Consider the following 144,179-nt stretch of genomic DNA (forward strand, 5'->3'; position numbering starts at 1 on the left):
TTAAATAGACCAATTTCAAGTACTGAAATAGAAGAAGTCATCAAAAGCCTACCAACAAAGAAAAGTCCGGGACCAGATGGGTTCTCAGCCGAGTTCTACAAAACCTTTAAGGAAGAGCTCATTCCAATACTTCTCAAAGTATTCCATAAAATAGAAGAGGAGGGAACCCTCCCAAACTCATTCTATGAAGCCAATATCACACTGATACCTAAACCAGACAGAGACTCATCAAGGAAAGAAAATTTCAGACCAATATCCTTAATGAACATCGACGCAAAAATTCTCAACAAAATTTTAGCAAATCGCATACAAAAACATATTAAAAAGATACTGCACCATGATCAAGTGGGTTTCATCCCAGGGATGCAAGGTTGGTTCAACATCAGGAAATCAATAAACGTAATTCACCATATTAATAGACTTAAAGTCAAGAATCACATGATTATTTCAATAGACGCAGAAAAAGCATTTGATAAAATACAGCACCCCTTCATGCTCAAAACACTAGAACAAATAGGGATAGTGGGAACATTCCTTAATATTGTAAAGGCCATTTATGCTAAGCCCATGGCTAATATCATTCTAAATGGTGAAAAGCTGAAAGCATTCCCCCTAAAAACTGGAACAAGGCAGGGATGCCCTCTTTCACCACTTCTATTCAACATCGTGCTTGAGACTCTGGCCAGAGCAATTAGACAAACCAAAGAAATTAAAGGGATACGAATTGGAAAAGAAGAACTCAAACTATCCCTGTTCGCTGATGACATGATTATATATTTAGAGGAACCTGGAAATTCCACCAGAAAACTCTTAGAACTCATAAGTGATTTCAGTAAAGTAGCAGGTTACAAGATCAATGCCCATAAATCCAACGCATTTTTATACATAAGTGATGAATCTTCAGAAAGAGAAATTAGGAAAACTACCCCATTCACAATAGCCTCGAAAAAATAAAATACTTGGGAATCAATCTCACAAAAGAGGTGAAAGACCTCTACAATGAGAACTATACAACACTAAAGAAAGAAATGAAAGAACACCTTAGAAGATGGAAAGATCTTCCATGTTCTTGGATAGGAAGAATTAATATTGTCAAAATGGCCATACTACCTAAAGTGCTATACAAATTCAATGCAATTCCAATTAAAATCCCAATGACGTACCTTACAGAAATAGAGCAGGCAATTATGAAATTCATCTGGAAGAATAAGAAACCCAGAATAGCTAAAGCAATCCTTAGCAGGAAGAGTGAAACAGGGGGTATTGCAATACCAGATCTTCAACTCTACTACAAAGCAATAGTAACAAAAACGGCATGGTATTGGTACCAAAATAGAAAGGTAGATCAATGGTACAGAATAGAGGACACGGACACAAACCCAAATAAATACAATTTTCTCACACTAGACAAAGGGGCCAAAAATATGCAATGGAGAAAAGATAGCCTCTTCAACAAATGGTGCTGGGAGAATTGGAAATCCATATGCAACAGAATGAAACTAAACCCATATCTCTCACCATGCACGAAACTAAACTCAAAATGGATTAAGGACCTCGGAATCAGACCAGAGACCCTGCAGATTATAGAAGAAAAAGTAGGTCCAAATCTTCATCTTGTTGGTCTAGGACCAGACTTCCTTAACAGGACTCCCATAGCACAAGAAATAAAAGCTAGAATCAACCACTGGGATAGATTCAAACTAAAAAGCTTTCTCTCAGCAAAGGAAACTATCAGCAATGCGAAGAAAGAGCCTACAGAGTGGGAGAATATCTTTGCCAATCATACTTCAGATAGAGCACTAATCTCCAGAATCTATAAAGAACTCAAAAACTCTACTCCAAGAATTCAAACAGTCCAGTCAACAAATGGGCTAAGGAAATGAATAGACACTTCACAGAAGAAGATCTACAAGCAATCAACAAACATATGGAAAAATGTTCAACATCTCTAGTAATAAGAGAAATGCAAATCAAAACCACCCTAAGGTTCCATCTCACCCCAATTAGAATGGCGATTATCAAGAATACGAGCAACAACAGGTGTTGGCGAGGATGTGGGGAGAAAGGTACACTCATACACTGCTGGTGGGGCTGCAAATTAGTGCAGCCGCTATGGAAAGCAGTGTGGAGATTCCTTAGAAAACTTGGAATGGAACCACCATTTGACCCAGCTATCCCACTCCTTGGCCTATACCCAAAGGACTTAAAATCTGCATACTACAGAAATACAGCCACATCAATGTTCATAGCTGCTCAATTCACAATAGCTAGACTGTGGAACCAACCTAGATGCCCTTCAATTGATGAGTGGATAAAGAAACTGTGGTATATATATACTATGGAATATTACTCAGCCATAAAGAATGATAAAATTATGACATTTGCAGGCAAATGGATGAAATTGGAGAATATCATGCTAAGTGAGATAAGCCAATCTCAAAAAGCCAAAGGACGAATGATATCGCTAATAAGTGGAGGTTGACACATAATGGGGGGGAGGGAAGGGTTAGAGTTAGGGTTAGGGAGGGGGGCAAGTATAGAGGAAGGAACTACTGTATAGAGGGTAAAGAGGGGTGGGAGGGGTGGGGGGAAGGGAAAAAAATAACAGAATGAATCAAACAACATTGCTCTATGTAAATTTATGATTACACAAATGGTATGCCTTTACGCCATGTACAAACAGAGAAACAACATGTATCCCATTTGTTTACAATAAAAAAAAAAAAAAAGAATAAACAATTCTGCCAAAGGAAATAAAAGAAAAAAACATTATGAGGAAGGTAAATGAAACAGAAAATAGTAGTTTGTGAGAAACCTACTACTAAATATATATATATATATATATGTGTGTGTGTACTGAGGATTGAATTCAGGGGTGCTTCATCACTGAGCCAACATCCCCAGCTCTTTTTATTTTTTGAGACACTAAGTTGCAGAGGCTGGCTTTGAACTTGTGATCCTTCTACCTCAGCCCCCGAGCAGCTGGAATTAGACATGTGCCACTGCGCTTGTCAAATAGTTGTAGGTAGACACAATACTTTTATTTTTGTATGGTGCTGAGGATCGAATCCAGGGTCTCACACTTGCTAGGTGTGTGCTCCACCACTGAGCCACAACCCCAGGCCCCAATATTCTTGATACACTAAATATTTCTGAGACAATCAATAGTCAGGAAGTCCTAAAATGACTACCCACTGGTGAACAGTCATGCAGGCTATACTCGCTCTCTGCCTGAGAAATGCAGATAAAATCCATAGTGATTAACCAGACTAATTGGTGAGCTAGAACTAGAGCCAGGCATACTTGCTCCTGTTTCCTGGAGCATGTATGTGTTGGGTCTGGCACCAGGCACCTTCTGTGTACCAAGCCTTTTTGTTCAACCTCCACTCTGATCCTTGTAACTATTCTATCAGCAGGGAAGAACGACGTAGCTGACAAACAGGAGGGGTAAGAATCTATGCACATTTTATAAATATACCCCCTTTTCTACCCTCTCTTCTCTCCCCTGGCTTTCTTGCTGTGTGTTCTTCAATAAGCCTTGTGATTTCAACATCTTAAGCCTCTTTGTGTAATGACCTCTGGGATAGCCTGACTGGTTGTGTACTTGGAGGCTAATTTCCCACACCACACCCACTGGTTAGCTCAGAGTAGAGTAGGAAGGTGGGGAGAAATGGCAGCTCACTTTTTCATTATGCATATTTGTGTCTTCTTAAATTGATTTATTTGTGAATTTTTAAAATTAAGAAAATTTAAAATATGATAATCTTTAGGATGTATAAGTTGAATAATGACCTACTAATGGCCAGAAACACTGACATAATGAAAGAATTGTGGGTGCCAGAAAAAAAAAACGCCTTCCTTAACAAGGTCAGTTGGAACTACACTTTCGCCTTTGCTGACCCTTGAGCCTACCCTGTCCTATTTGAAATAGAAACACCAGCTTTGATCTCTGGGATGACATGGCTTCACTTTTCAACATGGAGCTGCCTTTGTAGGTCAAGAACTATCCTATATTTCCCCAAGTTTTTTCTGTTCTCTTTCCTCATGCAGGAGAGGACCTGAAAGAAGTTAGATCTAGGATCTGTTTGCTTTCTTCCCTTATGTTCTTTTTAAAAAAGTTGTTTCTTTAATAGTTTGATAGATCAGAAGAATGACAATTCTATTGTGACAGATACTAACTGGGTACTTTATGAGCCATTCAGTTTCAAATAATGCAGTAGGAAGTAGTTATCTCCAGGCCACACCAAACCACAATCTGTCATTCTTAGAACAATCATTTTCATTTACAACTTTACTACTCACCACCTTTGTTTTTGCTTTTATGTGTCAATGTTGCAAACGGATCTATCAAGAAGTTCTGGTGTAAAGGTTTCAGGGATCTTTCATGGGTTCCTGTAGAGGATCTAGCAATTAGTATTTCTAATTGTTTTAATTCTTCCCCAAAAGGGACTCCAAATTCTGAAGTTCCAGAGCCTAAAAAATTCTCATCAGTGTGATTTCAAGGTTAGGAGCTTAAAACCTGGGTTTAGAAGAAGACATCTTTTTCTTTTACTACAGTAGTTTTGGATGGATTACACTAACTTTCAGCCTCAATATTCCTAGTTGTAAAATGGGAATAAAATTACCTATACCCATAAGATTATGATAAAGCTTAAAAGGTACTTCAACAGTACTTCATATATAATAAATGTTCATAAATGTTAGCTTCCATTATTTTCTGCTGTCACCAGAACAAACCTTGAGAACAGAATCTGGTATCCCCTACAGCCCATCACAAGCGCACAAAAATGCTTGTTGACTGAATACTTTATGTAATCAACTACACTTTCTCTGCCCTTTCTGTAAATTTAACCAGAAATACAATTTAAATTTACCTTCTTAGTGCGACACACAGGATCACCTCTTCAAAAAAAGCGCCAGATACCCCGCAGTGCCTCACTAGGAGGGTATTTTAGCCTCAGTGAGTTAGTAAAACTCACCACGTTCTTTCCCTCCCTTCTCTCCGATTAAGATTGTGACTTGTGACCCTGCGATAGAGCATTTACAGTGTTAGCCTTGTGTCTGGCACTTAATAAGTGCTCAATAACTGATGGCTAGTACTGTCTCCAGGTCAGACGGTCCTCTATTCTCCACCTCAAGTCTTCACCCTCGCCGCGGCCTGAATTTTTAGCCTAGGGAAAAAGGGTCCTCGGCAAGAAGCCTGTGTGGGTGGGTGGGTGGTGGTGGCGGCGACCGGCGCGGGGGCGGGTGCTGGAGCCTCGCCGTCCGCTTTCCCCTGCTCAGTGCGCTTCCCAGCGGGGTCGGGTCCCAGGTCCCTCGGGACCGCCAGGGCGGGCGGGAGGCCGGGAGGAGGCGGCCGACGCATCCGCCGCCGCCGCCGCAGGAGGCGGAGCGCTGCACCTGGCGGACTGTCCTCGGCGCTCGGCCCTGAATCGGGTCCAACCGGGAGTGAACGACTGCGGCGACCGAGAGGCCCCGGCCCTAAGAAGAGGAGCAGCTGAGAAGGTCGCTCGGGCGGGCGCGCTCGGCCGCCGCTGTCGGTCGCCCCACCCAGCCCGCATCCCTCCGCCGCGCCGCGCCCCGCCCCACCCCGCCCGCCGCAGCCCCCGAGGAGCGAGCGACTCGCCCGCGATGGTGCGCGCCGCCCCGACAGCCGCCGCCCCGGCGCCCGGAGCTGCCGCCCCGCGCCCCGGGGACTGGGCTCCCCGCGCCCCGCGCAGCTGAGCGCCGCCGCCGCCGCAGGTGAGTCGGTGCGGGTGCGCGGGGAGGGGGCGCGCTCGGCGGGGGAGGCCCGGCAGCCCCGCCCTGGCCTCCCCCGCGGGGACGCGCAGCTCGGGAGGGCGGGGACCCTCCGCCGCGCACACCTGCTGTCGGGGAGGGGGCTTGGGAAGGGGCCCGACGGAGCGCGCGTGGGTGGCCCCGCTCCCAGCCGGGTCGCCAGCCGCTCGCTCCCGCCCTCCCTGGGCTCGGGTGTCTGTTGTCATCTTCGTAGGGTGCTGGGGGCGGCTGCCGGCAGCGCCCCCCGTGCGCCGGCAGCACTTCCGCAAACGTAATTGGAGTCGGGAAAACAAAGGCGCTGCCCAGGGAGCCCTCGCGGGACGCCAGCAGCTGCTGCCGAAGGTGGGGGACGAGGGTGGGCCCCGGCGTCCAGGCCCTCCTCGGCCCGGCCCCACTCCCGTCCTTGTCATCAACATCCCTGGGAGAAAGGCAGAGATGAGAACCTCCCCACAGCCCCAGTGACAAGGACTTGCCCCAGCTTTGGCAGAAGGAGGAAATTGATATTGTCAACCTCCCCAGGTGAATACAGACGAGGAAAAAAAAAAAAAAAAAAAAAACCCACACAAGCCTCGTTCGTCCTCAGGCCTGCTACCTAGGAGAAATTCTACACCTCCTACTTTTTACTTGAACTTGGTAGTTTGTTCCTGAAGCCTTTTTGAGATGGTAGTGGGGGTTGCTAGTTCTCCTGGGTCTTATTTATTCCATACCCAGTAATCTACCTGTAAATTTAGGTAGGACAGTAAGCAGTTCCAAACGCACCCCCGCTTTTGTCCCCTCCCCACGTGGACACACACAGGTGGATTAATTACCCTTAAAGCAGGCACACGATGTATTTTGCTCCTCCCACACGCATTAGGAACAACAAACATTTCCTTTGATCAAAAAATAGTAAGTATTTCACAGTACTACTGGAACCTATGATACCTGGCCTATCAGTTGTAGAAAAGAGTCGAAGCTCAAATCCAAATAGTTTGGTGCCTTTGGGTTCTGGGTCTCAGTTTTCTCTCACACGTGATTAAAAAAGATGGTTGAGTAGCATAATGGTCAAATTTTCCTGTGCCTTTTCTAGAAGTTCATGATATTATGTAAATCTAACCTTTTTAGTGTAGATGAATGTAAAGAGTGGGTGGACTAACAGCATGTTATAAAAGGAGATGAATATTTGATAGATCCCAGATATGAGCAGAACATCTCTTCCCCAAGACCTGGGCAATAGCCAACTAAAGGGGTATGTATCTTTTCGTCTGCCTTGTTAAACCAAAGGAGAAGTTAAAGTCCTCAGTGGAAAGCTTGGCTTTTGACACTTTGTTACTGACAGACAAGGGGAATGTTTTCAGTTATTTAGTGGTAGGTTGGAGGGTATTTATCACAACTTTTAAGTGGAATTAAGCATTGCTTGGGAAAAGGTTGGAACATTGTTAATGAACCCAGTGCAAGATGCTGCTCTGGGAGAATAGCAGAATATTTCAATAATAGTTTCGTTAAAGTGACTAAGCATGTTTATAATAATTTATTTTAAGGTACCTTCTGTATCTATACAAATAAGGTAAATATAAAATCATGAAGACAAACTGAAACAAAAAATAAAATAGAGCAAGGTTTGCAGGCATTTGGTGGTGTGCATATTGGATTGTCAAATTCATCATGTATAATTTCTGACTTTCTGGATTATTAACAGGAGTAAGGCACTTTTTTTTCTCCCAGTACCGAGGATTGAACCCAGGAATACTTAAACACTGTACCACCTCCCCAGCCCTTCTTATTTTTTATTTTGAGACAGGGTCTGAGTTTCTTAGGAGCTCACTAAGTTGCTGAGGCTGACTTTGAACTTGTGATCCTTCTGCCTCAGCCTCCTGAGTCACAGGGATTGCAGGCATGTGCCACCACAGCCAGCAATAAGGCACTTTCGAGCTCTGATTTTCAGCACACCATCTTAACACAATTTATTTCTAAATCTCTGTAAAATATCTTCCTCTAATTTTGTATATGATGAAAAGGAAGCTCAAAAAAGTTAAGTAATTCTACATTACAGAGATGTAGTTAGTTTTAGACCCTGTGTTTCCTGGTTCCAGAGTGCAGGAAATTTCCACTTGGTGTCTCTCCTGCTCAGGACCATTAAACCTCACCACCTAGACAAATGCTTTCCTTTTTTTCTTGTCTTTGAAAATTCCTTTTTTTCTTGCCTTTGAAGATTAACTTCATTTCAACATACATATATTATGTATAGTAATGTCCATGTAGGATAATCTACATATTTATAATGGATATTTGTTAGAGCATGTGTGTTTTCCCATTTGTCCTGTTTTTAAACTGTAGTCAAGGTAACAACTAATTTTGCCAGAGAAAAATTTAGTATTAAGCCAGTAGGACTTTTTTCTTCTTTTCATATTCATTAATTCTTTTAAAATTTTTATTTATTTTTATTTTATTTTTTCATTAATGCTTGATTGAACATTCTCATTATGGGGAAAGGGAGAAATACAGCAAATGCATGTCTACCAGTCACTTTGTTACCCTGGCATGGAAAAAAAATCAAGATATATTAAGTGATAAAGCAGGTTGAAGAGGTTTATACACATTTACTTAAACATGCATACAGGGGTGTGTGTGTATGTATGTATGTGTATGTATATGTGTGTGTGTGTGTGTGTGTATATCTCCTTGTCCCAAAACTGTCAAGAGTGGCTACTTTAAGCAAGTAGGATCAGGTGGAGATATAAGGGTGTTTTCTCCTTATTACTTACAAAGTTAGGTTTGGGTTTTACAATAAATAATAATTAATTTTTAAATAATCATATGTTCCTTTATTATATATATAAATTAAGAAGGGAAACAAAAGAAGAATACAATCAATTCACTTTATAAAAATCCAAAGTAAGAGGAAATTAAGTGTGCCTAAATCTGTAATTTATGCAAGTGAAATGAGTCTCAGGAGATGAGAGTAAACATTGGTGGTCTTGGAACTACAGGTGTGGGGGCAAAGAGTGAAAAGTCTTGGATAACTTCTTTTTACTTTTTCTAAACTGTAGCATATTCTACAGCTCCCAGTTTTCCTCCTCTGTATGAATGCTCTGCTGCACACTGCAGTTCATCTGTTAGACTAAGTTTTAAGAATTCCTTTCTTCTGGTCTTGCCTGGTGGCTACAAGCATAGGAACATTATTGTTCCTTACAGAACAACCTGACCTGATGGAAGGTAGGAGTTGGAAGAATCAGTCATCTTACGAGACCAGCAATCCAGGTGACTAGGTATAATTTTAGTAACATAACTTCAGGAGCAGCAAGTTATCAAGTTAATCTAGTCTGATGCATATATATTTATTTAATACAATCCCACAATTCTGCTCAGTTCTATTTAAAATTAACAAAAATTAATGCTTAGAATCCTTAAAAATTCATACATTTCTCTGTTTGGACTTAGAAATCTAGAACCAAATATATTCAGACTTCCCAGAAGATTCTTGTATTTTATATGTGAAGGAAATCTGAATAAACTTTGTTCGTTATAAATGTGGTAGGTAATCCTGAGAAAGAAACTTATTTTGCAGAGGAGATATTGACAATTTGGGGTGCTATCCAACATTTTAAGGTTTTCCTTGATTGAGGAAGCTGTTTAGTTAAGTGTACAGTTCTACCCTAGCATAGAACCATTTTGTGTAAAACTTACTTCCTCAAGTAGAACTACCATGGCATTTCCTAGGGCGCAGAGTTTTGGATGCCTAGGAAAAGCATATATACATCTGACATGAATTCCCTGTGGGACAATGAAAACACCTTAGTGTCTCCACCAAGAGTGTTCCAATTGGATTTAAAATTCCTCAGTGGTTAGTTACCCAACATTAACTGTCTATGGGGCTCGTGTTGGAGAGCACTCACCTAGCATTTGCAAGGACCCCGGTTCAAATCCCCGGGCCCTCAGAAGGGAGGGGAAAACACACACACACATACAGTCTATGGGCATTTACTTCCTGGCATTTTGGGGGTGAAAGGGATTTGTATCAGCTTGATTTGTTTTCCTAAATCTTGACTGACGAGTTATCCAGTACCTAGCTCCATTGCTGAATTGAGTAACCTTTGCTTTGTAGTTGTGTTTGGTTTTCTGTATTTGGAAAATATCAACTGTTTTGTAAAATGGCACTGTCTCAAGTTCATTGGCCAGGCAACGTAGTCATTTGCTAAGACAAATGATGTTTGATTTGTGGGTGCAGAAGCCAAAACAAAACTTTCTTTTAAAAATGTATAACAACTAAATCTGGAGTTTAGGTGATATGTGTTAATGTGTATCTCTAATAGACATTACATTTCTAGCTGCTGGTTTGTGTCTCTAAAGAGCACACATACACCCCTACTGGGCACCAACAGAAACTAAGCCTGCCAGCCAGTTGTTTTGTGTATTCAGAGGAGCAGCCATCTGCCTCCATCCAGTTCGTCCCAAGTGTACCTGAGCCACGGAAGTGCTGATGATTGTGTTGAAGGCATGTTAACATTTGGGAATGTAAATGAGAGCTCTGTATTATCTTATGACCTTGTGGTCCTGCTGTATTTTAGATGTGAAGTTGGGGGTGGAATAAGAGAGAATGGGGCAAAGATGAAGGACATTCAGCCTGTTAGAAAAGCCATATTTCAAAAGATGTGGAAAGGGTTGAATTAAGAAGGTCAGGGACACTTTTCTTGACACTTGTTCTGAGGTATGTTTGAGAGTGGGAGACTAATTCAGGAAACGTTCTACAGAAAGAAAACAGAAAAGTCCAACTGTGAATGACGCTGAAAAAATGTTTAATAGTGTTTTGATCTGAGACCAAGAATGACACTGGGGAAAGAGGGGGAAACAGGAGCACCATGAGTCAGCTGTGGGCAGAGGGAGCTCTGGTGTGGCTTTGTGGAGGATAAAAAGGAGAATTAGAAAGAGGAACCGGTGCTGCCTGAACAAGCCTGATTTGCGGGTTAACCATGCCAAGGGAAAGTGAGTAACGAGTCTGGACTAGTGGTTGGCTACCTACGTGGGATTATTAGAGCAATGAAGTCAGGTGCCTTCCACTTTACACATGGCCAGCAGCATCAGCTTCGATAAGCCCATGCACTGAATACACCCTGAGCCCCTTTGCCACATGGGGTAGAGAGGGAAGACTTGCCTTGGAGGAGTGGGTTCCTGTGACCTGTGTTGCACATTGTTTTCTAATAACTGTTTTGGTCACTTTTAGAGACAGAGGTTCAGATAGAGTGTGCTGGGATCCAAGGAAAATGAGAATCCATTTATATAGAGCCATGCAGGAAGCCCCACACTAAACACATAAAGCCAGACCATACAAAGTGACCTGCACACTTGTTGGATCTTTTAAGAAATGCACTGTTTGGTAAATATGACTTGACCCGGGAGAGTCACGATTCTTTAGCTATTATGAGTGCCTCTTAATTCTCTTTCAAAATGTTGTCTGTGGAATTGTGTTCAATGAAAAATTGTGCCCCCAATTCACCTTTGTAAGAAAGCTTAAGTCAAAGACTTCGTTGTATTTTCAAAAGGGTAAAGATGACACACATTTTATTTTCCATATAGAGTCTTCCTATCAAAGGTGTAATATTTTTGCAAAGTTCAGAGCCCTTATAACTGTCCCCTTCAGTCATTTCTACTGGGAAGCACAAGGCTTTGGTGGGTAATTACACTTTAGGCAGGAACTGTAGGATAAATGATGTCCCAGTTGTCACTCAGATGTCTTATCTTTAACAGTGCCTTTTAAGATATGCATTTTAAAAGAAAGAAGTGCTCACTGAAGAAAAATCCAGCCCAGTATAAGAAAAAAAAATTAACATAAGTTCTAATTTTACTACACAGAGATAAGCCCTAGTAACTTTTTTTTTTTTTTTTTTTTTTTTTTTTTTTTTTTTTTTTTTTTTTTTTTGCGGTGCTGGGGATCGAACCCAGGGCTTTGTGCTTGCAAGGCAAGCACTCTACTGACTGAGCTATCTCCCCAGCCCCCCAGTAACATTTTTAAATTATTTTCTTCAAGATTCTTTAAAAAATGTTTCATATGAAGTGCATAAATTTACAGATATAAACTGTCACTTTAAATGGAGGTTTGTGTCCTGCTTTTTTTACTTAGTGTGATACATTTTCTGTGTAATTTCTATTTTTCCATCATATGGATATGAGATTTTATATCCAGATCTCATCTGGATCTACCAAAATTAATATAACTGCCCATATTATTGATTACTCACTTAGTTCCAGTTTTTATTTTTACAGGTCTGTAACTTTAAGGTTCTTAAGGTAAATATCTTTACCTTAAATCTCTGCTTCCTAGAAAGTTTATACTTCTGTTCTTAGTGAGTGAAGATGGCTGTCAATCCTCATCAGCACTGAATATTTTCATTTTAAAAAGTTCCAGTACGGCATGTATGTTGAAGTATATTTTTTAGTTAGTGGTTGGTAATAAAACATTTTTCTAGAAGTAATTACGTTATTAGAATTGATAGCACATGTCACTTCTCAATTTATCAGAATCCGAACAGCATAATAAACAAAAACAATTTTAGATTACACATACTGGAAGGTGCCAAGGATATAAATTTTTCTCTTAGACTATTGTGCATTTAGGGAATGAAGGTAAAGGACAAACATAGGAAAATGTTTTTTAAACTTTGAAGTCTGTATTCTGATTTAAATGGTAAATTCATAACAGATGTGTCTGAGAAGAAAACTCCTGTACATTTCTGTATAAAATGACTTGTCCTATGGGTAGATTGTGCTTTCCTTAAGCCTCTTAACTTCCTCAGTGTCTAGTACCAGAAGAACCAAGTGATAAGATGCATCTTTTATTGAATAAGCATTTATTAAGGATCAATCATACAGTATTATCATAATATGTAGGGTAGTACTATATCCTAGTGTTGTGTTACTAATACTTGGAGTTAGGTTTTATTTCTCATTACAATTCCTATTTTTCCACAGTCTGAGTTTTCTATATTCCTAGTATTTTATGTTCCTCGACCCATAACCCTATACAAATTGTATTTTGAAGTCAGTCCTTTTCTGAAAAAATTTGAGGGAAAAAATTGTGTATTTGTGTATGAAAGAGGGATTCACATAACCAAGTTTAAAAATAGCCCCTAAAATCATTCGATTGAATTGTAATTTGTCTTTTTAAAAAACATTTATATACATTCTATATAAATTGCTTTTGCTTTTAAAATATAGCAAACATTGATGGAGGAAGATCTTCCTATAAAACCTTAAATAACAGTTTTTAATTTCAATTACCAACCTTAAAAAAATTCTTCATTTTATATTATGAAAAGACAAGAAATCAAAGGTTTTCCATGTTAGTTTACTGGGAAAGAAACAAATTTATATTCTTTAAAATAACAAGAAATTCAATAGTAGAGACAGCTTTTAGGTCGTCTTTGTGAACTTGCTGTGGCTCCTAGTTTTGCTGTGGCTGGTGATGGTGCTGATTAGGTGTCAGGGACGCTGGCCTCTGAGGGCCCGCGGAGGCCAGCGTTCCTGACATCTAGGTTCCATCCTTCCCCCTTTTTCTCCTAATCTCTTACCTGATTACCTGTAAGGAGTTTGAAGACAGAATTCTGTAGATTTCCCATGTGATCATAGTTGCTCTTCTAGGGGTCCTTGAGAAAGTACATGATGATAAAAAGATAATAAGATTTGCATTAACATTTATTAGAGAAATGAATGTATGATGGTAGCATGAATAAACATTTGAAAACAAATAGAACATGAACACAGAACGCACTTTTTTAGGGCTTTCAGAGATCCCTGGCAACAACTCATGTCTGCCACAGGTTGCTACTGTTGCCCTGGAGGAAACAAGTGGCTGATGACCCCATGCCCACTGCCGTGACTCATGGTTGGAAGGGAAGGAGTAGGATCCTCAAGCTCTGGGTGGAGATGCTTTGGAGAGATGTGTTGGAGGCATCCCAGATGGAAAAGTAGAAAGAATTTCCTCTTACAAATTATGCAGTCTATAACCTTTAGGTTCTTAACACTGTTAATTCAGTAACCTGAGCACTCCTACTATTTGTAATATTATTTCAATGGGGAAATGGTTTCTAAGCTTCAGCAACTGAAGTACAATGAATTTTGGAAACCCTGCATGTTTGGTTATCATAAAAAAGCAGTTTCATTGCCTACCTGGCTATTGATCTTTGTATAGGAAGGGATGGAAATACATTGCTTCTACTTTCATAAAAGCTTCTGTGACCCCCTTAAATCCCTACATTGTATTCCATCTTCACAAATAAATGCACAGTATCAGCCACAAATTTAATTTACTTCACTTCCTATCTTGAACATCTGTTGAGGTTTTTTTTTGGCTAGAGAAATTCACAAGATATAAATACTTTCCCTTTTTTGTGGTAATGGTGATTGAACCTAGGGTCTCACGTGCTAGGCAAGTGCTCTACCACTGAATTAACTACTCAGCCTCGATATAAGTATCTTCTGTAAAACATTTTTTTGCATGCTGTAATAGGAAATGTTATTTGTTCCTCAGGCTGGGCTTGTTTTAAGACAGGAAGTTTATTTGAAAGTAGAAAGAAATGTGAGTCTGGGGCCTGCTTCAGATTTATGTTTTAAACTGTGCTATATTGATACAATATTTAATCAAAAACCTAAAATAAATAAATAGGAATGTTTCGTTCCTTTGTAAAGGACCCAAATTATAGTTTTTAAGATTCACATTTAATTGTTTCTTTCCACAAAATGAAAGTGAAAATCCACTTGGCTTTTATTCCTAAAACCACTGTTATGCTTAAAAGCTATCTTTCAGCCTTAAGAGATGAAAACAATTCATTCCTTTTTACTCTTTCAACAAATTGAATGGAAATGTTAGAGAAGGTTTCAACTCCTTTCTTTCAGATTTGTGATGTTACAAGTGTAAGTAAAATGCTTCTACAGATGTGTATATTTTAAATGAGTAGGTATTTCTGGCCCAGAGAAACTCAATTATCATTCCAGTCCATAACACAACAGTGTGCTCTCTAGCAAGCCAGTGCACTGGGATGTGGACTGGGAGATAGACAAGAGCACAACTCTGTGAGCATCGATGGTTCAAATGCTAAGCTAGTTCAGGGATGGTGCCAAAGAATTTTAGAACACTCCCTTGGGAGATTGCTTTTGGAATAATTGCAAAATAAATAGCATATCCTGGAATAAAATGTCAATGACCACTCTACCACCAAATGTTCGTATGTTGCTTTTGAATTAATACAATGTTTTTAATAAATTATTTCATTTAAACCCCAGAACCCATCTATGAGTCAATTTACTTAGTTTTTTTTTTTTTTTTTTTTTTAAATCCCCATTTTATGATGAGGAAAAGGGAGCTCACGGAGGCACTGATGTGTCAAGAACAGGAGAGCCATTGAAACTTCTTTCTCCTCTATTTCCTAAAATTAATCTCTGAAAACATTAAACTTTTTTTTTTTTTTTTTTTTTTGTGGTACTGAGGGTCAAACCCAGGGCCTTGTGCTTGCAAGGCAAGCACTCTACCAACTGAGCTATCTTCCCAGCCCTGAAAACTTTAAACTTTAATAAAAATCTTACACATATATGGTCATCAGGTGCTTGCAAAAATTACCAATAATTGTTGAGAGCTTACAGAAGTAAAGTGCAATATGCAAAGTACTCAATTTCTCTCTCAAGGAGTTTATAATCTCTTTGGGTGGTAAGAGATATCTGTAAAAAGATAGTGATAAACTTGCTTTATAAATGAGATACTGGCTCAGGTATGAGAGTATGCTCCAGAAGAAGGAGTGAGGATAGTTGCAAGTTCAATCTACCTCCCAGACATTATAAAAGGTTGCGCTAAATACAGTCCACAAAGTACTCTTTGTTCTGAAACAATACCATCAAGGGAGTTTTTCTTGCCTTTATGATTAAGACCACACACTAAAATAAGAGTTTGAATGTCAGGGCATCCTTAGTAGGCCCTGCAGTAGCCAAACCCTGTGATCTGTTTTCTATAAATGTGGCCATGCTATTCTCCTGCTTCATTCACTTCAGTGGCTCCATATTGTTCTCAAAATAAATAATACCTAGAGGTTCTCAGTGTTCATCAGGCACTATGCTAAAAGTTCAACATGCATGATGTGCTTTCACCCTCACAGCTGCCCTGATTGAAGGGTGTTCTGATGAGCCTCCTCTATAGGTGAGGAGACTTACTTTGAGATGTTAGACGCTTCTCCAGAGCCTCACAGCTAGTCTCTGCCAGTCTCTCTTACACCTCTCAGGAACCCCTCAGCATTTATACAGGTCTCTGTGTCAGCACACTGCTCCTCTTCTGGGCTGCTGTACACATCCTGTAAGGCTTCCTCAAGACCCCACCCCAGGGACTTCCGCACCAGTGTTCATTCCTGGTTCAACACTTGGCACGGTATGTTGTGGTTGTTTACCCTTGTGTCTCTTACCACTGGACTTGAGAGCAGAGGCTGCATGGTCTTTGCCATGTGAACTGTGGGTCACCAAGGTGCATATGCCTATCTAATGGTTATTGCTACATTTATAGCTGTTAGGTTAAAAAAAAAAGTCTTTATTTTCAGTGTAAGTTACTAACACTGTGTTTTGTGTTGAATCCTCTCTCAGCTTAATAGTCCAGTCCCTCTGTAATCTATGGATGTCTGGTAGCCTCAGATGCCCTCAGCCTTAACATGAATCTTTTAAAGAGGCTCTATTTCCTCTCATTCCCCACCATGGAATAGTTTCCCCACTCATATTTGCCTAAGGTAAATCCTTTCCATCGTTTATGTTCAGTCTAAGTTCCTCATTCTGTGCCAACCCCTGTCTGGAGTATGGGATCTTTACTCATCTCCAGAAGTTCCCATGGTCTGCAGTGCCTTTTTGCTGTTGTTCCTTAATTATGCAGTGCTGTGTGGCTGGCTTCTTTCGTTATTCCTCTTACTAGTGAGGAATAACTTTATCCACATCCTTTGATGTTTTCTTCTATTTTGGATTCATTTTGTCTACTATAAAGCAAGTCTTTGGGGCCCAAGACCAAGTGTTTGACATCTCTACCTAATAGACTGTATGGATTTGAATCCCAGTTCTTCTAACTTGTTTCCAGAGTAAACATGGGCTAGTTATTTGCCTTTTCTGTGCCTGTTTTCTCACCTGTAAAGAAGCAAAGTAACTGTACCCACCCCAGAGAACTGTGGTGAGAATTAAATGAGTTAATATCTGTTAAGCCCATAGTAAGTGTTAAGTGTTATGTTGTAGTTAGTATTAATAATGATGGCAAAATAGTGCACTAAGTCCCTGTTGAAATACAAATACATTTTCACAATGGAGCAACCATTATGTTTGTCTATAGATCTGTCTATCATCTAGTAGATAAGTATGACAAGGAGCCAGGAGTGACAAGTGGGGCCGGTTCTGTTTCTGGGAGGAGGTTCAGTCCCAGTGCAGTGCTGTTGGTAGCAGCTGTGGGTAGTTTGGGGGAAGCACCAAGCGCCTGGAGGGCTCAAGCTGAGAACTGGACTCATAGGAGTAGGACCAGTTCTGCCTCTCACAGTTTGTCTCAACCATAAAGAAGCCTTGTCACAATGCCTGGGAGGAAGAGGAAGATTCCAAAATAGCCACTTGTACACTTTGATGTCCTTGTACCCTGTGTGACTGTTACAAAGCCAATTTTTAATTTTTTTTCATGACATCAACCAAATGTCTAGCAGATGCTAAAGTAATCCTGATTTAAATAAAGATCTGTGGGGTTGATACTGCATGCTGTACCTCTGAAGAAAGCTGTGTTCTAGAAAATGCGAGGGGTTGAACTAAATGTTCAAGAATGTTGCATGTAAATGCCAGGACTCTAAGGCTCATTTACAGTGATTTCTCATAGTCTGTGCTGATAATGAATTACAGTAGTGGTTAGAGCCCTGTCTGGGACTTACACTGCTCCTAGACATTGAGGAGGGTCAGTAACAGTTGGCAAGGTAGAGCTAGCTCCTAGGGTTCAAGAAGTAGGCTTCCCTGTGTTGCAGCTTCAGTCATGGGCAACATTGAGTTATGATGGCAGAAGCACAAGGGGAATGTCCCTTCTCTGTTACCCAGGGATTGCGTCCTCTGTACCACTGTTGTCTCACTGCTTGTCATAGCACACATTATCATCATGTCTGTCAGTCTGATCTTTGCAATTATTATTTGAGATAATGTATTCAGGCCTAAGGGGTTTCTTTTCTTCAAAAGTTTAATCCATTTCTATACTCATATATTTATGGATAACAATACATGTTCGAGTCCTTTTTAATTTAAATACTTAATGAAGAAAGCTATCAAATTTAACAAGAATGATTTTATTGTCTCTTATCAATAATTCAGAATTACCTGCTATTTGAATGAGTCATTGTAGGTACTGTAGGATGACTTTCCAGGTTTCATAAGGCTGTATTCTATCTTCACAGTGGTGGTGTTAATTAATATCATTCAAGTGTGCTGGATGAAAAACCTTTTCTGGTTTTCTAGAAAATAGACAAAAGTTCCTCTTACCAATTAGGATTAACTGCAAATTGGCAATAGAGATTTCCCAGAGAAGTTCATAAGTTTCTGAATATAATTTGAAATGTCTTCTAAGGTTTTCTTTTAAGCTTCACGATCGGAAGTTTAAAATAAATACTAGTTGAATGGATTCATGTTGATTGTTCACCATTTCAGTCTGCTCAAGCTGCTCTAACAAAACATCATACATGGACTATGTGGCTTGAACAACAATTTGTTCTCACAGTGCTAAGACTAAGAAGTTGAAGATCAAGGTGCCAGTGACTTGGTTCCTGGTAAAGGCCTATTTCCTGACTTGTTAGATGTCTGCCTTCTCACTGTTTCCTCACATGGCCTTTTCTTAGCAAGAGATGTGGAAACAGAGATCTATCTTCCTCTTCTGTAATGGCATTAATCCCATCATGAGGATCCCACCTTCAAGACCTTTTTTAAATCTAAGGTCCTACCTTGGTACACTTGGGAATTTTGGGGGGAACACAGATATTCAACCTATATCAACCTATTATCTGCTCTCACTTTGTAAACATGTTAAGGATCTTGTTCAGCACATAAATATTTTACCACTCCTTATACTTGCTTTATCTGCACCTGACACAAGTTAAATTTTTTGATTAGATTCGGCAAAAGATGCACTACTTTGGGACATATTTTAATCTTATTAAATATTTGTTTCTTTTGTCCTTGATCCTATGATTGTACAGGTGACTGTAGTTACTCTTTATTACTGTTTATAATAATTTCTCCTTGTTTTGATTCCTTTTCAAAAGGAATCAAAATCTAAATATGACATGAAAATATTGAGTCTAAAAATGAATGTCCTGAATTTAAACTCAAGAGTTTTTCTTTGTATTTTTGGATTTGAAGTTCATATAAAAGTTACTGAGTGTGACTTTCATGTAAAAAGTACTGAACATTGTATTACAGGACATTACTTTGCAATTGTTGGTACTTTTTAGAACTACTTAACATCTGGACTTCTGTAACTACAGAAACCTTGAATAACCCTATGATGGCCAAATTGAATAAAATAGGAGAGATTGGTTTGAGAGAATGTCACTCATCAAGGTATAAACTAATTTCCTAACATAAAATATCTTGCAGCTTCATATGAGCATTTGGACCTCAGTTCTTCATCATAACTTGAACAGTTCAAGGAATTATGCATCTTAAGAGGACTTTGTGTCCTTCTCTGACCTACTTGGTAAAGTCTCAGCAATTGATTGATGAGGGATAATTAAAGGCCACTGAAGGGCCCCTGATTGGAATTCATGTAGTCAGATAGTCTGTACAATTCTGAAAAGTATTTTTAGTCATTGATGGAAAGGTACTAGTAACTGGTTTAAATTATTGTCTCTTGCAGAGCCAAAGCTCATATGACTGCATATTTCTTTTTCCTTTTCCTTTTTTTAAATTAAATTTATTTTTAACTGACACATAACAACACAAACATTTACCTGTCAATGGGTACATTGTGGCATTTTGATACCTGTGTACATTGCCTAATGTTTAAATCAGGTCAAGCATATCTATCTCATTTATCATTTCTTTATGGTGAAAACTTTCAGTATATTTCTAGCTTTTGAAATGTACAATTCATTGTTTTGTTTTTTTAAAATGGGAGTTATGTGTGCACAAATGTTTTTAAAAATGAGCCAGTTTACAAGGTTTGTTAAAAAACAAAAAGCCCTTCAGACTTCTGTGCCTTCCCTTCTGGTTTCTCCTCCCAGGAGCTACTTTCTACCTTTTAGGGGATTGTTTTGATATTCCTGTTTCTTGATGTTTGGATGTGAGGATTATCTGTTGTCTTCCTACTGTGGAAAATGTGGAGTTGACTCCCTTTCCTGCCCTTAGAGCTTTACCTGCCCAGCCATCTCATTTTCCGTCTGCCCTGTGTAGTGCGGGAGATTGGGGTTGTTCAGTGTTCACTGTTTTCACAGTGTGACTGTAGTCACAGTGGAGACGTGTGGTGACTGTGATTACTTTTCCCGTGCAACTTTTTGTTTCCTTGTGCAACTTTTCTTTCTTTTTTTCTCTGTACTTACCACTGATTCATCCCTGAACCCATGACCCATTGTCTAAATTTCCCCCTAGGACCTGCTCAGGTGTGTTGGTGGTCCACACCAGTGTCATTCAGCCGATGGTCTCTCTGGCACATAGCTGTCATCTGGGATCTCCAGTCACTGCCACCCCTTTGCTCCCTTTGCCTGTCTTCCTTGTTCTGACTCTTATTTGCTGCATTCTGTGTCTTACCTTCTTGATTTATCCCATCTCAGGTGTGTTAGAGCACAACCTGAGAAAGGGAAAAATGAGAGATCAGTTTTGTGAAAAATCACATATGTAAAATATCTTTATTACGTTGCTCTTATATGCCTTTCACTCTTCCTAGCTTGGGTTATTACTCTGAGCGTGTGTTTTCCTATCAGTTGGGTTTAGGGAAGGAGCCAAATTAGATGTGCTTAATCTGCCCGATTCACCCAGAAATGTCATATAACTGTACGAATTTGAAACACAGCAAACATTCTTTTGGTTCTGAGCTCAAGAAATAAAACAAACTGGGAAATAGTTCAAAGGGGAGTTACTTCTCATTTTGAGGCAATGAAATGGAATTGGAGCTGCTGAACTGGGAAGGTGGAGGCATCGATAATGGAAGCTGGAAGCAACATCACCCTAGAGTGTGGAAGAACTTGTCTCTCACAGCTGGACAGAAGCTGGACTTTGCTTTCCTTCACGTTTTCTCAGGGTGGAGAGGTTTTCCTTTTACAATAAAGAAAATCAAGATTTGGAAACTGGATACAGGTGGTGACTGTACAAAACTGTGAATATACTAAATGCCCCTGAATTGTTCATTTTCAAATGGTTGAGTTTATGTTATGTGAACTTTACCTCAATTGAGAAACCCCCCCCAAAATGCAGGAACATTTTCAAAGCTCGTAACTACTTGACAACTCACTTAAAAAAATTTTTTTTTGGTTGTAGGTGAACACAATGCCTTTATTTTATTTATTTATTTTTATGTGGTGCTGAGGATTGAACCCAGTGCCTCACACATGCTAGGCAAGCGCTCCACCACTAAGCTACAATCCCAGCCCTGACAACTCACTTTTGAGAACAAGATAAATGGACTTAAGTATACAGACCTCATTAAGTTGTGTTTCTGTTATGCAGAAGAGCTTTGTAGACATTTAAAAATGTTTACATGCATAATTCTGGAAGATTTTCAGACTGTTAATTCATTTGGGAAAAGAGAAGGCAAGATCGTTACAAGGGATGGCAGCCGAAATTGGTATTTCTCTAGTAGAGAAAGTAAAAGGAATTAACAAGAATTTAGTGTGTATGCTTTCTAGCTCAGATGTGTTCATTGCAGCTAGAGGACACAACTTGTGGTAAAGCAAGACCTTTTGAATAATTGACCATTTGTCTATCAGAAGAAAGTGGAAATTTTGATGTGATATGACACAGTTCCTATAAATTTATACCATTGTATATTGCTGATATTTCATATGAAACACCCTGTCTCCTAAAAAGGATTAATAATATTTTGTTATCTAAAATGTGTGACTTGGCATTTTGTACACAATAGTCAATGTGTCTTGAAGGCATAATCTCAAGGTTTAAATCTGGGCCTTGCCAGTTATTAATTAAACTCATTAGACTTCATTTTTCTCATCTGTAAAATGGACAAAATGATAGGCCTGTTGGGATGAATGTGAATTAATGCATGTAAAGATCTTTAAACATTACCTGGCACAAAGTTCTTTTTTAAACATTAGGAAATTGAATATGCTATGGTTGGTTGGGTGATTGATTAATGGTGCTGAGGTCTAAACCCAGGGCCTCGTGCATGTTAGGCAAGCACTCTACTACCAAACCAGTCCTCAATAAATGTCTACTTCCAGCCCTCAATGAATGTTATGACCTATTTTTGCTGATGTTCCCTTAAAGGCAGTCCATTAAAACACATCAGGAGTGATGTCGGTAACATAATCAATGGGAATACTGCTTCCTTACTGGAATGTCTCCTCATGGTCCTTGTAACCAACACCCATCACAAAAGCACAGTTGGCTCCTTTGATCTCATTGTGTTTGTCCTGGTGATTAAGCATTTGTTTGTTTTTCTGTATAACTGAAGTTTTTAACTACCTTTAATTACTGAAGAATTTTGGACTCCAAAATGCAGTGGTTTTTAAAACCAAGTGATAGTAAAAACCAAGAAACTATAAATAGTGTTTATTTTTAGTCCCCTGTATTTGGTTTAAACATAATCTCTATTGTTTGTACATTTTCCCTGAGAATCAGCTAAAAGATTGAGAATAAATCTGAGCTATAAACCTGCCAATGAAAGATGTAATGAGTCAGTGGTCAGGAAGAGTATTAAAATTTTAAAGCTGTCTTTCTTTACCAGTATTGTATGGCTGTAAGGAATAAATGCTAGTTTTCTCTCCAGTTATGAAGTTATCTCCAATTTGAAACTCATCTTCCTGCAAGTTGAAGTCCCTATGCTCCATGTTATGATTTTCATGACTAAGCTGTCTTTTACATTTTACTTTACAGATCAACAGTCAAGATTTTGAAGGTCATAAACCTTCTGATGGTGGTGGTGAGCCATGGCGGCAGATGATAAAGTAGCTATCTTAACTGATGATGAGGAGGAGCAGAAGAGAAAATATGTGCTTGCTGATCCCTTCAATGGAATTTCCAGGGAACCAGAACCACCTTCAAATGAAACGCCTTCCTCCACAGAAACCTCTGCTATTCCTGAGGAGGAAATAGACTGGATAGAGAAACATTGTGTTAAAATAAACAACGATCTTCTCATTTCCAAGGTTTTTTATTTTTTCTTTTACTCTGCCTATGGCTCTCTTTACCCACTTTTGCCTGTGTATTACAAACAGCTGGGAATGTCACCAAGCCAGAGTGGACTGTTAGTCGGTATTAGATACTTCATTGAATTCTGCAGTGCCCCCTTTTGGGGTGTGGTTGCAGACCGCTTCAAAAAAGGCAAAATTGTCCTTCTCTTTTCCCTTTTGTGTTGGATTTTATTCAACCTGGGCATCGGGTTTGTCAAACCTGCTACCTTGAGATGTGTACCAAAGATTCCCCCAACAGCTCGCCCCACCAATGCTAGTCACCTGTTAACCATCTTGCCAACAAATTCCTCTGCTCTCTCTTCCCTTACTATATCACCAAAAACGCGTGAGAAAAGGGACCTGTTTCCTTCCAGTGGACCACCAATGTTAGAAATGGGGCCCAACATCTCAGATGTTGATACCTTTACAACAGCTTCAACCAAGACCCATGAACCCACTCTGCAGCCCCAGACAGATGAAATCACTGACCTTGTTATGGACTCGACCTTGAATGCAAGCACAGCAACCCTTATCCCCACAGGGAATGTAACCAGGGAGACAACCACTGCTATTATCACCACCACCAAATCTTTACCTTCTGACCAAGTCACTCTTGTTTATGATCAGCAAGAAGTTGAAGCTATATTCTTGGTGATCTTGGTAGTTGTCATAATCGGAGAATTTTTCAGTGCCTCTTCTGTCACGATTGTAGACACAGTAACACTCCAGTATCTGGGAAAGCACCGAGACCGCTATGGACTGCAGCGTATGTGGGGTTCCCTGGGCTGGGGCCTGGCGATGCTCTCTGTGGGCATCGGGATTGACTATACCCACATGGAAGTGCTTGTGGATGGCAAGGGGTGTAAGCCCCCGGAGTACCGGAACTACCAGATCGTCTTCATCGTCTTTGGAGTTCTCATGACCATGGCCTTGATTGTTGCTACCCAGTTCCGGTTCCGCTACAACCACTTCACAAACAGTGATAGCAAAGGCAAAGAGGTAGAGATCCCTCAGGTGGAAAGAAACAACTCCACAGAGTCTTCTGAGGAGACGCCCACCACCACAAGCCACTCGCAGACTTTCAACTTTTGGGACTTAATCAAACTGCTCTGCAGCGTGCAGTATGGCTCAGTGTTGTTTGTGGCTTGGTTCATGGGTTTTGGATATGGTTTCGTGTTCACCTTTCTCTACTGGCATTTAGAAGACCTGAATGGAACTACAACGCTCTTTGGGGTTTGTTCAGTTCTGAGTCACGTGGCTGAGCTGACAGCTTATTTTTTTAGTCACAAGCTTATCGAATTGATTGGCCACATCAGGTAAGAAAATGCTTACTGTTGATCCCCTCAGCAGTGGAGCTTTGTCATTTTGATAGTTAAGAGCTCCTTTTAGCATATTTAAGGTATTATAATTTTTGTAAGGGGTAGAGTTGGGGTGGAAATGAAGCTATCTATTGCTCTTCCTCCTTAAAATAGAAAAAAAAAGGAAGTGAGGGGCCAGGTGTGGTGGTGCACACCTGTAATCCCAGTGGTTTGGGAGGCTGAGGCAGGTGAATCTCAAGTTCAAAGCCAGCCTCCGCAATTTAGTGAGGCGCTAAGCAACTCACTGAGACCCTATCTCTAAATAAAATACAAAAGAGGGCTGGGAATGTGGCTCAGTGGTTGAGGGCCCCTGAATTCAATCCCTGGTATCAAAACAAAACAAAACAAAACAAAACAAACAAGCAAAAAAGAAGCAAGGAAGGAATAACCTTGCTGGATTATTACCAACAAGCAGGCAAACAAACATAAAATGACTGCCTCCCCTTGGAGGAAAGATTAAGATTAATCTGGAAAGATTAAGAGGCTATTTAGGTATGTGCTAAGAGACATTCAAATAAGTGTTTTCAGTGAGCTGTATTGTTCCATGGATCTTAAAGAATTCACCTGATTCAAACATTTAGAAAGGAAGGTTTCTGGATAAAATAGATTATTTTTCCAGCCTTCATTTATTCTCAGCCACTTAATGTTACACAGGTAGAGCTTGAATATGTGTGTATAAAGATAACCAGGGGCCAGGAATGTAGCTCAGTGGTAGAGCATTTGCCTAGCCCACTGAGGTCCAGAGCTGTAAAAATAATAACCATTATATTTAATAAAATTGTCATGACCCACCATAATCCCTAATCCATGATGTTACACAGAGGAAATCCTTACATAACTTTTTACCTAATTGTTACATGAATCTTTGTATCTTTGCCATGGAAACGTGGACTATTTAAAAATCTTCCGTGATTTCTTTTTAGTCAAAAAAAAAAAAAAAAAAAAAAAAAAAAAACAAAACCCAAAAAACTATGAATTCCTGTAGTTTCTTTATTTTATAGTGTTTGTCACCATTAATGTTTACCTAAAGCTGATTGAACCATACCTTGCAATTTGTAGGTTCTTTTGCTCTATCATTGATGCCAAAATGTGGAGCCAGCTGCACTTGAACCACTTTGCCTTGAGCTGCCCCTAAAATTCCAAGTTACTATAACCAAAAGAAAGCTGAGTGTGTTTGTGTGTATATGATGATCTTTAAACCTGCTCTTTCTGTAAGAAATTAAAAAGAAACAGTGAAAAGGTTTGGAAAATATTGATATTTATTTTTTTCATTTTCTTTTTAACTGAAGAAAATATTCTCTCATTTAAAGTTCCAACTTAGAACCATTCTTTTCCGCAAACGGTTGTGAATATTTTTCCTTGTGTGGTTTGGTTTTCCTTTGGGAGGCTGTGTCCTGTTCCTTCTTTCTCAAATCTTTTGACCTCTTTGTTGTCACTAAACAAAGGCGCAGTGTGGATGGTTCCCAGATGGACACAGAGTCCCTGAAGTACAACCAGTGGGACCTTTTTAAAAAAGAGCCTTATAATATTAAGGACTTGGAATATCTTGTTCTCATTTTTTTTTTTTTGGTTTTGTTTTCATTAGTTATACATGAGAATAGAATGACACATCATATATAATAGAGTATAATTTCTCATTCTTCTGGTTATACATGATGTAGAATCCCACCTGAGATATAGTTACATATGTACATAGGGTAATAATATCTGATTCATTGGAATATCCTTTAACCTTGTCCAGGCCATGTTTACATTCTCTGAGCTTTGTGGATTGACCATGATGAATTAGATACTTCTCTGCAGCCTGTGGATCATACCTCTAATAGGATTTAAAAAATCTGCCAAGCATGGTGGTACACACCTGTAATCCCAGCAACACAGGAGGCTGAGGTAGCAGGATTGCAAATTGCAGGCCAGTCTGGGTAATTTAGCAAGACTCAACTTAAAAAAATAAATAAGTAAATAAAGTTGCTGAGAATATTGTTCTATAGCTCAGTGGTAGAGTACCCCAGTATCCCTCCCCAGTCAATCAGTGATTTATTCCTAATAAAGTGCCCATTTAGGTGTTAACAATCAGGGGAATTCCTAGATAGCATATTATTTAATCAGTTAGTAGCACCAATTGAACATACTCAATACAGAATATACAAATAGGTTTTATTTTCAAAGATATTGTTGAGTTTTTCTCATACCTAGAAAAGACAGTTCTTTGCCTTTACTTTTTTCTTTTTCTTTTTTTGGTACTGGGGATTGAACCTATGGGTGCTTAACCACTGGACCACTATCCCCAGCACCAACCTTTGCCTTTGCCTAGTGGCTTCACTAAGAATTAAGTCACTCATTACTTAAAAACCTACAGTTCACTTAATCGTAATTTTCTGGAATTATGTTCAAAAAAAAAAAAAAAGCAGCTTTCTGTTTTCTTACTCAATGATGTAATGGCGTGGCAGGAGGTGGCCCCCTGTGATCACCTTGTTGCTTCCAAGCACCTGGTAGGATTCCTTTAAAATGTGGTCATTTGCCTCTTTCAAATATTCTGTCCACTAAATCGTATTAATTATTTTAAATATATTTAAAAGATTCTGGTGGCTAAAGTAAGATTATGCCTGCATTTGTACTCGGGCAAAACAGATATATTTCTCTTGATACCAATTTTGGGAACCCAGTCAGGTAGTAATTGTTGAGATTTGGTGGTTTAAATGTGTAGTGGTAACAGTTTAAACTTTTAATTGGAAAAATATACATTAAAAAGTTGAGGAAACTGGGCTTGGTGGTGCACACTTGTAATGCTGAGAGACTGGATGATCTCAAGTTCAAAGCCAGCCTAGGGCAACTTAGTGAGACTCCTTAAAATATTGATAGGGCTAGGGATGTAGTTCACTGGTAGAACACCCAGGGTTCAATCCTCAAAAATTTGAGGAAGAGAAATGATCTAGACTTCTTAGTTTTTATGTATTCCTTATAGAATCATAGAGGGAGATATATTTATGACCTTTATATACTTCTGTACATTTTTTCAGTATTCAGTATCCTCTTAACAGTTTTAGGAGTCAGCAGTTACCATAAATATTGTAAATATCCAAGGTTGTCAGAAGTCTTTTTCACAAACAAAATAGCATAGAAATAGAATAACTCCATTGATTAAGAAACAAAACGAGCCAGGGATGATGTTACATGCTTGAAATCCCAACTACTTGGAAGGCTGAGACAGGAGGATTGCAAATTCCAGGCTAGCCTGAGCAATTTAGTAATACCCTGCCTCAAAGTAAAATTAAAAAAGACTGGGGATATAGGTCAGTTGTAGAGTGCTTACCTAGCCTGTGGGAGGTCCTGGGTTCAAAATCTAGTACTGCAAGGAAAAAACAAAAACAATGGTGGGCCTTAAACAACTTTTTCCCTTCTAATTTAAGGGAAAATTAGTTCTTTAAAAAGATTTTTACCCCATTAAAAAGTGTTTTGAGTGAGTTAATTTTCATTATAAATTTGAAATTACATTACAAATTACAGATTTGGGACGGTTAGAACTGCAAACACGTATAGGGTCAACAAGGAACTCTTGTGGGCTGAGAAAAGCAGTGGGCTGAGGAAAATCAATTTCAGTTGTCTCCACCGTAGCAGTCCAAGTTTCTGATCTTGTTGAAATAATGGTCTGTACTTTATTGCTTAAAGCTAGTATCACTATGCTTGAGAATGTTGACCATTACAGGGGATCATGCTGTTTGGCCACCAGTATAAGTTCAGAGCTGGTTTGCCTGGTTTTGGGTCCAGATCTGCACTTTGGAACCATGTGGCCATCAAAAGTTTACAGAACATTTTGGTCTGTTTTGTCATCTGTAAATAGGCATAGAATTAATGACTGTTTCTCACCTTTTTTTATGAAGACCAAATGAGGTAAAATGTGGCAGTTGTTTATAGCTGTGACTGGTGAATATTAGGAATTTAGCTAATTTTTATTTTGTTGTCAGTCTTCTGATATATTACATTGAGGCTAATAAAAATACATGACAGAGCAATATCATAAATGTACAAATCATTCAGGCTGTCAAGTCAAGATGTGTTTGAGGTTTTCAAAATAACCAGCGTTCCCCCTCAGAAAACATCTTGGTCAAATTGAGATCCCCTTCCAACAATTTATAATGATTATCAAATGTAGATTGACAAATTAAATGGGATCATATTTAATTGGAAGCATGCTACTGGTGTGACCTTTGTATTAGAGAATGTTTTATTCTCCTTAAAACATAAGATGGTGTTAAATATTAACCTAGTCTAGGCTGGATGTGGTGGTGCACACCTGTAATCCCAGTGACTTGGGAGACTGAGGCAGGAGGATCTCAAGTTCAGAGTCAGTCTCAGCAACTTAATGAGGCACTAAGCAACTCAGTGAGACCCTGTCTGTAAATAAAATACAAAATAGGGCTAGGGATGTGGCTCAGTGGTTGAGGGCCCCTGAGTTCAATCCCCAGTATCAAAAAAAGGAAAGATTAACTTAGTCTCATTAATCAGTACTTTTATCTTTTGAATTTGTATGGTGTCATGTCAAAAACTGGTGATCTTATGTATTCTGACTAGTTAACGAAATGGTCCATGAAGACTCTTAGCACTGGCCAAATGAGGCCCGTTGACACCTGTTTGCTCTGCCAGGGTGGTGTATGTCTTTGGCTTCAAACTCAGTATGTGGTTGTTCTTGTCATATATAAGAGAGTACAGCTGAGCCATAGCGTCAGCTGTACAGTGACACCAGTTTGGGTTTTTAGGATGTGAAAGAATGAGTGCTCTCTTGCAGTGGGTTGGGAGTTCACTCACAAGACCTTGGGAGGGTGAGTACAGACTGAGAGTGACAGTGTCTTTGCTTTTTGTGTGAGGGACACTTCATGGTTCTTTGAAGTCACCATCATACATAACTCAGCTATCTTATTTTTGTCATGTTTTTCATTTATTGTATAAAATGTATGGTGAAGCATAAAAAATGTAAAACCACAGTACAAGTCCTAAAATCGGTTATCAGCCAAGCATTTCTATAGGGGTTAACAATTATATCATTATGTGTTCACTCTATTGTTACAGTTTTGAAAGTGAGTATTCAGGTATGATATAAGCAGCTCCCAGTTCCTTCAAAAGCAATTGTTTGATAAAAGACAATGTTTGTGTTCTGTTTTAAATTCTATTTTTTTATTCAAAATCACATGGTGGAAAGAGATGATATTCATGGTTTCTCTCTTTTTTACACTATGTATTTTGATAAATACATGCTAATTTGAAATAGATTTAGAGATGAGATAGTTCAGACCCTCATTTTAAGCCTTCCACCCTTCAGCTGTGACCTGGTTTCCATCCTGCCTCTGCTCCTTGCTTAATTGGGCGGTCTTGCTAGAGAGAGTGCATGAGAATTTATGAAAGCTTGGTGAAATCAGGCACTAGCAGGTAGCAATAGGAGCCACTGCTGCTGTTGGTGGTGGTAGTGGTGGAATTCCATAACCCTGAGTGCAAGTTATTTTTAACTCATCAGAGTGTTTAAGAGAATGTAGAATGTATGTATTTCACATACTAAAAAGTAGACTCAAATATGTTTTATGTTCCTTTTCCAGAATACCCCCCCCCCCCCAACACATTAGGCCTAGTTTAAAGGAGTAGAATTTTTTTTCTTTTGTGCTGCCAGACTTCCTCAACTGATGTTTCTTAGAACCATAGAACACAGAGGACGGTTTGAGTAACTGGTTCTTCAGGTCTTCCAAGGATGGTACATAACTAGCATCATGCTAGATGCATGAAAGAGAAAGTAATTTATTTCCTATGGTGGATGATTTGGAATGTAAGATCTCACTTTTCCTGGTATCTTGGTTTGGAAATTTTATTTGCAGAGTCAGTTGGAAAAATATTTCAAATGCTTCTCTTTTCATCAGGACAATTTACAGTTATTCATAACATGGTAGTATTGGAAGGAGTTAATGCTTCCTTTAACTGGCTGACTGTATGGACAAAAGGAAGGTTGTTTTTACCCTTTCCCTTTAGCTGTAAGGATTAGAGCTGATATTTTAAAACAGTCTGCTTTTTCATGTGGGCAGGTAATTTGCCAAAGAAGATAGAGCATGTATTAAACACTGGTACCAGGAAAAAATAAGTTATCCTGCCTCCCTTTTGATCAGTGAAAGGGTATAAATTTTAATATTTAAAAAATTTCTCTGTGAATTAAGTTTTAAAAAAAAAAAAACATACACAATAACACTCTCCAAAAGTGGTACTGCTTTTGCCACCATTCAGTGACTAAGGTTCTCCTGTCCTGTGACAGGGTCTACTTCCTGGGATCAGGCTGAGATTAAAATCACTGAGCGTCATCTGAGTTCTAATCATCACAGAGTTATTATAAACTCTGAAGAACATGCTGTCTTATCAACAGGAAAGCCAGGCTGAGGCAAAGCTGCAGTTTGGGAGGTGCTCCCAGAACTCTTGACTCTTGAGCAGAGTATTCTGCCCATCAGAAAGGCACAGGCATTGGACTCTGTTGACTCCTATAGTTCCAACACTTCAGCTCCTTAGCTTCCTGAAAAATAACCCAGCTGGAAGGTAGAGCTAACTGGGAGAGGTAGGTATCAGTAGTAAAATCTTCCCAGTGGCTCACCAGGATCTAAGTTTGAAAGAAAATTATTTGGCAATGCTTCAAAAGCGATGTTTCAAAAGTTGAGGAGGGGTGAGGATGCATTCCTTTTATAAAGAAGCTAATGAAACAGCCTATGAACTGTAAATTACAAGTTGGCCAAAGATAGGAAAGCTATAGCAGCAGGACAGTTATTAATACTTTTGGGTCTGCCCAGCACACTGACATTGGTGGGAGTACAAGAAATAAATAATGGGCTCTGGTCTATTTGGCATTTATACTATGTTTTTAAAGTTGAGCTTAAATGTCAACAATCTAGAGAGTCATAAAGACTGTACTGGTTCTAGTTTAAATGAGCCAGGTTTTAGGGGATAAGGAATTTGGGGGCCCAGGATCTTAGTGGGTAGGGATTTAGGGACTCCCAGTGCACTGCTCTCTGAACATATGGCTGGCCCGCGCGAGCCACTAAGGCAGGTTGTGAGCCATCACCACAAACCTGGAGAGACTTCCTGTTGAATGCAGTCCTGAGTGCTTCAGAAGAAACTGCACAGATGCTCACTAACTCTCCCCCTGATTCACAGGCACAGTAAAAATAAAAGGATGTCTTTACAACAAAGTATAAAAATTATCTTGCATTTAGGGAGCTCAGAGGTAGAATTATTATGTCAACACAATGACTATTATAGTGGAGCTGCTTAGAACTTTTCTAGTTAGAGAACATGAAGCTGGTGACAAGATTTTTTTTTAAAATTTAGCTTTTAATTTTTTACAGATTGCATTTTGATTCATTGTACACAAATGGGGTACATAATTTCATTTCTATGGTTGTACACGATGTAGAGTCATACCATTCGTGTAATCATACACGTACATAGGGTAATGATGTCTGTCCCATTCCACCATTTTTCAAAGCCCCTCCCTCTCATTTCCTTCTGCATATTCTAAAGTTCCCCCATTATTCTCTCATTCCCCATCCCTCACCCCCATTATATATCTTTCTCCACTTATCCGGGAATACATTCGGCCTTTGGTTTTTTGGGCTTGGCTTATTTCACTTAGCATGATCTTCTCCAATTCCATCCATTTATTTGCAAATGCCATAATATTATTATTCTTTATGGCTGAATAGTATTCCATTGTGTATATATACCTGAGTTTCTTTATCCATTCATCTGTTGAAGGGCATCTAGGTTGGTCCCACAATCTAGCTATTGTGAACTGAGCTGCTATAAACATTGATGTGGCTGTGTTGCTGTAGTTTGCTGATTTTAGGTCCTTGGGTATAAACCAAGGAGCAGGATAACTGGGTCAAAAGGTGGCCCAAAGTGCAATAGGCAGTCTTCTCTTAGACACAAGTGGTTGGATGAGAACGGGAGGATAGGTCAGTGTGAGCTCATCACCGTTGGATTTTGTTTTTCATTTTGTGAAAACTGGTGAACTTTGGAGTTGTTAAAATATAAGCAATTATGGATTATTCTTGTCTCACTAAATCTTCATTAACACATGTAGGACATATACATGTAGTACATATCATAGCACAAAATCGAGAAAACGTCTGGTGATAAAAAGAAGCCATATAAAAGTCAAACTGTTGGAATTGGGGTTGTGGCTCAATGGCAGAGTGCTTGCCTAGCATGTGTGAGGCACTGGGTTCAATCTTCAGCACCACATACAAATAAATAAACAAAATAAAGGTATTGTGTTCATCTACAACTAATTTTTTTTTTTTTAAAACCAAACTGTTTATATACTCCTTAATGTCATTTCTTAGGGTTTGGTGACTATAAACTTCCATCTCTGCCATTGCTTACATACAGAATAATTGTAATTGTAGCTATTAGTATTTATATGTGGGTTTATTTCTATTTTCCTATTCCTTTCATATTTCATCTTCAAAGATGTTGATACCCATTTTTATAGGAAAAACCTCTTAGAGCTATTTCAAGTGTAGATTCTTATCAAATTTTAAGCCGTGGAATCTCAAAAATAGATTAAGTTATGATCAGGAGTTGAAAGTGAGTAATTTGGTTCTTGTAGTCCCTTGAAGGAACAGTTTTGCAAAGAAATACATTACTACTAGGATGACTTACAACAACACTACTTATAATTGAGTTATTCATAGCTCAGAACAAAAGGCCATTGTTGCAAGGCAGTGCAAATGGACCCAGGGCTTTTAGTTAGTGCTGTCACTTTTGGTTTCCCTTCCACCTTCCGTAACTGGGTGATTGAGACACTCAGTTAAGGAGAGTAGGAATAACTCCACCTGTGCCCTTGTTTTTGTGGTTGCAGACTGCCCCAAGAGTACAACCAACAAGGGCCCCTGACAGGCCAAGGTGGTGGTCAAGATGTGCACTGGACAAAAGCAAAGATGCTCTGACACATTTATTACCTGGGCAGTCACTGTGGAGGCCAATTTAGCAGTCCATGTTGATGCTGAAATTGGACATTACTTGTGTCCTGAAAATTGCATTTTAAGATAAAAATTCTCCTAGAAGATTCTCACACACATGCAGAAAGGCAAGCACTTGGTTTACTCTAATTTTCTTATGGTATAAAACAGAAACCATATTAGTACCCTCTTCTCAGGTTTTCAGGCTCCAGAAAATTTGGGAAATAATTGTCTGTTTTTTAAGCCACGCAGTCTATGGTTTCTTGCAGTGGAAGCCCAAGAAAACTAATATGCATATCTAAATGGAGAGTCAGCAAGGAGAGGCTGAAGTGGGTGTAGAGCCTTGAGATGCCCAGTCATTCTTAGAGTCGGAGGACACTAGCATAGGAGCCCATGACTTAACCCAGCGGGATGATGTAGGAGTGAGTCCAGCATCACCACCCTTAATCGTTCTGCTTGTGCGTGCCCTCCTCGTAGCATGCACACCTGAGTTGGGCACATCCACCCTGCAAGCCTAGCAAAGAACCAATTTACTATAATTGGTCCAAAGTCTACCTTTCTGAGAGGAGAGTGGGATGTCAGCTCAGATTCTCTGGCTTATAATTCTTATGGTCTTTTATATATATATCAGATACTAACATTGGTGTCATCAAAGTAGATGAAGACTTATGTTATTTAATTTCTATTAGTCAAATTACGATTAATTACTATGACTGTTTCATTACTATTAAGTCATTACTATTAATTACATCATTCTTGGCCCTGTTAATGCAATTTTTGTTATAAAAATATATGTTTCAAATATAGGTAGAACATTATAGCAAATCTATGTGAAACAGATTTTAAGGTAAAGTGGTCATTAATGTATAAGAAAAAGAGCACCTTTGAAATTTCCCTAAAGGCTTGTGATCAGCGTGGGGGGGTGAGGTTGCCAGTGGTGGAGAGGCCTGGGACCAGGCAGCAGAAGACCAGCTGTGCTGTTCTGTGGTGTTCAGCTGCATGACCCTGGAAATTTGGTTCTCTTTTCAGGACCTTGATTTCCTCAGCAATAAAACAGTATTGATACTACTGTTCTCCTTCCTACTTCCAGAACATTATCCACAGGAATAAGTGAGGCACTAACTGGAAAAATGCTAAAAAAAAAAAAAAAAAAAAATAGGAGTATGTGATAGAAATGTTGGTATGAGGATTGTAATTCTGTAATGTCACAAAAAAGAGGGACAGGAGTGCTTTGAACAAAATTTATTTTGTTGGAGTTTCTATTTAACAAAATAATATACCAGAATTTCTTATCATAAAAGTTTACTAATTGACAGGTTTAGGGTAGGAGTTTATTGTAATTGTACTTATGTTATTTTTTTAATTTGGAAATGCACGCTTAAATTGTACTTCAGTCAGAGAATGTATTTAGCACTGTAGTTGGAATCGCATTAAGTTTGAAAATGAGTGCAAGTTCAAGAAAGAGAGGAGATGACCCAAAACCAGTGTGGCCTTTGGGCAGTTAAGACTCTTCACAGTGGGTCATGTGGAGCTCATCAGGAATCAGGGAATGGAAGAGATTAGGGCTCCTTTCAGTCCCCTGGTGGGATGAGGGCTGAAACCACCTCAAGGAACTTCCCAGCCTGCCTAGAGGCCCGTAGGACCTAGATGATTGACACAGCCTGTGCCTGTGGTCAGGGAGACTGGCATCAGGCCCTGTCTCTGCCACCTTCTGTGGCCTCTTCCCTTCACTCTTCTCTTACCATCCTCTTGGCTGTGAGTATGTATGCACTGTCGCTGGTTTCTGCCTCTTTTCCAGCCAAGCAGTCAGCTTTGATTATTTCATCTCAAAGTTCACCTGCTAGATGCAGCCCCCTTTTGGTCTGCAGGTAGGGGTGGAAACTCTGGCCCACCCTTCATCCTGCCTCAGTGTTGACACCTGTGATTTCTGTCGCTCCCTCAGCAGAAATGATCATTTGACTGATTTCATCTCATAACACATAATTTTGTTTCTGGGTGAGCTTTTTTTTTTTTTGAGCTCCAGGATATTAGACAGCTGCTGCATGGCACTTGCTTTTCTAGTTTCCTCTTAGCCCAGTCTTTGCAATGATTCATCAAAGTTTAAAATGTCAGCCATCTTCTAAAGCCAACACAAACATATCCAGCCAGCATCCTTAATCCAAATGCACAGCTGTGTCCAGAAGTATAACTACACTAATGCTGCCAGTTTTCTGCATAGGGGCCTACCTGGGAGTAGGAAAATAGCACATTGCTATTACCTCTGATAGAGTGCTGTATGGCAAGGGGGACAGGGACCTGGATCTTCCACTGGCTTACTGGCCTCTTTCCTTGACCTATAAAATGAGAGGGTTGGAGGTGATGCTATGACTTCTAGTTCTGTCTCCAGTAATCTTAATTTTCTACTTTGTTTGATTTTAGTATGTGAAAAAAACATCCATCAGACCTCCCCACTCCCTGCCTACTCTCACCCCTTACCCAAATACTCAGGCTTCAAATGGTTTTTGCTGATAAATCAAAAATGTACACAAAGCCATCCATGCAAACTTATCCATGCCATGCTGTGACAGCAGTCTGGCCAGTGACAGGAGATGTGATTTATCACAGCAATTCACTGTACAGAATTTATTTTTTAAGTCAGTTGACCTGAATGTAAGTTGGGACCAGATCTCAGACACTTCTCTGTGTACTGGCTCAGGTAGATTTTGTAAAAGGCATGATTGCTCTTGCTGAAATATTTTATTTAATGGTAGCTTACACATTTGCGCAAGGCCTTGTAGTTTGTATTTACATGCTTATTTGAACATTTCATAAGGAAAACAGCTGTGACCTCTTCTGAGCAGAGCCCACTTTAAGGGTGCCTTGAATTCCACCACCTCAGCCCAGAGCAGCAATATCACAGTGCTACCCATTGTGAAAACGTATTAATTAGTCATGTTTGTACAAGCCTTTCATCTTGTATCAACCACTGGAAGAGTAAATAGCAATCCCTCAGATAAAGTAAATGAGTAAATGTGACTAGATTAGGTGTGCAAAATCCTAACAATCCTCCAGTAAAGATACAGCTTGAGTGTGTGACTGCAGAGGCCCAGGGAAGCTGCCACTGGCATCACATCCTTGACTGGTAGTCCATGGAGTAAATAAATAGCTCTTGGGAAAACACTGATATCTTTACTAAATTTTGCTACATGTTAGAATCAAAAGTGACCATGGGGAACATTTTATGGGCTGAGTTTTATTGCCCTATCCCTAGTACCTCACAGTATGGCTGTATTTAGAGTTATGGTCTTTAAAGAAATGTTTAAGTTAAAATGAGGTAACTAGGTTGGACCTTAATCCATGATGACTGATGACCTTATGAGAAGAGGAGATAGGGACAGACAGGCATAGAGGGAAGACTTTGTGATGACATGGGGAGAAAATGGCCATCTTCAAGCCAAAGAGGGAGGCCTCAGAAGAAACCAACCCTGCTTAGCACCCTGATATTAGACTTCTAGCCCCAGAACTGTGAGACTATTGAACTGTTGTTCAAAACACCCAGGGAGTGCTATTTGTTATGGCAGCCCTAGCAAACTCATGCAGTCATGTGGGCCCAGCTCCATTCCTGTTTATCTTCCCTTCCCTCTAATCCTTGACCCATGGTTATCTGGCCTTTGCTTGACTGCTTCTAGTGATATTTAACTTGCTACCTCACAGGGCAACCAGGATTTTGTGTCATTTGGGACTCTCAGTTGAAGTGGCAGAAAATCTTAACTCAAAGAGGCTTAAAAAAAAAATAGGGAATGTATTGTCTAATTGAGAAGTCCAGCACATGGCCTTAGGTGCGACTTTAACTAGGTCTCCAGTGACATGACCAGAACCTGGGTTCTTCCTTCTAATAACTCTATCTCCTGTAGGGCAGGCTGACCCAGGCCTGTGCTGCAGGTCCCAGGAAGCTCTAGGGTCAATATCAGCTGAAAAAAGAGATAGTAGCCTCTACCATATTGTCTGCATTTAGATCTTACTTTGTCCCACCTCCTCTTTAGCAGAAAAACCCCTTCCCTCAGGGATTTCTTCCAGATCGTCTTATTTGCCACACTGTATTTTCTTTTTCCTCCTTGTTCTGGCTTTCTTTTTTTTTTTTTTTTTTTTTTTTTTTTTTTTTTTGTAGTGCCTTTTTTGTTTGTGATCTCATAAAATGTAGTGCCTTTCACTTCTTCCATGGTCTGGCCAAAGTCAGGAATAGTGGGATTATTATCATCTATTTATTTGGTCATGATATTCCTTCAGCTTGAATTTTAATGAATTTATTTAGTTCCCTCAGATTTAGCTTAGTGGTAACTGAAACTCTTGAGACCTTCTTCAGATTAATTGCTATGCCAAACGTCCATGTATGCGTACTTAGGTCTTATCATTAACGATTTTTGAAGAAAATCTTGGTGTGTGTGTGTTTTCAGTCAACTTTCATCTAATTGGAAAATATAACAATAGAATAGCATATTCTGTCTTCCAAGTGGTTGGGTTCCTTTAATAAAGGTTTTATTTGTTTTTCAACATCCTTAGTTTTAGACCTGGAAGAGGACACACCCTAAGAAAACAAATTAAAAGAATCGTGAAGAGATATAAGTATGTCAGGGAACCAGCAATGACCATGCTGATGGTGACGATAATTATATTCTTAGCTTATCATTCATTTTGAGAGGAGATATCTGAAGGTAGCAAAATAAAGAATGAATTAAGAGCAGCAGAGGCTCAGACTTCACTTTCACCCTTTTCTAGCAGGATCAATAGAGGGAGCAAATGAAGATGCAAAAAAACATACATAGCTAGATGACTGTTGTTTCTTTCTCTTTTACTCTTCTGTAGATGTTGTGGTTCTTATGCTCAGGTTTACAAGGATGGGTCAGTGGCCAGCAACACCTGTTGGTAATAGAAGCTCAGTGGACTCTGAGGACTCTATTGGCGATCCCTTCAGTTGTGCCAGGAGCATGCCATTGACTCTGAACTTTGTGGCTTGCATGCTAGGTTTTCCTCGAACTCCATCATCTGTTTTTTGCACACTGTATGGAGCTTCAGGATGCCCCCAAAAGCAAACCATAGCCAGCTCTTCATTGAACTGCTACAATGTTTATCTTCAATAATAGCTATTAACTTAAGTAAAAAATGTTGCCAAATATGTCCATCTGGTTTTTTTTGAATGAATTAAGTCAATTCATCCTTTAACAAACTCATCACTTATTCCTATACCATAATTAGGAATCTTAAAATAAACACGTGTCATTTTAAGTATAATATGTGCATAGTTTATATCTTTTTCACCACTGTACCCTTAGCACTTAGCACAGAGTGTGTTTGGTACATATTTGTTAATTGGTGTTTTATTTAAAGCATTCATATTCTCTCCAGATCACAAATATTTTATTGAGTGCCTGCTATGGGCCAGCCACTGGGGATAAAATGGAGATATCAGAGCACCCTCCAGGGAGAATGCTGTCAGGCTGTAGATGTAGAGTCACACTGGCGATGGTAGGTGGAGAACCTGTGATGCAGTGATGACAGGTAAAGGACATAGGCCTGGTATGAGATGGGGCTGAATGATGTCTGGAGGAGGATCAGGGCACGGCGTGCCAGTGGGTCCTTTTGGCATTCATGAGTCCTCACATGGGCCAAAGGACAGGGAGCTAGGCAGAGCATTGTGCCACATAGGCTGCAAGGAAGGATGATTTATAATAGCTCTTGTGTATATCGGCAGTTGTTTTTTTAAATCCATATGCCTCATTGTATTATATAAGCTTTCTAATGATCCACATGGCTCTTGAAGAAAACAAGTACTTTCCTTAAGCTGTCTCCATAAGCTGTCAGTTTCTTTGTATAGAAAGAAAATGATTAAGGCAACACTAGTTATTTCAGGTACCTTTTTGGGGGTGGTACCAGGGATTGAACTCAGGGGCACTTGACCACTGAGCCACATCCCCAGCCCTATTTTGTATTTTATTTAGAGACAGCATCTCACTTTTGCTGAGGCTGGCTTTGAACTTGAGATCCTCCTGCCACAGCCTCCCCAGCCACTGGGATTACAGGCATGCTCCACCATACCCTCTCACATACTTTTTTAAACTACTTGGATATCCATGGTTTACTCACATTCATCCTCCTAATATATTATGAAGATATTAAATATTAAATATTAACTTAGTTTGATGTTGCATAATTTTAAAGACAAAATAGAAACCCACTTTTTTAAACTACTTGGATATCCATGGTTTACTCATATTCATCCTAATATATTATGAAGATATTAAATATTAAATATTAACTTAGTTTGATGTTGCATAATTTTAAAGACAAAATAGAAACCCAGATAATGATCCCATTGGGTTGGAGAGCCACGGGGCAGCATCATACCTCATTTGCTTGTCTGCTTATTGAAACAGTGATGAACCTCTGTTCATTCCCTGAGAATGCACATGAAAGAGGCAGATGAGCACTGTAGGGTGGGCCTGCTTAGGCCTTTCTTTGCTGCTCACACCCTGTGCTGTCTCTGGAATAACTTCAAGAATGGGTCTGGACTAGAGAAGTCACTAGTACCTCTTCATCAGTCCTTAGATTATGACCCCTCCTGTATCTTTAAAACACCCTCTCTGGCTATAGACCCATGTGGCTTAATAGTTAACGCTTATTCACTTTGTTCTCTCTGCCCTGGTGCATTCGCCATCTTCTTTCTCTACCTGCTCTAACCCAGGTGTCCCTGAACTCCTGTAAGCTAAGGACCTTGTCGTTGTGTTCCCATGTATTCTTAGCGTATTTTTATTTAACCTTCTTGCTTATGTGTCTTTTTTCCCCATTAGTCTGTTTCTTCTGGCAAGGAAGATATTCTCTTCATTTTTATTCCCCTTGGGTTCAGTACAATGTATAGTACATAGTGGTGTCTTTTTTTTCTTTTCTTCTTTTTATTTTTTTAATTAAAAATCATAAATTTACATAGGGCAATGTTGTTTGATTCATTCTGTTATTTTTCATAGTGGTGTCTTGATAAATTCTTTTTGAGGAAATTCATACTCATTATAGTTCTGTATGGTTCTTAGGGGGCATTCAGCCGCACTACAGTTGGTTAAATTTAGAAAAATAGGGCTAACCTATGTTCTATTAGGAATTCCAGAATGACTTTACAATTAATTGTTATCTATTTCTTAATGACTGTTTTTAAAAGTATTAGTTTCATTATCAGGTATAAACTGCTAATTCTTTGAACTGTGGTTGTATAAGAAATTAGAATTTCATAAGCACCTTTTTTCCTACTTTTATATCTTGCACAAATATATAAATAATCAAGATATCTAACAAGTGATTTAGGTTTTCCATGGTATAGTTACACCCCCCTTACCAGTTGTGTTCTCTTTGTAGATAACTTCACTTACACTAGCCACCTGTTCTAAAATTACCTTTGCTTCTTGCCTACTTTTATTACTGACTTCCTGTTACGAAGAAGGAAAAGAATGATGTTATTACTGACCTTTATCACATAGATGTTTAATAGGTATCTGTGTCTTACTGAGAAGCATTTTTCAGGCTGTTCATCTGTGTTTCCAGACCTTAGTGCCCAGGAATATTCTGGGACTCTGAACTCTACATTCAACATAAAGAATAATTTGGTTATCCAGAAGATGATCTACTACAACATATTATAAATTTCGTTTTATCAGCAGATCCTTATTTTTGTGAGCGTGAATGTATTAGTTTTCTAGGGCTGCCATAACAAAATACCACAAACTGGGTGGTCTAAAAAGCAGGACTTTATTACCTCATAGTTCTGGAGGCTGAAAGTCCAAGATCAAGGTGTCAGCAGGGTTGATTTCCTCCAAGGGACCCTCTCCATGACTTATCTTCCAGTGTCTTCCCAGTCTTCCCCTATGCCTGTCTCTTATTCTCTTCTGAAGACACGAGTCACATTGGATTAGGAGCCACCAATATGACCTCATTTTACCTTACCTCTTCAAATCCTCTATCTCTGAATACAGGCACATTCAGAGAGATACTAGGGGTTAGGAGTTATGAATTTGGGGCAAAATTCAGTCAATAAAAGGAAATAATGTGGCAGCTTAAGTTCAGATATTAAAGCTACCACTTTTCAGTGACTATTCAATAAATATATATTTTTATATCTTCGCCTTTTCATAGACCCGAATGCTGCCTTCCTTTCTGCTCATAACTGTATCTATGCAAGTTTCTTGAAGCCACTGGTTTCCCCCAAGTTTTTGGTGAGGAAAAATGCTGGGCTCTATATTAGTCAGCTTTCTGTCACTGTAACAAAATATCTGAGATAAACAAATCCAAAAGATGAAAGATCAGACTGGGGATATAACTCAGTGATAGAACATTGGTCTAGCATTATAAGGCTCAGAGTTCAGTCCCCAACCCTGAAGGCAGGTGGGGGAGAAACCAGGAGAGATTTACTTTGGCTCACAGTTTTTGAGGTTTCAGTCCATGGTTGCTTGTCCTTGTTGCTCTGGGCCTGTGACAAGGCAAAATATCATGGTAGGGAGTATGCCATGGAGCAAAACTATCTCATGGCAATCAGGAAGCAGAAAGAATATGGAAGGGACCAGGTCCTAATATTCCCTCTGAGGGTATGACCTCAATGACCTAATTTCCTTCCACCTGACCCTACCTCCTAAAGGTTACACCAACTCCCAATAGGACTGTCAGCTGGGGACCACACCTTTGACATGTGAGACTTTAAGGGACATTTAAGATCCAAACCCTAAAAGACTTCTTTTTTGAAATTCTGGGATAAAGTTTTTTCAGAAAACAAAAGGGAAGTTCTTGGATACTTTCTTCTAAAATAATGAAAATGCTACCATTTATTGAGTGATTATTTTGGGTGAATCCTTATATTGTAAGTATCTCCACAAACTTGTAGAAAAGATGCTTTCATCCCTACTTGAGATATGAAGAAACTGAGTGTCAGAGAGATAAGAGTACCTTGCCGTGAATACTTCTTATTTTGCTTTTCTTTTTTAGAGCACCTTTTTAGTACTAAATTAATATCAATTTTGACATTAGAAATGTGGGAAAGAAGTGAAGGCTATAGCAAGCTCTTGGTGGCAGTCTGAGACTTAAAGAGTCCCAGAAGTTAAGGATAAGTGACTGAATTTGCACATGGGTAGAGGTTTGAAGATATAGCGTCATCTACCTCCTAAAGTGGGTTGATTGACTTTTGGTTACTTTAGACCAGAAGCTTTGTATTATGGTCTCCATTGGATCACATGGAGTTGCCATGGCAACTCTGATTCAGATTCAGGTTTGAAAGAAAAGTTGAAGATAGGCAACGTGAACCTTAGGAAGTTGGATTACCAAATTTGTTTTACTATAGAATTATGGGAAAGTATTACTGAACATAGGTTGGAATGCGTTACACTAGTGGTGCTCCTGGCTGACTCACTATCAGAACAACCTGGGGAGCTTCCAAAAGCACCAAGGCTGTGTTTCAGCCATAGAGATCTTTATTGAGATGGGTAGGTCTTGACATCTGTTATTTTTAACAGTTAGCAGAGTAAACCTGATACATAGCCAAGGTTAAGAATTAACAGGTGAGGCCAGGGGTTAGGTCTGTGGTCTAAGGGCCAGATCTGCCCTGCTGCCTCTTTTTGTATGACCCATGAACTAGGTATCATTTCTACGTTTTGAAATGGTTGAAAAAAGTCACAAGTAGAATAATAGTTTTTTTGACATAGTTATATGAACTTTAAATTTCATTGTTTATAATTCAAATTTTATTGAAGTATAGTCAGGCTCATTCATTACATATTATCTGTGCTGTTCTCACATGAGCACAAAGCTGAGTGGTTTTAACAAAGACCAGGAAACCTAAACTATAGACTTTATGACCCTTAGAAAATGCTGCTGATCCCTGAGTTAGGCTAAAAAGAGGACATCCACTTAGCCCAACTTAGAGTTGGTTTAGAACTTAAAAAGGAGGCATAGAGAGGTACATGTACCTTGTTTTGTGTTTCTGTAGTATATTTTGTATTTTAATTTCCTGTGGGGCTTTTTTTTCTCACCTAGTTGAGGGACCTTGATAGATGAATCGATTGCAAGTATGTTCAATAAAATTTTTATGAAACATAACTTATTTCATCAAACAATACAAGTATAAAAAATATAATGTCCATAGAACTAAGTGACCCAGGCCTTTTTAATAATTCACTGAGATCTCCTAAGTCCTTTCTAATATCCATTTCCTAGCCTTCCTCAACTCCAGTGCATTTTTTGCTTTTGTCTTTCCCCATACTTTTGTTCCATATTTAATTAAAATCAATCCCGGCTGGGCACCTGAGAGCACAGCACTTCCTGTGTTTGATTCAAGGAGGGAAAAAACAGTTTTTATAGAAATGATTTTAAAATAAAAATTTAGCAGAGTAAGATTAGGAAAATACCACTGACTGTCATGTTGGCATCAGAAAACAAGAAAAGCCTTAAGGTTAGGAAAATGAAAAACAAATGAGAAAGAGAAATTCACATCAGGCTGTTTCATACAGAGAAGCAGCCACCATTTGCTTCCAAACCAGCCTGCCCAGTTCAGAATGAGAGAGAGTGTAACTTTATGCTTGGGTGCACCACTTTAGGCCTCTGCTTATTTTGTTTTTACTTATATATTTTGTAGTAATAATGATGGGGGTGGGGGAGTCAAGAAATTAATATATATCAGTTTTGTAAGCATGTGATGTCATGGATATTTCTTAAAATAATAAACATGTACCACTTGAACTTATAGGAGAAACATATGATTTCCAATTAGTTTATTATTCATCATAGATGATCATTTTCACTGACCTTCAGAGTCTCCCTGTGAAGCTGCTTGATGTCCTTGGTATAATAAGTGAGACCACATTCATGTTCACATGTTGTGATTTTTATACCGTTCTTTCTCCATCGTTGTGAAGTAAGTGGTATAATCCTGGGCATATTCACCCTCCAACCACCTGGAAGGAGGCCAGTAATGTCATTAAGATGGGAGTATGCCCAGGCTATCTTAAAAAAGCATCGTCTCTGTTACTAATTAAGTTTTCAGAAGGGTGATGTTCGCTTTTACATTAAGCATTTGGGAAAGTCTGAGGGCAGATATGTTAGAAGCAGTCCTCAATTGTCCTTTTGCTTTCCCTCCCCTAGGTTTGGAATTCTGTCTGTTCAATGATGGATAGTTTGGGGAGGGTAAAAAGTAAGTAATAGTTGTAGGTTTTGCATTTAGTATTTGGGGCTTAATTTACTTTCCTTTGCTTTTTATAGGGTTCTGTACATTGGCCTGGCCTGCAATACAGCTCGCTATATTTATATTTCCTACCTGGAAAATGCCTGGACTGTCCTCCCCATGGAAGTTCTTCAAGGTAAGTTAACTGCTATAATTAGAATTATTTATCTACTTAACCAAGAGGACTGTATAAAAACCCAGTGGCCTTCAGCATCTGATTCTACAAAGGAAGGGTGGAACTGCTGTTTTATATGATTTTGAAATGGTTGTTAAGGAAGAGATGACGTTAAAGGGTTGGCTTTTCAGTTACCCTGAGTGCTGCACCACACTGAGCCAAACAAATCTGGATTTGACCCACACCCTGTGACTAAACAAAGAAAGAAGAACTCTAGAAAATACTCCAATGTATAATTGTTAGTAAGGCGATTTTAAAATGTGAAAGCATTCATTTTTCAAAAATTTAGGTGCTTTTTTTTTTTTAGGTTAACTGTGTTTATTGAAAAAAATACTGTCATATTTGATCTCTTCCATTATTATATCTCATGGCTTATAACTAAAACTTTATAGTCACATTATTGTTTTTCCGTGAACCTTCTAAATCTTTGTTCAGATATCCTGACCTGAGTTCCTCCCCTGACTTTACCACACTGTTTCCCATCAAGATATAACTCTGAAAAATTTCTAGGAGGCTCATTACCATGTTAGTTCATATAACCTGACTAGATCCTGAAAAACACTGCTAGCACCTTGACTGTCCTATTTATTGATTGGCATTGTGATTAAAATATAGGCTCAAGACAAGATCATTTGGAGTTGCATCTGCTATGACAGCCCAGGTTACTAAATCAGTACTTGTACTAAACAGCATGTGATTACATATAATTTCATTATCTTTATTAATTTTTGCCATTATCATTTTTCCTAACTTGAAGGATGTAAATGCGTTTTAACATAATTAATTTCTTGTCATGATATTCATCCTTTAAGATGAAAGATTCACAACTATATGTCTAAATAGTATGTGTAAAATGTACCAGGTGTGGTGGTGCACACCTGTAATCCCAGCAACTGGGAAGGATCCCGAGTACAAAGCCAGTCTCAGCAACTTAGTGAGGCTCTAAGCAATTCAGTGAGACCTATCTCTAAATTAAACATTAAAAGGGCTGGGGATGTGGCTCAGTGATTAAGTGCCCCTGGATTCAATCCCATGGAACAAAAAAAAAAAAAAAGTAAGCTTATTCATCAGATTACACCATAGCAATGAAAAAAAGAACACTTCAATTCAAAAGAGATATAATTTATATTTACATTTAAATTATAATTATAAAATTTAAAAAATATACATACTTTAAGGTAGGGGATATAGCTCAGTGGTATAGTGGTTACCTAGCAAGTGTGAGGACCTGGGTATAATCCCCAGTACTGTACCAAAAAAAAAAAGAAGAAGAAAAAAAAACTCTAAAGGTGCTTTTCTCTTGCTTATAATAAGGAATTATCGTTTTTAATCACTAGAACTCTGGCAGCATCTTAGGTGAGGTGCACATCTCGGTATTATATCATTGAAGAATAACAAAGTACAAAATATGAACTACAGGAAAGAATCTTGGCTGGGTGCAGTGGTGCACACCTATAATTCCAGTGGCTCAGGAGGCCAAGACCGGAGGATGGCAAATTCAAAGCCAGCCTCCGCAAAAACGAGGTGCTAAGCAGCTCAGTGAGACCCTGTCTATAAATAAAATACAAAATAGGGCAGGAATATAGTTCAGTGGTCAAGTGCCCCTGAATTCAATCCCAGGTACCAAAAAAAAAAAAAAAAGAATCTTGTCATAATAAGGTATATGCAACGCAGTCCTCAGTATTTCTCACTTCTATTTTCTATTCTGTCCTGTCTGGCAATGGCTTTGTTTATTGGTATGTCATAGTGTGCAGACTCTATAAAAAGATTTGTGTGCCTATGAAAATATATATTGTAATAATTGTGTATGTACTTTTTTTTCTCCTTTTAATTTAACATGAATTAGATGGAAAAGGACAGATTGCATAAGATACTGAAGAAAAAAGAGCATTCATGAAATGGTTAAAGGAGCAACAGTAGAATTTTATAAGGGAAAAACAAATGCCATTTCAAACTTAAAACCTCTTTTCCTGTTAATTTATCAGATGTATTAAATGGCTACTAAGAACCAGAAAGCATGTAGGATACTAGAAATGTAATTTTAAAAAAATTAACTCAGACCCCAAGGTGTCACCATCTGTTCCGGAAGCCAGATGTGTAAACAGGTAATTACTACACAGTGTGTTAGATGGAATCATAGAAAATGTGCTAGGTAACAGACAAGGAGTTTGGTGGAGGAAATAATTAGCTTTGTGAAGCAGAGAGTGGGTGGATGAGGATTTTATTGAAAAATTCCCTAAAGAAATCACATACAAGCTGGGGATTGAAGAGCCAGTAACAATTCACCTGGTGGCCTAAAGAAGAGTGGGCATTCTGGGATAGGGAAGAGCACTATATGCCAAAGCATAGAAGTGGAAAGCAGAGCAGTGTCTTGGGAACACAGGTGGTGTGCCATGGCTAGGGCTTGATGGAGTTGTCATCCAAGCTGCTGACCTGGGCCATGTTTTTACAATACCTGTATATACTTTGGGTGTATCGTCCCAGGATTTGGGGGACCAGCCATGTTCTAAATCTAAACAGGAATTTGCTTCCTGGAGCCAACTACAGTTTATACTTACATATTTCATTTTATTCTCCCCTGTGCCGTAGAAAGTTACTAATTGAAGCAAGTGACAAAGAAGATCTGTAAGTGCGTAGTCTCCTCCTCCAACAGAGGACTCCGTGACCAGTTTCCACAGAGCTCATTGTTTCTAAAACTGGAGGAGATAATTTCATTCCTTGGCAGACAATGCTGAGTATTTGGCCGTACCAAAACAAAATTCCTTCCTTTATTTGACCCATGCTCACCCCAAGGAAAGCAGTGGATCATCCATGTGGAGTCAGTCTTGCATCACAGGATTCAGTTCTGACTGTAAAGGTCTGTTTGAGTCTTAATTCTGCTGCCTTTACATAATCTGTCCAAATGACATTAAAGTCCTTAAAGCAACATGAAAGCTAATCCTGCCTAATGTGCAGCTGAAGTGGAGGAGACAATAGCTGTACTGTGTTCCATATCACCAGCTACCCATCCCTTCCTCTTTTCTACCATGAAACCCATGGTAGAAAATCCCTTGTTTTCCTGGATTTCTTGAAGTTCTTGATCATCCTGTCAACATTCTGCAAAGCAAATTTTCTCCTCTCTAGTCCCGTAGGGAAGAGTCTTTGCAGGTATCTATTTGGGGATCAAGGTAAGACTGTTGGATATCGTTTGGAAATGTGAGGTCATTTCTTTCTCTGATCTTTTTCACATTCAGGAGCCAGTGTTATCTTGCAGCCTTATCCTTTTAGCAATTCAGCTACCACTCAGAGCTAACATGTTATCCAGTAGGCAACTAGTGGCATAAGATATATTTCCTGCCCATAAAGAGTCTGTAATTTATTTTTTTTTTAAATGTTGGATCTAATTGCCATCCCAGAGGTGGCAGAATTAGTTTATTTCTCAAGATCTTATTTTAAAAACTCATAGAAATTTTTACCTTCACTTTTGCACAAGAAGCATTTGAACATTTATGATTATAATCAAGAATATAAACATTTGATAAAAATAAAGTTCAAATTTGTTATATTTCTTTCCTATGTGGGTATCAATTATAGGAAATCTTTGCAAAACTCAGAGATGAATGTGATCAAAATTATTCTATTAAAATGTATTTAAAGGGCTGGGGATCTAGCTCAGTTGGCAGAATTGCAAGCACAAGGCCCGGGGTTCAGTCTCCAGCACTGCAGGAAAAAAAAAAGTCATAAAATGTATTTAAGGAGAGTATGTTCAGCCTGGGGGCTGCTTAACTAAAGAGATCACTTTTAGTTACTTGAATTAATGACCTCAGTATTGAGAGGTGAAAGTGAAGTCCTGGTCAACTCCTCTCTGTAGGATGTTCTACCAGTGGGGGCTGGGTTAGTTTTTGATGAAAGGTGGCTTTTTAATGTCACCAGTAGGCGGGCCTGAGCTGACATTTATGAAGCTTTATTTTGTTTCTATAGCAGCCTCTTCAGCTAAGTAAGAACCATGTTTTCCTTCCTCTTATATTCTGGAAGAACATAGGAAAGTTATAAGAGGATTAATATACAGTCCTTATCTGATAGTAGAAATTCCAGACATGATTCCAATTTGTTATTATCTAGGTTGAAAATTTTTTGTCTGACTTAACCCTTGAAACACAGTAGTTTGCTACATGAATACCTAAGACAAACACTCCAAGTTAAGTGATCATTGGCACACAAAAGTCATTGGTATTACTGTTAAAATTAATTTTTGGAACCAGCTCCAAGTCCCAGAGCCAGTGGTGAGCTCTAGCCTGCAGGCAGCTTCAGGGACCAGGACAGGGCAGCCAGAGACTTCCCTAAGCAGCCCTGCTCCCTCCGGCGGCAGGCTCCTTTCCCAGCCAGCTTCTCGGAGCAGACCGCCCAGTGAGAGCCTTTCTACACAGAGCCAGCCACAAGTCCCGGAGCCAGTGGTGAGCTCTGGACCCCAGGCAGCCCCTGGGACCAGGGCAGGGCAGCCAGAGACTTCTCCAAGCAGCCCTGCTTCCTCTGCCAGCAGGCTCTTTCCACGGGGCGATCCAAGATGGCGGACTAGAGGGTGACTGCATCTCCTGCCACTCCAGAATCCAGGATTCAAGAAGGGGAGGCATTGAGAGACTCGGACTAAAATAGAGCCACGGGGTGAGACTCCCCCACTGGGTGAAGCTCAGCCCAGGCAGCAGGTCCGGACAGGGACGGCTTCTCAGAGCAGGGCAGGGCAGCTAGAGTCTTCCGCAGGTAGCCCTGCTCCCTCCGGCGGTGAGCTCCTTCCACACAGCCAGCTTCTTGGAGCAGGCCCTCCAGTGAAAGCTTTCTGTACAGAACCAGCTCCAAGTCCCAGAGCCAGCGGTGAACTCTGGCCTGCAGGTAGCTTCAGGGACCAGGACAGGGCAGCCAGGGACTTCCCCAAGCAGCCCTGCTCCCTCCCTCCAGCGGCAGGCTTCTTTCATGGCCAGCCTCTTGAAGCAGACCGCCCAGTGAGAGCCTTTCCACACAGAGCCAGCTCCAAGCCCTGGAACCAGTAGCGGGGTAGGGGCAGCTTTCTTTGGAAGCACTGCATTATCAAGTTCCTCCAAGACTTCAGGCTACTGAAGTCTGGGAGGTGATATACTGGAAATCTACAGGGACATTAGAAGCCAATAGAGGAAATCTGCAATATCTCAGAGTCCCACTGACATCTGACCAATATGAGAAAACAAGGGAAGAAAATGTCTCAAACAAACCTAGATACTATATCAATAAAACCCAATGACAGCACAGCAGAAGAAATGTCAGAAAGGGAGTTCAGAATGTACATAATTAAAACAATCAGGGAAGCAAATGAGGAGATGAAAGAGCAAATGCAGGCATTGAAGGAAGAGATGAAAGAGCAAATGCAGGCATTAAATGATTGCACCAATCAACAGTTAAAAGAGCAAATACAGGAAGCAAGAGATCATTTCAATAAAGAGGTAGAGATACTGAAAAAAACAAACAAACAGAAATCCTTGAAATGAAGGAAACAATAAACCAAGTTAAAAACTCCATAGAAAGCATAACCAACAGGATAGAACATCTGGAAGACAGAACCTCAGACATTGAAGACAGAATATTTAATCTTGAAACCAAAGTTGACCAAACAGAGAAGATGGTAAGAAATCATGAACAGAATCTATAGGAATTATGGGATATCATGAAAAGGCCAAATTTAAGAATTATTGGGATTGAGGAAGGCTTAGAGAAATAAACCAAAGGAATGAACAATCTATTCAATGAAATAATATCAGAAAATTTCCCAAATCTGAAGAATGACATGGAAAACCAGGTACAAGAGGCTTATAGGACTCGAAATATACAAAATTACAACAGACCCACACCAAGGCACATTATAATGAAAATACCTAACATACAAAATAAAGACAGAATTTTAAAGGCCATGAGAGAAAAGAATCAGATTACATTCAGGGGGAAACCAATAAGAATATCAGCAGATTTTTCAATCCAGACCCTAAAAGCTAGAAGGGCCTGGAACAATATTTACCAAGCCCTGAAAGAAGACAGATGCCAACCAAGAATCTTATACCCAGCAAAAATTACTTTCAGATTTGACGATGAAATAAAATCCTTCCATGATAAACAAAAGCTAAAGGAATTTACAAAAAGAAAGCTGGCATTATAGAACATTCTCAGCAAAATATTCCATGAGGAAGAGATGAAAAACAACGATGCAAATCAGCAACGGGAGGAACCAGCCTAAAGGAATAGCCAAATAAAGGAGAAACCAAATCATGTCAAAAAACAAAAATGAGTCAAATGACTGGGAATACAAATCATATCACAATAATAACCCTGAATGTTAATGGCCTGAACTCATCAATCAAAAGACATAGACTGGCAGATTGGATTAAAAAGAAAGATCCAACAATATGCTGCCTGCAAGAGACTCATCTCATAGAAAGAGATACCCATAGACTAAAGGTGAAAGGATGGGAAAAAACATACCATGCACATAGACACAGCAAAAAACTGGAGTATCCATCCTCATTTCAGATAATGTGAACTTCAAGCCAAAACTAGTCAGAAGGGATAAAGAAGGTCATTACATATTGCTTAAGGGAAGCATAAATCAGCAAGACATAACAATCATAAATATCTATGCCCCGAACAGTGGCTCATCCATGTATGTCAAACAAATCCTTCTCAATTCCAGAAGTCAAATAGACCACAACACAATAATACTAGGCGATTTTAACACACCTCTCTCACTACTGGATAGATCCTCCAAACAAAAATTGAATAAAGAAACCATAGATCTCAATAACACAATCAACAATTTAGACTTAATGGACATATATAGAATATACCATCCAACAAAGAATGAATACACTTTCTTCTCAGCAGCACATGGATCCTTCTCTAAAATAGGCCATATTTTATGCCACAAAGCTACTGTTAGCAAATACAAGTAGAGACACTACCTTGTATTCTATCAGATCATAATGGATTGAAATTAGAAATAAATGACAGAATAAAAAACAGAAACTTCTCCAATACCTGGAGATTAAATAATACACTATTATATGATGAATGGATAACAGAAGACATCAGGAGGGAAATAAAAAAATTCTTAGAAGTAAACGAGAACAAAGACACATCATATCAAAACCTCTGGGACACTATGAAAGCAGTACTTAGAGGAAGATTTATTTCATGGGGCACATTCAACAAAAGAAGTAGAAATCAACAAAAAAACGACTTAACGCTACAGCTCAAAGCCCTAGAAAAAGGAGAGCAGACCAACACCAAAAGTAGTAGAAGACAGGAAATAGTTAAAATCAAAGCTGAAATCAATGAAATTGAAACAAAAGAAACAATCGGAAAAATTAACAAAATAGTTGGTTCTTTGAAAAAATAAACAAAATTGATAAACCCTTAGCCACACTAACAAAGAGAAAGAGGGAGAAAACTCAAATTACTAGAATTCGGAATGAACAAGGAAATATCACAACGGACACAAGTGAAATACAAAACATAATTAGAAGCTATTTTGAAAATCTATATTCCAACAAAACAGAAAACCTCAAAGACATCAACAAGTTTCTAGAGACATATGAATTACCTACACTGAACGAGGAGGATATACACAAGTTAAATAAATCAATTTCAAGTGATGAAATAGAAGAGGTCATCAAAAGCCTACCAACAAAGAAAAGTTCGGGACCAGATGGGTTCTCAGCCGAGTTCTATGAAACCTTTAAAGAGGAGCTCATTCCAATACTCCTCAAAGTATTCCATGAAATAGAAGAGGAGGGAACCCTCCCAAACTCATTCTATAAAGCCAATCACCCTGATACCTAAACCAGACAGGGACACATCGAGGAAAGAAAATTTCAGACCAATATTCTTAATGAATATCGACGCAAAAATTCTCAACAAAATTTTAGCAAATCGCATACAAAAATATATTAAAAAGATAGTGCACCACGATCAAGTGGGTTTTATCCCAGGGATGCAAGGTTGGTTCAACATCCGGAAATCAATAAATGTCATTCACCAGATCAACAGACTTAAAGTTAAGAATCACATGATTATTTCGATAGATGCAGAAAAAGCATTCAATGAAATACAGCATCCCTTCATGCTCAAAACACTAGAAAAAATTGGAATAGTGGGAACATTCCTTAACATTGTAAAGGCCATCTACGCTAAGCCCATGGCCAATATCATTCTAAATGGTGAAACACTGAAAGCATTCCCCCTAAAAACTGGAACAAGGCAGGGATGCCCTCTTTCACCACTTCTATTCAACATGGTCCTTGAAACTCTAGCCAGAGCAATTAGACAGACCAAAGAAATTAAAGGGATACGAATTGGAAAAGAAGAACTCAAACTATCCCTGTTCGCTGATGACATGATTATATATTTAGAGGAACCTGGAAATTCCACCAGAAAACTTTTAGAACTCATAAGTGAATTCAGTAAAGTAGCAGGTTACAAGATCAATGTTCATAAATCTAATGCATTTTTATACATAAGTGATGAATCTTCAGAAAGAGAAGTTAAGAAAACTACCCCATTCACAATAGCCTCGAAAAAAATAAAATACTTGGGAATCAATCTCACAAAAGAGTTGAATGACCTCAACAATGAGAACTATACAACACTAAAGAAAGAAATTAAAGAACACCTTAGAAGATGGAAAGATCTTCCATGTTCTTGGATAGGAAGAATTAATATTGTCAAAATGGCCATACTACCTAAAGTGCTATACAAATTCAATGCAATTCCAATTAAAATCCCAATTGTGTACCTTACAGAAATAGAGCAAGCAATTATGAAATTCATCTGGAAGAATAAGAAACCCAGAATAGCTAAAGCAATCCTTAGCAGGAAGAGTGAAGCAGGGGGTATCGCAATACCAGACCTTCAACTCTACTACAAAGCAATAGTAACAAAAACGGCATGGTATTCGTACCAAAATAGACAGGTAGATCAATGGTACAGAATAGAGGACATGGACACAAACCCAAATAAATACAATTTTCTCATACTAGAAAAGGGGCCAAAAATATGCAATGGAGAAAAGATAGCCTCTTTAACAAATGGTACTGGGAAAACTGGAAAATCATATGCAGCAGAATGAAACTAAATCCCTATCTCTCACCCTGCACAAAACTCAACTCAAAATGGATCAAGGACCTCGGAATCAGACCAGAGACCCTGCATCTTATGGAAGAAAAATAGGTCCAAATCTTCAACTTGTTGACTTAGGATCAGACTTCCTTAACAGGACTCCCATAGCACAAGAAATAAAAGCAAGAATCAATAACTGGGATAGATTCAAACTAAAAAGCTTTCTCTCAGCAAAGGAAACTATCAGTAATGTGAAGAGAGATCCTACAGAGTGGGAGAAAATCTTTGGCACTCATACTTCAGATAGAGCACTAATCTCCAGAATCTATAAAGAACTCAAAAACCTCTACACCAAGAATACAAATAATGCAATCAACAAATGGGCTAAGGAAATGAACAGACACTTAACAGAAGAAGATGTACAAGCAATGAACAGATATATGAAAAAATGTTCAACATCTCTAGTAATAAGAGAAATGCAAATCAAAACTACCCTAAGATTCCATCTCACCCCAATTAGAATGGCGATTATCAAGAACACAAGCAACAATAGGTGTTGGCGAGGATGTGGGGAAAGAGGTACACTCATACATTGCTGGTGGGGTTGCAAATTAGTGCAGCCACTCTGGAAAGCAGTGTGGAGATTTCTTAGAAAACTTGGAATGGACCCTCCATTTGACCCAGCTATCCCACTCCTTGGCCTATACCCAAAGGACTTAAAATCAGCATAGTACAGAGATACAGTACATCAATGTTCATAGCTGCTTAATTCACCATAGCCAGATTGTGGAACCAACCTAGATGTCCTTCAATTGATGAATGGATAAAGAAACTGTGGCATATATATACAATGGAATATTACTCCACCATAAAGAATGATAAAATTATGGCGTTTGCAGGCGAATGGATGAAATTGGAGAATATCATGCGAAGTGAGATAAGCCAATCTCAAAAAACTAAAGGACAAATGATCTGGCTGATAAGCGGATGAGGACATATAATGGGGGGGTGGGAGGGGTTAGCGTTAGGGTTAGGGTTAGGGTTAAGGAGGGTGGCAAGAATGGAGGAAGGAAGGACTCTATAGAGGGAAAACAGGTGTGGGAGGGATGGGGGGAAGGGAAAAATTAATTTTTAATCAGAATGGTCTTTGAAATTATTATTATTATTATTATTATTTTTGGTACTGGGGAGCAAATGCAGCAGTGCTTAACCACATCCTCAGCCCCTTTTTATTTTTCTTTTGAGACAGCATCTTGTTAAGTTACTCAGGGCCCCGCTCAGTTGCTAAGCCTGACTTTGAATTTGTCATCCTCTTGCCTCAGCCTCTGGGGCCTCTGGGATTACAGGCATATGCCACCATGCCTGGTTAGTAGAGTAATTTTATTCTTTGTCACCCATGTTTTCCAGTTACTAAAACTAAAACAGTTGCAAAAACATCTTCAAAATAGAAATTATTTGATGAAATGTCTTCTGGTTCAGTCATTCTTTTCTGGCAGCTGCATGCCTCACTGAGCTCTCCTTTTTCTGAATTGTTCTCATATTTATGAACTGTGTTGCATAGGTTAGCCCTTAATAGCTCTCAAGTTATTTTGCAAATACTAGTTTTATTTTTCTTCATTTATCCCCTTAAATATAAAGTCCATGTCTTATACCTTTTTATTTCTCCTAAGAGTTATGCTTATACAAAAATATATTAGAAGTGCTTGTGACTGATTTTATTGTCTTCTGTATCCAGTACTATAGTTGGTATCTTCTGGTTTTTAATCCTGAATAGCACATGAAGTTTTACCCCAAAATTAATAAATATCTGAAGAGATTTTGAAAACTAAATTTAAATCCTAGATTTTCAATATCATAGACTTTCTAGAATAACATCTTTCCATCTGTGGCACATCTGTAAAAACATTGGTATATGTTAATCACTTACATAATTACACTCCCACCTCATTCTATAGGTTTGTTGAGGCAGTTTACCAAAATATACAATAACCTGGAAACCATAAAGTTCCTAGGCTTGAATTAGACCATCTGGGTTTGAATTCCAGCTGCCCTGGCTGTAAGTTCTGTGTCTTTGGGCAAGCTGCTTAATTTTTCTAAGTTTAAGACTCTTGAACAGTAGAAGAGGTTGATATGAGTACTAAACAAACTAATCCATGCAATGTATTTAGCACAGGATGACACATAGAGCCCAGTAGATGTCAAATAATAAACAATAACAAAAAGGCAAATTACAAACAAACAAACGAAAATACCAGGGGAAATATAATTGAAAAGACTCTATTCTAAGAGGTGAATCTGCAATTATGTGTGAAAGTCTGGCTATAAATTAGAAACTGAGACCTGGTAACTAAAGCATAGGGGAATCATGACCACTTATGCACATTGTTCTTAACATTATCTTTGGGGAAGGGATATTTTTTTACTGGCTTTGATATAAAATCAACTCCCATGTGTGGCTTCAAGTGGAAAGTATGAGCATGTTGTATACAGTGCTGCTAAGTCTTGACATTAAACACTCAGTTTTGGGTGATAGTCTCCTAAAACCTGTTTGAAATGTGCCAAAAGCATAATGTTAAATTCATGAGAGCTCCAAAAACATTGCTGCATCAGGTATTGACTTTTCTAGAAACTTGCTTTTTTTTATTTTTTTAAACCTGCAAACTAAAGTTTATAGAAGAGATTTGTTTCTTTTCTACTTTTACTCAATATGGGACTTGGAAGTTCTGCCCAACCTTATTTAGAATACCTTTTATCCATAAAAGCTTTCTTTCTTTTATGCCAGCATGTAGACCACTGCCTCAGTTCATTGTCCTTTTGTTCAGCTATCATTAGATGTCAGGCTTTGTGCTGGATGCTGTGTAGGTCTGTTCTCCACAGGGAGCTAAGTCTGCTTCTTCAGGTAAATCCTGACCCTTTTCACCTACTGCACTATAAGCTCTGTGGTGACTGGAGATATTTCATAGCTATGTCATATTCTTGGAACCTACCAGGATATCTGGCACATAGTATAGACATCAGCAGTATCAGTAGATAATGCTAAGTAGAGACATAAAGGAGATTCTTGCAGTACTGTGCATTGGTAGAAATGAAAATTTTGGCCTTTAATAATAATTGTTGCATGTCTTATATAAAATCTCTTTCAAGAGACACACCAAAGTTCCATGCCACCTCTGCTAGGTACATTACTCTGTCAGGTCCTTTGCTATTTTTGGAAAGTCTAAGAGGGATAATAGCAAGCCCGTCTCCCTGCCAGAATTCACTGGCTGTTTGGCTTTCTCTGTGCACATACAGCTAAATTTTATTTCCCAATTTCCCTTGCAGTTAGGTTTGACCAGATAAACTGGTTCTAACCATTGAGATAGCAAAAATGATGTATATCACTTCTAAACCTAACCCATAAAATTTCCCATCTGTTCTGCTCACCTCACCTCTCCTCCCTCCTTTTTGAAACCTAGGGTAACCAGGCATTGAAGAGCGGTGAGTCTTTGCAGCCTGGATCCCTGAATGAGTGTATGGAACAGAGCTGGTACTCCTGTCTCCTACTGGTTGGACTTCATTCATGAGCAAGAACATATCTATTGTGTGAAATCACTATGATTCTGAGCTTATCTGTTACAACAGCTCATATTACCTTAATTGATACAGACTCCTTACTGCTTGCCCAGTGGAGTCCTTTACTTATGAAGAGCAGTCTTACTGATGTTCACCAGGCTGATCTTTCAGAAGCATTTTTCATCCCTGCATTAGAGAAGTACAATGAAGTAATTTGAAATGTAAACTTTGGTTTGTCAGTGGAAAAGGTTTGTCACAGCTGATTCTGTGTGCCAGTGCTAAAGGGTTAATTGTATTTTGTTCAGTGAGCAATATATCAGTGGCAGAAACGAGAAAAACAAAACATAACAATTCTAGTTCCCAATACTTTGTCAGTTCTCTCTCCTCCTAGCCATTATGATGTGATTTCCCCAAGCCAAGCAGCATTTAACAAAGAGAAGCTGTCTACTTGAGATGAAAGGATTTTTTTCTTGCTCATACATGCCATTTATTGCCATAGAGCACTCTTGTGGGCCAAGATTGAACAATTTTGAAATACATATTGCAGAATCAGATGCCAGTGTTGAATATTATAAGGTAAAGAGTTATTTAGGGCATTTAAAGACTTGATGATATATATAATATATCAGCTATTTAGGAAGTAAAGGGAAGAAGGCAGAAGGAATAGGAATAGCTTTTTTTTTCTTTTTCCAAGACAGTAGATTGTTGGGCATGCTGGAAATTCCAACAAAACCTCTCAAAGCTGACAGCTACATTTTCTGAGGAATACTGAAATAGTTGTTATGAGGACATACAGTGCAGCATGTAAGCACTTAAGTTCTGAACTTGGATATTTAAGATGCTTATCATGTTCCTCTACTGTCTTATCTCTGTGACCTTGAACAAGGCACTCTAATCTCTTGGTATCTTAGTTTTCTTTTTGGAAAATGAAGAAAAAAATACTACCTAAGAATAAAGGAAATAATCTGTGCAAAGTAGCACAATTCCTTTTGGAATAGTTGTTGTAATAATACTATATTATCGATGAAAAAAATGTGTTACTCATAACAATATTATATTTGCTAAGTGTCAATTTGTATGTTCACTCTTAGCAGTCAGGGGGTAACATCTTTTTATTTTCACTATTTGGATCTTCCAACATAATTATCTCATACTTAAAGGTTTAAAATGTTGTACCTCTGGTGTAAACATCTACCTGTGCCACAAAATAAATGTTCTTTTTTCATTGCATAAAGAATGATCATCTATTGCCTTTGCACAGATCACTAATAAAAAGTAAAGAAAGTAGAAACATTTTATTTTCCTGCTTTATGACAGCTCATTACCTCCTAAATTTTACAGGAGAGTTGTTTTAGGTAGCACAGTTGCTAAGGCTTCCTCAATTTTTTTTAAATATGGAAAATTTTTAGATTGCTAGGTTGCTTTTTATCTTCTGAAATTAGAGGACCAGAACACAGTTGTAATAAAAATATTAGCCAGAGTCTGAGATTACTAATAAGATTACAGGAGAGTTGCATATTCAAGCTTAAACATAAGAACTACAGCCGCACAACTGCCACTAAGGAGGTATTACTAACTGGTCTCTTCTGTGGGTTGCTTAGTTTTGCTTCTTTATTTTCTAGGAAGTGGAGTGGGCTTAATTGATTCTTCCATTGTCATGATATTTAGAAATAAGTTTTTTGAGAGTAAACCAATTCTAACCTTACATCTTCCCTAGAAGATTTTGGAGGACGTAGGAGGAGTAGCTTTTCTTTTTTTTCTGTCTTCAGTACCAGAGAAGACATTTTTACTGTAGGCCTTACTATATTTCCCTTCAGCTAATGCCCTGAGTTACTTTGAAGGATGTAGTTCCCAATGATCTAATCAAGAAAACAATAAGGAAATTCTAGAAGTCTCAGTCAAGAGAATTTCACATAATACCAGCCAATCAGCTGTAAAAATAGTTCAAACTAGAGTCACCCTGCTGGAGAATGCTTTGATTACATTAGAAGACTCAAAGTTTTAGACAACACTTAGAATTTTGAAGAGGGGTAAAGAGAGAGAGGTCCTCTTATTACAAGATTTTGTGTATGCCAAAGCCTTCACACTTGAGAGTAACTTCAAGAATTATATTTAATCTGAAATATCAAGGAGATCAAATATATTTAAGCTAAATTATAATCAAATTTAATATTTTATAAATTTATATTTTAATGTGGTCACATACACACGGAGGCCCATCTTTGTCTACTTGTAAATCCTATGATTGATTGCAATTAACCTGCAACTTTGTGGTATGGTTTCAGGTCTTGGGAAGCCACTTCTTAAAGATGGATCACTGATTTGGATTTTGCTGTTAAATTAAATCAGTCTTGAATAAATTAATTTTATTTCTTGGCATAGTTTGAATTTTATTCTAGTGTTAATGAAAAATGTATGTATCTGAAAAGAAAGAAATAGAACATCATATAAATGAAACTCTTCCCATTATATACTTCTGTATCAGCATTAACAATGAAGATTCTATTCAGACATTATTCAATTCTGAGAAATATGGCATTATGTAGAGGATATTGCAATTGTTTAGCTAGATAAAATAAATACTTTGACTTCTTTGGAAATTAAGTGTGCATGCTACCACTAATGATCTAGTCCAACTTTTTAGCTGAAAAATAATCTGGTTAGGACTTGGATATAGCTCAGTGGTAGAGTGCTTGCCTAGCATGTGTGAGGCCTGAGTTTGATCTGCAGCACTAGGAAAAAAACAAACAAACAAAAAAACAGTTAAAATGATGACTGAAGCATATAAAAAGGATAGGAAAATTGTTTAGATATTTCTTAGTCAACTACAAGGTGTATAGTCTAATTTGCCCAGTAAAAATAGCATTTATTGCATTATGGGTCTACTTAAATAAGCTTATCCCTGGTGATTTTTGATTGTATGGCACACATTGTGACTTTTCCCTTTTTGAGTGCTGGATATTTTTATATTCCTAGAAACATGCTTCAGCTTTATTCTGGACATAGCTAAGTTACTTGGAAATAGTATCATCTTTTTGGGTCTTGCTTTTAAGATTATTTAGGTGAGACTAGAGTAGCGTTCAGGGCTTATAGTTGTATACAAACACAAGACCCTCTTGAGTACTTGATGAGTCCCAGAAAGCCTGAGGTTTTCCAGCTTGGCTGGTAGAAGCAGGTACTATTCCCAGCCTCATGTGGTTCCCAGAATTATTCTCTGTTACACTCTTGGGTTGTTCTTTCCTTAGCTTTGAACAATTTCTGCACATGCTTTTTCTGAACTTTGCTGGGAGCCCTCGGTAGATCTCTGGAGTTTTCTCTCTGAAAGGCTATCTCCTCTCTGGTGTTCTCTGGCACACTAGCTTCTTTGTCTCTGAAGACTTGTGGCCAGAATTTTCAGCTCAGTGATTCTCCTCCATGCCAGTACCTCTCAGATTATCTCCGGTATTGAGTTGGTGCTCTTCGTTTGTTTATCGTCTCTTAGGGATCACTACTTTTGTTGCTGATGCCCAGTGTCTTGGGAACCATTGTCTCATATATGTTGTACAGCTTTTTAGTTATGTCAGGAAGGAGAGCAAATCTAGACCCTGTTGGTCCATTCTGATTAGAAGCAGACAAAAGTTAGATCACATCTTAAAAGAACAATGACTCTTTAGTTTAATAGTCTAAAACATAGGTAGAGTTTCTGAAGGTATTATCTCCAAAAGAGATTGTTTTTTAGGGAAGGAGCGCAGGACTTGATGGAGGCAGAACCAGCTGATTTCTCAGTTCCTCTAGCTATAAAATCTATTGTGATAGTATCTAAAGCAATGTCTCAGTGAATATTTTAATTCAGACAATACAAAGTTACCATATATTAAAACAATTACTTTTTAAAATCCTGTTATTTCTTTCTCCCTCCAACAGATAATGAAGATAAAAATACAATTGTTATGAGGCATTGTAAATTTTCTCTACTCTCTTTTGGAAAACTAAAACTATATACTCAAAAGCGTAAAAACTGTCATATCCTCTGAACTATTAACCTCAGTTATAGAATTATAGCCAGTGTAAAAATCTAAGGTACATAAAAAGCTATATCTTAAGATTTATGAATCATGGTGCTAATTATAATGGGAAAAATTGGAAATAATCTTAATGTCAGAGTAGGTGCCCACTAAAGTATGAATACACAAAATATTTAAAGAACTCCTTCAACTCAGCAACAAAAATCAACTTAATTAAAAAATGGACAAAGGACTCTAATAGCCATTTCTCCAAAGAAGATTCACAAATGGTTAATAAGTATCACTAATGCTTAGCATTCCTAGTCTTTAGGGTAATACAAATCAGAAACAAAATACTGCTTCGCATTCATTAGGATGGCCCTTATTTAAGAGAAAAAAAATCCAAAATTAAGGCAGTAGAGAAATTGGATCTCTTGTTCATATCTGATGGGAATGTAAATGGTACAGCTACTGTGGAAAATAGTTCAGTGGGTCCTCAGAATGTTAAATATCTGACCATGTGACCCAGCAGCTCTGCTTTGAGCTGTGTATATTCAAAATAATTGAAATCGGGGATTCAAACAGGTACTTGCATACCAACATTCATAGTAGCACTATTGAACAATAGTGTTTAAAAATTGAACACATCTGGATGTGGTGGTGCACACCTGTAATCTCAGTGACTGGGGAGGCTGAAGCAGGAGGATCATGAGTTCAAAGCCAACCTCAGCAATTTAGCGAGGTCCTAAGCAACTTTATGAGACCCTGTCTCCAAATAAAAAATAAAAAAGGCTGGGGATGTGGTCAGTGGTTAAGTGCCCCTTAGTTCAGTCCCCAGTACCAAAAACAAACCTTGAAGACATGCTAAGTGAAATAGGCCAGGTAAAAAGAGGCCAAATATTGTATGATTCCAGTTATGAGGTACCCAGAATAGTCACATTCATCAAATAGAAAGAAGAGGGGTTGCCAAGGGCTGGAGAAGAGAGGCTAAAGAAAGGTAGTTTTCATTTCAGGTGAAAAAGTTCTGGAGATGGATGGTGTTGATGATTGCAGAACATTATGAGTATACTTAATTCCATGAACTGTATGTATAAAAGTGGTTAAAATTATAAACTTTGTTATGTCTACTTTACCATAAAATGTACATATGTATGTGTGAATGCATATGTTTAAAATAGGTGCCTAATTAAATAATTCCTATTCTAAAAGGGGTAACCGAAGGAGTTCTAAGAAGATGTTTGATGCCTCCTGTTTTTCTGTTTCTTTCCTTCTCCAGGAGTGACACATGCAGCCATCTGGGCAGCATGTATTTCTTACCTCAGTGCAGCTGTTCCCCCAGAGCTGAGGACGTCTGCTCAGGGCATCCTGCAGGGCCTTCACCTGGGATTGGGAAGAGGATGTGGTGCCATGATTGGAGGCGTGTTAGTCAATTATTTTGGTAAGACTTCCTTTTTCCTTTTTTTTTTTTTTTCCCTTTGGTGAAAACATAATTTTCTAGCAATACCTCACACAAAATACTAAATTATTACTGAAGATTGCCAGAAGTTAAATTCCAGTATTTGTATTCTGTTTCTAGATTTCATGGTAGTTAAAATTCTAAAGCATGTGGTTAGGTTGTTAAGATGATTAAAGCCAGCCTATAATTGTGCACACTCCTCTGACAAACTGTTTAATGAGATGCTACACAGATACTTCAAAGGAGCCAAACAAATGAATAAGCACTTATGATTTTGGTTTGAAATATGGTACCCCAAACCTGATGATGATAAAGCTAAAGAAAAGAAGATTGTACTGGCCTTGATCCTCCATAAAAATAAAGATATTGTGTCCATCTACACCTAAAAAAAATATTTAAAAAGAAAAGGAAAGTCTAACTGTACACTGACTTTGGTCATGTCACTACATCTGTATTAACACAGCCTGTCTGCCTCATCAGATCTCCTTTGTTGGAAGGAGAAATGAAATATCCAAGGTGGAAATGGGATCATTCTGCTGTAGAGACCTTGACTACTCAGTCATCTGTGAGGTGGGCCCAGGAACATGTGAATTTGCAGCATTATATAACTCTGCCATCCCACTGTAGATTAATAGGGCTGTTTGTTAATTGGTGGGTAAATGGTGTTTACAAAGAAGAGAGTGCCCTTGAATATTAGAGGTTGCAATGGAAGGCACTCAAAGACAGTCCTTTATAAATGCAGTTTTATAATTGACCAACAACAGAACCAGTACCGGCACCAAGGACTCCTGACAGATACCCAGCCCTGTGTTTTTCCATTAGGTGAAGCTGGTGGAAGGGCACTGTCCTCTGATTCATTGAAAGCTGTGTTTCCTTTGCCTGAACTTTAGAACATTGACAGTTTTGGAGGAGGGTTATCTGCATTTCTTGGAATTACCCTCTAGCGCTCTGTTTGCTTTCACAGGGGCTGCTGCAACCTTCCGAGGAATTGGCATGGCCTGTCTGGTGATACTCCTGCTCTTTGCCCTGATCCAGTGGCTGGCAGTGCCAGATGAGGAGGAAGGTAGACATTTCCATTCTTTCTTGATGTTGCTAATGGTCCAAACCATAAGGAATTCTCCATGTGCCTCTCAGTGACCCGGAAGTAGTAACGTGGACAGTGGGCCAACCCGGACAGATTTCCTTAGTGGTGTACCAGTGAATCCATGTGTACCATGTTAGAAGCCTCCTACTCTGCTACAAAGAATATTAGTTACATAAGGTAGCGTGGGTATTCTTGTTTTGTTTTATGGTACTGATTTTAAATTTCCTTAGTAGTCTAAAGGGATTTCATAGTCAAATACATATAAGGCTATATAGTAACTGTACTACTAGGAATAGGGAGTGTTACTAATCTCTATGCCTAAACTTCATTTGAAGAAAATGAAACCTGAAATTTTGAAGTTTTCCCTGAACCAGATGTGATCTTTAGTAAAATTGTTCCATCAAGTATAATGTATAGATTAGAACAATTTAAATCAACCTTTTTTGGGGGGCCAGGAAAGGCAGCAGTACTGGAGATCCTACTGGGGATTGAACCTAGGGGTGCTCTACTGCTGAGCTGTCCCCAGATCTTTTTATTTTGAGATTAGGTCTGCTAAATGGACCAGGCTGACCTAGAATTTGTGATCCTCCTTCCTCAGCCTCCCACATAGCTGGGACTACAGGCATGCACCACTGGTTAAATCAACTTTTGAATGAAAAAGGCCAACCAGTAGAATACAGATACTCTTGCTCAGCTCCTTGATTCTGCACAGGGATAGTCTTCTCTGGGTGCCCTCCTTCCATGAGCCCTGGCCTCAACTATCTGAAGTACTTCTGTTAGGACAAAAACTCACTTATTACAGAAACCTCAGAGATGGTTTTAATCCCTTTGAATTACTCAGACAAAGAGATCAATACTGGGTTTTCTCACTTTTGTTCTTTTATATCTCATCTGGATCATACCTCTCACAAGTCTCAGTTCAAGCCTTCAGTGAAAGGCTTCAAGGTAGCTTTTGTTGTTTTGATGTTTACTTTTAAAATTGCAATCCTATAAGGGAACCTAAGGCAACATTCACTGTAACCTGTGCTCCACAGATGTTATATCTAAGTTAAATTAAAAACTAGATTTCTTAAATAAATATGTTAATGTCAAAAAAAAATATGTTAATGTCTATTAAGTCCTATGAGAAGACCAAGCAAAGAGGTTGTACACCACATAAAGAAGTCTTGGTGGACTGGGGTTGTAACTCAGTGGTAGAGCACTTGCCTCAAATGCATGGGGCACTGGGTTCAATCCTCAGCACCACATAAATAAACTTTTAAAAAAAAAGTATCTATCTATAACTAAACACATTTTTAAAAAAATATTTCTTTGGTAAAAAGAACATTAATAAACTTATTAATGTTATTAAGTGAACTGAATGGGCTTATAGGATTGTCAGTTTACTTATTTATTTGTTTGTTTATTTATTTAGTTGAGCTAGAGTATCACTCTGTTGCCCAAGCTGGTCTTGAACCTCTGGTCTCAAGCAGACTCTCAAGTAGCTGGGATTACAGGTGTACACCACTGCACCTGGCTTATTTTATTCTTTTACCTTTATTTAAATATGTAGAAAACTGAAAAATAATTTAAATATCATTTTCTCTCCAGACAAGACAATGTTGGCAGAAAGGATTCCTGTTCCCTCCAGTCCTGTTCCCATAGCAACCATCGACTTGGTACAGCAACAGACAGAAGATGTCATGCCACGCATTGAGCCTAGACTTCCACCCAAGAAAACCAAGCACCAGGAAGAACAGGAAGATGTGAACAAACCAGCCTGGGGGGTCAGCTCCTCCCCCTGGGTGACTTTTGTCTACGCACTCTACCAAATTAAAGAGATGATGCAACTGACTAGAGACAACCGCGCTTCTGAGATACAGCCTTTACAGGTATTGTTCCTCCATTGGGCTACCAACATTACCTTCACTGGAGACACTTCAAGTGGGCTCACTCATTTTAATTATTCATTTAACACTCATAAAGGTTTATCGAAAGCCCAGTGGGAAACAACAGACATGCAAACAATTTCAACACTGATAACTGTTAGGGCATGTTTACAAGGTCCCATAGAAGGAAAATTCTGCCTTATGGAGTTCAGGAAGGCTTTACAAAGAAGGTGATAATTCTTGAAAGAAATTAAATCAATTTCAATATTGTATACTCCTTTAAAATTTCAGTGTCGATAGGTAACCATTGCAGCAAGAACATATTGTTCTTGCTTTCGGGGACTGTATTTACTAATCTCTGTAGTTCCAGCATTCTAGTGGGAATATGACATATCATAGGAATGCAGTAAGTTGAATTAATTTTGAATTAAGTAATAACCTGAATCACTCAGGGGACAGTGGTTCTGTAGTAGCCTCACCTGAAAAATAGAAAGTGCAATTGTTCTTGTCTCTAAGAAGAGTCATCTCCCCTTAGAAAAGTCAAACCATGTTGATATAGTTAATAATTGTGTAACTAAAAGCCGTTTCTAGACTTTGGAAAGTGAGTATGAGTTTTGTGAACAGTTTGACCAAAGGAATAAATTTTCTTGCCCCATTTTAGATTCATGTCTCCCACTTACTTTTGATAAGTTATGTCAGCTCTATATTTAGAGTAGCTTCCGAGGACCCAGAAGGAAAAAAAAAATAAAATAAAGGAGAAGACTTAAAGGATAATTTGGGTAATTCCCTTTTTAGAAAATCTGTTGAATTACCTTCATTAACGGTATTTTGACTTTGTAAACATAAAATCTTTGTATAATTTATGCAAATCTGTTTATCGATAACCGTATCCATGCCAGTTTGTGTGTGATCCTCCTTATTTATCTATTAGGATAATAAACTCACATGAATCTGGGGCTCAGTCCAGAGCTGGCCATTGGGGTGGGAGGAGCACAGGAGGAATTGTACCATGGCAGGGAGGGGAGCAGGGGAATGGGTGAGTCTGCCGTCTAGGTCGCCGCATTGCCATCTCTGTGCTCAGCCTCATTTTCACAGAAGCCTATAAAGTGTTATGCAGCATTAATTTTTTTTTCTTTTTTTCTGGGTAGGTTGAGATTAACAAGAACTAGCAGGTTTGGTGTAGTTCTCATGAAGAAATCATTGTGCTAAGGGCTCCCCCCCGCTATATTTCAGAATTAACAAAAATGAAACTTTTTTTTTTTTTTGTATTCAGCTATTGGAAGCAAACCTTTTTAGAAATCATGTTTCCTGACCTGAAAACCAATATGGCATTTTACCAAAACATACTAGAGTGAATTCATATTCTGTTACTCACCACTGGTTATATAAGTGCACTTACTTACCTTTTTTACGTGGAAGTTCTATTTTATATAACTTTCAGTGATTATCTGAAATTCCAAATATACATTAGACTCATCATTAAAGAACACCATTTTCCCAGCCTCCTCCAAGGCGCAAAAACACTCATTAACTTACTATTGACAAAACCTCTGGCTCTTGAACACCCTGGTCTCAGCAAGTGGCCTGCATTTCGCTTATTCCATGGTACTCGTCCAGTGATTTACTGTGACTGGGGAGTCATTAAATATTTGATGATATGAACTGTTTACCTAGTAGTGACAGGGGTTTTGGTAATAATGTTCCTTTATCCACAAGATATGTCTGCTTATAGTGTTTGTGTTTTTCATGCGGCTCTGGCAGTTGCACATAGGAAAAGAAATGAAAGGTAAGACATTCTATCCTTATTCCTCTATTACTTGGTCCCTGAAATGGGCACTTTAGGATGATCTCCCCATGTTTGCTGTGTCTTACTTGAAAACATATATAAAGGGTTGGTTTTACATTCTTTCTGTTTTTTCCTTCCAGGGGACCAGTGAGAATCAGGAAAATTCTCCAGCTGGTGGAGTCCAGCCTGTCCCTCGTGAGACTCACTCTGACCCACCTAGAAACCAGCCCTCCCCTGACGCAGCAGCATCTCAGACTCAGATTAGCCCTGTTCACCCTACTGTGGACCCACGTGCAGAGAAGAGTGGGGAGCAGCACACTTGGCCTGCCACTGGAGGACGCTGAAGGTGTCCTGTTCACTCACACCCTGCATGAAATTGGGCTCCTCAGCCAGGCCCCAACACACTCCTGCAGAGGAGCCAGTACCGCATATGCTTCTAAATATCTAAACTCATTAACATGGCAAACACGCACGCACACACACACACACACACACACACACACACACGCACACGCACACACACGAGCTACAGTACATATGGCAAGAAAGGTGAACTTCCGTAGTCCCGTTGGAGTTGCAGAAGGGAAATGGCATTCAGTGAGGACTTCACTTCTTGTTTGGTAGAGGCCAATGCAGTAAGGCTGGAAACCAGCGGTTATACTAAGTGGAGGGAACACAAGTGTTTCAAGGTGAATATTGGAATAATTTCCCTCCTCTGATTATTTATTCTAATTATTGTGTTCTTCATGCCCACTGGAAAGAAACAGTACATCTATAATTTTGTTTCTCCAGAAGAGAACCATTTAAAAAATTGTGAGATAAATTAAAAAGTAACCAGATGAAAGTAGTATTTATACTTTTTTGTTTAAAATTTTAAAAAGTTAAGTTTCATCATAAGCTTTGCATATCTCCAGCAAATATATTTTTATATATGTATGGTATATATTGAAAATAGTTCTTTGAGCAGCAAAAGCTGTCAGTGACTACTGCAAGCTAAGTTGAGCTAAAAATGCCTTTTGTTTTAAATGGGCTTTGAGACTGACTAGAAATGAGGGAATATTTCAAAGAAACCAACCAACTCAGTATCCTGTGGCTTACCCAGTAAGGGTTTACTAAATATGTTATACTGGAAATAGCCTCCATCACTATTTACTATTTTAGAGTGATTTGGGCTCTAATTAGCTTATGGAAAACAAACAAACAAAACATCACTGAATTCCTAAGAGTTCCTTTAATTACACAGTACTATTTACAAAGAACAGTATAAGATTTAAGTGCCTGGGGGAGGGATACAATTTACAAAAACTTAACTAGTGGGTCAGTTTTGTTTGTGAGGTGGTAAATAAAAATTGGGAATGGAATGGGTGGTAATAAGAGGTACTTTCTAATGACTAAAGAAACAAATCTCAGTGTCCTCTTCCCCAAGATGATATAGTCAGACACTGGACAAATTAGATCTGGGTAAGAGACTGTACATATTATAGCTATCATCAGAGCAATAGTTCAGTGAATCACACATAAAGCTTGCTGCTAAAAATGAAAGTGGAGGGCCGGGGAGCGGGATGCTGCTTCAGCTGAATGAAGGGCAGTTGTCTTGTGCATAACAGCCGTGGATGAGCACCGGCGAGAGGAAGGAACAGAGTTAGAAGCCAGTTGGCGCTTTAGCCTCTGGTTAGACGGGACCATGTTAAGCCAGGGCCTCCCCATGACATGGCTCTGCTCAGTACTGCATCTGGGAGGAGAAATTCTACACTTGGATGTCTAGCTTCACCACAAAACATAGCTTAAAAAGAAGTAGAGTTAAGCAAATAGTTATTTTTGCACTTGAACTGAAGCGTACTGTACTGTAAATTATCATGACTCATTTTAAGTGACCTTTAAAATCAGATGTATTTATTATGCTTGTGTAATTACAGAAATGAAGTGGGTGACAGGCTGAACCTCACGTATGAATGTACAGTATGTAGATTTGTGAAATTGACTGTAGGAAGTCAAACATATTGTATCTTGTGTTTACAGTTCTGATTTATTTCTTTGAAAAGCCTGCTGTTTTGGAAATGCACAGTGGACGTGTTGAAGTTAAAAATAAAAACCATTTTTAAATATTTCTTAAATGATAAAGATGTGACCAAACAAGTAAAAGTCCTTTACTCTGTAATGAATGAGACCAAATGCAACACACCTTTGTTATGAAATGTTTACTGTGGGAATTGATCCCGTAATGCAGTAATTTCCAGCCTTTTGAGCTGACACCTTCATGAGTTTGTGGACTTTGTGACTTTTTCTTCCTGTCCTCAAAGTGCCATATGCCACTTTAAAAAAAAACATTAAAGTGAATTCAAATTAAATCTTGATTTGAGAATTTTATAACCCCTCTTGAGATCCCTTAAATACTCAGGGTGTCACAAAGCCCGGGCTGGTAATCACTGCCTTAATGACTTATTTTCTTCTCTTTCTCCTATGATCATAGAAATAGCAAATTACCCCAGGGTGCTGAGTTTATGTGGATCCAGAGAGGCTGATTGCTAATTATTGAACTATTCCACCAAACCTTAAGCAGAATAATAGCTTATAATACATTGCAATGATAGTCACCTCTTGAAAAACCTACGTTCCTTTACTGGCCTGTGAATCCTGCCATGGTCACAGGAAGCAGTGGGCTGAAAGCGTCCCATGGATTTTCTTTCAGTACTTCTGGGCTGCTGGGGCCACTGTTAAAGCAATATTCCTCTCAGCAGTCTGGAGTGAAGCAGTAAATCTGGGAAAAGGGGAGCTGCTACACCATGGTGACTGGGTGCTTGCTGTATGCTGAAGAGTTATTTTACAAAATCCCTACATGGTATGTATCATGGTCCCCACTTTAAATATGAGGATTCTGAAGCCGACAGAGCTTAAATTTTGGATTAAGGTCACAGAGTTGGGATTCAAAGTCAGATCCTCCTAATGTCAAAGTCCTGGTCCCCCCCAGCACCTCCTTCCATCCTAGGGGAGAGGAAGCCTTTTCCTGCTTTTGTTAAGGTACAAAAAGCCATAAAGCAGCCCTGGCCTGAACCATTCCACATGTGCTGGAAACATACATGTGTGTGGTTTCATTTCTATTTAGGATTTCTAGATATTCTCAAATAACCAGAAATCCAGCACCTTCAAACTTGTTAATTATGAGCACACCAGACCCTTACACTCTGGATGGTTTGGCAACTACAGAGAAAACCTAGAGATTGGTGGGGACTCTCCAGACCAGAGCCATGGGAGCCAGGAAGGGTGGATATGACCACAGCTCAACATCCCGAGGCAGTGGCATTATACAGTAGCACTGTCCAGTAGAACTTACTAGGAAGATGATAAATTCTATTTGTGCAGTCTGGTGTGGTGGCTGTGAACCACATGTGGTTATTAAGCAGGTGTTATCCTCACATGACTCAAGGCTACCATATCAGCACAGGAAGAGATCATCTTTGGGCCTCAGTTTCCTCAACTTCTGCATGAGAGGCTAACTGTAAATTATATTATTCTGTTAAGATGAGAGTACGCTTGTGACAGAGATGACTGGAAGGAAAAAGGTAATTTTCCATTCAGGAATTCTTCAGCCTTGTGGTGCACTGGAAAAAGACAAAGGCACTCTGAAGCCCTAAACCACTCCTGTGTTATTTTAGTGAAGCTTTAGTGCCTGATTCAAGAATTCCGAAGAATCAGACAGTTGGGAGACAGATTGATTCTTGGATGGGGACAAAATACGTGAGAGAAAGGGGGCATGTTTCTTGAATTGGAAAGTAGTATACTTTATGCCAGAACAGGCTGTGGCTTGTAAGAGTAACTGGAGATGTGCTGCTGTCTGGGATTGGAAATGTGAAGCAGTCCTGATGGGCACCCAACTCACCTGGCTCCTATCTTCTTTGGGCAACTAACACAGGACTGCTTGCTCCATAGTGGCTCTAAGAAAGTCCCAGTTTTTACATGGCAATTCAGGGACCTTATGGTGCTAGAGTTGGGAATATGGACTCTGGATCCAGAATGACTGGAATTAAGTCCCAGTTCTGCCCGTGCAGATATAACATATGTACACATAGCTTAACTGGGCCTCAGGGCCCTCCTCTGTAAAATGGGCAATTTTAATAGGTCTGCTTTATAGATTGTTCTGATGTTTAAAGGTGATCCCTAACACAACGCATGTTCCTAAAAAAACACCATTATGGCTGTGTGGTAGAGAGTCTGGGCAGGAGGAGTGCTGTCTCCTTTCTCCAACCAGGGACTTGCTTTTAGTATTTTGTTGACATTTAAATCTATAATCACATTCTGTTGCTCCAAACTATATATAGTACCATGCTAAATATATTTACCTATATCCAGTGAGCTATACAATAAAGCTTTCAGAGCCAATATACATCATAAACACTAAATGTTGAGATATGATTTAGTTAAAAGATAAAATTAACCAAACACAAGTTAAAGAGAATGGGGAAAAATAGCTAATGACAATTGCATAATATGCAAGGTCTGCAGAGAGGAGGTTATAATGCATTTGCTCCATAATTTTCATTTTTTTCTTCTAAGAGGTATCAACAAAAGTAAACAAAAAAAAAAACCTGTATAATCGCTTTAAAAATTATGTACCATGCTTTTTCTCCATTAGCTGAAGATGCTACTCTTTTACATTGTAAACTTATATTTCAAAAAGGTCAGGAATTTTTTGTTCATTGAAAAGATCAATGGGGTCTCAGAATAATAACATCTAGACCAGTGCTAGTGAAGTATTTCTGGTGCATGACAAAATAGAAATGAAGTTTTAATGCTTTGGAGATGAGGTAGCCCCAAAAGCTCCTTTCTGTATTAATGAGGTGAAGCGATTGACTTGTGACTATAACCTAATCAGTCCAGACTGCGTGGTTACTATAGGCAGGTGGAGTTTGGCTGGAGGAGGTGGGTCGCTGGGGCAGTGCCCTAGAAGGATTGTTCTTCATTGTGACCCTGTCTCTATTCCCCTTTTTTCTCCCCTCTCTCTGCTTCCTAATCACCATGAGGTGAGTTGCTTTTCTCCGCTGCACCCTTTGGGCCATGATGTCCTGCCTCATGTTGGGCTTGTAACAGTGGATTCTCTTCTTATAGACAGACACCTCTGAAACCATAAACCCCAAACTTCCCTTCTTCTAAGCTGTTCTTGTTAGGTACTTTGGTCAGTGATGCAAAGCTGACTAAAATAGACGCATTTCAAAATGTGTATAGAAATTTGACATTGTCGTGACAGCCTGGCCCATGGTCATTGGCCTTATATTTTGTATGTCTTTTTTTAAAACATGATTTCATTTTTCTAATAACTTATTTTTGGTGGATCTTACGTAAGTATTGTGATGAACTGTGCATGGAACTGATCTATTACCCTAGACACTTTGAGAAGCACCAAGTTGGACCATAGTCTACAGTATACATAGCTACAAGGGATAAAAATTGGCAAATTCAGAACATCAATAGATGTAATCATTGCTCAAATACATTATCCTTGGAGATATTTTCTTGATTTGTTTTTCCATGCTGGAGATCAGACACAGAGCCTTAGCATATGCATCAAGCATTCCACCACTGAACTACAACCCCAATCCTGAATTTTTTTTTTTTTTTTTTTTTTAAAGACAGTAACAGAGGAAGTGGAAAGGGCATGGGCCCTGGAGACAGACACACTGGAGCTCAAATTCTGTCACTTCAGCAACCTTTTCTTACCTTCTCTGGCTCTTTTCTCAGTTGTACAATGAACAGACATAGAAGATTCCTACTAGTGCTGATGGGTCTCCAATAAATACTGATACTCCTCTTTTCTCCTTCTGATCACTGTATCTTTTGGGGAAAAAAATGGACTAAATCTAAAAACCAAACCTATCTCCCAAATTATTTAATAAACAGAGCAGCTATCCACTGAATTCACCTTCCAAGTTTATCCTAGTAAATATATTCCCATCTAAAATCTCTGATGACCAGTTACAGTATCATATCGAGAGATCATAGCAAAAAATATACAGTTACCTTTAAAAGATGACTTAACTCCTAAGCCAAAGAAAGACCAATAATGTACCTAAGTAAAAACATGCCTGTCAGAAGTGGGTGGGATACAGGGTCAAAAAAACAATAGATTAGAAAACCAGCAGTCATAGAGTGGAAAACATTGGCAGGGTTTGGACAAAGGAAGGGGTGATCTTTGCCGGCAGACCAGGTGTCACAATTTATTAGCAAGGCTGGTCCACTGGCAGGGTGTGTACTTTTGAATCTTAGGCTTTATGACATTAAACATGTGAATTATATAACAAATTGCCTTCTGCTTCTGTTTACAAAGCAACTTTCTCATACTCTGACCTTTCATAAAATCTGAGAGAAAATCTGCTGGTCATATTAAGTCAAATATTTCACTCCTTAGAGCAGTTAATATTTTGTGCTGTAAGTCACTCACTGGACTGATTACACGAATTGGCTAATGGGAGTTAGGTCTTCTTAGGGAGAAATGACAAAAGTCAGGTTTCAGCATCAAGAAGGCCCAGAGTCACACCCAGAGTCATGGCGAACTCATCAATGTCATGCCACCTAGTAGGGACTCAGAGGGCAGCTTGCTCCTGGGGTCATCAAAAATACATCTCTGCCTTACTGCAGGCCTCATCAAAATCCTACATCCAGAATGTTATCTATGAATAGGATCCTACTTTCAGTTGGTCCAAAAATATTTATTTAAAAAACTAAAAAAAAATCACATCTCTCTAATTTCAATGAATAATGATGCACAGAAAAAGATCCTATTTCTTTTTCTTGACATTTCAGGATCTAAATTCATCCATATGTTTAGATGTGTTGATGTAATCCATCACCTATTTCAAACTCTTAAAAATCTAAAATCTCTCAAATTTCCAGGTTTTATAAAAAGTCATAAATTCAAATATTGTCCTAAATGTCACATGGACACTCCCTAATAATTCAGCCCTAAGTATTATTGGCAAAGTATACATCTGATTTACAAAGGGTTTTTTTTTTTTTTTTGTGGCATGTAAAACATGTTTTAAAACCTTTCAAAAATAACATTTGATGATATGGTTGTTTAAGCATGGCCACCCATGCTGTTTCTCACCCACCATTTGGTGTCAAATAGTAAACTTGCTAACAACAGTGAGCTTTTGTGAGGCCTCAGGCATGAGTGTAATCAAGAACATGACAAAGGTTCTGTTATGCTCCATAACTGCACACCTGTGATGGCACACCAACTCTGAACCACCTGTGAAAATAGGGCCACTTTACTGAACCGCCATCTGAACTGCTTGAAGACCTTTACAAAGAAAGAAATGGAGGAAAGGAGATAGAAATGGGAGGGGAGGAAGGCAAGGAAGGAAAAATATGTACATTGCTTTATGGGAATTAGAATTGTGTTCACTGCTAAAATAAAACCCAAATCAAAAGAAAATAACATAAATACACCAAAAATATCACCAGTAATGCTTTTAATTGTTTAGCTTCTCACAGTATTCACAAAACAGAAACTAACAAATCCATAAATTCCTCTAAAAGTGAACATGAAGAACAGTATCCTGGAGATTATTGTTCTTTTTCTCTTTTGTAGCAGTTTTTTTATTGTGATGGTTCACAGGCTTGTTGGCCCACTTGAAGCTGCTGCTTTCCGGTGAAGCCTCTCTCCAACCTGGCTCAGGCAGGGCCCAGTGCTGTCCAGCTAGGATGAGCCCTGGCAGCCCCAGCAGATGTTTGTGATTCACACACACTCATTTTTGTACTATAAAAACTGCCTCTTGGGAGGTGAAACTAGCTGAGCACAAGAATTGATACATCTGATATATTTGTAATATATCACCACTAAATATAATTACACAAAAATAAAAATCAGATTAAAACAAAAATTATTTTAGATCCCCTTTGTAGTTACAAAACAGAATGGAAGGGTGGGGCTATAGCTCACTTGTAGAGTGCTTGCCTCATAAAACAGAATGGAAGATATGTTCTTTAGTTTTAAAAATCGAAGTCTATATAAAGGCACAGGTTGAATGTAGTTTTTTTTTGTTTTTTTAAGAGAAGTCTCCTAATAGTAAAAGATGTCTGGCAAAAGCAGACCTGTAAACACTGACATACTGCCTCACAGAGGAAATATCATTTGAAAGTCAATCTAGAAAGTTACAAATGGATAGCCACATTCTTACTCCACAATTTAGAAAAGCTTTATTAACAGTAACAAAATTCTCTATGTATCTCTCCCCTGTTAACCTCCTCCTGCTAATCCCATCACAGTAAAAAGTCTGAGTTCAATATTTAGAGAATCAATTTAACAACACCTTAACCCATAAATTATTTTGCTGTGTTCAAATCTCAGACTTGTTCTGGCATCCTTCCCTTAAGGTCAAGGCTCAGTTATAGTTGTTTATTTCACTCTGGAGTGAAACATCATGAATCAAGAAACAAACATTTGCTCTCTGTAAAAATATATCGCAAATCTCTTTTTGTAGGAAATTATTACAAATGTATATGAATCTTGAAATGTTACAAAAGGTTTCTTTCAATTTCTACATACAAAAATACAGAAAGTAATTCTAATTTCTATTTCTAATCCATACATATATATAAATCTTATCAAAACTTTAAAATATAATCTTAATAAATGTTTATCACAGTTATTAAATAGGCTGTTGGCCATTATTTTAAAAAGATGCCAACATTGTAAGAACCAGGCTGTAGGGAGATAGCCCCCAAGTCTGCATCTGAAAAAGTCTTCTACCTGAGTCAGGACATCTGGGGACTGGAGCTCTACCAGGGCTGCCTCAAATACTCAGATGAGTTATTTAACCTCCTCAAACCTCAATTCTACCATCATTAGCATTTTCCAAAAATGTGTTCTAAGGAATATTAATCTCATAAAAAAGGGTTCTGGGGTCAATTAAAGCAGAAACTGCTATACAATTTCTCTTTGTTTAGGAGATTCACAATGTGCATTAGTATCATTAAAGGCCCTTGAGAGTCCTGCAATGTACTTGCTTAACTTCGTCTCAATCTTAGTTAACCTCAAAATCCTTTCACCGACTAAAACACTTGTCAGTATCCTGCGGATTATACTTTGGAAAGCACAGGCCCAGCATATTTCAAGTCTCTTCCGTCACTGATATTGACGAAATATAGGAAGAATAAGAGTCTTTTGGCCCAGGTTGAGGGGAGTAAGGATTTAGTGCCTTGGTTTTGACAAGTCACCTGTTCATACTTATTGGTCCCTTGAAGAACAACATGATTTCCTTGTTTCTAATGAAAGATTTCAAGGTAAGTGGCAATGAACTGCTGCAGAATCTTGGTTGCTAACTACAGTACAATAAATAGCAGGACTTAACAGGAAAATAAGTTCTTTTCAAAGTAGATTAGTTTTCCTTTCCAGTATGGCTATTCTCCACAGCACCTGATTTTCCCACTGTTCATTAGACCCCTTTTGCCCAACTTTAACTGAATCCTTGCCCTTTACTCACTTCCTTGACAAAATAAAGTCAACTTGCAGGTACACTGTCAGTCTGTAGGTTGAAGAGCTGCTCTTCCAAGAAAGCACCACCAAGGCCATACTGTTCTTCATGCAGATGGATTTCTTCAGGTGATAGGTGGCTTGCTCCAAGAACAAAGTCTGCAAATCTAATAAGTGTTTTTTGTTGTAAATAAAGTTAATGGTCTGACAGAAAGGTTTATTTGTAAGACAACATGCACCCTTGCCACTTGTCCCCTTCATTAAATTTGACTCTGTGTCACTACAGAATGGCATTGACACTCTGGGTATAAACAGGGAAATGACTTATGCGATCCTTCTAGAGACAGTTATCACGAGAAAGGGTAGAGAAGTAGACAGACTCATGAAGACTCAGGGCAGCCAAATGCAAGCACTTCTGTTGCTAATGTCTTCTGTTCTCTCTCTCTCTCCCTTTTTTTTTTTTTTTTTTCCAGTACTGGGATCAAACCTGGGGCCTTATGTGCTGTAGGCAAGTGCTCTATGACTGAGCTATACCCCCCAGCCCTCTTTCCTATTGTTTATAAGTTTAGATTTATAATTCATTATTTTAATGTCAATACCTCTCATCAAATCAATATTTATTCAGACAACAGCAATTGTATTGCAAAGTCATAGTACTGAGAAAAGAAAATTGCTGCCAATTTCAACATTATCGGTGATCCATGGAAGTACTCTGTTTCTAAACTGAAGTTCCTGTCTCAAAACTGTTTTTTTGGTTTTTTTTTTTTTGTGTGTGTGTGTGTGCCAGAGCCTGAACCCAAGGGCACTTAATCACTGAGCTACATCCCCAGCCCTTTTTATATTTTATTTGGAGACAAGGTCTCGCTAGGTTGCTGAGTTTGGCTTTGAACTTGCAATCCTTCTGCCTCAGCCTCCCAAGCCACTGGGATTACAGGCGTGTGCCACCATGCCTGGCAACACTATGGTTTTAAAATAATTTGAACCCAAGCCATGGCCAGAGTAGCTGAGCAAAGCTTACTTTTTAGGAGCCTGGAGCCTGGAGACGGCCAGCCAGGATGGGAAGTCAGGCCGGCGACAGGCTCTGCGCAGTTCCTCCAGGGCGCTGGTCGTTTCAGCATCAGCTTGTTCCCTGTATTCTTCTTCTGTAAGACACTTAACTACCGGTGGTCCTGGTGCAAACCACAACTTCATTTTCCTAAAACATGTGGTATCTTGTTGCTAGATTCTTGTCCAAGTCAATCCTCAGGATTTATAAAACTATATCTCTTAGCAACAGTAATCCTTCTTAAGGCCTCATAGATCACACCTATGCTCTCCACTGTCGTTAATGACTGAGCTACAGAGAGTAAGTGGTTTGGGCCTGATGTTTGCTTTCTTGCTTCCTGAACTCTCAAATAATGTCCTAAGGTCCTTCAGAACAATTTCTGACACAGACACTAATTGTCCTTTTCTTGGTGAATTCTAATCACACAATCAGACAATTATAAGTCTGGCTTATTTATGCTTAGCCTACTGATTCTCTTGGTCACTGACAAGTTTTTGAGATGTCCTTTTAAGGAGACCCATGGGACACACCACTTACTCTCTAGACCAAGAAGCTACATTTGTGGGTTATCACTTCCACCTAGTGGTAGTGATTCTTACTAATCCTAGAGAAAGAGCAAATATCATATAAAGGTCTTTTATGTACAGTAATTTATATTAGTTCTTTCACAACATGCCAAGAGGCTCATGACTGGAATTTTCTTTTTCCAACCAGGAAAGTCCCAAATCTCATAAAATGCAGGACTCTAAAAACTTAGATATCTACTAATCTCATAAAAAGAATAATGATGATAAGGCTATTAAAAATGTTTATATTTATCAATTAGTTTTTAAAAATGTTTTGAGGTACTTTTAAATTTAATTTAACCAGGGATTTCCAAATCTGAATGAACATCAGAATTATCAGGAGGTTTTAAAAAAGATATTTTCTTGAGGGTTAAGATCTCAAAAATCTTTTACCATTTAAAAATTATCTGATGGTGGATGGCTGGATTGAGGAACCACTGACATAATTTCCTTCCCTTTTTCTGAAGTCCTGGCCAGGTTTTCCAGAGGAAAAACCCTGGACTCAGCCAGAAGACTAGGGCATAGTCCTGGCTTTGAGGTTACTCACTGCATGAACCTGGGCAATTCCTTACCAGTTCTGAGTCTCACTTGCTCATATAGAAATAATAAGAGCAGTAACATCTACCTCATGAAGTCACTACAGATTAAATGAGATATTTTGGGTAGTAAAGGCCTTAACATAGTAAGTGGCCTATAGTAGTATTCAATAAAGATAATCAAAAGAGTAGTTACCATTTATTATTAAACTATGTGTAAACAACTCTGGAAACTAGAAAGTAGTATACAAAAATCAAGGCATTATTTGATTTATTTAACCTGTAAGTACCAGTTTTATTCCCTAATTCTTCATATAATAATTCACTAGCAGAATTCAAAGTTGATAGACTGATGTACATTTTTATTAGTATGGAACACAAAGCAAATGTATGAAAGAACCATTGTGCAGGTGATGGGATGTACTTTGCTCTTGGCAGGGCAGGTAGACAGTTAAAGGGAAGGAGGAAGGAATTCCATCCTGGGTTCCTTAGACCACAAGCCTGACAAAGGGCCAGGGGCCTGGAGGATGGAGAGTGACAGAGGGACCTCTGGTCATCCCAGACGCTGGGCAGATGAGCAGAGAGATCCACTCAGTGTCAACCCTTCCACTAGAACTGCTGCCTTTCGGCCTCCACCACTCTGTGTAGGCAACTTCCTGTCACTGGTGCATTTTAACCCTGTGACACTGCCACACCTGCAGTCACCAGATCTATAAACTACCTGTCACCATAGAATCTCCTTCCTCTTGGCCAATTTTGGTAAACATCTATTAACTTCCCCTTCCAGTCCAGTCTCATTGCCTACTCCTTGACCTCATCAGTGCCTGCCTAGCCACTGTGATGTCTGAGGATGGGTTTCCTGCCACAGGGACCTCCCCTCTTATTCACCCTCTGTGCCAGAAAACACCTGGGCCACATCTCACTGATACATGAGTACCCTCTGGTTTGATTTTGTTTGTTGGATATATTTTAATTAGATTAACTGTCAACATTTAAAAATCATAAGAAATCACATTCCAATCCCAAACATTTCCAGTATTTCTAGAAAATCAGAAGATTTGGCAATGTAGAATCCGTACTTTTACTCAAGCTGAGTGGTAACTATCCCTTTTTGTTGAGGATACACTGTCCTCAGGGTCACCCTTCTGCCTCACCTCTGTCTGGCATAGTATCTACCTGAGCCCTAAGCATTTGAACTTATAACTCCTTAGGTTGGGCAGCAGAGAGACTAACTAAACTGCATGCTGGCCAACTCCTCCACTATGTACAGAACCAGACTAGATTCCTTGGCATGGCTGCAATGTCCCTGATCTGGTCCTTGCCCTCCTCACTAACTACCCTGGAAGTTGCTGCCTCATGATGATGCCAAATGGGGCTTTCTGTTTGTAAGGAAAGCCCCACACATTAATTCACTGAGCTATTTGAGTTCATGATTTTAGATTCAGATCAGTGATATTTCCTGCAGGAAAGCATTTCTGAACTTTCTTTATATCCCATTAGTCCTTGGGCAAACTCTATTTTGTCATTTAAAAGACACAGAGACATAGGCCTATATGGGGACCATCTCCATCTGTGCACCTGACCTGAAAACAGATGCTCAGACTCCATGACTGAGAAGAGACATAACAAAAGCTGTGACAACAGAAGTTACCACATCTTTCCTTCTGTACTTTGAAAAGCCTAAAGCCTTAACCTAAAACTTAAGAAAGTCCTTAATACAATGGACTGAATAACACTTTTCAGTTATTTATGATTCATTTCTTTTTCCTAACTCTCATCTCACAAACACAAACAACACATTAAAGAAGTCTTTGGCTCTAATAAAAAGAAATGCAGAATAAAAGTAGAAATTTTTAGTAACCCAGAACCCAAGTTAATTTTGCCAATGATTTTAGTAAATTTCAAGTGAGCTCTAATTACTTTGTAATTGGCAGTACACTTCCGAAAGATGAATGAAGACAAGAAATGGAGATGGGATGAGATGTTTAGAGCTCTATATCCTCCTCTGCTCTAAAAGTGTAATCTCTAGACTAAATGTAGTTAATTAGGAGATTAAATATCACATGCAAAAAAAAAAAAAAAAAAAAATCCCCCAAATAACAAAACCAGAACTCAAAAGGTAAAATTTTTGGAAAAAAAAAAAGATACATACCACTTCACATAACTCAATGTTTTTAGTAGATAGCGCAGACTCTGGGAGGACATGAGGAGGATCATAACTGCATAAGCAAACTGAGGCGCAGCTACACCAGCATAGATTAGAACCAGGGAGGAAAGCCGCAGGGTCCACATCAGAAGACTTCTGCTCTTCTCATCAACAAGAGGTCCGTGTTTATAGCAGGCAACAAAACTAAAAAATCCAACTACCAAAACATAGCCTGGAAAAGCAGAGGAAGGTGTAATAATGTAAATCTGAATTTGAAAAATTATGTAAAAATCCTGGCAGAGCCTTGACTTAAAAGCAAGATCTGTGAAAAATCTTAATTTTAATTTTTTTTTTCCAATGAAGGTTGCGGGGGAGGGAGCCCCTAGAGCTAGTTATTTCTTCCACATGAGATATTAGCCTGACTTTTTTTTTTTTTTTTTTTTCAGTGCTGGAACCCAGGGCCTCATGCATGCTAGGTAGGCATGCTACCACTGAGCTACATCCCTAGCCCTGAGGTTGACTTTTCTAATAATACAGGATGTGCAGTCATTATAATAGTGATATATTAAGCTTGTTTGGTTTTAACCCAATGTCATAGAGGGGTAAATGTTATCATGGTTGCTTTGGTCAGAAATAAGTCACTGTAGATATCACAGGCTGTTATAAACCCTATTTTTAATCTTCAAGCCACAAAAGGAAAATGTAATTTTAGGGTGAAGGCATCAGATGCACACTGCCTAATCTAGTCCATCATTGCTCATGGTGTAACTATATAATACTGTGTTTCCAGTTAGATCCAAGGCGAAGTGTACACTGCCTCTTGTGTATCCCACCAAAAGCATTTAATCTGTATGTAACTAGACCTCCAGATCTAACTTCTAGTTTACAGGAAATATGGGCGAGAGAGGATCAAGTTAAATTATGCCTCAAAGGAGTCATCAGATAAATCCAGAAAATGGACATTTTATTGGACAGCCAGCTTGCTCTCTTCAGCATACAGCTGTGATGAAAACAGGAATTTTTATGGATTAAAACAGATTTATAAATATAACTGATAGAAAATGTGGTTCTGGACTACATCCTTGTTTATACAAACCAGCCATCAGGTTAACGGCAATTTTAACATGGCCTGGGTAATAGATGACTTTATGTAATTATTAATTTTTTTTAAAAACTCAAGAGTGGGACTGAGGGTAGGGCTTAGTCAGCCTACATGCCCAGCCTGAACGAGGTCCTGGGTTCAGTCCCTCAAAAATGCCTTTGTGTTTTAGAGATGAATAGAAAAGAATTTAGGGGAGTCTACCACATTATCTGTAATTTACTTTTAAAATACGTTATTATGTTAATAAATAAAATGAGCTAAAAACATAAAAATTTCAAGTAAAACAAATACTAATTGCTTTTGTCTTGGGGTGGTAAACTTAGGTGAGAAATTTGATGCTAAGTGTTCTCCCACTATCCATTATTTTCTAATAAAAACAAACAAAAATATTTTTTATAACATGAAACAAGGATAATGAGTGTTGTTTTTAGATTTTGTTTCCAAAAAGTCAATTTTTCATTTGTCATTTATATTTAGGATTTCTTGCCTCTCACACTAAATACATTAAGAAAAAGAAAATAAAGAGCCACATTTAAGGGAAACTTTTTTATTGCAAGTTAGATGTGGTTATAACTTATCCACAATTCAGAAGCATATGCAGTCAAAAGGGACAAACAGAGGCTGGGGGAGATAGCTCAGTTGGTAGAGTGCTCGTCTCCCAAGCACAAGGCCCTGGGTTCGATCCCCAGCACTGCAAAAAGAAAAAAAAAAAAAAAAGGGACAAATACTTTGTGTGTGTGTATGTGTATACATTTTTTTCCCTGGGTATTTTCTCTTTTTCTTTTAATTTATTTTTATTGTAAACAATTGGGATACATCTTGTTTCTCTGTACATGAAGTAGAGGCATACATTTGTGTAATCATACATTTACCTAGGATAATAGTTTTGGATTCATTCTGTTATTGTTTTCCTTCCCACTATCCCTCCCACCCCTCTTTTCCCTCTATACAGTCCCTCCTTCCTCCATTCTTGCCCCCATCCCATCCCCCATTAGTGTCATCATTTGCTTATCAGCAAGATCATTTGTCCTTTGGTTTGTTGAGATTGGCTTATCTCACTTCGCATGATATTCTCCAACTTTATCCATTTGCCTGCAAATGCCATAATTTTATTCTTCTTTATGGCTGAGTAATATTCCATTGTATATATATACCACAGTTTCTTTATCCATTCATCAACTGAGGGGCATCTAGGTTGGTTCCACAATCTAGCTATTGTGAATTAGCAGTTATGAACATTGATGTGGCTGTATCTCTGTAGTATGCTGATTTTAAGTCCTTTGGGTATAGGCCAAGGAGTGGGATAGCTGGGTCAAATGGTGGTTCCATTCCAAGTTTTCTAAGGAATCTCCACACTGCTTTCAAGAAGGCTACACTAATTTGCAACCCTACCAGCAATGTATGAGTGTACCTTTTTCCCCACATCCTCGCCAACACCTATTGTTGCTTGTGTTCTTGATAATCGCCTAATAGATAATCTAGATAATCGTTCTAATTGGGGTGAGATGGAATCTTAGGGTAGTTTTGATTTGCATTTCTCTAATTACTAGAGATGTTGAACATTTTTTCATATATTTGTTGATTGCTTGTACATCTTCTGTGAAGTGTCTGTTCATTTCCTTAGCCCATTTGTTGATTGGATTATTTGTATTCTTGGTGAAGAGTTTTTTGAGTTCTTTATAGATTCTGGAGATTAGCGCTCTATCTGAAGTATGAGTGGCAAAGATTTTCTCCCACTCTGTAGGCTCTCTCTTCACATTGCTGATAGTTTCCTTTGCTGAGAGAAAGCTTTTTAGTTTGAACTATTCCAGTTATTGATTCTTGCTTTTATTTCTTGTGCCATGGGAGTCCTGTTAAGGAAGTCTGAACCTAAGCCAACCAGTTGAAGATTTGGACCTACTTTTTCTTTTATAAGATGCAGGGTCTCTTGTTGGATTCGAAGATTCTTGATCTATTTTGAGTTGAGTTTTGTGCAGGGTGAGAGATAGGGGTTTAGTTTCATTCTGCTGCATATGGATTTCCAGTTTTCCCAGCACCATTTGTTGAAGAGGCTATCTTTTCTCCATTGCATATTTTTGGCACCTTTGTCTAGTATGAGAAAATTGCATTTATTTGGGTTTGTGTCCATGTCCTCTATTCTGTACCACTGATCTACCTGTCTATTTTGGTACCACTACCATGCCATTTTTGTTACTACTGCTTTGTAGTATAGTTGAAGGTCTGGTATTGCGATACCCCCTGCTTCACTCTTCCTGCTAAGGATTGCTTTAGCTATTCTGGGTTTCTTATTCTTCCAGATGAATTTCATGATTTCTTGCTCTATTTCTGTAAGGTACATCATTGGGATTTTAATTGGAATTGCATTGAATCTGTATAGCACTTTTGGTAGTATGGCCATTTTGACAATATTAGTTCTGCCTATTCAAGAACATGGGAGATCTTTTCATCTTTAAAGATTTTCTTTAATTTCTTTCTTTAGTGTTCTGTAGTTTTCATTGTAGAGGTCTTTCACCTCTTTGGTTAGATTGATTCCCAAGTATTTTATTTTTTTTGATGCTATTGTGAATGGGGTAGTTCTCCTAACTTCTCTTTCTTAAGATTCATCACTTATGTATAAAAATGCATTGGATTTATGAGCATTGATCTTGTAACCTGCTACTTTACTGAATTCACTTATGAGTTCTAAAAGTTTTCTGGTGGAATTTCAAGGTTCCTCTAAATATATAATCATCTCATCAGCAAATAGGGATAGTTTGAGTTCTTTTCCTATTCATATCCCTTTAATTTCTTTGGTCTGTCTAATTGCTCTGGCAAGAGTTTCAAGGACAATGTTGAATAGAAGTGGTGAAAGAGGGCATCCCTGCGTTGTTACAGTTTTTAGGGGGAATGCTTTCAGTTTTATCATGGAAGGATTTTATTCATCATCAAATCTGAAGGTAAGCTTTGCTGGGTATAAGATTCTTGTTTGGCATCCATTTTCTTTCAGAGCTTGAAAGATGTTGTTCCAGGCCCTTCTAGCTTTTAGGGTCTTGGTTGAAAAATTTGCTGAATATCCGTGTTGGTTTCCCCCTGAATGTAATTTGATTCTTTTCTCTCACAGCCTTTAAAATTCTGTCTTTATTTTGTATGTTAGGTATTTTCATTATAATGTGCCTTGGTGTGGGTCTATTATAATTTTGTATATTTGGAGTCTTATAAGCCTCTTGTACTTGATTTTCACATTTCATTCTTCGGATGTGGGAAATTTTCTGATATTTCATTTGAATAGATTGTTCATTCCTTTGGTTTGTTTCTCTAAGCCTTCCTCAATCATAATAATTCTAAAATTTGGCCTTTTCATATATCCCATAGTTCTTATAGATTCTATTCATGATTTCTTACCATCTGCTCTATTTAGTCAACTTTGTTTTCAAGATTAAATATTTTTTCTTCAATATCTGAGGTTCTGTCTTCCATGTGTTCTATCCTATTGGTTATGCTTTCTATGGTGTTTTTAATTTGGTTTATTGTTTCCTCCATTTCAAGGATTTCTGTTTTTTTTTTTTTTTTTTATAGTATCTCTAACTCTTTATTGAAATGATCTTTTGCTTCCTGCATTTGCTCTTTTAACTGTTAAGTGGTGCGATCATTCAAAGCCTGCATTTGCTCTTTCATCTCATTGTTTGTGTCTCTGATCATTTTAGTTATGTACATTCTGAATTCCCTTTCTGACATGCTGTCATTGGGTTTTATTGATGTAGCATCTAGGTTTTTGGGACATTTTCTTCCCTTGTTTTCTCATATTGGTCAGGTATCTACCCCTCTAGTAGTGAAACTCTATCGACTTACAGTGTCCCTGTAGATTTCCAATAACTCGCCTCCAAGCCTTCAGTAGACTGAAGTCTTGGAGGAACTTGATAAAGAGTGATACACAAGGAAGCTGCCCCCCTAAGGGTGGTGGCCTTCAGGTGGGGTATTTTTCCTGCTGGTGGGAAGAGGCGCCTCCACTTGTTGACCGATGGTCAGTCAAAAGGGGGACTAGACAGAGGGCTGGGGCATGGCTGGTCTGGACCTGGTGGGAAAGCCTTGCCCGGTGGGGAAGACTCACCCGGTAGGGATGTCTCACTGGGCAGCTCTCCTCTGAGAAGTTCCCTTTGGTCCAGAACCAACCTGGTCTGGGCAGCCCTTCTCTGCGATGTTCCCAGTGGTCTGGACCTACCTCCTGGGTCAGGGAGCCTCACCCTGCGATTAAGACTCTCGGTGGGCAGCCCTCCTCTACGACATTCCCTGGGGACTGGACCTACTGCCCAGGCCTGGGACCCTCACTCTGTGCTGAACCCTCTTGCTGGGTGGTCCTCCTCTACAATGCTCCCGGTTGTCTGGGTTCATGGCTCCAGTGGGGGAGTCTCACTGGGTAACACTACTCCACGAAGTTCCCTGCATTCTGGGACTACTGACCCTTCCAGGGAGCCTCGCCCAGTGGGAGAGACTCACCCAGCTGCTCTGAGTTGGTCCCGAGTCTCTCAATATCTCCTCTTCTTGAATCCTGAGTCTTGTCAAAGGGCCTCCAGTCTCATGTAGGTGTCTCAGGAAGGAAGCCACCCTTCCGATGATGACGGCCATGCTCTCAGGAAAATTCAAAACACCTGCACCAGCCTCCAAAGAAGCTGGGGAGCCCCAGCGAGGGTGTGCTGAGTCAGCACAGAGGCAAGTGCAGTGTCCCTCAGCAGTAGGGGGACAGGCAGGCAGGCTCAGCAATGGTGTCCGACTTCGGCATGGGGGTCAGGCGGACCCATATTTTTTTATTTGTACTTTTTAGTTACCTTTTTTTACTCTTTTGATCATTTGCATAGAAAACTAAAGAAAAGTTATAGGAAAAACTGTTTAAAATGGGATCAAAATGAACATAAATCACCAACTATGGGAATAAAATGAACAAGATATTATTTTTAATGGTACCTCCTTCAGTTAGAAATGAAAATTCAGATGCTAGAGAAAAACATAGGTAAAAAGAAAGCTTCCAGTTATATTTTCAGATTCACCAATAATAGAAAGTGCTGTTTTTAAGTTTTACATACCAAACATATATGCTCTGTTTCCATACCACAGCCATTTGAGATCTTCCATCAGTTGGCACACAACATAAACTGAAGCAAACCAACAACCAACCATTAGAGCCCCAAAGGTGCTATACTGTGTATGAAAGAAAATAACAACATATTTTTAGTTCATTTACTCTCATAAAAATAGAAGAAAACAAACACTTTGTATTAGAAACATCTATATCAAACTGAGCTAAAGACAATCTCAGATTCTCTCTAGAGTCTTGCTACTCAATATGTTCCACACAACAGCGGCACTGGCATGACATGGAGCTTATTGGAAATTTAGGCTCTCAGACTGCTGAAACATAATCTGCAATTTAACAAGGTCCCCAAATGGTTTGCAGGTACATTAAAATTGGAGAAAGACTATTAAAAAGAATAAATTTATCTCAAAATATTGCTGCTTTTGCAAACTTTAACCATCATGCAACATTGTCATCATGAAATAATATTTACTTATCCTCAACTAAGTTCGGGGCATTATGTTTTTGAAGGTGCATTGAAGAACTAATAATAATGAAAAAATTCCCAGATGAAGCAATACTATTAACAAAGCCCCCAAGATTCAGCATCATGAGAGTCTTAAGTTCTGCCAAGATGAAATTTTCTCTCAATATAGAATTAGTCTCCTGTTACTCATGAAACCAACCAACCAACCACACCCATACTACCTAGAAAATAAAAAGATCTCAAAAGAGATAACAACATAACTTAATACTTAGGTAAAAGTAATAAAGTAATAAATAAAAATGAACTCTCCAGAAAAAATATGTTAAAATCAGTTAATGCCATGAAGAAACATTGTTTGAATTAGGAACTGTCATAATGTGAATAAACTGATTAGTATTTCATACCTATCAGATATGATTTCCATTTTTTATTCAATGACACATATCATGCCTACCTTAGGAATGTATCTTTTCACCAACAGCAGTACAAAGACTAATGTCATTACAACACCTAGCACAGTCCCCGAAGAGTAATAGAAAACAGGGCTCCTGTCAAGACAAGTAGATAGATAAAAGTCATTTAAATGCCAAAAGGACTTTCAATATGAAAAATATGTTAGAAACATGGCAACAGTAGCCATGAAGAATACTAAGAAAGAAAAATGTAGAGGGCAACTCTAATTAAATCATGTATTGTTAAAGTTGAAATCAGTCTTGCAATTTATAGTAAACAGCCTTCCATTAACTCCAGACAGGATGTCCAAGTTATCTTACATATTCAGAATGTGATCTGAAAACAAGAACTAAGCAGGTAGCAGGCACTTATCTGAGGGCTTTACATGTATTTATAGTTATCTATGTCCAAGTTTTATTGAGGAGGCAACTAAGGCATCAGGAAGTTAGAAGACCTCCCTGAGTAAGTATGTGCTAACTACAAGATTCAGGATTGTAGCCCAGCACCTCAGAGTCCAAGCTTTACTCTTCTTGCTATATATGAGTTTTTGGGTTTATAAAGCTGGTGGATGACACTAAGCATACTTAATTATAAGGATAAGCTTAACTGTAAGGATAAGCTTAAAAATGAACAATGGTAAGAGTGCTTGAAAAATATTGGACACTAACTAGTATGAGCAACTTAAGAAATGAAATATTGGAAAGAAATCAGTTTTTTCACAAGAGAAACTGCAAGAAATGAAAATATCAGAATAACATGCTTATCCAAGAGTCAGATATTTGTTATATTCAACCTTCTGTATCAGAGTCACAAATCCAGGAAGTAGCTCTAACGTAATAGAGTGAGATACCTGGCATCAGAAAACCTGAGTATGAATTCAGGCCCTGATAAGAACCAGCTGTATTATGATGGGTGTTGGTTTTCTCATTGATAAACTGAGAATACACAGAGTGCACATAGTTGTGATGAAAATTTAGTAAAATACGTTAACACATAAAATAATGTATGCAAAAGCACTTTGTACTTTACACGTACAATGCTATATAAGTAACTGTTGTTGTCTTTAAAGATCTTTCAAACACTATCTACAGACCTGTTGTTTGCAAAACCTAAAGCAAAAACAAAAATGCATAATGGTGTGGAAATATTTACAATAGGGTCAAAAACAACCTATTCCCCATTTAATTCACAAAGTTAAGAATGTAAAAATGAATACTCACTCACTCAAAGTCTTTGCATAAAAGAAAAGGAAAATGCCTGCCACAAACATGAGGAAAAGTCTGAAATCAACAACTGGAATAAAAAAAGAAAAACACACAAAAAACATTTTGTGTCAATGCAGTGTTGGTAAAAACAAAAGAAACAAGTCACTTCAGAAAAACTGAATCCAGAAAGTCAAATATAATAAACAAACTTACTCTTTCGATTCACTCTTATTGTATAAATAAAAATCTCCCTGACAGGATTCACAGAGAAGCACTTGGTCTCCCCGTATGGACTGATTATGGTTATTTCATTAGATTCTTTTGGTACCCAAAACTTATGAATGACACATTTGATAAAAGACAGAATGGTTTCTGGATACTGGCAATTACGCATCTCTGTGATATATACAATACGGAATAGGCCCGGACTGGTAATTTTCACCTATAAAATAAGAGCAAACAAATTCATAAATACAATAGTAAGATCTCACAAGCTTCCCAAAAACATTAGCAGAGGAGTAAGGAGAACCCAAAATTGGTTGAAGGAAGTACACACAGATGCACATGGTCATGTACTGAGCCAAGGATCCCAGTGGTTGATCTTACACATCTGCATTTAATCCAAACACACACTGGACCACGGGCATTTTTGAAAGTAGATGTTTCTTCCCCTCTTCTGGCAAGTCACTGTGACCAAGAGACACACAAGGAAGCTTAGCTCCTGGAACTGTGTTTCATGTATACTCTTATCCACCACCCCACCTCGGTTAATCACTTTTATGTCACACTCTGGTTCTGTCTGTAACAAACTGTAGCCCCTCCATATGCTATGTTTCATGCACTCCAGTGACTGACCATCTGCTATCTTTCTAGCATGCCCGTTTTAGTGCCCTGACTGCATATAGACCTGAACATCTTCCTCCTGATCCTCACCCCCTTGATGCACTCCCTTCTTACCCAGCAAAATTCCATGCATAAGTCATTCCCTTCCACGTACCCTTAACTCCTTTGTATCCCTCTTGATTTGTCATATTCACCTGAAAAATCCAACTATGCACCTATTCCACACTTGGATTTGAGCCACCAAATATGCTGGGAAAATGCAAAATGGTCTTCCTTTGAATACATGACAGTGAACTTGAAGTGGGACCTAAAGTCATTCACATCACACATTCCTCTCCATTCATTCTACCTTCCTCAACAAATGGTTTCACATCACCCTCCTCAATATTCTCACACCCTCTTTCCCATCTTCATTCTCACTACTCCTACTTCACTAAAAATGGAAGAAATAAGAAGTGAATGTCAACCAGCTCCCATTCCCCTATTCACCCATCTGTCAGGTTCTGTGGGCACATACTCTGCTTCTGGCCATGTGGGAGGAAATTTCTGCCAGAGGAAATTAATACACTCCCTTAAAGGCAAGCCCTTGACTTGTGCACCAGATTCCTATCTATCCTTACCCTACACAAGTACATCTTACCAGCACTTCTCTCTCTACTAGGTCATTCCTATGAACATACCACATGCTGTTATTTTTCCCATTTAAAATAGAAAAACAACCTTCTATGGACTTCACTTTCCCTTTCAACAATCCATTATTTTGCTTCTCACTGCAATACAACTCCTTTTAAAAGTTGCTTTTGCTTATGCCTGAGTCTCCTGTTCCTCTCTTCCCATTCTCTCTTTAACCTACATCAACCAGGCTTTCACCCCAACAGGCTGCCCTGACAAGGTCACCAGTGACCCCATGTGGCTCAGCTACTTGCCAATTGACTTGCAGCCCTCTTACTGGACCCACCATCAGCACTTGGTGCTGTTGACCACTCCCTCTCCCTGTTTCACTTTCTTCTCAGGGCTTTCAAGACACTTCCCTCTTCACTTATTGTCCCTTCTTTCTTCTCTGCCAGCTCCCTCCTTCTCCCTGACCTCCCAATGTAAGACTGGCCCAGGCTCATCTCTTGGACCTTGCTACAGTCTGGATGTGGCTTGAGTGTGTTCACCAGGGTTCATGTATCAGGGGCTGGGACCCTAGTGTGGTAATGCTGAGAAGCGGTGAGACCTTTAAGGGATGGGGCCTAATGGGAGCTCAATGGGAGAGAAGACTTTGGATGAGGTTAAGCCAGATCTCTCAGGGAACCCCTGAGTTCTCTCCAGAGCAAGTTGTTTATAAAAGAAAACCTAACCCCTGAATTGCTCACATGAGTTCTGATATCTCCATGTTTTATATCTCATAGTTTTATGTAGACAGGTAGGTAGAAACAGATGTATGTTGAGGGACATGGGTATGGATACATACACATGACAGTGATATTCTAGTAGTAATGGGCACACCTTGTGCCGAACGCACCCTGGAAAAATTTATGATTGCAGGGTTGGGTCTAGGAAACTACAACATGAGCCTGAAACATTTTGTTTGCTAGAAAATATGTAGTGCTCAAAGAAATGATAGGCACAAGTTAAAAAGACACTGGAGCTAGTTTGAAGGAGCTCCTACTCACCAAATCTAGGACAATTTGAGTATCAAAATAGAGTAATGGATTATAGTCTATTGAATGAATTTGACAATTCATGAGAATACTGGATATAAATAAATTAATAAATAGGAGGAGGGAAAACTTCTCTTGTAGAATGCCAATGAATATAAAAGGAATAAAGGAATTAGAAGATCATCTGATAAACAAAATGATGATAGGCAAGCATCACTAGGGGCTAGAGAGTTGATGAGGAACAAAATATCTACATAGTCTCCCAAATTATCTCCTCAAAAAACTCACTCATTAATAAAAGGAAAATAGTAATTTTAAAGTGGAAGGCCCTACAAATACCACCTTAATCAAGTGATAAAAGTCTTATGTATATTTTTAGTATAAATCAATATCATGTGGCTCCTGATAAGAATTTTCTAGTTGTCCCCTCAGCCTAGAACACTCTTTCCTCAGATACCCTCTTGATAACTCACTTCATTGAAATCTTTCTTAATGTTACCTTCTCAATAAAACTACTCTGATGACTCCTTTTAATATCACAACTTCCACACTATATTGGTTTGGATGATATATTCACTGGGAGTGGTCTAGGGAGGGGCTGATGAAGTAGACAGAGGATTTAACGTACCCTTTCCACACCACTGCTCCTTGAGCCACTCTATGTGATCTTCGAGTCAGTATCATCCTGACACTCAGCTATATGCCATACGAGATGTAGTTTTTATTCTTGAAATGGTACACTTCAATTTGCTATCCTTAAGACATGATTTATAAGTAGGCCCCTACCTGCACAGTTGACCACACAGATGTCCATTCCATTTGGAAATATTGATTGTAGCAGTAACATTTTGACTCAGAAGTTTGAATAAAATCCATTTCTTTCAAAGCTTTACATCTTGGAACTGAGAAATAAAAAAAAAAAAAGTGTAATCTCTTTTTTTAAAAATTTTTTTCTTAGTTGTAGGTGAATACAATACCTTTATTTTATTTATTTATTATGTGGTGCTAAGGATTGAACCCAGTGCCTCGCAGGTCCTGGGCAAGTGCTCCACCACTGAGCAACAACCCAGCTCTAATTTCTTAAACATTTAATTGCCCATAATTTTTTTTAAAAAAATTTATTCAAAGAGAAATAGTAACAGTTTTAACATTCTGGGACTAATAAATTGCTCTACAGGGTAAATTTAGTCCTTTGGTCTTCAGGACCTAGCAGGAGATAGACATAAAATATCCTAGTCCAGAGTAGACTCTTATGACATGGAGGGCACTACACAGGCACAGAAAGCAAGCACGTCTTCAGTGCTGAGGCAGAGGCCAGGAGTCAAGGGTGGCTTCCCAGGAAAGGTGAAATACAAATGGATGACTGGAGGCAACAAGACAGTCAGGGGCTGAGGGTGGCAAATATGTAGGAAATCACGGGAGTAGGTCAGGAAAGGGATATCTAACTGATATAATGGCACAGAAATAAGAATGGAGCAGAGAGATACATGGAGACATCTCAACACCTGCTGCTAGAGAGGCAAGCAGTGCTCACCATCACATAAGGAATGTGAATTCATCCTGAAAGCAGAGCACTGAAAGATTTAAGGTACATATCAGTCTCAGCAGGAAACTGGTGACAATCAAAAGGACTTAACTAAAAAAGAGTTCAGTAAGGGTTAGGCAGGGTTAAGGCACCAACAGCAAGGCACTATGAAATTTCCAGGCACCAACAACAGCAGGAAGCAAGGAAGAGGCCTTGCTCCTGGAGCTCTGAACTAAGTGAGGAGGGAGAAATAATAGATTCAACAGCTCTTAAGAAGTGAAACCAATAGGCTATGGAGGTTCATTGGGTGAAGGAGAATAAGTTGATATGAAGTCTTCTTGTGAGTGGAGAGATAGTGAAGACCTTTCCACAGAAGACAAATACTAGAAGAGAAGCAAGTTTGTAAGAGGAATGTGGGATGAGTTCTATTCTGGACATATAGTTTTCACTGGTGGAATTAAGTTAAAATGGGCAGGTCCATAGCATAGCATGAAATTTGGCTGGAGATGGATATAGATACTAAAATGAGAGTATGCATGTGCACAAATATATGTTGCATATAATATATAAAAATTACACATATATAATACAACATAACAATGTGAGGGGGGAGAAAGAAAGGAGGAGGAGGGAGAGAAACAAGTACTATTATAGAAGGTTAAAGTGGTAAGTGCTAAGAAAAATAAATAAATAAAGTAATGGGGGTCATTCATCTGTGACCACTGCTGTTTGGATGTAAACAAAGTAAATTCTTCTGAATCCAAGACAGAGTATCAAATAGGAAATATCTCCCAAATAAGAAACATGTATAGGAAACACTCTTGGGTACCCAAAGAAATGGGCCTTATGTACAATCCTGAACACCTCTAAGGAAGGTGTGGTCAGCTATTTCTACAGAAAAACCTGAAATGAAGGTAGAACAACCTGCTATACCAAAGTTGGGGAAGGAGTGGATAACCAGCTAACTAGTCAACAATTATATCCATTAGGAAATAATCTTGAATTATTATTCAGGTTCTCTGATAGTTCCCTGTCCTGGTTTGAAATATCCTTAGCATTAAAAGTTGGACCATGAAGTTGGTGAAGACAGACTTGGGGAAAGGACCCTGGCAAGGTCCTGCCCCCTGAAATAGTAGTGTTCTTAGGAGGCTACACGAAGTGGGAAAATTGCACAAGGACCCACAATATTCCCATGACAATGATGTTCTTTCATTTTATTCTTAATATTTTGATGTAATGCATGAATTTTAAAATATATCAACTATTTTACAGTTTGAGAGCCTGAGCTGTAAACTCAAGAATCCAGGTTAAGAACCAGGTTTCAAAATAGCACAAGAAGGAAGCTTGAGAAGCTCTCTGTTAAATACAGGATAACATTCTTGTATGATCTGTCTGCACACAAGAGCCCAAAGGACAATGCTAGAACACACAGAGCAGCCCATGCTGAAACATTCCTGAGCACGTCTGAGATGCATCTATCTCCTGGGCAAGGAGATGACAGGGGATGAACAATCCAGGGGCAGAGAAGGGCTAACAGCTGGGCATAGGCAGGAAGGCAGTACAGAACTGCAAGAACTTAAGCCCTCACCCTGTGAGCAGCAGAAGAGGGACATGCAGGTCTCTGGACTGGCTTTCTCCATCCCATGTTCTGCTTCTGCACAGCCTCCTGGGGGATCTCTTACCAGGAACCAAGAGTCAAACTGAGCAGTCAGAGTTAAGAACTTTGTACTGAGAATCTTCAATAGATAAGAGAGGATCTACTGTTGTTGGGAAAGGGGCACATTCAGCAAGGCAGATGAAAGGAGTTGAGGTCTCAGGTCCAAAGCCTCAGGAGTCCCAGAATATTATAGGAGTATTTACTTCCAGCTAGTTATTTCAACATCACAGTGCTCACTGCTAGGGGCACTTTTCTTAGGGATGCCTCCAGGACCCCTCCCTGCAACTCTTCTCCTAGTGAGGCCCACTACTTCAAGGGCTGAGTCAATTCTCAAAGAACAGTTCCCTTCTGTTAGAGGTCTGAGAAAATAACTGTTGTGGGGCCTGAACTTTGTAAACAAGTGCTACCATAAAATTAAGTTTTTTGCATATGCTCCTAAGACTGTCTTCTAAATCGTTTGATACTTGTAGCTCTTTAACCAAGATCAACACAATGCCATTTAAGTTTAGTGCAGTAGTTTGAATTTGGGAGTAAATGTTTCTGTTATCCACGTCACATTTTATCTTGCATTTGGGTTACAGTAGTAGCAGCCTCCTGCTTTCCAGAAGTGCCTCCCCATTCCCTCCACAAACTATTCTCCAAACAATATTTAGATATTTTATCTCCTATCACATCATGATAAAATTCAATCTCCCTTACAGGGACAGAAGTACCCCTATGACCTTCTCTCCTCCACCTCCCTCCCACTCAGCTGCTCCAGCCACATCAACATACTGGTCCTCCTCTAGGTGCCAGTTCACCCCTGCCTGAAGTTTAATTTGCATGCAACCTTCTTCCTCCAGCTCTTGGCTGAGCTTCTACCTTCTAACAACTGATGTATTTGCTCCAATATCACCTTCTCAGGAAGGACCTGTCTGATTCACTGTCTGATCTTGCATACCCAACCATTTCCACCTGCTTTCTGCTGATTCTGCTTTATTCTGTCTTCATAATTCATATAGATTTATTAGCTTACACTGTCTTCCTGTGGAGTTTGGGATAGTGTACATTCATTACTATATCCCATAGCACTTAAATATCTGTGGTGGGTGTGTATGTAGCAATTTGAGAGGATCAGAGAATTATTTGAATGGGTGTAGCCCAGCCAGAGAAAGTTCAACCAATTTTGGTTAGGAGTTTGGTCAGTGCCAATCAGCACCATAGGAGTAGGTACACTAGGCCCTGCTGCTGAAACCTACTGATGCAGCAGGACACCCTCTCCAGCCTTGTTGGAAGCTATTGACTACACCTCCCTCTACCTACATCACCATCAGTGTACCCTTAAGGAGAGGGTTGAGCCTGTTTACCCTCAATAGCCTCTTGTTAGGGACTCTCTTCTTGCTTCTCTTCAGATACTCAAGGGCAGGGGAAGCAAGAAGTGGCATTAATCTTAGCTTTGTTTTCTTCATATGCTACACATCAGCATACTCTGTGTAAGGGACCCCCTGGTTAGAAGAAAAGAACTTGCTCTGAATTTTCCCTCCACCTTCAACCAGATTAGGAAAGTACATTACTTAAAAGCATATTGCCTCCCCTGGAATTCTCAGGTGGCCTCTGGCCATCAAGATGAAGCTGATGTGGAATTCACACAATGCCCAAGAGAGTAGAGACAAAGCATCAGCATTTCGTGTTGTCCTCTGGCTGCCCTCCATTCTTATCACCTGTCTCCTAAGGTGAATGCACCTTAGTCAACCCACACAAGAATGTCTAAACATCTAAGTGACCAGAAACTCAGCCACAAGAAGACACAAGCCTAGCCTGAAGTGAGTTCACGTGAACCATAAGCCATGGGCCAACCAGAACAGACATGAGACGGTAGCAATGACAAGGTTACTATCATAACTGGCCCGCTGCATTACAAGAGAGACCAGATTCTTTCACCTTAGATTGATTATGAAGGTTATGTCTTTCTTAGGTTTCTTCTCCCTACTGTAATCTTATTCTAGAGACATTTCACTGTCTGAGGGTAGGAAACAGAAAACATAGCCATTTTGACTTATTTGAACTCTATTACCAATCACGCCCTGACACTGAAGGCTCTTATGCTGCTGCAGGTGCCTTCATTAGTGCAGCCTGAGACTTTGCTGGTTTATTCTGCTAAAACAGAACTTCCTGGCAGTAGATGTACATAAACTATCCTTATAATGAGATCCAGGAAAAGAAAAAGAATTTCTAGGAATTTAAATATAAAAATGTGATGATAATCATTTACTCAGAAGGGAACAATATGTGCCTCTGAGAGCCACTGATTATACTTGAGACTGAAATAGGTCCCCACCCTGGAAGGTGCTCCATAATGGAGATATTTACTTCTCAAACGTGATTCAGATCAGGAGAAAGTCTGACAGCATGGGCTAACCCAGCTCTGCCACATCTCCCAAGAACTTGGGAAGGTTTGTGGAACCAACACTGAATGTCATCCTTCCCTATGGCAAGGCTGGTGTCCACATCCTGCAAGGAGCACTGCCTTCCTTAACTCCCAGCAGTACTCCGCAGGTTTTCTAGGCGTTAGATACCTACATTAGCATAGGATTCAAGTCAGGATTACGTGAACCAATGAGACAGATCCCTTAGTTCACTTTAAATACCACTCAATTTATAAACACTCAACTAATCTAATTTTAGGACATTAGCAGTCCCCTGTATGTGTGGTATCACTTTCAAGTCTCGGTTACCTATGATCAACCATAATCCAAAAATATTAAATGGAAAATTCCAGGAATAAATCATAAGTTTTAATAACATTTGTTACAGTATAGTTATAATATAATAGTTTTCTATTTTATTAGTAGCTATTATTAATCTCTGTGCCTAACTCATAAATTAAACTTTATTATAGGTATTATGTATGGTAGAAAGCAGCAAATATGGGGTGCAGTAATCTCTACAGTTTCAGGCATCTATTGGGAGTCTTGGAACAGTATTCCCTCTAGATAAGGGGGTACTACTGTACATATCTGGTATTTAAAAGGGACAGCTACATATCACCTGTTTTAACAAGTTAAATTTCAAATTACTGCTTAATATTTTTGTCCTTTATTAGTTTTTATAAATATCTACATATATATTTAATTAGTTTGTCCATAGATAATGGTAAAAATATTCAGTAGAAACTTGTACTTAAACCTACTTATAGAATATTCTAAAAATAAAAAAATCAAACACTTCTCAAATCTTAGCAGATCTTAAACCACCTCACATATAAAAAAAAAATTCACCAAAGTTTATCCTGAAAATTTAACCTTCCATGGTTCTCATATGGAAAAAAAAAAATTCTCAAATGAAATTACAATGGAATAATAACACACATAAGTACTTGTTACATTATGCTGCCATTTTTACCATTTTGCCTGTATTATTATTATTTTTTTTTTTTGGGAGGGAGGCAAAAAAAGGGAAGGATGAGAGCATAAAAAACAAAAAGAAAATGAGAATGAAACTGAAAATAACTGAGTTGATGCTAATGTACATTAAGGTTTGGTTTTAACTGTCAGTACAGATTTTCCTTTTAACAGATGAATGTGAAAGTTGTGAATCTGAATTAACTTGCTGGTATAATCTAAACCCATTTCTATGACCTGACCTTCATTGCAGGAAACTCATGATTTCTTGCAACCTCACCCACACCCACTGGTTACAAATTAGAGATGACTCTTGGCTTGAAGTTTTTCTTCCTTTCAGCCAGACAACTAACCCTGTGCTTCCTGTGCCAATTGCCGCTGACTTTCCTCCAAATAGGGTGACAGAAAGCTGGGTTCGGTCTGAATATTCTCCATTCCATAGATGGGTGTGTGTGGACAGACAGAATTTCACAATAGGAAGGGAACTTAAGTATCATCTAATCCAAGCTTCTTGTGTTATAGATAGGCCATACTTTACAGGAGGAAGTACAATAGTTCTCCCTTATCTGCGGTTTCACTTACTGAGGCTTCAGTAACCTGTAGTCAACAGTGGTCTGAAATTATGAAATGGTATAAATAGAAAATTCCAGAAATAAACAATTTATGTTTAAATAAGTTTTATTACAGTATGTTCCTATAACAGTTTTATTTGTTATTACTGTTATTCTCTTACTGGGCCTAATTTATAATTTAAACCTTAACATAGGTGGGTATATATAGGACAAACCACAGTACATAGGGTACAGTACTATTTCGGGTTTTGGGTATCCACTGGGTTTTGGATTGTATCCCACATGGACAAGGATATTTACCGTACCAGCTGTTTCATCTTGGGGTTCCTCATAAAACCAAAGACTTTTAGAATTGCAATGGTCCTTTTTTTTTTTTTTTTTTTTTAATCGTAGATGGACACATTACCTTTATTTGTTTTTTTTTAATGTGGTGCTGAGGATCAATCCAGTGCCTCACACGTGGTAGACAGGACTAACCCTAACCACTGAGCGACAACCCCAGACCAGCAATGGTTCTTAGACAGTCTAATCCAGGGCAGGATAGTGAATGCTTCCTCGTTCACATTTAAAGCCTGTTTGCAAAGGCAAGTCTCAGTATATGGTAACAGAAGCAGTCAATTTTCTTAAAGACTCAAATTTAACCGACTCAAATTTAACCAACTCAGTGGGCATCCTGAACGCTGCAGGCAGAACAGAAACTTTGGTAACCCTTTATGTATGTCTGTGTCTTTGATTAATAAAATTGAGAGGTTACCACCGAGTATAATAACACTGAACTTGAAAAAAACGGGCTTCATTGGGGCAAATAAAATTATTTTTCCTGTGCACCAGGTATACATTAAACATCGCCATAATCTTGTGAGGTGTCAGCGTCCGTGTTTACATGTAACCAATCATGTGACTCACCAAGGGTCACAACTGTCGGGGCAGGGGGATTTCGGTCCCATTCTAAAGCTGCAGCTCTTCCCTTCTCTAGTAAGGAATGGCAATAAATACGATTTTGACATAAATTGATGTACTGTACAAAAAGCCCCGTACTGAAAATCTGGAGTCTAGGGCCAGCCGAGCCAGTGACTAGCTGTGTCACCCTGGACAAAACATCTCCGAGTTCCCGATGCTTCCGTAAAGCGAGGAACTGAGCCAGGATTTGAACCAAGCGGTTGCTTCTATTCCTCAAATCACAACATGTCCAACTGGCAGCAGAGACGGCAGGGAAGCCCGAGAACTCGGGAAGCCAGCCCCCTCCGTGTGCAGGCCGCTCCCCCGACTGATCCGAGGCCGAGGGAGGAGCGCCCACCCCGCCCAGCGGGAGCGCGCCCTCGAGCCGGGAGCGCGCGCCCGCCGCGTGTGCCCGCGGTTACCTGACAACGCCTCCGCCTCGGCGCCCGCGGGCAGCGTGGCCAGGGGCGGTAGCCAGAGCAGCAGCCACCACCGCCCCGACGGCGGCCGCATCCCGCCGTGGCCTCGGCTCCGCGCGGCCCCAGCCCTTAAGGGCGGGCTCCGCCCCGGGCGGCGGAAATGGTGCGCGGCCCCGACGGAGCCCGAGGGGTTGGGGAGGGGGCGGGGGCCGGCACGCGGCGGCGGCGGAGCCCCGCCCCTCGGGCGCGCGCGGAGCCCGCCGCCCAGCCCTGCGCCCTGCGCCCTGCGCTCTGCGCCGCCGCAGTCGCCTGGCGTCTGGCACCGGGAGGCGGGGCTGCGAGGGAGGGCCTCTAGTCCATGAGTTTTTCCTAAAACTAGCCTGACCCGTGGCCTGCGGGGTTTGGGGGCCCCAGAGCCCGTTGTGACAACCCGGGAAGAAGGCTCTAGCAAGCTCCTTTATATTAATAAAAGCCAGTTTCTTTGTTTCACCTTTCAGTGTGTTAAGAAACGAAAATAAAGATAAATTGTGATTGGTCGTTAAGAACAGATCTTCAAGACCCTAGGAATCCATTAATGTACTTTAATATTCCACACTTAACTGGAACAAGAAGCCATTTTCCTTAATTCTGGCCTTCTGCTGAGAGTCCTTAGAGAACCCAGTGTGACAGAAATCATCTTAAAATTACTTAAGCTTCCATTTTTTCTAAAGGTGCGAACAGGGTGGACTAGGCTTCCCTGGCCTAAAGGAAGGTTTAGCCAACTGCCTTTAAACCCTTGGCACCATGTGTATACGATATATGCATTCAAAAAGTTGAGAAATTTTCTTGTGAGGGACTCTTCCAGGGAGTGGTTTTCTTGTTACTTGAATTCTCACAATGTCAGATCCTTACGATCTGTACCCAGAGAAACAGCAGAGTACCTAATTCAGTCCATTAATCCTAAAGTAGCCTGGTGAGGTATGCACTTACCTCATGCAAGACAGCACTTTGACCTAACCACATTCATTTTGATTTGGTTTAATTTTGTATGGCACTATGCAAAGTGGCTAAAATACTGTTGATCCAGAATTCTATACCCAGCTACAATATCTTAAAAAAAAAGAAGACAAATGTTGCTTTTCTCCCATGTCCAGCAGACATTCAATACAAGAAGTGTTAAAAGAAGTTATTTCCACAGTAGGAATATGATGGCAGATGGAAATTTGGATTTATAAACAGAAATAAATAGCTCTAGAAATGACAAAAATGAAAAGAAATAAAACTGAAATTATTTTAATCAGTTTCAAAGACAACTATCTAAAGCAAAAGTACTTGCAATGTATTGTGAGATATTTTTTGATTAAAATGTATGACAATACTGCAAAGGATGAAAGGATGCATGTAAGATATAGTAAGGTTCTTATACATGAAATGACTCATAGTACATGAAGCTAGATTATAATAAGTAGAAGCTGTATATTGTAAACCTTAGACTAGCTCTCTCTGCTTCCAGTTGCCATGAACTGAGTAGTTTTCCTCTGCCGTGCTCTTCTGCCATGATGTTCTTCCTCACTTCCAGCCCAAAGGAATGGAGCCAGCCAACCATGAACTGAATGCTCTGAAACCATGAGCCAAAATAAACTTTTCCTTCTCTTAGTTGTTCTTGTTAGGTATTTTGGTCACAGCAATGCAAAGTTGACTAACACAGGCTCTGATCTCTTCAAATCTCTGTTCTATAAATCTGACTTCCCTTTTTACTCATGAACCAGAAAAACTCACTGCTTTTAAGGGCACTGATGATTTCAACAGGCTTATCAGGAAATGAGCATGAGGTCATTATTGGATTGACATTTCATCCCTTGGATAGGTTCCAGTCACTCAAGAGGAGGTGATTATACAAGGGGAAGTGTGACTGGAGGGTCATTTTTATAATTCTGCCTACGACAATCACTAAGAAAAAACAATACTGCTTGAGTATAAAACAATGCACAGTTGTAAATAACTTTAAAATCACTGGTTGCATAATACATTCTTATTTCAGAAATGTTAAAAGAAAGAAAAATGCATTTTAGTATCAGCAAAATATATTCTTCCCAATTTATTACCCACATTGGTAATATATAACAAAAGGAGGAAACAAAATAACTTGTCTAAGGGCAGAATGCTGATCAACATTTAAACCTCGAGTTACTAATACTGAAGGCTTTGTGCCTCATCTTTGATACAAGACTGCCAGCCTGGGAAACCAGATACTGGGCAGCATTACTATGTACTGAGCAGGTTCTGGGCAAGGCTGCCTTCTTCTCCCCGTGTCTTCCCTTACCTTTCTTAGCACCTTTCTACCTGCCAAGGCCCAATAGGGTTTTCCATACTTAAGCACCTTCCCCACAAGAACTTATGGGCACAATAGAGAGGGAAAGAAAATCCTGAACATTTACAGGCACTATTGATATCCTAAGAATCACCTTAACAGTACTCCAGGGTTAGTTTGTGATCAGAGAGAAGAACCAGCAGAAAAACTTATGAGAGAATATACTGGTGCAACATTTCTGTTGAATAACTTAACAACATGTGGCAAAATCCTTGAAAAATTCATGCATTTGACCAGTAATCCCTCTCTTGAAAATTCTTAAAAAGAAGAAAGTCACAATTGTAGGTGAAACAAAGAAAGAAATATTAGTCACAGCATTATTTATGATATCAAAAACCATGGAAGCAATCTCTTTTCTATGATATAATTAAATAAAATGTGTCTCAAACATTTTTAAAAACCTAGAGCAAACACTACACTACACTATTTTTAAAAGCAATGTAATTCATCAACTTATAGTGAAGATAAAATGGAATAACAACCCCAAAGAAAGCAAGAATGTGGGGTTCAAGTTTAGAGAATAAATTGACAAATAGAAAACAATTTAAAAGTTAGTAAACTTAAATTCTACTGTTTTTATAATCACATTAAATGCAAATGGCCTTAATATCCCAATTAAAAGGCAGACATTGTCAGCTAAATGTATTTGTACAAGTCTACAAAAAAGTAAAAATATAGTCTATAAGAAACCCTGAAATATAAGAATTTAAGCAAGTTAAAAAGACAGGTTTGGGGAAAGATATACCAAATGCATACCAATCAAAAGAAAGTTGAGTAACTATATTAATATTTAAAGGTAGATGCCAAGATAAGGAATATTATTCATAATTCAGTGAATCAAGGTTGGACCTGAGAGTCTGTGTTTATAATAAACTCTCTGGTCCAAGGATCATACCTTGGGCAGCAAGTCCTTAAACACTAGGTGCATACATAAATCAGCAGCATGAAAACAGATAGAAGGACTTGAAATACTTTGAAAAATGTAACTTACTATACTATGTTCACAGTGATACTGTAGATGTTAAATACAATCATATGATGCACGGTGATGTTTTAGTCAATAATAAACTGCATAAACAAAGGTATACAGTATATAGCCTAGGTATGTAGTAGGCTCTACCATCTAGATTTGTGTAAATACATTCTATGATGTTCACACAGTGACAAAATCACCAAATGACACATTTCTCAGAACTTGTCCTTGTTAAGTGACAAATAACTGTAATTTAAAATTCCTACAGCAAAGAAACTTGTTACAGGCAGCCTCTAAGATGACTTTCAATGATCCCCTGCACCCCTTGGTTCCCATGCCTTTATATAAGTCCCTCTCCTTGAGTGTGGGCTGGAAATATTGACTCACTCCTAATGAATAGTATGTGGAAGAAATGATTAGATGTCACTTCCAAGATTAGATTATAAACACTGTGGCTTCTAACTTGAATGCATAACATGCATATTTTCTCTCTCTCTCTCTCTCTCTCTCTCTCTCTCTCTCTCTCTCTCTCTCTCTCTCTCTCTCTCTCGCACACACACACACACAAACACACACACCATTTCTTGCACTGGGGGACGCCAGCGACCATACTGGGAGAAGGCATCCCTGTGGCAAAACCTAAGTGTGCAAGTAGGTGTTTCCCAACAGAGCCTCAGCCCTGGCTGACATCTGGATTGCATACTTATAAGAGACCCTAAGCCAAAACCACCTATTTATTCTGCACCTATATTTCTAACCCTCAAAAATCGTGAGAAAATACACGTTTATTATTTCCACCTGAGATTTAATTTGTTAACTTGCAATAGATAGCTAATACAAAGCTAGTATAATTTCCTAAACTAGTGTTCAAACCCAAGGATTGGCTAGTTTTACCCTTCTAATTCTGTGTTGTTTCCACTAAGAATCTTTCTAGGATATTTAGGAATTCTAGGTGAAATATTTGGCTTGTGTTTGTACTCCATCAAAATTTAAACCATAATAATTTTTCTAAAATAAAATCTCTGAGCATACTGAATACAGTTTAGAAAAACACTATACTAAATCTTTTTGAAGTCAAATTTCAGCTATATGAAGAGTTGCAGAATGCTTAAGCCAGAATATCAGAGGTGTTAACAAGTATACACTATGTCTAAGCTTTGTGATGACAATGACAGTGACACAAAAAAGACACCAAGGAGGAGGAGAAATACAGGAAGAGAGAATCAAGACCGTAGTCAGATTTAGGGAGACTCTGGGGTTCGTTGACACCCTCATGTATAGTTGCTTCCTTTCTGTAAGAAATTTATTCTTGCTGTCTGTTGTTTTTTAAGATACACCAAAATTCATGTAACTTTTTCTAGGAGAGAAACTACAGTGATTAAATAAAACCAAATTTAAAAAAAAATCTACACAAACAGGGCACCTGCAGAATCTTCTGTTCAAAGCCTTCTGGGATATTATACAGATACATTCTATATCTTCATTAGAAAACATAAAATTTGTCCATCAGTGATTCGATATTAATTGTTGGAGTCATCAATAAATTTTTCAGGATGATGTAAACAATTGTGACTGGATATTGTCACCAGCCCACACATTTCTACACCAAAGAGGTGGTTTAAAAAAGACAGAGTTTGGGCTAGGGCTGTAGCTCAGTGGCAGCGCGCTTGCCCAGCATGTGCGGAGCACTGGGTTAGATCCTTAGCACCAAGTTAAAAATAAGCAAATAAAAGAAAGGCATTCTGTTTATAACTACAAAAAAAATTTTTTTAAAGGACAAAATTCATCCCCTTTGAATCAGTTGCTCACTTGTGATTATGGATCCTAATTGTGGACTCTAATAAATACCTTGTGTCTATTCCAAGAAAGGATGAAATATGGCATCTTGGAGCATCTGCATCTCATAGCTAGGGAAGACATTGGCATCCTTGTCAGAATGCTGGCAGCAGTGTGCAGTAATAAATGTTCAGCAAAGTGCAGATTCCTAGGGTACATCCTCCAGAGATTCTAAGTCCCAAGTAATTCAAAAGTATTAGGACCGTGGACTAAAATTTACAAGATTCTTACTTAACAACAGGTAGCAGTTTGGGCAAGCTTTTAATCACAAATAAAACATTATATGTGTATGTTAATATAATTCATATTATAATATTATGTTGACAAACCCATGTATAATAAAGATACTCTTAAAATATTATTTTAGTGACCTAAGTTCTTTAGTTTTGTCAGACTATATTCATACAGCATAAAAAGATGACAATTCAATTTTCAGCCTCTTCATTTTTATTTCTAGATGTCTTGTTCTTTATAACTAATTAATTTTCTATAACTGCTGTAGGATTATAATCAGTCGCTATGAATCAGAAGAAAAATTCAGCTCATGTCAGAAATTATTTAGGAGCTTTTACTTGGTTTCTAGCTAGAACATTTAATTAAATGATTTGGAACAAAATAGGAAAAGTTCTATTTTTGTGTTCTTTCATAAAGATTTAATCTATTACTGCAATGGTACTAGTTAATGCCATAAAGATTACAGAGGCTGTATATCATCATTTGTTCCTAAACAAATAAACACAACCAATAACAGACTGCCCAAGTCTTCTAAATAAAAGGAAAGAATAAAAGGATTAAAATAAAGGTTGACTTGTTCAATCATGTTTTTCTTAGCATATTTCATTTAGGAAATGTTTTAGCATTGACATTATACAGTAGTTGTCTAATTTTAATAACTGAGTCATATCAAAACTAAAAGATATTTTTTCAGTATGCATGAATGATATTGAGGAGTAGAATAAATATGATTTATTAAGAAATAGGTAATATAAAGTTGTGAATGGTGGTACATGCCTGTAATCCCAGCTACTCAGGAGTCTGAGACAAGGATCGCAAGGTTGAGGCTTACTGGGAAACTTATTGAAACCCTGTCTCAAAAAAAAAAAAAAAAAGATATAGCTGGGTAGAGCATACTGGGTTCAATCCCCAGTACTGAAAAATATATATACATATGGAATATATGTAACATATATAATAATGTATTATATATGATATATAATAGCTTTTATTATATAAATCATTTATGACATATATATATAATATATATATCCTCTAAAATAAATTGCCAGGGCCCTTCATAAAAAAAAAAAAAAAAAAAAAAAAATTGGTCAACTCCTATAAATTGAGAGATGTAGAATTCTTTAAAGCAGTAGTTGTCAAATTTTGTTTTGGACAGGAGTTCTATTTCTAAACATTTTTATTCAGTAGGTCTGATATATGGCCTGGGAATCTACATTTATGATGAGGCAAACAGTCTTTTGACTACTTAGTGGTAAGGAAAAAAATTCAAAGGACTGGTAATTGGTGACTGATGGCTAAAAATATGCAGGGAAAAGAAATATATAATTTTTAATCTAAAAATCAGAAAGGTTGACTAGTTACTGTTTTGAAAAAATACATTTAAGGAATTAGGATACAGAAAATTGATCATTAGTTATTTGTTGTTTTCAGAATTTAAAATCAAGAGAAAGAAATAGGGTTAAATTGAAGTAAGTTTAGGATTGCACTATAAATACATTTTCCCAGCATCAGAACCTTGTTTATTTCTTGCTTGGACACCATCCAACCCTGCTCTTTCACTTCACTTGATTCCTATAGAGCTTCTGCCAAAATTTTCTTTGCAACCAGCACACCCTTAGGAAGCATTTTTCTTAATCAGCCATTCTATACAATCTGGTGGTGGTGGTGGTGCTGCTGCTTGTGGTTTTGTTTTTTTGTTTTTTCGCACTGGGGTGATTTCTATTGAAGGGATTTATACAGAGAGAAGGTAAATCATGTTTTCTTTCAGAGGAAGCTATAAATAGCAGATATCCTTTTAGTTTACATTCTTTAACTGTCTTTATTGACAATGAAAAATATTTATGTATGATTCAAGAGAACTTCAATTTAGTTACAGAACAGGAATTTTTTCTTCTAGCTTTCAGTTTCTGGTCATGCACTTTAGAGTATCTCTAGTAGTCACAATCTATCCAGAAAATTCTTCAATCTACTTTCATTCACATGTTTTTGGAAATAACTCAAATATTTTTAAAAAGGGGTGGGTGAAGGTTGGTAGACAAAGATAGATACTAGTCTCACATTTTCTTTTGTTTATATGTTCCCTCTTTCTTCCTTTTCTAAGACTAGCCTTTATTTCCAGTTTCATGTCACTTTGTATTCTATATCTGGCTAGATCCAAGCATATTTTAGAGTTGTTATATGGATTTTTCACTCCTTGTAAATCTAGGATGTGTGTTGATCACAGGAATGCAATGTCCAAGAAAATGTAAGGAACCGTTGGAAAGAAATTTGTAAACTGGATACTCCTAATATTTTATTTTATGAAAAAAACTGATATAAGAGAGCCTATCTGTTGAACTGTTTCTATAACAAAAATCATAATTTCTACTTTAGTCATGTCTCAAAACAGGTCATGGCAAGTGAAATGTATAAATAATTCTAATATATTTTTAATTTTTGCTAATGCAATCAATCACTTTTGCCTGTTAAGCCTATGTAGTTGAAATTAGATATGTTTTTGCCCACATTCTAAGCAAAGTCTCCAAAGTTAGATAACAAAGAATAATAATTATTATTTAGTATATTTCAGTTACTTCCCATCCCCTATGTGACTTACCAAAGGTCAATAATTCTACCTATATTATCAGGATATGTATTACTAGGATGTTTCCAGCTACAAGCAACAGAACTTAAAACTAAAAATGTCTTAAGCAATGAAACACTTATTATGTCACAAAGAAGTTAAGTCCCGGAAGAAATCGATTCATCAATTTAAGCATGTCACCAGGAATTCAGGCTGTTTTTAGCTTTGTCCTTCCCCATTCTCAGTTTGTTGAACTTTGTCCTTCAGCTTTTGTTTGTAATTTCAAAAGACTATCATAGGAGCTGACCCTGGATCCTCTGATAACTGTGGCCAAATGTGGGGGTTCTACCTCTGCTTCCGAATCTTGCATAGAAAAGTGAAACCTTTCTTGGAAATTCTTATCTTCACCCTTCCAGCAGACTGCCTTGCTGGTCCCTTTGGCAAGTTACTAGCTCATAGGTACCCTTTCTCAGAGTGATGGAGCGAGTTATCTGGCATATGGTGGGAAGTGCTTTCATAGAAGACAAAAACTGGAATAGCATTAGATGAGGAAAAAAAAATCACTATGGCGATATTTTTGACAGATCCCAAAAGACTTCATAAATGTGTGAAAATGGTAATCGAAAATTTTATGGTGACTTTAACAAATGAGTTTTACTTATTATTCTAAACTTTGATAAATGAGTTTTCTATTTTGAAATTTACATATTACTCAAGATGAGAGTTGTTTCTAAACCAATTGCGTATTTTTCTTCTATTGATCATCTTTAGTAGATTGGCAGAACATCATTATTTTGAATATTCTATTTCCTAAGTAGCAAATATTTTCTACTCTTATAATGAAAGAGAAGAAGAAAAATTAGGCAAAGGAGAGTGGGTAATAATAATTTTTAAAAAGGTAAGATAATAGGATTGGCTGAAAGAGAAAAAGGCAGAAAAAAAAGTAGGGATGGAGTAGAATGAACAGTGACTAACCTCAAAGGTCTGATGTGAGGGAGTTCAGATAACTTGCCACTTGGAGTGATGGGCAGGATTAGCCATTAAGACACCAGCTCAAAAAGCAGAAAGGAGGGAGGAAGCAGACTTCTTTTCTGGGCCTACATTCTGCAGGTTAGAATCTGCCCCTCTTAACCATAAGACAGGAAATGCTGTTCATAGAACTTGGCATTAGGATTCTGGTGGCACTCCTTTCCTCTCACATACTTAGAGATAATTTGCCCAACAACGTTGCTTAAACAAGTCATCTAAATATATAAGACTCTTATCTTCCCTTGGCAATAAACAAGTTTAGAATAGGTCCAGGAAATTAGTTGTTGTTGTTGCTGATGCTGAACCTAGGGCCCTCCACATGCTAAGCACACATGCTGCTACTCTCCCACGGAGCTACACTCCAGCCCCACAGTTTGGACAGGTTTTGTTGTTGTTGTTGTTTTCGGGTTTTTTATTTTTTTAACAGGGCTGGGATTGAACCCAGGGCTACATGCCACTGAGCAACATCACCAGAAGGGACATTTTTATGCCCCAAGTTTCAGATATTAAGACCTTCCAAGTAATAAGGGCTTTACAAAACTGCATTCCTCTATGTAAAATGTAAGCCCACTTTAGAGCAAATAACTCACCTAAACGCACTGAAAATTTTTTTGATTTGTGTTAGGATTTAAAGGCTACTCTTCCTTTCTTACATTTCACTATTTCACCTGGTTATTTATTGTCTTTTCCTAGTTTTCACTCTCTTACTTTTTATAGATATAATAATCACTGGAAATATTGTCGGTATGTACTTTTCAGTACTTTCAGTCTTGAGTAATACACATGAGAAAATCTTGTTGAAATTCTCACTTTGTTGTGACAGCTATCATTTATGTTAAATAGATTTTTATTCCTTTTAATCTTTACATCCTCTGTGAATAAGTAGATTTAGAAAGCCATATAAAATAAATGTATACTCTAATAACCTATTGCATAGCAACATTCTCTTAGCAAACACTCAAGTCAAGAGACAGAATTTTCTAGCTACTCCAGAAGCCCTCCATGTACCTAGTCCCAATGTCAAATTTCTCCTTCATCACACTTGGTTTTATCCCTTTGGATAAAACTATAGGTTTGGTGTGTTCTTTCCTCAGGTTGCATATCAAATCTGACTGTTTTTATGACTGTTGATGTCTAGATCCTTTAACTCATTAGCAGTTGCAAGATGGTGATACTAAAATTCTATTTCTTTTTCACTTATTAGTGGGAATACTTTTATAAGAAGGCATATCTCCCCATCTACTATCTACCATTGGGTCATCCAGTGATACAGTTCAAATAGAAAAGGCAGGATAATGCTAGGTTCTTTCTCCTTATCCACTGGTTTTCAAGATAATGAATTGGTTCCTTATCCCCTGATGTTAAACAATATTTTGTGTTTTCAGAAATATTATTGTTAGCCAAGTGTGGTGGCACACATGTGTAATTCCTGCTACATAGGAGGTTGAGGCAAGAGGATCACAAGTTTGAGGTCAACCTGGACAACTTAGTGAAACTCTGTCTTGAAAGAAATATAAAGGACTGGGAATGTAGCTCAGTGGTATAGTGTACCTGGGTCCAATTCCCAGTACTTCAAAAACAAAAATCATTAACTCATGGATTTTGACATACTTGGTAAGTATGCAATCAATGCAGTTATTACCTTTTTAAATTATTATTATTATTATTATTATTATTATTATTATTATTATTTAGCACACACTGTTTTCTTTGGTCAGTTGGGTTCTCTCCAAGTTGGCCTCTAAGTCCTCTTAAGGGACATGGCTTAGTAATTTTTATTAACATTCTTAATATCTGATATCTGATGTTCTAGGCTTATTATATGCCTCCCGACCCAGACATGGAATTGTTCATGTTTCCAAAAGTCTTGATTTATATTAGTGAGAAATATAACTTCAAGACCACAATCTGGGTGCTAATACTTAGTGCTACTGAATTGATTATTGTTTCTGGGACTTTTCAGTAGCAGAGTTGGGAAATCTATCATCTGATAAGTATACATACTGATGTAATTTTACAGGAAAAATTCCTAATGATCACAATATTTCCAATTAAAATTCAGGACTATGCGTTTTTTTAATACTACCTCTGAATCTTTTTGCCTTCATATTTAGATTCCCAGTTCCAAAGGATATAGGAAATGATAGTGTTTTAGTTTATTCAGATTGCTATATCAAAATACCAAACACCACAAACTGAGTAGTTTATAAATAACAGAAACATTTTCCTCATAGTTCTGGAGGGTGGAAAGTCCAAGATCGAGGTGCTAGTAGATTCAATGTTGGCTGAGGTTCACTTGCTGGCTCATAAATGGCTCTTTCTCACTGTGTCCTCACTTGGTGGGAGAAATGAGCGAGCTTCCCTGGGCGTTAATCGCATGAGGACTCTTCTCATGACCTAATCACCACTGCACCCCCTCAGTCCACGTCCAAGGTCCAACCTCCTAACACCATCACCTTAGGGGTTAAGAATTTAATTCATGAATTTTGGGGAAACAAAAACATTCAAAACATAGCAAATGGAATATCTTATAATTGCTCACTTGCTTTACTCCACATTATGTACAAAACAGGTTTAGAATAACAATACACATGATATCACCAACAACATAATTACAAAGAACACCTTGAAATACTATTCATATGCTCGTCCCTCTCTCACCTCATTTGTTATAGCTGTACTATACTTAATTATGTGAGAACATTGGCTTTGGGTATTATGCTCTTTTAACTGTCTTTAGTATTAGTTCTTCAGGTAACCCTGTATTGTGGTTTCAACCTGGCATGTCACCCAGAGGCTCATGTGTTGAAGGTGACTGGGTCATGAGGGTTCTGACCTCATCAATGACTAATCCAAATGATAGATTCATAATTTGATGCATCATTGGGAGGTGATCGGAGCTGTAGGAGGTGGAATCTGTTTCTGCCTCCCTGCTCCTGACTGCCATTAGATGAGCAGCTCTGCTCTACCACTTCTTCTTCACCATGATGCTCTCCCTCAGCACAGGCCCATAGCAATGGACATAGCTGGCTGTGGACTAAAACTTTTGAAACCATGAGCCAAAATAAACCATTCCTCCTTTAAGTTGTTTTTCTCAAGTATTTTGTCATAGTAATGAAAAGCTGACTAACACAACCTGTCTTTAATATATACCAACAGTTATATTTGATGTCTGATCATCCTAATTATTTGAAATTCATTCACTAGACAATTCTTCAGGAAGAGCTGATAAGAACAATATTCTCTTATTTTGCATATTCATAACTATTGTTATTGTGCCTTTTACATTAACCTTTTAAAGTTGGTTTACATTTTCTTCCTTGAGTCTCTTAAATCTGTTACTCCATTTTCTTCTGGCCTAAAAGATTATTGTAAAAGAAATCCGATGATAATCGAATTTTCTTATCCTTATAAGTCACTTGCTGGGTTTGACTTGATACCCAATGAAATACTTGCTTTTTCCTTAAAGTTTGCTCATTTTATGGAATTATATCTTGATTTTGGTTGTTATAGATTAGTATTCTCAGCTACACAGTGTGTTTTTTCAACATGTAGTTTCATATTTTTTTAATTTAGGGAATATTTTTAATATATTTGGTATCTATTTGTCCCCGTGTTTTTCTTCTTCAGGGATTCCAGTTATCTGTGGTTGGATCTCTTTGTCTGTCTTCAATATACATCAATTTCTCTCAAATTTTTTTTGTATCTTTTATTGAAAAATCTTGATTCTGTACACGTCTGGGTAGTATGTTGGTCGCATTATCCTTCTCTCAATCTCCAACCTCTCACCCTTGCCTTATTGTCAAAATGTCACTGACTCTTGACAAGATGAACATGAAGGGACAGAGGGTTGTTATGAGAGTGGACTTCAATTTTCCTATGAAGAATAATCAGATAACGAACCAACCAGAGGATCAAGGCTGCTGTCCCAAGCATCAAATTCTGTTTGGACAATAGAGCCAAGTCAGTTGTCCTTATGAGCCGCCTGGGCTGGCTTGATGGTGTTCCCATGCCTGACAAGTACTCCTTAGAATCAGTTGCTGTAGAACTAAAATCTTTACTGGGCAAGGATGTTCTGTTCTTGAAGGACTGTGTGGGCCCAGAAGTAGAGAAAGCATGTGCCAATCCAGCAGCTGGGTCTGTTATCCTGCTTTCATATTGAGGAAGAAGGGAAGGGAAAAGATGCTTCTGGGAACAAGGTGAAAGCTGAGCCAGCCAAAGCAGAAGCTTTCCGAGCTTCACTTTCCAAACGGGGGGATGTCTATGTGAATGATGCTTTCAGCACTGCACACCGAGCCCACAGCCCCATGGTGGGAGTCAGTCTTCCACAGAAGGTTGGTGGTTTTTTGATGAAGAAGGAGTTGAACTATTTTGCCAAGGGTCTTGGAGAGCCCAGAGCGACCTTTCCTGGCCATTTTAGGCAGAGCTAAAGTTGCAGATAAGATCCAGCTGATCAATAATATGCTGGACAAAGTCAATGAAATGATTATTGATGGTAGAATGGCTTTTACCTTCCTATGGTGCTCATCAACACGGAGACCGGCACTTCTCTGTTGATGAAGAGGGATTCAAGATTGTCAAAGACCTTATGTCCAAAGCTGAAAAGAATGGCATGAAGATTACTTTACCTGTTGATTTTGTCACTGCTGACAAGTTTGATGAGAATGCCAAGACTGACCAAGCCACTGTGGCCTCTGGCATACCTGCTGGCTGGATGGGCTTGAACTGTGGTCCTGAGAGCAGCAAGAAGTATGCTGAGGCTGTCAGTCGGGCTAAGCAAATTGCATGGAAAGGACCTGTGGGTATTTTTGAATGGGAAGCTTCTGCTGGGGGAAACGAAGCACTCATGGAAAAGGTGGTGAAAGCTCCTTCCAAGGGCTGCATCACCATCACAGGTGATGGAGACACGGCCACTTGCTGTGCCAAATGGAACACAGAGGATAAAGTTAGCCATGTGAGCACTGGTGGTGGTGCTAGTTTGGAGCCCCTGGAAGGTGAAGTCCTTCCTGGGAGTGGATGCTCTCAGCAATGTTTGGTACTTTCCTGCCTTTTGGTTCCTGCGCACAGCCCCTAAGTCATCTTAGCATTGGCATTAGCTAAAACCTCTCCCCACATCAAGATTCAGCTAGTGGCGAAGAGAGGTAGCACCAGGAACCCTTAAACAGTTGCACAGCATCTCAGCTCATCTTTACTGCACCCTGGAATTGCCTACATTCTTCAAGATCCCATTTAAATTTCTTAGTGACTAAGCCATCCTGCATTCTAGAGTGCATCTATTTATATTTTGCCTGTTAAAACAAAGTGAACTGTGTTAGCTTAGTTTTCTTTTTGAAGTAGCTTATTTTGATTAGTTTGTTACTGTTCACTACTTGGCATGGAAACAAGATGAAATGCCAGTTTTAGGGAGAAGCAATTGATGATCTATTAAATAATCAATGAAAGTGTCCATTGAAACTGAAAAAAAAAAAGAAAAATCTCCTCCATTTTATCTTCTATTTCTCTTAAGGTGCAATGTGTCTCATTTTGTTTGCTCTTCTATTCCTTCCAGCTTATTTTCATTTCTGAAATGATTTTTCTTTTATTTCTAATTATTTCCAAATTTCTGTCATCTTATTTCTGAGTTTTTAAAGTTTGGATTATTATTTTCATATCATATATTATTTTCTTAATGTAAACTATTTTGAAATAAAGGGTTATGGTTTTGATTTGTTCTGTGAGCATGTCTTTGGTGTAGGGATGTTTTAATGTCTTTTGTTTTTCACTTAGAAATCACTTTGTAAGAGATTTGGTCTCAATGTTTTTCTGTTTCTTGTTTTTATGTGAAAATTCTTTTCCTGAACTTTTAGTTTTGAAACTTTTAGTTCCAAAACGTGTGTTTTGGGATAGCACTTCTAACTTCACAAACTCCCTCTTCTGCTATTTTTATGTATGTTAAGAAAGGTCAGCTTGTTTCATGAGAATTTCTGGTGGGAAGAGAAGAGTAACCTAACCCCTGACAGAGTACTCAGGAGCAGGGAAGGTTTGGCTGCCCTAGGGAGGTGCCTGGCACCTAGGAAATCTGTCAGCGTTGCAGAATTGCAAACTTTACTCTGGGATTCAGAATAGGTCTGCTGTTCTGTAGAGGAGGATGGCAAGAGAGAGCCAGGAGCTCCATCCTAAGGTGGTGGCAGTTCTAGCCAGATCTCCAAGGTTGTACACATTCTCATGGTACATGAATTAAGGCAGGTACCAACTCCGGTATGCAGAGAACAAAACAGACTCAGGACATAAGGCAGAGTATCACTTGTAGGTACAGATGCTGAAGTTCCAGGCAAAATGAGGGGTCGGGAGTCTTAATTGCTGAGTCCTAGAGTCATCAGATAAGAACAGTTCCTACTGCTGAGATAGGAATGCTTCAGAGGGCTGGAAGCTATAGGCAGAGGCAAATGATGAGCATAATGGTCTACAGGCTAGTAGCTACCACCAAATTACAATTCTTCCTTTTTTAAACTGCCTCTACCCCTGGCTCACACACTCACTGAACTAGTTTTGATGTCTGACTGTTCTTTCATTTTCAATGCATTTCTTTCATTTTCAATGTTTGTTTATTAGTCATCATCTAGTCTTTTTGAAAATTACACTCTTGCATTATTTATATTCCAAATTAAAGAAAATATGATGTTTGCCTAATCATTGATTGCTTTCTTAAAAAAAAAAAATAACTGGCTATCTGAATTAAATCTTTATACTGATGGATTTTAGATTTAGAAATATTTATTGAAAGCCTACTTTGGGCAAGGAGTTTATAGCCATTAAATTCCCTATGACAAGAATGTGAAATGTGTCTGTTGTTTAATAGTGCCATAGATTTATTCTAAATTCTGTTCATTGGCATAAGTAGTCCCCAAGATGTATAGGAAGTTTAGTCACTCTGACTTAATCCTGTAAACTCTAAGCTTAATGGGCTGAGTTCCGAGTAGAATTAGGAAAAAAAATTGCAGTTTTTATACCCCAGGCTATTTTTAAATACTGAAATACTATATTTGTTGGAGAGAATTTATACACTGCATTAATATTTGAAATGGAGCAGAGCTATACTCATTAAGAAGCTTTTTAATCTTCCTTCTGGAGGAATAAAAGATGATATTGGGCAGCTACAAGAAGGGGAGTTTCCTAGATTCAATTACCCTTTCTCCCCCAGGCGCCTGCCCACTCCTTTCCCTGTACTGGAGCCTCTCTACTCCCCTCAGGACTATTCATTCCTTATGGCCTGCCCCTCCTTCCATAGGACAATTTATTTCAAATAGGACCCTCTTCTCCAACTAGTCTACCTGAGAAGACTGAATAAGTGAGAGAGGGAAATCTTTGTCTTGGCTAAACCTTCTCTCAGAGAGTACCTGAAAGTAACGTGTAGCAAATAATGAATGTGTGCATTCGTCTGCTCAGGCTGCCATTATAAAGGACCACAGAACTGGTGGCTTTAATAACAGTCATCAATTCTTGCAATTCCAGAGTCTAGGAGTCCAAGATCAAAGTATCAGCAGATTTGGTTTCTTCTGAGACTTCTCTCCTTGGGTTAAAGATGGCTGTTTTCTCTCTCCATCTTCACATGGTCTTTTCCATGCAATCTGTTTCGTGTTAGTGAACTTTTTGTTGCTGTGATCAAAATACTTGACACGAACAACTTAAAGGAGGAAAATATTGTTGGTTCATGTTTTCAGAGGTTTCAGCCCATGGTTGGCTTGCTCCATTGCTTTGGGCCTGAGGTGAATGAAGCAGAACATGATGAGAGTGTGGCAGAGGAAAGTTGCTCAGTTCATGGCAGCAGAAAGGAAAGAGGTGCCAGGAACAAGATATAGTCACCAAGGGCACACTGTCAGTGACCTACTTCCTTCAACCATGCCCCACCTGCCAAAAGTTTCCACTACCCCCCCCAGTAGTTCATTCTAATTATTAATCCATCAGTTGGATTAGTCCACTGATGAGGTTAGAGCCGTCACAATCCAATTGTTTGTTAAAAGGCCCACCTCAGCATTACTGCATTGGGGACCAAGCAGTCTTTATGGAATATTCCAGAATCAAACCATAATAGTGTCCTAATCACCTCTACTTATAAGGAAACTAGTCACAAGCCATCCTAATGACCTCATTGTACTTTACTTACCTCTATGGAGGCGCTGTCTCCACATACAAACACATTCAGAGGTACTGGAGGTTAGGATTTCTACATTAACAATTTTGAAGGGACATAATTCAGTCCATAATGTCAGATATGCATATTATTTAAAAATCAAATATCAGTGTTCATATATACTACAAAATAAATGCCAAAATGCTAGTATTTCAATTAATATCACAGATATTTTCATAACATCATGAATTCAGTTACTTAATTGTACTGTGAGCAGAAAGATTTGTACTTTAGTGGCCTCTGGAAGAGTCTTTTTAGAGGCTACCAACTATTTTTAAAAAAATAAGAGCATCTTAGTTTTTATTTTACTGTGTAGTTACTGTTGCCCAACTGTTTCATCTTACCCTTGACTGGCTGTCCTCAATGCACAGAAAACATTTACATGACTAGTTAGTTTAAAAAAAATGTTTTTAAGTTGTAGATGACACAATAACTTTATTTATTCTTATGTGGTACTGGGGATCAAACCCAGTGCCTCACATGCACTAGGCAAGTGCTCTACCACTGAGCCACATCCCTAGCCCCTTGACTAGTTAGTTTTTAAAAGGATAAAGAAAGTTGGTAAAAGAGGAGAGACAGACAAGAAATCTTTGACTTAGGATTCACTTTAGCTGACTGAAAAGAGAAAATCTAAATATTCCTTTCCTTTTTTGGGTAGTTGAGCAAGAAGCAAGCTCCACAGATCTGAATTAACTCAAAGGGAAAGACAGATTGAGACCAATAGAAATGGAATAGGAGCCACCTTAAGAAGTTCTGATCAACTAAGGCTATTTCTTAGCCAGGAAACTCACAAAGTTACACAGACAAGGCGTCCCCAGCCTCCCTCCAGTTGTCCATGGTTATCAACAGTAGTGCCAGAGTAGGGCTCTTTCTATTCTGAGTCCAGCTGTGCCTGCCCAGGAGGGTTTCACTTCTCTGTGGGGTCAGGAACACTTCCCAGCTTCTACTTCCAAGCTTCCCCCACACCGCTTTTATCCCAGGAGGCTGCTGTGGGTGAGGACTGGCACACTTGCATTTATTTCATCCACGGTTGCTATTCTATTGATTGACGGATTGATCTATTAAGCTGTTCTAGACTCCCCAACCCACTCCTTGGCCAAGTCCTTTTATGGTCTCTGAGCCTAAGTTCATCTGAAAATTGTGGAAATTCATCAAGATGATCTCCGCGAATCCTTTTCATCCTAATGTTATTAGTCTGTGCTTCCATTTCAGACTCAAATGCAGATTTTTTTTTTTAAATCCCCTTTATAGTTACAAAAAAACCAATATAAATGCCTTTGACTAACGAAGAAAGTACCTTTCTTCCCAAGTCTTTAAGGCTTTTTTTTTCCTCCCTTAGAATTCTTCAAATTTTTTTTTTTCATTGGTGCATTATAATTATACGTAATAGTGGGATTCTTTTAAGGCTCATTTTGGATGGAAAATTTAAGTTTGCCTCAGTGTGGAGTCCCCAACTCATTCCCCTGCTCTGCCTTGGGCCACTTTTGTTTATACAAGCAACTCTTACAACAACACATAAGCTAAAAGGATCTCCGTCAATAGGTTCATTACCAAGTATCAGGCTAAAAACCACATACGTAGGTTTGAAACACACAAGTGAAAAATTCAAAACGGCGATCTGTAAAACGGCCTTGTCAGCGGAGCTTTGCTTTCCCTTTTTTTTTTTTTTTTTTTTTTTTTTGACTAGAATTGGTACTTGTTTTCTGATGCTCTTTGTACTGTCCTGGGGACGATTTCCTTCAGACATTCACAGGCGAAGTGGCTTTGCTGCTTTCGCCTGTCGCCCACTCCTTGCCCACAGGTGCCCGCCCTCCTCCTCGGCTGACTCAGCGGCCCAGCCTCCTCCCACGCAGGCTCGCAGGCTCGGGAGGGGCCGCACCACTCACCTCCTCTCCGGCCTCTCGCACAACCCACCGCTCCTCCTCCCGCCCTCACACAGGTGGAGGTCTTCTCACTCCCACTGCCAGGCAAACAAAGCGCAGGACTGTTCTGGGGAGGTGGTTTTTTTTTTTTTTTTTTTTTTTTAATAGCTATTATTGGTTTTTAGAAATTCTTAATTAGCAAGCTTTAAGCACAATGAGCAGTTGATAAACAGTTATTTTATTCTTAGATTATTTTTCCAAAACTCCCTCATAACATAAGAATTGGATTTTCTATTTTTGAAAACTCTAACCAAAATGTATATACTCTTGGAGTGTCGTAACTTTTTTCATTGAGAACAGATGCCCTATCTTTTTGTCCAAATTAAAACATTTTACTCACATTTTGAAGTGAATGGTTGCACCGATTGAGACAATGGCTCATCGGGATGGTTTTCTGTGATGATGGTGTCTGAGCTATAGCTGGCATCAACAGTCTGCCTGACAAGATTAATTGGCTGTGTATTATGCCGGAGTAATTCCAGAGCCAACACCAGAAAGAAGGACCCGCCCACTCATCAGAACCCTGCCAAAGCCTTCCAACTCTGTGGAGCTGGCCCCAGGGGAGGCCCTGGCCAGCCTCTGCTTCTTTTATGGCTACCAGATTGGCCTTTCCCAAGTCACTCTGGTGTTGCTGTGCCTGACATTCCAGAATGAGAGATTCAGTCCTGAAACCTCTCAGTATTTAAAATGTGAAGGATTAGAAAGATGTTGCTGGAGTTTCTTCCCATTCATGGCAACTATTTTTATCTTTTTTGAGGAGCTCAGATTATATGCCACATGGTGTGAACAGAATCAATTCTGATGTATTACAAATCTACTCTTTAAGAGGAAACAGCAAAATAATGGATTTTGAGAATTTCCCAACTGGTTTTGTGTTTACATTTATATTTTTTGTCTTCTTCTTTTTTTTTTTTTTTTTCTTAATCATAATGTGAAGTCTTCAAGGGAAGGCAGAAACTATTTCTTCACCTTATTAATCGCTCCAGGGTCTAGCACTGTGCCTGACGTGTAGTAGCACTTGATTAATAACTAAATATTGTTTCATATCCCTGGTAATTCCTCATTAGCCCTAAATTGTAGAGCCAATTTTATTCTACTAGTTTTTTTTTTTAATTTGAATATAACTACTCTTTCCTTTAACTTTTACAAAACTTGATTTGTTTATATGTATTTTATCACTTTCTTGTAATAAATTTAATCTTAAAACTCTTATTGGCTCATCAGGACTTTTGAGAAAGCTCTCTATATGATTTAACTTTATATCTTCATCTAAAGCAAAGTTCCTCAATAATTTCACCTATTAAAAAGATGCAAAGGAGGTAGGAAAGGAAGAAATGAATACCTCCTGACCCATTGCACAGCTGCAGAGGTGATATGACTGCCACCAAGTCTCAAATTATTAACTTTTATCTAAGGATCACGCAATGAGCACAGTATACCATTCTTCTTAATGGAGATCAGAAGAGGGGTTATGAGTAGGTAAGATGGTTCAATTAATATGCTGTGGTTTGAACTTAGTTTGCATATGTCCCTCTAGGGGCTCATGTTTTGGAAACTTGGTCTTCAGGATAGCGACCTTAGGAGGTGGTAGAACCTTTAGGAGGTGGAACTTAACGGGAGGCAATTGTGTCTTTGGGGGTACTGCCCTCAGAAGGAATTAAGGTACTGCTCACGGGACCCCCAGCTAGTTCCTATGGGAGGGGATATTATAAAATATGAGTGGGCCTGACCCTTCCCTGTTCCCTGGCTTCAGGTCTCATCATGTGATCTCTCCCTCTCTCACTTGTTTCTGCTCTCATGCCATCGCCATCTGCCATGATGTGATAGAGTCTTAGAGCCACTACCATGCCTTGAACTTCTGGAACTGTGAGCTAAATAAACCTCTTTTTTATACATTAATAAGTCTCAGCTATTTTGTTATAGCAGCAGAAAATGGACTAATACAAACTATTTGTTAAGAAGAGAATGGAGGAGGGTTAACATTGCTAATGGGAGAGAAAGCTGCAGCCTAAAATGTATAGTAGGAATAAGTAAGGTATTTTACAGTGAAGAACCTGAAAGTAAAGCTCAGGATTTGGAGTTATCGGTTTTGGCAGAGACAGGGGGTGAGGTGTGGGCATAAGTTTGAGGTAAGTTGAAAACTTGTATGGAACAACCATACAAGTGCCCCAGGCAGAGAAAATCAGCAACCAGTCTACTCCTACCTGCCCCAGGAAATCTGGGCAGCTGAGAAACCAGGCCTTATAGAAGAAGGGATCAGATAAGGGGATATAAACAGTGAAACAGACTGTAAGTGTGCATCAGGAATGGTTGGTTTTTCTGTGCTATCTCCCCACCAAAGTCAAAGCTCTGTTTGTCAGGCAATTAACCCCTAGGCCAGCATTTTACAAACTGTGAGTTATGAAATAAGTTATGATTAATGCATTATGAAATCAGTTTAATGGGTCACAATCAACATTTTCATGCATCAAGTTCCCTAGGAAACCCATTTTGAGACAGTTCAGAATATCTGTTAGGGGATGCCGCTGGGATAACGTCTGGAAAGCTGTAGAACTGAACAAAGGGAAAAACAGCTGCGATGTCAGTTCCATGTGATGGCTCTCCAGAGTTGTCCCAATTGAGACCAATAGGACCAGGCTTTTACCCCTTGTTATGAACAGAATTGTGTCCCCAAAACTCTTATGTTGAAGTCCTAAAACCCAGTACCCCAGAATGTAATCTTATTTGGAGACAAATTCTTTAAAAAGGCAATATGGTCAAAATGAAGCTTTTGGGTGGGGGAGCCCTGTAATCCTGGAAGACTGGTGACAGTCACACTGGCACAAAGAACACATGCACCAAAAAATGGCCCTGTGAGAACACAATGAGAAGCTGGCTATCTATAAGCCAAGGGGAGAGGCCTGTGGAGAAACTAAACCTGTTGACAGCCACCATAGCTGTGAAAAAATAAATTTTCATTGCTTAAGTCATCCAGTCTGTGCTATTTTTTATGGCAGCCCTAGAAAACTAATCCATCCTCCTTGATGGATGTGGTCACAGAAAGTGTGACCTTAGGCAAGGCAGCTCTGCATTGAGGCAATCCTCAAAGGGACCAACAACTGAACATAGCACCCCAACAACACTCCCAGACTTAGGTGCCTAGTCCCTTCACTGCCAAGGGGCATCGCAAGGCCCACCACAACCATGAAAGAAAATAAAATTCAAAAGACTATATAGAAAATGTCAGCATACTAACATGTAGAAAAAGTAAATATTGTTTCATGAAACTTTTTTCATATGTATAAATATATGGGGGTGTGTATTGATTGGGACTTGATGGAAAATTATCTTACTAATAAAATTATTCAGGAGTCACTTCCCCAGGCAGGAAACTAGAGAATGGTTTTCTTCTGAAAAGGCTAAACTGACCCAGAAAATAGACAAAATTTTTCTTCCTTACCATGCAAAGGGATGCCCATTACTCTACAAACCCCACCCACCCACACAGAGGTCCTCTTCAGCTGTTTAGCGTCATCGTTAACATGAGTAGACAAAAAGAACCACCAGGCGTGTAAGGCACGCCTTTAACCTAAAAGAGAGGACTCAGTGAACACAAGGGGGAAACTATAGAAAATAGAAAAACACTGTTTAAGTGCTATTTTATCTTCAAATATGAGATTTGTATTTATAAAATAAACTCAGAATGCATAATAAAATACCAATTAAGAAAAAAGAGGACACCTGGAAACTAAAAATATAGTTTTTAAAACTTCAGTAGAAACAGAAGATAAAGTTCAGGAAATCGACTAAAAATAGATTAAAAAAAAAAAAAAAAAAAAAAAGCCGTGCGGTGGCACAACCTGTAAACCCAGCGGCTCTGGAGGCTGAGGCAGGAGGATCACAAGTTCAAAGCCACTCTCAGTAAAAGTGAACTGCTAAGCAACTCAGTGAAACCCTGTCTCTAAATAAAATACAAAATAGGGCTGGGAATGTGGCTCAGTGGTTGAGTGCCCCTGAGTTAATCCCTGTTAACCCCCCGCAAAAAAAAAAAAAAAAAAAATAGATATAAAACATGAGTAGATGAACAGTGAGGGGAAAAAAAGATATGAAACTTAGAGAATCAATGCAGTAGGTATAAAATCTGACTAGAAGGAGCTCCAAAAGCAGAAGAAATGGAGGGGAAAATATATAGGAAGTTTCTCAGAACTAGAGGCCATATATCTTCATATCAAATTTGAAAGTGCCTACCAAGAACTCAGCACAACAAACAAAAATGGGCCCACGCTAAGGCACATCTCTGAGAAGTGCACTGGGAATAATGACAGAATTGCAAAAGCTTCCATAAAAAGAAAAGAAGAATGAGTCTTATGCCAAAAATAAAAATCAGATACATCAGACTTCCCAACTTCAATATTGAACTAGAGAAGGCAATGAGCAATGCTTTAAGAATTGTATATATCGTGTATATATATATATATATATATATATATCGTGTATATATATATATATATACACACACACACAATTATTATTTTAAACCCTAGGATGCAGTACCCAGCCAAACTATCAATGAAATGTTGGGGGCCAGGAATTGGAGGTTAACTTGAGCCCCACAGCTCTTGGAGGGGTAGGCTGCCCCCTGGGCTAGCAGCCTCTGGCCAAAAACACCCAAACTTTTTTACCCAGAAATGTATAATTACTATAAATTCCTTTGAGTGTCATACCATAGAAGAGATTGTAGAGCACTGCCTTACATGGGTACCATAAAAAACAGATATTCATAAGAATTCATAGTCATTCAGGCAATCTTTTTCAGTTATTTACTTACTAAATTAATAATAGAAGTAGTCAGTCCTTGGTGTTCACAGATTCAACCAACTATGGATCAAAATATTCAGAAAAAAATTTTTGAGTATGTACATATTCTTTTTCCCTTGTCGTTTTTCCCTAAATAATAAAGTATAACAGGTATTTGCATAGCATTTATGCCAGGTATTATAAGTAATCTGAGGTGATTTACAGGGTACGGAAAGTTGTGCCTAGGTTACATGCAAACACTATGCCATTTTTTGTAAAGAACTTGACATTCATGGATTTTGGTATCTGGGAGTGGGCGTGGATGAAGCTGAAGCTACATAGAAATGGAAGGAGGACTGCAGTTAAATTTACACGTCTTTAAATGACTTTTTGATGTTGCCAATTCTGAATAGAAATCACATGATGTTACATTTATGAATGAATTTGGATTAAGTTCACCTACAAGTAACTTAATAGAGACTCCCAAAGGATAGTTTAAGTCATGAGATCAATACTGCACACTAGCTTCATTGTCATCAGATCCTGGACACCTTCAGCCTTTGCCCTTGCATTGCTAAGGAGTGAGGCTCCTCCTCAGGGAGACAAGCCAGCACATCCACACCCCAGGGGCAGGATGGAGGAGAAGAGAATGTGCCTTTCCTTTCAGGGAGACTTCCTGATTCCATTGGGTCTCGGTGTGTGGAACTTAGTTACATGACTACACAAAGCTACAAACACCATCGCAAATTGTGGGCTTCAGCTAGGTGGCAACATGGCCAGTTTAAAATGGAAGTTCTATTAATTGGAGAAAGAAGGGGAGGATGGATATCTGGTAAGCAACCAGTAGTTTTCACATGTTTTAGTAACAGCCATGTAATCCCCTTCAAACAAAACCAATCTTGTCAATTGGGTGTTTTATATATACTGTTAGGCTAACATAAGCATTAAGGAAGACCACTTAGCAAATTTATTCTTTGGAATCTTAATTACATATTTTTGTTGGATTTAATAAATTATATTTAACACAGTGCAAGTAGGGAATAAAAACTCAGATTCTGAGGTTGCCCGCCCAGCTTCCATTTTATTAACTGTATGAATCAGGAAAATTACTTAAATACTCCAAAACTTAGTTTCCTTTTTTGTAAGACGGTGATAATAGGATTTGGGAGAACTAAATAAATTAATATATGTAAAGTATTTAGAATAGTGTCTGGCAAATCATAAGTGTTCAACAAATGTTAGTTATTAGTATTGGAGGGGGATATTTATGGGAATTGAATCCAGGGTCGCTTCACCTCTTAGCTACATCCCCAGCCCTTTTTATTTTCTATTTTGAGACAAAGTCTCACTAGTTGCTTAGGGCCTTACTAATTTCATGAGGGTGGCCTCAAACTGGGAATCTTTCTGTTTCAGCCTCCCAAGTCACTGGTATTGTAGGCATGCACCACCATACTTGGCCAATATATTTTCTTTAATTAAATCTTTCTTCTTCAAAGTTACAGGTATCCATGACAATCTGAGTCTGTATTAAGAATTTCCAATCACAAAGAAATGATAAATTTTTGAGATGGTGGATAACCTAACTATCCTGAGTTGATTATTACACAATGTATTCATGTGCTGAAATATAACACTGTACCCCCATAAATATGTACAGTTAATATTTTTCAATTAAAAATAAATGTATAAATAAGTAAGTATAATTTCCAAGTATACAATATTTTCTAGCTTTGCATTTGTGGATATTTTAAAACGCCAGGGAACTAAGAATGTAGTTTTGTGGTAGAGCACTTGTCTAGCATTAATGAAGTCCTGGATTGATCCCCAGCACTGCAAGAAACAAAAACAAAAAACAAAAACAAAACAAAACAAACTTGATTTGTGCAGTTAAACCATAAGACTTTACTTGAGCTAATAAATGTTTACTTTCTTTTTTAATTTATTTTTTATTGTAAACAAATGGGGTACAACTTGTTTCTCTGTACATGAAGTAGAAGCATACCATTTGTGTAATCATACATTTATGTAGGGTAATGGTGTTTGATTCATTTGGTTATTTTTTTCCTTCCCCCCACCTCTCCCACCCCTCTCTTCCCTCTATACAGTCCCTCCTTCCTCCATTCTTGCCTCCCTCCCACCCCCCATTATGTGTCATCATTTGCTTATCAGTGAGATCATTCGTCCTTTGGTTTTTTGAGGTCGGCTTGTCTCACTTAGCATGATATTCTCCAACTTCATCCATTTGCCTGCAAATGCCATAATTTTATTCTTCTTTATGGCTGAGTAATATTCCATTGTATATATATACCACAGTTTCTTTATCCATTCATCAATTGAGGGGCATCTAGGTTGGTTCCACAATCTGGCTATGGTGAATTGAGCAGCTATGAACATTGATGTGGCTGTATCTCTGTAGTATGCAGATTTTAAGTCCTTTGGGTATAGGCCAAGTAGTGGGATAACTGGGTCAAATGATGGTTCCATTCCAAGTTTCCTAAGGAATCTCCACACTGCTTTCCAAGTGGCTACACTAATTTGCAGCCCCACCAGCAATGTATGAGTGTACCTTTCTCCCCACATTCTCACCAACACCTATTGTTGCTTGTATTCTTGATAATCGCCATTCTAATTGGGGTGAGATGGAATCTTAGGGTAGTTTCGATTTGCATTTCTCTTATTAAAATGTTTACCTTCTACAGTACCATTATGAAAGAGAAAAAAGTTTGGCATTGGTAAAATTGAACCAAAACTAGTTTGTTTCTTTTCCCTCCCCTTTCTCGCACTTCTTCATTTTAATAGACGGCACCAATGCACGGATAATAGAACCCCCTGACACACACACACACACACACACACACACACACACACACACACACACTCAGGTTGACAGTCTTCTGTAGGACTTTATAGGATCTTAGTCTTTCTATCCCCAACACTGCAGCATGCCTTGCCCATAACCCTTCTAAGTCATTCTCCTTAATGATTTCTGGGTGTTCAAAATGATAAAGTACCCAAACTAAAGCAAAAATGTCATTTTCATGTGCTTTTTAAAAACATCATTTTCTGTTTTTACCCTGCAAGTTTTCCTTCACTATCTCCTACATTCCTTTTATAAAAATGATATTTGGGCCTGGGCGTGACAGAACTCAGTGACAGAACCCATGTCTAGCATGCACAGGGACCTAGGTTCAATCCCTAGCACACCCACACACATGCACAGAAAAACAATATTTACAATTAATCTTGGTGATAATGTCATTAACTGTAGTAAAAACAATTCTCACCTTTTGATATAAAAAATTGAATCAAGGAAGTTTAAAGAAAAGAAAAAAATTCCCATTTCCATAACTTAGGCTTTCTTCATTGGAACTAAGACATACCTGCTTTTGTCACTCCTGTTTTCTTTAAGGAAGGGGTAAATAACTCATGAGCATGTGCATCATCATTTTTATGGATAAAACTAGAAAGTTGCACATATTCCTTCTGCTTATATTCTGTTGGCAAGAATTCAGTCATATGGCAATAGATTCAAGAGAGGCTTGGAAATGTAGCTGGGTTTCTCTGTGACCAGCTGAAATTGGAGGTGTGGGTTCTGATATAATGCTTGCCTTGCAAATGTATTACATAGTTGCAGTATAGTAAGACACTTTTATTTTGTTTTTTTATCTAACTTTATACTAAGTAATGTCTTAAAAATATTACTTTATAGTCTTCATAATTACTAAGTACTGGCTTTACAATAATTCATTGAGTGTATAATCAATAAATCACTTAATTTTTCCTGTTACTGAAGGAGTAGATTCTTTCCAGTTCTTCAGTTTTACAAACAATGTTACAATAGACCTTTTCATAAGCATAATTTTTGTTTTATCTTTTGGGAATGATTCTCTTAGGATAAATTCCCAGAACTAGGATTACTAGGTCAAAGGGTGTGTGAACATTTTATGATTCTTAATGTTTTTTTGTTCCAAATTGGTTTCTGAGAAGGCAGTTACCCATTTGTTCCCAACAGAAAAGTGCACTTTTTTTTTTTTTTTTTTTTTTTGTTTTTGTTTAATGTGGGCTGGGAGACATACTTAGATATACTTATAGGTAAAATATTTTCAGTTTTGAGAGTCTGGCTGGAAATAACACAGGGAAACCCAGGACTTGAGTCTGAATCTTTTATGTTGACACTTCTTAGCTATATCTGCAGGCAAGTACTTATTTTTCTTGTACCTCTGATTCCTTGTTTATTCCTTGTTTTAAAATTGAGATTACAAATGTTTCTATCTTAAAGTTGTGTGGTAATCATTAAGGTCATCGACAAATATCCTCTTTTCCCATCTTCTATGCACAAGATAGGAATGCAATTCCCTGCCCACTTGAAAATAGATATGCCCTTGTGACTTGTTTTAGCCAATGAAATGGAAGCAGAAGTATCATATTTTGTTCCCAGGCACGTTTTAAAAGTTTGTGTCACTCTCTTTTCCCTTTGCCACATGACTGGAAATTTTCCAGAAAATACCCGTTCTTTAAACCCAAGTCCTAGAGTAAGGATGGCACAGAGCAGAAGCCCAAGCCAACCTGTGATGGATTTATAAACTGAGTGAGAAATCCATCTTTGGTTTTTTGAAGCTGCTGAGACTTTGGGACTTAATGTTACTGCAACATAACCCAGCCTACCCTGACTGCTGCAGGTTTTCTCAAGATTAATGACAATGTATATAAGATGTTGAATCAGTAGTAAAACTTCAAATATATATCCTTTACAATAATAACGATCATTCATTCAATGCCCTCTTTGTGCCAGGCATTTGTGTACATAATTGTTAATCTTCAGAATAATCTTGTACAGAGTAGTTTCTTCTTATCTGCAGTTTCACAGTCTGTGGTCCAAAAATATCAAATGGAAAATTCCAGAAATAAACAATTAATACGTTTTAAATCATGTGCTGTTACAAGTAGAGTGACAAAAATCTTGTGCCATCCTCCTCTGCCCGTCCAGGACATGAATCATCATTTTGTCCAGTGTATACATGCTCTATGCACAACCTGCCTGTTAGTCACTTCATAGCTGTCTTAGGTGTCAGAGGGATTATCTCAGTGTTGCAGTGCTTGTGTTGAAATAAACCTTATTTTACTTAACAATGCCCTCCAAATACGAGAGTGGTAATGCTGTAATTTTATAACAGTATAAACTTACAGGAATGTACGTATAACATAACATATAGGGATTGATACTGTCCATAGTTTAAGACCCACTGGAGGTCTTAAAACATATTCCCTAAGGAATATCAGTGGGGCACAACTGTATTATAAGATTCTTCATTTTGTAAAGGAGAAAAACAAAGCTTGGGAAGGTTGGTGCTCTGTCTCATGTCATCCAACTAGGAAGCTAGAAGTTTATGGCCTTGTATTATTATTGTTATTTACAACACTGTGTGAATTTCTTACAATTTAAGAAACTTACATTTATTCTTACAACAAAATCTCTATTTTCTTAAACTTGTTGCAAGATAAAAAGAAATAAATTGATTCCAAGATACAGTAGCCTGCAATTCAAGCTCCTGCTTGTTCTCCAGAAAGCTCGTGAACTCAAGTACCTTTTTCATTTTTCTTGGCTCTAATATGCTGGGGAGCAGTTGAGATTCATGTGCTTATGAAAGGATAAAGTGGTTTCAAAATTGAAGTGGGACGAGTCAGATAGAATGAGTTAGATTAGATTCAGGAAACGCTCAAACTCCAACATTTACTGACTCTGTCCCTCTTTCTGTGTCTTTTAATAGCTTTATTGAGGTATAATTCACATGTCATACAATTCACCCATTTAAGGCATGCAATTCAATGGCTTTTAGTATATTCATAGAGATGTGAATCCATCATACAATCAATTTTAGAACATTTTCATTACTTCAAAAAGAAACCCCATTCTGCCTAGCCATGACCCCCCAACCCCCTTGCCACCCCATACACCTTGCCACCCCACCCACCTCCCAGCCCTGAGCTTCTGCTAATCTACTTTCTGGACTTTCACTACAAGGGCGCCCAGAATGTCAGTTTTTCACCATCCCCAACAAATTGTTCTTCCTCCCTCCCACCCCAATTCTATCCCCAACTCTGCAAAGTTGCTCAGTTATTTTGAACTTAAAGTCCAAAGTATCTGGTATAGAATGCTAAATCTATAATTTCCTTATAACAAAATACTAAAGGTTACAAAAATCTGATTATTTTTTCAAATTCTCATCTGTTCATGATCTGATTATCCCGTTTATGGAGTGTTCAAAATCCTTTCTTCTCTTTCATTGTTCTCTTATGAGCCATTCCACAGCTTGTTAGTACCTCTGATTATAAAAAGTGGTCAAGACATGAGATCAAATTAAAATTGCTCTCTTAGATAATTCTAGTTTTTAAAAAAGTGAGTCTTGAAGGAAAGTCAGGAATTAAAATTCATGGTTAAAAAGGATGCGAAGGGTCATCTGTAAATTTTAATGACCTATATTTACAATTAGTGTGAAGAGTTTCTGGTTTACCTTCTTATTTTTACTTTTTTGGTTTACTTTTTATAACATTCACTACTATGGAAAGTTTTTGACAACTTATTGAATCATGGATATTGTTATTACCAGACTCAAAATTATCTGAACCATATGACTGGAAACAATGATTTCTAGACCTAGCACTAGCTTTTAAGTTTTGTTGATGGAAGGAGAGTCCCTAAGATAATACATTACACTCAGGTGAAATAAATCAGGAAGCAGCAAAATGCAGCTAAGCTTTAAGAGGATGGGAGAGATAAGAGAGATGAATTGAAGGACAGAAGAAATCAACGAAACATGTAAAACTTTGTGTGTCCCCAGTGAGGCTTGGATTAACTAGTTTAAGCAGGGGGAGGGTTGGTGCCAGTCTCTACTTGTGCCATACTGACTGGTTTCCTGTGTGTTTTGGATACATGTGGTAATAGCAACTTGTTAGCCTCTGGTATAACCCAGACCAGCGGTAGGTGAAGCCTGGACTTGCGAGGTTGAATAAGCACATCCTAGAGCTGTGAAATGCATTAACGTTATTAGGCAGTTATGGCAACGGAAAAACACTGTTGAACAAGAATACTTAAAGGGCGATGGCCTATTACAGGGATATGGTAAGCACTCTGTAGGCAAAAGGACATGCCTGCTCTTTATTCAATGATCTTTGCTAATTCTAACTCCACCCTAATCTTAACTGCCTTGTTCTCTTGAAGCTTGCCTTCAGCAAATGTTTACACAGAAAATTCAACATTATGCATAATGCATTGGGCTAGGAACTGTGAAGGATGGAATGCAGAAATGACAAGACCTCTGGCCTCAAGTTCTGTCGAAAAGCACTGATTGTTTGGGAATCAATAAATTCAGTGGATAGAATACAATGTTAGTAGGAAAAATGGAAGACAGAATTGAAAAGACATTAGAATCTTATTTGGAAAGTGGAAATTCACTGAACTTTACCTTAAAATTAAAAGAAAATGACCAAACTGCTTCTGATCACTTATTCACAGATATTTTTTGTTTCATTGGTATGATTTTTTTAGATGGTAAATTTTCAGTGAGCAAAAACAGTATTTTGCTTGTTTAGTGTCCAGTGTAATTTGTTGTGAAATATGCTTAATATTTAGTTCATGTAAATAGCAGCTGTTATTAAAAATTCATGTGTTCTTAGCATGGAAGGAATAAAGAAAGGACTCCTGTTATTATTTATTTAGCTAAGCTATTACTCACCTCACCAAGGAATAACAAGAAACTCAGACAACCGTGGCAAATAATTTGCCCAAGATCACTTTTTAAATCCTGTGAAGCTATCATGTATGATGGAGCATGGAGATACTATAAAACAAAGGTCCTTTATTTTATTGATTCAGTATTTTGTTTTTAGGGATATGTCAATTCATAGAGTCCAGGGAATTTGTCTATATTAAAATTATCTAAGGTCTGGTTAAACGTAGAGCCTTATACCCTCTCATTGTCCTTTATATCCTCTCTGGGATCTATTGGCCTTGAGTGACATGTCATCATGGACAGGATAGGAGGGACCCACTGCAGACAGACACAACATTGTGACTCTGAAGAATGGACAGGGTGAAACTTGCCACTGAGTTATGGGGAAGGAGGAACGGTGGTGACTACTGCAAGGTTGGGATGGTTCATTTAGTAATTTAAGGAGGGAAAACAAGAGTTTTTCTAGTCTCCAGAAATAGAACTGCCTGCCAGCTCCTTCCCATCCTCCACCTAGCCTTGCTGCAGAACAGGCAGGCACATGCAGGCTGACGACTTTCCTGCTTGTGACAGATTACAAATGTGCAGAACAAGATTACAGTGCCAGCATTCCCAGGCCCAAGGAGCAAAGGGGAGTGGGCTGGGATGAGGCAAAGGAAAATTACAGTAATCATAAGTAGAGGAGATAATGGGAAGAGGAAGTACTGGGTGGTAGACACAGTGTTAAGGTGCTCTGAGAAGGCTGAGTGAGGGATGACAGCAGGAGACAGAAAGCCTGGTGCTGCCTGGGTGTGTGTCTGAGAGATGTGTGGGTGTGTTTGCAGAGGAAGCTGTGGGGGCATGTGTGTGCAGAATGTATGTTAGGGAGGGGTTTTATTGATGGAGTGGGAGGGTGCGTGCAGTAGGGTGTGGAGTGTGGGGGTGGAGAGAAAAGAGAGTGCAAAGAGAAGGGGTAAGGACTTTCACAAAGGAAAACTGCCAGCTGCCAGGAGTCCAGTCTCCTTTGTGGGAACAGATCAGCTCCCCATGGTGGCTTCTGGCCTCCAATCTGACCTCAGGATGTTTGCCAAATGTGAAGGGAGGGATGAAGTTTCTGGATTTTTACCACACCCTAATCCATGATCTTTCCCAGGGACTGATGTTTTTACTTACATATTATCATAGTGTTGGTCACAGAGCAGTGTTTCTTGGCAAGTCTAATGAACAGAGCTATAAATTATAAATACATATTTTCTAGTCTTGGTTTCTCTCTGTGCTTTTGGATGGCCTCTGGATCCCTACTGTAAGATTTCTGTGCCTTGGTTCCTGATTTTTCTAGTAATAATAAAGAATACATCAACCAGCTAAGGGAAATATTGTATAGAATTAATAACTGCAATGAGTAAATAATTATGAAGACCAATGGGTAACAAATTTTAAGTCAATTTGAGAAAAAACTTCTACTAACTATAGTCATTCAAAACTTGAAGAAATTGCCACGGGAAGTGGTATATATTATGTTATTACACATACTCAAGTGAGGGAGGATGACCATTTATTGTGTGTTTAGGGAGAATTTCAGCAGACTATTGCTATGTGAGATCCAGTCCAACTTTATGTGGTATTAAGATTGCTAGAGTTTTCGCATCAGTAATCAATAACTTTCAGATGCTTGTTAACCATTCAGTTTAGACACATGCTAGGTATTTGTTTGAGAGGTGGTACTGCAATCCTCAGAAGATCACACTCGAATCACCTGGGGATCTTTTAAAATGCAGATTCGGATTCAGTAGGACTGGGATTCTGTACTTCTAAGAGAAGGTGACGGTGCTCTGTTCACATGTCACTCAAAGAAGCAAGTCTGGATATGAAAGACATTAGGAAATTCAAGGCACTCACCTATATTTTCCTGGACAGGGGTACACAGTGCCTCAGGGAGATGAGATATAATACTGTCCCCATTCATGGAACCACAAAATTAATAACACAGAGAGAGAGCTTTGTGGTGCCATTAAACAATTAATAATTGTTTTGCTCTGTCTGGGGGCATATGTGAGAAAGTAAAAGATCTGCCTGGGCTGGATTGGGATCACCCTACAGTGGCGATAATGCAGTCTACTGGGTTAAATGTTAGTGGCTTCCTGGGAATTACAGGCTATACTGTCAAGTAGACAAAGCTGTTTTCATCTGTTCCTACCTACTTGTCTCACTCTTGCTAAAACATGCCCTTTTCTAAGAGAGATCTTCGAATTTTTTCTCTCAAGGCTTTGATCTCAACCAATTGTCCTAATCTTCTTAAAAGAATCAGATGGTAAGAAATTTAAGAGGTGACCTTTCCCACGAGCTCTTTTAAGATTCTGGATTTCTAAGAGGCTGAGGGAGAAAATTCGATCAGCAAAATGTGCAAACTGTGTGACAGGAAAAGTATTTTGTGGTGAGAGGGCTTGCTTACATGGTCTTCTGATTCCTCTATACTGACATAACCAGGATAAAACAAATGGGAAGGAAGTGTTAGTGTTGGGGACAGTGGTAAGAAGGATCTCAGTCTCATTCTAACTGACAGATTGAGAAGGTTACAGATGAAAATCTTGGTTCAAAGGAAAGACATTTGAGGACACGGAGTAGCTAAGGTTGTTAACCATTCTCCAAACAGTTACTCATTTATTTTGCTTCAATGAATCAGAAATAATTGAATTCCACCCTGTTTCTCATCTCAGAACAGATAGTAACTAATGTTGTACCATATATTTTAAACCGTACTAAGAATATAAGAATTTCTTGCTTCAAAACATCCACAACTTAGCTCTCCAGCAGTGTTGTCCATCTGGAGCACAATTAAAAACCAAGAATTATGCAAAAAGTTCCCTGAGTGGCAAAATAGGTGTCATTAAATTCATGCATTAAAGCTCATAAGAGCTCAAGGTCTTGTTATTTATATAATCACATTTCTCACAAAATGTCAGTAGTCTATTACTGAAAACCAGATGTTCTACATGGAAAAAGTTGACTAGAACTCTATTTCCCACTATTTTAAATGAGAAAAATTAGACTTCATAACACTTTAGCCTTAAACCAACAAATTTCTTAAATGGTAACTAAAGCATAGTAAAATGGATACATGTAAACAACAGACTACCATGTTATGATGGAAAATGACTAAACAAAGTTTGCTGATCATCAAAAAATTGATACAATTTTGTTAACTCTTATATACTACAATGTCTGTTGTATCAGTGACAGAAAAACTTACCCTTTTTAACCAAGTATACTTTTTTTTTGATACCGGGGATTGAACCCAGGGGAACTTAACCACCGAGACATGTCCTCAGCCCTTTTTATTTTTTATTTTGACACAGTGTCTAACTAAGTTGCTGAGGCTGGCCTTGAACTTGCAATCCTCCTACCTCAGCCTCCTGAGCCTCTGGGATTTACCCAAGTACACTTTTTAAAATATGTGCACATGATTCTGTTTACTAATTGTATTTCTTCTCTCATGTATTGCTTTTAAAATATTCCACTGTGGTTTTTTTTTTTTTTTTATGGAGAAAATATACACTATTCCTGTTAAAACAGCGTCAACAAATGATATATTGAAAGAGATATGTGTTCTTTTAATTTGGTGTTTAAAAGCAAGACATGTTCTATGAGAAAAATTGGGAAGATAGTTGTGATATATATTTGATGCTGTGCTGCAGTCTATTTTTATTGATTTACAAGAAGTTGTTAAATTTTCAGGAACTTCTCATGCCAGTTACGGTCACATCGGTAATTTGAAATTGACCATGGTGGAAGTATTTATACCAGAAAAAAATAGTCAAATGCTACAAATCAGGCCTCCCTCCCTCTCCTCTAGAGCTGGTTGTTAGGCTATATCAGCACACTACTGAGTATGCCTATACTTTATTTCATCAAAAGTAAGATGTCATTGGATATTGTATAGACTATATTTGGGACCTCTGCTCTACTTAGTCACTTGAGAGCCACGCATTGATCAAGCAACTATCATCTTGCTAAGAAACTTGAGTATTTACTGTGGCATGAGGAAAGACTTCTGGAAGTCAAGAGTTGTTGTTGTTGTTGTTTTATGGTTTGATCCAGAAATAATGCAAGTCACTTTCTATTCATGTCCTTCCAGCCAGAACTAGTCACAAAGCACAACATTCCTACAAGAGTATGGGGACATAGGGAGGAGCAGATGGACTGCTGGATGAGCACCACTGTTCCTGTCATTCACACACACACACACACACACACACACACACACACACACACACACTCGTTTTATGTCTCTGTGGAGACATGTTGGAAAACATTCATGGAAGGTTAGAGTTAGATAGCATTGGTTACTTCTCAGGTTGAATCAAGCTGGGCAGGGATGGAAAATAAATAGGCATATCCCTAGGAGAACTCAGGATGGGTCTGAGCCTCCCTGGGTTCAGGGGTAAGCTCATCTGAAGCCAAGTCCAGCAGTGGTACCAAAGTGTGCTTCCCTTCAGTTTCTGTATAATCTTCATTTAAGCATGTAAAAAATGCAGCCTGGTCTTTGGGGGCTATAATGGAGTAAGGTAAGGTCTGTCACACACTGAGATGACATGACAGAAGAGACCCCTCCTCGGAGGTCAAAGAGGGAGCAGAAATTAGGAGTGAAAGGTTTGTTCCACAAGCCCATTCACAGTAGTGAAAACAGAGACCTGAAGAATGAAGGAAAGACCAAAAATTTTATTTGAAATTAGTTCAAACACTGAAATAAATGAAAGGGGAAACCACCATAGATCCCTGGGATTATATTACGATTAACTAGTGCCATGCATCTCAGTTGAAACCCAGGGTCCTAAGAAGTCATTCTCTCACAGTCCAACCCAATAATGGGTGTTCCTCATGACAACTACAAGTGTTCAAGAAAAGGTTAGTTTGGCAAACTCCACTTAAGTTCACCCAAAAGCCCATACCACCACTTGGAAAGATTTTTACACAATTTGCTAATATAAAAAAATACTTAAAATATAGCTATTTAACTCCCAGTTATTTGGAAAACTTGGTCTTTGTGACTGCTGATTTCCCTGAGAAACCTGGATAGCCAGAGATTTGCTGTGTTCAGTTCATGGCCCCAACACTGCAAGGCACTCTGAAGACAAACATGGTATTTTCCCTGAAAGCATTTGGACATGTTCCCTGTGTGTTTCTAACAATGCGCTAGCAGCTCATATGAATCTAACAAGCAAGAATTTATCTAAATCTTTCTTTATCCTATTTATATTTGTGGACTATGCAACATCTTGAGGATAATGAGTTCCATATGTTTACTACCCACTGTATAAAGTAATGCCATCTTTTATTTATCTTTAAAATACTTTCATAGAATTTCAATGGATGTCCCTGAGTTTTAGTATTGTAGGATTTGAGGATGTTCCCATTTCAGAGCTGAAGCTAGCCCATATAGCTTTTATGCAGATAAGAAATGGCACCCTCTCTGAGCACTTGATTTAGGAACTGGTGCTCCCTCTTTCAGATGGATACAACTCTGTGCCAGGTGCAAGGCCCTGCAAGCAAAGTGGGAGCTAGATTTTAGCTCCAGCCAGGCACTCCTACCCCCACATCATGTCCTTGGCTGGGACCCTTTGCAGGCTACAAGTAGTGCAATGGTATACAGCAGCTCTGGACCTCACCAAGAGTAATGATAATGTCCTTTCTCAGGGATCACCTCCCTAAGGGATTTTCCTCTTTCTGTTAAAATTTCTGATTTACAGTTTATTCACTCATCTCTGCCTTTCAGAGATGTGGGACTCAGGCTGAAGAGCAGTCCGGGCACTCTGAGCTCTCCTCAGGCTCCTCCAGATCCAGTGACAGTCAGTGGTCTGTGGTCTTAGGGAAAGCTACAAAATGGGGACCAGAGAAACAAAGTTAATAGTGGAATCCATTTTGAGGGTTTCAAATGAACAATTTAGAGATGATGATTTTATTATCATGGTTTAGGCTAATTTGCCTTAGACTCTGTCTTTTCATTGGAAGACAGTTGTCAGATATTTTCTATACATACTCTAAGCTTGACACAGTCTTCATATTATCTTCATCAGTTAAAAACTATACCAACTGTACCTGTCACCTTTCAGATTTCATTCTGTATTTCTTTTCCAAAAATGCATTCAAATCCTGAATAATGAAAGAACTAGCAATAATATATAGAAAACATTTTAGGAATATTGAAGAACATGATTTAAAAAAAGAATTCTAAGTCTGATCTCTTTTTAGTTGTGCTCACCTAGCACAGTGCTGAAACTTGCTTGATACTCAACAGAAGAATGAATGACTAGAGTCCCTTTCTGTCAGTTTCATTTGGATTTTCTTTGTTTTTAAATGTAAGCAGTATCTGTTATAAATACTTTCAAGACCTGTGTTCTCCTTGTTCTCCGTGAACACTGGAACTTTAGCGCAGTATGGTTTATACATTAGATCCTTCTAGTACATTGGACACAGCACTCATCCAAGGAAATTTAATGTGATTGTCCAGCATTCTTTCATCCCATTTCTTTTCACTATATTTAAAATATATCAAGTATTTCTAAAATTAAAATTGCCATTTCAGTTATCTACAGATATAATTCTTATGTAAATTTCTTCTTTCTATTATAGTTGAGGTCTTCTGGAGGAGAAATGGTCCATACCAACCACAATCAATGGAGGTTCTTTTCCTATGCATCTTCTCTTCAATGAAGAATTCTGCTATTTTAAATTATTTAAGTAAAATATTTTCAAATTTTATTATAAACATTTTTAAACACATAAAAATAAAGTATCTAATAAAGGGAAGCCCCATATATTCATCATACTGATTCAATAATTATCTCTACCTCAAGAATTTAATTGTGTTTTTTTTAACATGGTTTGACTTCTATTGTCCATTCTGAGGCTAAAATTCTCAGGTTCTCTCTCTTCTCATGGAGATTTTTATTTTAACCTTTTGGGGAAGGTTGGACATTTATTAATGTAATCACAGGCTCCCAACCCTTCTCTATATATCATTCACAAAACCATGAGATACTCATTCAACTTCCAGTTACCTGGTATGTGAATGTCATTCCCATGTTGTTCCTAGACATTTATTCCTCCTGATGGAGACATTTCTGCATTGATCTCTCATAATTCTGCATATCCTGTGAGTAAAGCACTGACTTGCCTTTGGTCTTTTAAGAGAATGTTTGTATAGTGAAAAAATCTTGAAAATTAGAGATAGTGTCTCTCTCTGGAAAAAAAGGTGGCATACTTACTGATCATTATAAAAGATTTGGGTTCCCAAAGCTCAGGTTCTCCTCTTGTAACTCAACCTACTGCATGAATAGATGTCACCCGATCCTTTTGAGTAACTGTTAGAACCGGAACTTGAAGAACAGATGCAAAAACCCTGATACTTTGAATATTGCTATTGATGTGAGTAATAAAGCTGTTCTTCATCTCTCATCTAGGAATCTTGGGTTCTTTACCAGAATCCATAAAACTATAGCAGGTTAGCTTATTGGTTTGCAAACAGGGTCAAAGTCAGACCTTTTGTGATTTTGGCAATGATAAAAAGATGCTGACAAAGATACAGCTTTCGGGAAGAGGAAGGATGAGTGCCTTACAGGCCAGTGATTGGGATTTAGGGGAAGTCCATGGGTATCCTCAGTGAGTTGCCTGAATGGTATAGAAAATAAACTGCCATGTACTGTTTGGCCTGTTATGTGAGTCAGCTTTCCATCACTGTGACAAAAATATCTGAGGTAACTTCTAAGGAAGAAAGATCTATTTTGATTCATCATTTCAGAGGTTACAGGCCATGGTCACTTGGTTTAATGCTTTTGAGCCAGTGACAAGGCAATACATCATGGCAGAAGTGCTTGGGCAAAGGAAAGCTGCTCACCTCATGGCAGTTGGGAAGTAGAAACAGGTGGGGGTGTGGGGAGGTGAGCTTGGCTCCCAATGTACCTTTCAGGGGCATGCCCCCATTGACCTACTTCCTCCAACCAGGCCCCACCTTTAATGTTTCCATCACCTCACAATAGCACCTTCAGCTGGGGACCAAGACTTCAACACATGAGCTTTTGGAGGACATTTAAGATCCAAATCATAATACCTGCTCACTAGAAGAAATTGGAAAGGTGATTACAGGTTGAGTATCAGGAAATAAACTTAGAGATAGTCGACTAAACAGTGCCCTGCTTGTTGCCAACCCTTCTCTGGGCCGGGGAACTTCCTCACTAACTGAGAGGTCAACCTCAAATCTACCCCATCTAACAGCCAATATTGAGATTCTTCCTGGGTGGCAGATGGCTCTACTCTCTTTCAGACAAGTTACAGGGATACATATCTAGACTAAGCATGAAAGGAGGAAAATTTGCTACCAATATGGGCAAAATCCAGACAAATCATTACAACTTTGGTTTGCTTAGAAAATCAAGGTTAGAAGAACAGCAATAGCTGGAATTTCTTACAGTTCAATTCCTCCTGCAGTCTGTAATGCTAACCTTGAATCCATTTAAAGATGACAGAAAAGGGACTCAAAAGATTTTCCACAGTGAGTCCTGACTGCCAAAAGGGAGCTTTGGCCTTCTTGTGGAGATTTTCCTGGAAGTGGAAAGAAAATTCCTGTGGGAAACTATATATGAGATTTTGGTTAGGATCCAGGTCATTAATTGGGTTTATAATGTTGTTGAATGAGGATGAAAAAAATGATTTTCTCTCTCTTTCTCTCCCCTCTACTGACCTCATCCATATTAAGGACAAATGATTAGAGATGGGGTGAAGGTCTTCTTGTTCCCAATGAGGGGTGAAGACCATACATAGTCATCTCAGTATGTTGGGGAGTAATGTAGAGAAAACTTTTCTGACTGTTGGATACAGGAACCTACCTGGATCTGCATAAAGAAAAGACATGTATATTCAGCTAATGGTGTTTGGGCAGGGTTCAAAGTGAGGAAAATAAGCTAGCTTTGTGGGTGGAGACCTTTGTGGGTGGGCCTATTCAGTGTTCTGCTGTTGCTGAGTCTACATCTCAGCCTAAATAGGAATTGATGCCTCTCCATAAGTGCCTGAAAGTATTCGCCTGAGAACCGCATGTAGAAAATGTGAATGGGACACATAAACATTAGTGAATGCCTGGTGAGTTCAGTAATGCCCTAGAGGAGTACTAAACAGTCTTGCTTCAAGAGTTTTGATGTTTAAGTGCCAGTCATTATTTTGCCATCAGTCTGCAAAATGGGTTCAGTTGCAATCAGTATCTGGAATAGTTGGCGCTATGGGAACAACAAATGAATTAGTTGCCAATGTATGCATCAGGATTTAGGAACGACCTCCACTCTCTGCTGTCAAAAGCTTTCATTACATAGATGATGTCTTTCTTGCCCATTGGCAAATTGACAAATCACCCTAACCACAGAATTATCACACCGGCATTATCAAAGTGACTGATGAACACTAAAAAAATCAGGGGTCTGCAATCAATAAATGGGCCAAGGAACTGGACAGACATCTTACAGAAGAAGATATACAGGCGATTAATAAATATATGAAAAAGTGTTCAACATCTCTAGTAATTAGAGAAATGCAAATTAAAACAACTCTAGGATTTTATCTTACTCCAATAAGAATGACTATTATCAAGAACACAATAATAGATGTTGGCGCGGATGTGGGGAAAAAGGCACACTTTTACATTGCTGGTGGAGTTGCAAATTGGTGCAGCCACTCTGGAAAGCAGTGTGGAAAATCCTCAGAAAACTTGGAATGGACCCACCTTTTGACCCAGTTATCCCACTCCTCAGTTTATACCCAAAGGACTTAAAATTAGCATACTACAGTAACACAGCCACATCAATGTTTATAGCAGCTCAGTTCATAATAGCTAGATTGTGGAACAAACCTAAATGCCTTTCAACAGATGAATGAATAATGAAACTGTGGTACATATACACAATGGAATATTATTCAGCCATAAAGAAGAATAATAGTATGGCATTTGCAGATAAATGGATGGAATTGAAGAATATCATGTTAAGTGAAATAAGCCAATCCCAAAAATCCAAAAGGCTGAATGTTTCCCCTGATAAGTAGATGATGATATATAAAGGGAGGGTGGCAGGTGAGAGAAGAATGGAGAAACTTTAGATTACATAGAGGGAAATGAGATGGAGGAGGGGGCGGGGTTATAAAAAATGGTGGAATGAGACAGACATCATTACCCTATGTACATGTATGATTACACGAATGGTATGAATCTACATCATGTATAACCATAAAAATGAATAGATGTATCCCATTTGTGTACAATGAATCAAAATGCAGTCTGTAAAACTAAAAGATAATTTAAAAAATAAAAAATATAACTCATTATTCATTAAAAAAAATAAAAGCAAAATCAGGGGTCTGTTGGTCGAGTGAAGTTTCTTAGAAGCACTTGACCATATTCACAGCACTCAATTTCTCTGGCATTCAAGAAAGACGCTGTCTCTTTAACCCCTATCACCAAAAAGAAGGCCCATCTTATGACTCTGAGTATTAGAGACAGTATATACCTCACTTGGGGATTCTATTTGATTTCTTGATGAACTAACTTGAGATAGATAGCCTCTATTCAGAGATTCCCCCCTTGGGGCTTTGAACTTATTACCTCCTTAATGTAGCTACCAGGAATACCCCTTTTGAAAAAGTAATGTGAGATCTTGTCAAGTTGAATGCCTGACCACAGAATTCATGTGACTTTCTGGTGTGGCATGCCTATTTTGGGGTGAGTCAACTTGAATTCAATGACTAACATGTCAGGAAGGGCCAGACAAATTTCACTTGTCAAATGGAAATGGTACAATCAAGAACAAGCCAGCTCAGCCTCAGCAGCATCCATTTTCCACATATAAGAATTGTACCTATGCCTTTGCTAGAAAACTCTATCTCCACTTTTTTAGTCAGCAATTTCGCTGCTGTGACTAAATGATCTGACCAGCACAATTATAGAGGAGGAAAAGTTTATTTGAGGGCTCATGATTTCAGAGGTCTTAGTCCATAGAAGGCTGGCTCCATTCTTTGGGGCTCAAGATGAGGCTGAACATCATGGCGGGAGAGGGTGGTGGAGGGAAGCAGCTTACATCATTGTGATCAGGAAGCAGAGAGAGACTTCACTCTCAGATACATATATATACTCCAAAACCACACTCCAGTTCCCACCTCCTCCAGCCACACCCTGCAGGCCTCCAGTTACCACTCAGTTAATCCCATCAGGGATCAATTCACTGATTAGGTTGAGACTCTCTCTCATTTCTCCTTCTTACATTGTCTCACACATGAGCTTTTGGGGGACACCTCACATCCAAACCATTACTCCCACTATACCTTTGCTTTGGACCAAGGGCTTTACAGTTTCCCTATATACTTGAGCCTGATTGATTGGTTAAGCTGAAATGTGGCAGCAATCACTGGGCATAGTGGTTGCTCAACCTCAGTGTCAGGGATGCAAAACTAAAAATGGATGAGGTTGTTCTGCTCAGTCGGCAGAACTCAAGGCTGCTCTCTTAGCTCTGGTCAATACTATCCTTGACAAACATTTGTTATGTTTTTTACTGATTGTTGGGCTGTTGCCAGTGACTTGGCTGTTGGGTTTGCCACTTAGAAACTAAAGACTGACAGATTAAAAACAACCCTGTTTAGGGATACAAACTCTGGAAATAAATGCTGGCTGCTGATGGAACTCTTTAGATCAAACCTATGGCAAGAGTCCATGATCTTATTAGATCAAGACTCAAGCTGCTGGTCAAGCCAGTACCACCCAGATTGTCACCATTGCTGCCTGGATCCATGGTACAGACCCATCACAGGCTGGGCATAAAGTAAAGGTCTGTATGTTCCTGATGCAG

The 144,179-nt window shown here is 38.6% G+C and overlaps 2 protein-coding genes and 1 pseudogene across 6 annotated transcripts; 2 read left to right on the plus strand and 1 right to left on the minus strand.

Annotated features, from left to right (window-relative positions):
• The first annotated feature begins 5,456 nt into the window (after positions 1–5,456).
• Positions 5,457–70,058, plus strand: MFSD6 (major facilitator superfamily domain containing 6). 4 transcript variants are annotated; one of them, XM_079135103.1, is made up of 7 exons: positions 5,460–5,742; positions 22,828–24,439; positions 44,728–44,825; positions 62,787–62,948; positions 63,931–64,029; positions 65,641–65,921; positions 67,680–67,775. In XM_079135103.1, the coding sequence occupies exons 2-7, from the start codon at positions 22,881–22,883 to the stop codon at positions 67,758–67,760; spliced, it is 2,280 nt and encodes a 759-aa protein (XP_078991229.1). In that variant the 5' UTR covers positions 5,460–5,742; positions 22,828–22,880; the 3' UTR covers positions 67,761–67,775. The 4 variants fall into 4 exon arrangements, with proteins under 4 accessions (XP_078991226.1, XP_078991229.1, XP_078991228.1 ...); XM_079135102.1 differs by lacking the exon at positions 67,680–67,775 and adding an exon at positions 67,845–70,058 and having other exon boundaries at positions 5,465–5,742; XM_079135100.1 differs by lacking the exon at positions 67,680–67,775 and having other exon boundaries at positions 5,457–5,742; positions 65,641–66,167.
• Positions 70,059–75,155: 5,097 nt separating this feature from the next.
• On the minus strand, positions 75,156–100,934 carry NEMP2 (nuclear envelope integral membrane protein 2). The gene is made up of 9 exons (XM_079134819.1): positions 100,745–100,934; positions 93,036–93,151; positions 89,974–90,202; positions 89,776–89,848; positions 88,557–88,650; positions 87,626–87,740; positions 81,473–81,698; positions 78,192–78,368; positions 75,156–77,340 (listed from the first exon to the last, which is right to left on the minus strand). The coding sequence occupies exons 1-9, from the start codon at positions 100,833–100,835 to the stop codon at positions 77,202–77,204; spliced, it is 1,260 nt and encodes a 419-aa protein (XP_078990945.1). The 5' UTR covers positions 100,836–100,934; the 3' UTR covers positions 75,156–77,201.
• A 12,481-nt stretch (positions 100,935–113,415) lies between these two features.
• Positions 113,416–115,139, plus strand: LOC306656809 (phosphoglycerate kinase 1-like; annotated as a pseudogene). Its single transcript has one exon. The product of its transcript is annotated as a phosphoglycerate kinase 1-like (transcript).
• Positions 115,140–144,179: the final 29,040 nt, after the last annotated feature.

Source organism: Sciurus vulgaris (genome assembly GCF_902686455.1).
Source record: "Sciurus vulgaris genome assembly, chromosome: 3".
NCBI lineage: Eukaryota > Metazoa > Chordata > Mammalia > Rodentia > Sciuridae > Sciurus > Sciurus vulgaris.

Coding starts and splice junctions, on each gene's coding strand:
- MFSD6 (XM_079135100.1), top strand. CDS start 22,881: ATGGCGGCAGATGATAAAGTAGCTATCTTAACTGATGATGAGGAGGAG. Junction 62,949..63,930: donor CGTGTTAGTCAATTATTTTG/GTAAGACTTCCT, acceptor TTGCTTTCACAG/GGGCTGCTGCAACCTTCCGA. Junction 64,030..65,640: donor AGTGCCAGATGAGGAGGAAG/GTAGACATTTCC, acceptor TTTTCTCTCCAG/ACAAGACAATGTTGGCAGAA.
- NEMP2 (XM_079134819.1), bottom strand. CDS start 100,835: ATGCGGCCGCCGTCGGGGCGGTGGTGGCTGCTGCTCTGGCTACCGCCC. Junction 93,152..100,744: donor CGAGGCGGAGGCGTTGTCAG/GTAACCGCGGGC, acceptor TTTATTTCTCAG/TTCCAAGATGTAAAGCTTTG. Junction 87,741..88,556: donor TGAAAAGATACATTCCTAAG/GTAGGCATGATA, acceptor TTTCATACACAG/TATAGCACCTTTGGGGCTCT.